Raw genomic sequence first — 144,179 nt, forward strand, 5'->3', positions numbered from 1 at the left:
CAGGTCCGATTCAGAACCACTTTCTATTTTCTAATAGCAAGTGGTAAGAAAATGTAAAAGAAGAAAGGGGTGTGGGTAACAAAACAAGAGAGCATAAATAAAAGGAAAAGCTCGTCTTATAGAATATAGACACGTCACCTAGCGACCTAGTACCTACAGAGGAGCAGCATGTCGATGATATGCATCTTTTTCTGTACTGGGTCCCACCAGTTATCCTTTTCAAAGGGGTACGTGGGCTCCTTTTGCAAGGGTATATTAGTTAGTTTATAAAGGGGCAGGGGTATTTTTCTAATAAAAAACTTTTGTTAGTGCGTGGTGGAACAGCGGGTGCAAGTGCAAGTGTGCAACGTGTCCTCTCTACCTGAGAGGAAAACGACAAAATGGACGACTTCGATTGACTTGGAAAGGAATAAGAACATGAGTAGTCGGAAAAGATTGTTAGTCGGTGGATTATTTAAAAACCTTCAAATCTAAAACGAAAATTCCCTTTTAAGTAGGCTTTTAACTATTAAATACCTAAAGAATGAAATTTAGTAATGACACCCAAACACTATAGTATTATGGCTCCCTCCTCTCTTTCTATATTGATAATGACACCCACTACGACTACTCTACGGAGGTTGACAAGGTAATCTGTGGTTTTATTACTAAATTATGGTTACTCTTTTCTTCTTTTTTTCCACTTGCAATCGAATAATGGAAAAGTAAGAAATTGAGAAAAAGATTTTCTTTTCCAAACTTTTTTAGAGAATTCCTACAATCCAAACATGGCCTTAGTGTAATGGTATTCAATGAGTCTTTCTCACCATTCATTTTGAATCCGACTGTCTATTAAAGTATCCTCGGTCCTACTTACGTCTTACGTTGTACACAGTTAAAGTTTGGGTTAGGGGGAAGGAGAGAGGAAAGAAACTCGAGAGACACAGAGGAGAATCATTGTTGCAAAGGAGAGTGAGAAAATGAAAGGTTGGTCGTGGTTTTGAGTAGGTTTTTTTAATATTACAAAACACCCCTCGTGAATGTATATAAATGAACAAAAAAATGAAGGGTATTTTGGTACACTGACACCTTCCATTATGATGTAGGATGATCCATCGGATTTTGTGCCTACATCTTCCTGGTGACACGAATTAGTTTCGGACATGGGGATACATGAGATTTTATATGTTCGAAGCCCTTATAGTCCCTTATTTTTCAAAAAAGTAATGTACCGTCAACATCATAGGATGATCCAAACCGTCCATAAGATGGCACACAACATAAATAGGCTTTTCCCAAGAATCATTTCTATAGGATAATCCTAGCCCTCCGATCTGTAGAGGTTTCCATAATATGCAGTTCCTCTATAGATCGGAGGGTTGCGATCATCCTGTGGTAATGATTTTTGGGGAACAACCTATTTAGGTTGTGTTCCATCTTATGGACGGTTTGGATCACCCTATGATGTGGTCCGTACAGTACTTTAAAAAAAAAAAGGGACTATAAGGGCTTACGCCATATAAAAACTCGGGATGTAGATATCTAGTGGACACTGTCAAATTCAATCGTAGTGCCCAAATCGTAGGTCCTTTGGATCCACGATTTTGCTCAAGAGGGGGCAGGGTCTCACTTCATAGGATGATCCAAACCGTTCATTTGTTGGGCCACAATGCAACTAGGTTGCACCTAGTAATTCATCTCCATAGAATGAGCCTAGCCCTCCTATTTATAGTTTCTATTATGGGCAATCCCATTGTAGATTGGAGGGTTAAGATCATCATACGGAGACGACTTTCGGGGTACAACCTATTTATGTTTTGGCCCAACAAACGAACAATTTGGATGATCCTATGAAATGGGCCCACAGTACTTTTAGAAAAAAATATTGGACTTTAGGTATACACAACAAATATAATCTCTACACAGCTAAGGGGGCAATCCCTTCTAGTCTCTTGTCCAGATTTCTTTTGTCGGTGCCGTTCAACTAATTATCAATGAGAGAGAATCTGAATAGGTAAGAGAGAAGGTATTAATTTAAAAAAACGATATGGAAAGAAAAAATTCCTAATTTTATGGGGCAATTCCCTACGAAAAATGCTAACTAAAACTACTTTAAGAAAGGAAAAAAATCCCGAATTTTAGGGTGAGTTTAAGAAAAAATGCTAAGTTTAAAGGAAAAAATACCGAATATTAAGGGGGCAACTTTACTTAAAAATTTCACTAAGATATGGTAAAACGGAAAAAAATCTGAATTTTAGGGGGGCAACTGCCCCCACTTGCCCCCCTCTGGCTCCGTCCTTGAATTGGATCCATCAGACTGCCCTTAATTATATGTGCCCCCGGGGCATACGACATAGATGCAATCCTTGATATTTGATTGAACAACAGCCTCTTAAAGTAAATTGCCGTTGGATCATATATCAGCGATGGCGCCCTGATTATGAGCAGCAAACATTTTAAGCGACTAATAATCCAATGCCACGTTTTAATAACAGGGCCAATTCATCTCTTCTTTTATTATTTAGCTGGCAAAGATTATCTATTTATCTTAATACTCAAAAAAGGGCGATGATATTTTCACCCCATCTGCAGTACGCATTCGCCCCATTGTAACGTGATTTGACGTCAAAAAGAGTTAAAGTTGGCAACTGTTCACTTTATAAGGGGGCGAATGCGTACTGCAAAGGGGTGAAAATATCATCTCCCTCAAAAAAAGGCGTAGAGGAACTTTCTCGGTGGGTCTTTCTTACGTCGTTATTCTCCGACTCTGTTTTCCATGGATTTCTCTTTAGTCAAGTCTTGCAGAGACTAAAACTTAGAACGCCAGTGGTCTCCCAGTGAGATTGTTGCGTACAAATCCTCTCTCTCTCTCTCTCTCTCTCTCTAAGTTAATCTTCTCTATTTCAAATCTCTTTCTAGACCGAAGATTGAGTTCCGTATACTGTTTTCATTCCATGCTATTCTGATTTAATGCTCTTCATTTTCCTCTTTAACTCTCTCCCTCTCCCTCTCACTGATATGATCTTCGTAATTATAATTTTCTTTCACATTTTGCAGAAATCTGTCTGAGAAAAGAACCGGAGCAATCTGCCTTGTTTTAGGTCAGCATTCTTTCCAGAATTTATCCATCCACCTTTATATCTCTGCTTTTAATAGTTTTTGGATCTCACTGTGGAGATTTGTAAAAGAAAAACCTAAATTAGCATGTTATGGAGTTTTTTTTTTACTCAAATGTCTTTGATGATGTTTTGAATCTATTACTTCCATTATCTGTACTGATTGTTTTTCTCAACTATCTGTAATTTTCAATGACTATAACCGATCCTTTTCTTATGATGTTTCTATTATAGATCGAATTATTTCATAGTGTCGATCTGTAGATAAATCAACCAGGAGCTTTTACAGTTGGTGAAAAACATCAATTGAACATAGTAGGTCTCGAATTTTCGACAATCACGATTTTAGGTCTTAATTTTTGCATAATAGTGATCTTTCTGTTACTCCTCTCCGTCTTTGATATTTCTACCTTTGATTATATGAATGCGATGAATGAACTCTTAGAATTCTAATCAAAAAAATGAATGAACTCTTAGAACTGATTTTGTTTGTAATAGTTTTGGAACTTCTGCATAGACTGAAGGACTGTCTTACTCATTCAATAAAAGCTAGGGTTTTGCTTGGGGTTGAGTTTGTGTTGTTTTGGCCAAAGATTATTTTACTCTTTCCACTTTGATTTGAAAGTGATGTTTTGCCATATACCTTGTGCAGTTAAATTTACTTGGAGAATATGGGAAGCAGGACAATTCAGTTGTCTGGTTTCCCCCGTGTTAATGCAACTAATGAAAGGATTAAGGCTTTTCTGGAAGCAGAAACAGGAGAGGGAACTGTTTCTGCAATTAATGTCAAGCTGCCCAATAGGCGAAGAGCAAGAGCATTTGCAGTTGTTCAATTTACGACGAGTGAGATTGCTGAAAATATTGCCCTTAAGGCTCAGAGTCGGAGGCTATGGTATGGTACTTCTTATCTAACAGCTCGAAGAATGGAGCATGATATTCTACCAGGTCCAATGACCTCGATGTTTACTATGGTACATGCAATTCTGCATTTTGGGTGTCAGGTTTTGGAGGACAAGTTCTCTGTTCTCTGGAGTGCCCCTGATGTTAAATTTGATTTTGGATTTGATCTGAGAAAATTATACTTCTTTTTGTCCTATCGCGGTTTTTGCTATAAGCTTGAACTTTTCTATGAGAGCATTTGGCAAATCCAGCTACGTTGCCCGAATGGACTCAACAAAAAGTTTCTTATGATACAGGTTTGGTCCTCTATGCTAGTTTTATAACAGCATTTTGTTCTTATTTATTTTCGTTTCTTTTTTCTAGATTGAGAGAGCAAATAGTTTTATTTTGTGAATAATTATATCTTGTAGTATAATACTGAATAAGTCAGTACTCTTGATGAGATGATCATCTCGGTTTTGTTTTCCAGATGAAATTGCCTTTTGATTTTGTACTAGGCATGAAAGCTTGGTTTCACATTCGAATATTACTAAAAAATTTTGTATGAAGTAGGGTCCATTTGGCTTTGCAACCCAATTGCATTTCAGGTAAAATCGGGGCTGCACACGACAAATGGGCCCGTAGATGCTTGGAATGTTTGGCTATTAATCCTCGTCAGATTGTGTGCGTTATTAAAAATATCAAACATCACCTCATCTAGCACTGTCAGTTTACTTTTTCTTTATTTTTCGGCTGGAAGCTGCTGGTCTCATACAAATTACATAATGCTCTCAATCTAGTATTGATATGGTTGTAGTCTTGTGCTTGCTTGGATTATATCTATTGGGAGGCATGGGGTTTTTTACACCATATTACCAATGTTAATGCTTATGTCGCCATTGAGAAAGGCATTTTTAACCTTCAGTTGCCACAATGACCAATGAAGATCAGTTGCAATGGAGATAATTACCTGGACATAGTTAAAATCAGCAACAAGAGCAAAGATTTTAGAGCATTCAATACCAAATGTCTAGGTATATCATTTCGCAACCAACCATACCTTCAAGCGTCCAAAGGTACCATCAGCCATCAGGTAAATATTTCACCATATAAGCCTTCCTACATCTAACCACACATTTATGTGCATCTAATTCAGCTGGTTCCCAGGTTTTTTATGGATTCAGACACTCATCTCATCACCCATTTCCTTTTGCCATCCATCATGACATTGCCTCATCACAAGTACGAGGTATGGTTATCGAAGGTAGGGAGGAAACTAAGGTCATGTAGGTAGGAGACAAAGAAGCAAAGGAGACAAAGTTGGTAACTGGATGTTAAATGCAAGACCGTGTGCATTTTCAAGTGGCTGCAGGACCCTGTACCTTCTTCAGTAGCAATAAGAAGATCAATGGAAAGCGGAGCAATCATGAGATTACAGAGACTGAAGTAGATTGAGTAAAAAGTTGAGCCAGGGACTTTGCTCTTCAGTGTGTATATACTTATACTGACTTCCGAGGAATGATACTAAGGTCTAAGACTCTAAGGATTGCTCATGAATAGTAGGGGTATCAAACAGAGGAACAACCATAAGCAATGATAGATTGAACGAAGGAGAAGCTGTACCTTTTTGAGTAGCAATAGGAAGATCAATGGAAACTGAAGCAACAACGAGATCTGCAGACACTGAAGAAGCTTGAGTAATAGGTTGAATCAGTGTCTTTGCTTTTAGGGATGTATATACATTTCCCGACTTCCAAGGAACAATACTAAGGTGTAAGGATTGTTCATGAGTAGTAGGTGTATTAGACAGTCGAACAACCGTTGGCAATGATGGATTGAACAAAGGAGAAGCTGAATCTGAAATAGAAGATGCCAAAGAAGCAAGGAAGGGAGTATATCCTCAAAAAGTTACATAATCATAGACACCTTTTTCTCGCACCAGGTTGTAGCAATGATATGATTTCTAAGTACGAGAACAACCCAGGAAAATGCTTTTAATAGATGACGATCAAGTTTATCCAATCTTGGAGTTAAAGTATGGATGAAGCACAGAAACCAAACACTTTAGGAGAGTTATAGAATGTGGTGATTTCTTTCCCAAGATGGAAGAAGGCATCATTTTTATTGAATAGTAGATAGTAAGCATCACATCTCTCCAATATTGTTTCAGAACAAATATATTTTAGACTGAGCTGAGCAACTTCAAGGAGATGGCAGTGTCTACATTCTGCAACTCCATTTTGTTGTAGAGTATGGGAAGAATATACGTGGTGGAGGATGTCAAATTGTTCAAGGTATTTTTGAAAGTCGGGGGGAAATATTCTTTGGTATTATCCGACATTACGATGCCCACATTTTTACCAAATTGATTTTGGATTTCCTTGTGAAGGGTTTGAAAGATAATCTGGATTTCCTTTTGAAGGGTTTGAAACATAATCAATATTTCAGAACAGTCTTTCATCAAATACAAAATATTTTACGCAAGTAGTCATCCACACAAATAACACAATATTTATTTCTAGATAAAGTTAGAACATGAGATGATCCCCAAAGATTAGAATGAAAAACAAAAAATGGAACAAATGTCCTGGGTCTTGTATGGACGAAAACCAATTATGATGGTTCTTTCTTACTAAATGGACACTTTTTACCACTCAAAAGGCAGGATTGGGAGTAATTGGCATTGTGGCTCAGGATTTCAGTCACCATTCTTCCTGAGTTTTTTGTTTTCATTATCCATACAGAAAAAAATGTAAAAGCGCCTTAGAGAATGTTTGTCGAATACCTTTCGGTTATTTTTTTTCCAACCGAGTTTAGAAATAGGTGGGGATTGCATGTCATAGTCTTTGTCCAAGATTAGAAGTAGAGACCGCATGCCATCTTCTGTGGCTAAGATTAAAAGCATGCCTCTCTCTCTCTCTCTCTCTCTCTCTCTCTCTCTCTCTTAATGGTGACTGCATGTGCACTTGCTGTTACAATATATGAATGTGCAGATAAATATTAACACCGCTGCATACTTTCTCACTTTTTCTCTACTTTCTTTGGGGAACGAATGCCGATATGTGCATTCATCGACGAGGGAGATTGATGAAGTATGGTATTGCAGAGGACTTGATGGCCAAATGTGATGGGCAAGTAAGAGGGACAACTAACAGATCAAAGTGCAGGAATAGGAATTACTGGGAACTATCTGTTGGCTTCATTATTTCTCCTTGAAAATATTTTTTTTGAATGTTTTCTTCTTGAAAAGAAATCCTTGAAAAGATTTCTCGTTGAAAAGATATACTGACTTCCTTCAAATCCAAGGGATTGATCCTTCAAAGTTAGAGCAATTTACTAGGGATAGTTTCCCCATAATTTGATTGTGAAACCAAAATAAGGTGATAGCTCTTAACGAGTAAATGCAAGGACCGGCTTCAAAGAAGACCGGTAAACATGATTCTCAAGTGATTAATTTCCATGGCCGTCTTCATGCCACATAGGGGATTCCATCTTTTGATGTTTATGGTTTTCCTTATGTATCGACCTCCCTGGTCGTGCTTTCCCCCCCTTTTTTCAATAAAGTTTTTCTTATCATTCGGAAAAAAAAAAATCATCTTCAGGTTCACATGAAACTCTCGGTTGAGAGTTTATTATACACTAAACTCAGCTGATTTAAGTCTTCGTGACGGGCTAGTTATACTTGTTACATATCTCTTGAAGCATTTTGTCAAACATGGAACGTGCAAACCCAACTTAATTAGTAATATGAACCAAGCACACATGAAGAAAAGATTATGAAACAGCGTTTCAATACTAACCAAGAAGTGTAAATGAGCTGCAGCGTTTTCTTTGTATAGCCTAGCTTGCTTTGATCCATAAAATATGGAATAAATCTGGACAAATTTCCTCTAGAGCTTCAAATTCTATTCAGAGAAAAGCCTCATGGGAAAATGCTAGCCAGATCTTCAGTGAAGTTAAAAGCTTCTTGCAGTTCTTATATGTTGTGTAAGTTTACCAAAAGAAGCCATTCCTCTTCATAGGGAACAACTTCTTAATATTGACATTGTTGATGCTTGGAAAACACTTGTAGAAACTGTCATTTAAGAGGATTTTAACAGCGAGGGAGGAACTCACAGAGAGCAGGAACGCAAGTGAATCTCGTTTGAAAGGTTGACTGAACTCACCCTTCAGAGAGTTTTGAGAAGAGAAAAACACTCACTGTTGATGCTCTTCTCTTCATCTGGACATTGCTCTTTGAATTGATTGACCTTCAGCACCCCCACTCGATCTAACTACAAAATGGAATTTCAAATTTCATTCAAAAGTTCATTCAAAAGTCAAAATTACAAGCTCTCTAATGTGAAAGATGAGAGGGAAAAGGCTTTAAATAGCCATCCTTTATTTGTTTCATAGTCTACTTGTAGGATAGATTGGTCATTTTGGTAGTTTTTTAATGTCTTTTTATATCTTTGCAGCAAGTAGGGGCATTTTGGTTATTTTGCTAGAGCTTATGGCATTTTAGGCATTTTGCATAAGTGAAGGAGTAGACTAATGAAACAAAATGACCACTCTAGTGGAGCCCTATCGGAGTTTGATGGGTCGAGGGATGCTCGTGCATTGGAGATGACGATTAGGAGGACAACGACGAGGACTTAAGTTTTTTATAATTGATATTCATAATTTGCTGTTTGAGACTTTAAGAATTGATATGAACTTATGTTTTTTTAAAGATCATTATCTAATATGCTTGTGTTTGGATGAGAAACGGATGATTATCATGTGATAAGTTAGTTAGCAAATAATCATTATATTGAATAACTAATCATGGTAGTTTCTATTTAAATTATTAGATTTGGATCTCATTTAAAAAAAGTCATTTTATTAGCCTCTTATTTGTTTATATTTGTTACATTACAATTTTCGATAAGATTTTTGATCTTATATGATTTGACCCGTGATGGTTGATATGATTCCTTAATTTCCAGGTGCAAGCTGCTCCTCGGATTTATAAGAAGCCTCAACACAACAGTTTGGAACAAGAGTTTGAAGAACTCGATTTGAACTACTTTATGGACCCTTCAGATGATCAGTGGGTCAGAGCAACAGATTTCACTCCATTTTGTTCTATTGGACAATCTGCTGCATTGTGTTTGGAGCTTCCAAATGTATGCAGCCTTGCAGACATCCATGAAAACTTTTTTTATTATAAAGAAAAAAAGGGTCAGTTCTTCTTGGAGTTTGTTGATTCTTTTTCTCGCAGTTTGGATCTAGTCCCCATTGTTGAACCTCGGCAGAAAATTCAATTGCCATATACAATTCTGTTTAAGATAAACAGTTTGGTTCAGAATGGAATCCTTATGGGCCCAACGCTTGATGATGATTTTTTTAGTTTGGTTGATCCACATTCAATACCTATTCCTTTTATAGAACATGCCTTGGAGAGTCTTTACAATTTAAAGTCTTCCTGCTTTGAACCTGCAAAATGGCTTCGCGAGAAGTACAAAAGCTACCAAACAACAAAACACCCCCCTAAATCCAGTACCGTTTCATTGGAAGGTGGCTTGGTTTATATTCACAGGGTTCAAGTGACCCCTTCTAAAGTATACTTCTGCGGGCCAGAGGTTAATGTTTCCAATCGTGTGTTACGCAACTATCCTGAAGACATTGATAATTTTCTCCGTATTTCTTTTGTTGATGAGGAGTGGGATAAAATGCGATCAATGGATTTACTACAACGTACTGTTTCAGAAGATGATGAAAAGCATACTGATATTTACAAGAGAATACTTTCTACTCTGCGAAATGGCATTGTTATTGGTGATAAGAAATTTGATTTTCTTGCCTTTTCTTCAAGTCAATTACGGGAAAATTCTGCATGGATGTTTGCTTCAAGGACTGGACTTAATGCTGCTGATATCAGAAAGTGGATGGGTGATTTCAATGAGATAAGAAATGTGGCGAAATATGCAGCCAGACTGGGTCAATCATTTGGCTCATCCAAAGAAACTTGGAATGTTCGTAGGCATGAAATTGAAATTATCCCTGATGTAGAGATTAATGTGAATGGGACAAACTATGTTTTCTCAGATGGAATTGGAAAAATTTCTGCCGACCTTGCAAAAAGAATAGCAAAAAAGTGTGACATTAAAGGTTCAACACCATCTGCTTTCCAAATTAGGTATGGTGGCTACAAAGGTGTTGTGGCTGTGGATCCACGGTCGAAATTTAAATTATCCTTGAGAAAAAGCATGTGTAAGTATAAATCAGAGAACACAAAACTGGATGTTTTGTCATGGAGCAAATATCAGCCCTGTTTCCTTAATCGTCAGTTCATTACTCTTTTGTCTACGCTTGGAATCGAAGATCATATCTTTGAGATGAAGCAAAAAGAAGTCGTAGACCAACTGGACCTGGTTTTAACAGATCCAGTAAAGGCACAAGAGGCACTCGAGATAATTTTTGCCGGAGAACACACCAGAATTCTTAAAGAGATGCTAATGTGTGGTTATAAGCCTGATGCCGAACCGTTCTTTTCAATGATGCTTCAAACATTTCGGGCAGCGAAGCTTTTAGAATTGAGGACTAAATCAAGGATATTTGTTCCACGTGGAAGATCAATGATGGGATGCTTGGATGAAACTAGAAGTCTGGAATACGGGCAGGTATTTGTGAAAGTTTCTAGTGTTGGACACAAAAGGAGTCATCATAGTGGCCTCTTTATGTTTGATGGAAATGTAACAGGCCGGCGCTCTGTTGTGCTAGAGGGCGAAGTAGTTGTTGCTAAAAACCCCTGTCTCCACCCTGGTGATGTTAGGGTCTTGATGGCTGTAAATGTTCCTGCTTTGCACCATATGGTTGATTGTGTTGTCTTTCCACAGAAAGGAGAAAGGTCAGACATATTCATCGTTTGTATTCATAGTTTAATCTTTGAAACTTCAAATAACACTTTCATTTTGAGTTGACATTTCTTGTCTGTACATCCTTCAGTCTGTTATCATGCTTTTGTCAAACTATACCAGCGTATCACATGTTAATGCGGAATCTTGTTCGTATGTGAGATGGGGAAGTATTGTACATTATATAAATTTTATAAGAAGAATCATTCAAAAAAAAAAAAATCATATAAATTTTATAAGAAGGGTTTTGGGGAGAGAAGCCATCTGTTTGCATGAGTAGGAAGTTGCTTCTAACGTGATCAGTGACTTACAAGAGTCAATGTGAAGAGGAAAACAAAAGGAAGGTTGTGCCTATTCTACCATATAATGTAATTAAAAGAACACTCGCTACTTTTCTTTTTGGTTAGCTAAGCCCACACACTACAATAACTAGGTATCTGAACAATTATATTACGTTTACATGGACTGGCAGGCACAAAACCAAACAACATCATAAGATATATATGCATTAAGTATCTTGAACAAAACAGAGACTTTTTTAGATGTGGATTTAAAAGTTTTGGCATTTTATTACCATCAATAATGATTCCAAAGTGGCTATAATTTTTGGAGATAAATATCCAGGAATGAGAATCTTTCTTTTGTTCTTTTTGTTTTTTAAGCTGTTATCAAGCTCACCAATCTGTTTCTTTTTCGTTCTCCTGATTCTGCATGCTCCACTCAGTGGTATTTAGTGTTACAAGACTTGCATGCTATCTCAGGAAAACTGCGAAGGAATACTCATGCCCTATTTATGTGCATAACATCACAAAAGAAATAATATTTAAGTACAATAGGCTTGGATTATGTAAAATGTAGAGTTTAAGGTGCTTTTAATTGATTTCTTAGGGAAGTTTCGTTGCTATGCGGTTGTAGTGTTAATTTTTTTGAAAGTCTATTCACCATGTATTTCTTTAAATTTATATTGTTTGCTTCTCCTTTTGTCACGGCCATACACAAACACATTCTCTTCAACTTTTCTTCATTTCAAATGTTTGATTGTTCACTGAACTGTGATTCCAGACCTCATCCAAATGAGTGCTCAGGAAGTGACTTGGATGGAGATATATACTTTGTGAGCTGGGACCCTGAACTTATTCCACGCTGTCAAATCCCACCCATGGACTACACTGCTGCCCCGACTGAGATATTAGATCATGATGTTTCAATCGAGGTATTATTCTTATGTCGTGACCTTTCCCGACAAATTAGCATTTGGTTTAATCCCCTAATTATTCGAGGAATTTCCCCAAATTTTCGTGGAAAATCCAAGTGATTAAAGTTTTTTTCTTTGATATTTTCTTGTTCCTCCTCTCAATTTTCATGTACTTCTTGGTGCCATATCAAACATTCGTGCTTATGTTCACTTCATACTTTTCTTGTTACGCTGATGTATGATAATGAATAGAGTCCAGCAAGGTAGAATCCCTAAATAACTCTCTATAGGGCATCCACTCATCATTGATCGGGAGAGAAGAGAGGCAGTTGTGACTCAAGGAAGATGAATACAAGGGAAAAGAGAAGGGAAAACAGAAGAGAAGAATAATAAAAGACAGGGAGGGGAAAGCGTTGATGAGAACAGAATCATTACACCCCTCTCTCTCTCTCTCTCTCTCTCTCTCTCTCTCTCTCTCTCTCTCTCTCTCTCGACAAGTAATACCCAAAGGCTATTCACTTAGCTAAACATTGTAGACTTTATATACCTGTGCGTTAGGTCTCTAATAAAGTTTGTCCTTTCACTTCTGGCGTATTTGTATCACAGGGCTCCTTTTACTGCTTTTTTATGCCGTTTTGTGGTTTTTGCATGAAGGGACGGGCCAAATGAACTGCATAGTGTTAGTATAGTGGAAGATAGGCACATGAAGGGACGGGCCAAATAAACTGCATAGTGTTAGTATAGTGGAAGATAGGCACTCAATACACTCAAGAACCTCTTACAACTTCTAAGATTTTCAGTTGCCCTATGTTTCTTATTGCTTTATGCATGTGTAAATAACTAAATATAGATTGGTTATTTTTTCATGTCACATTAGATGGGAAGATTAAGAGCATCATGTGCTATGAAATAGTGGCATGGCGACTATCTTAAGATTGCCACCTACCCTCCGAATCGAGGCTTCTCAAGTCTACTTACTATAGAAGCTACTAGACTACATCTCAATGCTTACATCGACCTGTGTAGCTTTTTAGACTGCAGATTTATTAGGATGATGATGATCTTTGTAATCAGGAGGCTATTCCTTGTACACCATTTCTATTAGCTTTCTACAAAGAGAAGCATTTTTGGTATCCATCTACCTGGCTAACCATCCGTTATACTAATTAGTGAAAGAGCTACTTTAACAATAGCCATTTTGAAAACCAAACTGAATGGGCCATAAATACCATATTCTCAGTGAAGGTATTCCTAATTATATATCTCTACAAACAATATTTTGTTTTGTAGCTCTCAGAATTACCCCTAACTTTATGATAGTCCATTTACAACCAAGCATAGTCTTCCCTCGATATCTCTGAATGAATTTCCTAGTGTCATTGTTGTCCAAACTTTCATTTCTTTATCCGTATTTCTAACCATTTCTGATTATCTTTGACCTTTTAATGGAACTTCGGCTTTGGCTACTTTCTTGATAGGAAAAAATTGAAGAGCTATAAGTTCTTCTATGAGACATATCTTTCAATGGGTATAAAATGATGAAGTGCATGAGATGCATCTCAAGCACTTGGTGAAGGGTGGTGGCATTGGATTTCTTCTCATGCCTAGAATCTACTTCTATTAGTGCTCTTGGGGAATAGACTATGTCAACTTCACTCGACTCTTCACTATTTGGAGTAGTCTTAGAATTTTGCTCTTCTTAGATTCACCCTTGTATTGTAATGTTAAACTGATTCAATATAGAACCGATTTTAATTAGGAGTTCAATTTGGGTGGGGTTGGTTTGAGATTTTGCTAAAAAATGAAATGGAATCACCTGAACCCGACCTGATTTTATGGCAAAAGATCAACTCGAATTCCCATCAATCGACCCAATTTGCACCCCTAATATTTAATATAGAAGCGCTGATACCAAAATAATGCAAATCTTAATCTGTTTTGGACCAGAGTTCTGGAACAGGGAAAAACAGACTGGAACAACTGGAATTTCGGATGAAACGGAATAATATGGTGTTTTGTTCCGTTTTTCGGACTGGAATGAAATGTTCCATCCATTCTGGCCGAAACTAAACACAGACAACTAGAGTGGTATACTATATATATATATATATTTGTGTTTCATAATTATATTTATATGAATTGCATATGAAATGTGGTTTGTGTATTATGTATAAATATTTATATGAATTACAAGTAATATCCAGTGTGTACCGAATTATTAGATATGTGAGGTAGCACATGCCACGCTTGTCGGTCGATGTTTTTAAACTATTCTGGGTGTGCTTAGGCCTATGTGATTGCATCTTCTCTCCCATGAAATTGTTTTGAAAGGCTTGAGGTTTTCATGACTTTGCACCTGCATATGAACTGTTTCCTATGCATTATTAAAACCCAACAATTGGTTAATCTTTTGTATGGGTAGCTTAGATTTTCTTTGGTAGTGTTTCCATAGCCATCATGTTCTTCTCGTGATGCAGGAAGTGCAGGAGTACTTTGCAAACTATATGGTAAACGACAGTTTAGGAATCATTGCAAATGCCCACACTGTCTTCGCTGACCAGGATCCACTCAAGGCAGAGTGTGGCGCCTGTGTTCAACTTGCAAAGTTATTCTCTATTGCTGTTGACTTCCCCAAGACTGGCGTTCCAGCCGAAATTCCTCGTCATCTGCTTGCCAAGGAATGCCCGGACTTCATGGAAAACTCCAACAAACCAACCTACAAATCGAACCGAGTAATTGGAAAGCTCTTCAGAGCGATCAAAGATATTGCACCCAATACCAGCCATATAAAGTCATTCACTTGGGAGGTTGCAGTGCAATCATATGACAGTGACATGGAAGTTGAAGGTTTTGAGAACTATCTTGGTGACGCTTATTATTACAAAGAGCAGTACGATTTCAAGTTGCGTAATCTGATGAAGCATTACAGGATAAAAACTGAGGCAGAGATCTTCAGCGGAAGTATTACGAAAGCATCAAAGTTGTTTTCTAAATATAAAGATGCGGAGGCGATTAGATTGGCAGTGAAATCTTTAAAGAAGAAAGTCAGAGCATGGTTTGATGAGAAGTGCAGTGAGTCCGACCCGTATGTAGATGATGATGTATATGCAAAGGCATCGGCATGGTATCATGTAACATATCATCCCGACTACTGGGGGTCCTACAATGAGGGTGTGAAGAGGACCCACTTTATTAGTTTTCCGTGGTGCATATACGACAAGCTTATTCGCACCAAGAAGAATAAGTGCAATTTTATCAATGAAAAAAAGAAGGGCATTCGGAAAAAGAAGGGCAAGTGAGAGAGAGGCGGGTGCAGAGTCAGATTTGGAACGCAATTTCAGTCAATATGTGAGATTGAGTTGAGGAAACGTTTTTCTTCTACAGTCCCTGAATATAGACACTATTTTATATGTTTATGTGTTCAATGGAAAAGTACATTTGCTTATATGCTCGGTTTACTTTTTTACTGCTTTAGATAAACTGTAACATTCTTTTGGTAACTGATGCACACTGTTTGTGAGTTGATGAGAGTTAAAATCTTGTCTGTATATGTATTTACTTTCTTCTTCGGAATGGCAAGAGGGTGTCCTAAACCTGCAATTTTGTATCTTCTCATGTTTGATGACACAATTTTCATTTGGATCTTTCTAGAGTAGAGGTGAATTGAGATTCAGCTTTTCATGCGTATTTTAACTCAAAGTTTTCGGATAATTATCAAAAGGGGAGTGATAAATGGACTCCCCTTTATCTTAAATCGACCCCCCCATGTGTCTATCTCTCTCCTCTTTTTCTCTCTCTAACCCAGAGGAGAGAGAAAGACACATACGTAGTTTAAAATTTCATTTATCCTGGAATTTCGTCCTAAATTTAAGGGATTTCACCTAAAAATCTTGATTTTTTTATAATTATTTAATATTATCCTGAAATTAGGCCAAAATTTTGGAAATTTCAGTCGAAATTATTTACGTGAAAAAATAGTGGTTAATGTGATTTCGTCAGCCGAAATTTCGGTTTCCGGCTGTTTCGGTGAGGACCGAAACGCATTCCAAAACCCAAATTTGAAACCATGATTACAACCTGCTTGATTTGGTTCCTGATTTTTTTACCTATTTCTCAAAAATGGCAAGACTACCCTTTCCTTTGCCACGTGTCATGTAGGGGTTGTTCGATTCTCCTCTAGGCAGCAAGTCTCCGTAGCAGCACTCTTTGTATAATATACTGAAAATACTCCTCATAATTCGTTGATAGTTATAGAATATTCTGAATACACTCACTGTTATTTATAAAATAGCCATAATACCCATTTTTCATATATAAATAGGGAAATGATATCAGCACAACCATGTTTTGTTATATGCAAGGGTTTTCCTTTTTAATTGGCCTGTGAGAGCTTTATGAGAACTGTAATAATAACCTTTTGACTAAAAGACAAGATGCGTTAGTGCATATAACAAAACATGGTTGTTGTGATATCATTTCCCTATAAATGACGAGGATATTTTCCTATTTTACCACTAACTAATCGGACTTGGAAAGTTGCGGACCCACAACTTGCTCCTATGTCCCATCTGACTAGATTTCGGTTCTGTCAATGTCTCGTGCCCAATGTTAAAAATTTCGGTTTTGGTACCGGTTTTGGACCCTGAAATTTCGAAATCGAAATATGGTACAAAACCCGAAACTAACATTTTATTCAATATTAAATTTCGGTCGAAATTTCGGTGAAATATTAAATTAATATAAAAAAAAGAACAGATTTTTTGGGTCAAATTTTGAAAAAACCAAAATTTCGGCCGAAATAAAATATTGTTTCGGTTTTTATCGATTTTGGTCGGTCTCCACCGAAATTTCGGATTTCGGTCGAAATTTAAAACATGCTCACACCATGGTTTTAATTTTCAACCAAAATTGGAAATTTCGGATTTCAGTGGAGACCCAAAGCGAAATCCCTAATACCCGAAACGTTATTATTTGGACCAAAATTTCAGTCCGGAATTTAAGGGATATCACCAAAAAATCTGGATTTTATTCATTATTTAATATTTTCCCAAAATTCAGCCAAAGCCGAAATTTTGCTTGAGATAAAATATTACTTTATTTGATTCCGTTGGATTTCGTCCTATTTTTGAAATTTTGGTTTCGGTGAGGACCGAAACCGAAATTTGAAACCATGCCTGAGACACTAAATGGACCCACAACTTGTGTCAATTTCTCACCCATTTAGATTTGGATCCATCTGATGGTTCAGATCTCTCAAAAGCTTATATAAATCCATTTTACTAGAATGATAATTCCAATAGAAAAAAAAAATCTCGTTTTCTAGGAAGGCCCCAAAAGAGGGTTAGAAAACCACCCTCAGTTTATGAAAAAGGAGGGCCCAATCATTTGAAAAGCATTCTTCTTAATGGGCTCCACCTTAGACAAACAGCCCAGATTATACAGATGCATCTTGGTCCATCGAGCTTAACGTTCTTCTCAAGGCAAATGATGTCCTCACCCCCTCTCTTTGATAATGACACTCATTTTATTAGGGAAATGTTATATATTTTGATTTTTGCAGAAACCTAGCTGCCTTTTCTTCTTTCAACGGCTCCTGAGAGCTTTTTGGTAAATGCAATAGCTTTTTGACAGCTCTTTAAATACTAAAAGACAAGATGGTTTGTGAAAATATCAAAATATGGTTGTGCTGATATCATTTCCCTTTCATTAATAACCACTTTCCTTGTTAGCTTCTGAGATCAAATGCCAACTGTAATAACCTCTAAAATTACTCAATACCCACCCTACGATATCTTCTCTCGATTTCAACGTCTCAAACGCCTTGGCTCAATCGACCCACGTCTAAATCATCTTCCCAATTCCTATAGAAAAAGAAAAGAAAAAACAACCACCCTTATTCTTCACCTCCTCAGCCATGGATCCTCAACAAGTAAACACATGGAAACACACTCTTCTGCTAAGTTTTCAGAGCATAGGTGTAGTTTATGGTCCCTTGAGTATTGCTCCACTCTATGTTTTTGAGACCATAGACAATGTTTCTGATTTCAAATCCGATGAAACTTTATATGGACTTCTCTCTTTCATGTTTTGGACTCTCACCTTCATTCCTCTCCTCAAATATGTCTTCATTGTACTAAGAGCTGATGATAATGGAGAAGGTAACATCTATTTCATATACATACATAGTGCCATGATTACAAAGTTCGGATTTGATAATAATTTGGCAAGGCAAATGTTCCAAAAATTTTGGACATGTTTTGGAAGAGCTCGGGGAAATTCTCAAAAAATTGCGTGTTTTTCTATTTACAACACATCTATTTCATAGAACTTGCTAGGAAATTTCACAGAAAGCCATTTGGCCGCTCCCTTTTTCAGGAGGGAACAACCACCTCGTAGCTGATTTTGTCTTATTCATTTAATTCATCTGAGGTGGCTGTTCTCTCCTGAAAAAGTGAGCTGCAAAATGTCTTATTCATTTAATTCATCTCAATAAGATGTATCAAAAAGCATGAAAGGATGGTTAAGTGCATGTTTTTGGTTTTGGCCAAGGAAGCAGGATTCTTCCTCGGAGACTTCGATTCCCGCTCTCGCAACCTTGAGCAGGATTCTTCCCTGGGAGCCTTTGATTCCCGCTCTGGCAACCTTGGTTTTGGCTACAATGACGTCTTTTTCAATAATTTTGAATTTCACATGAGATTTAAAAATATTCATCAAATTCACGTTTAACACATAAAATTCACATTTAATTAAAAAATGCGTGAATTTTGAACTATGTGGGGATTTCTTGAAGTTTAAAATGGGATATCTGAAATTTGGATTTTTATTTCAAGATTTTCTCAATTATTAAGGATTTCTTAAAGTTTAAAATGGACATAAAAAGTTTGGGATTTATTCATGAACCTTCAAACTATTCAGTATTTCTTTAAATTTAAAACTGGGCATTAAAAAATAGAGATGTTTTCAATAATTTTTAATTATTCAGAGAATTTTGCAACTATGTTAAGTACCACACTTTCTTTCCATTCTAAATACTACACATTCTTTCTTTTCCAACTTTTTATGATTTGAAATTCATTGCCTACTGAATTAATGAGAGCATATCAATGGATGCAGGTGGAACTTTTGCTTTGTACTCCTTACTTTGCAGGCATGCCAAAGTGGGCCTGCTTCCAAATCACGACGCTTCTGATGAAAATTTTGATGAATCTCAACTTCCCACTTATGAGATGGAATGTTTCTCTAATACAAATGTGGAATCAAGGGCCAAAAGGGCAATTGAGAAGCACAAGAGTATTCACTATTTGATGCTGGTCTTGGCTTTGTTTGGTGCTTGTATGGTCATTGCTGATGGGGTTCTAACCCCATCTCTTTCTGGTCTGAAAATCCTCATCATACCCATCTTTTGTTCATATATTTAGTTATTTGATGCCTGATTAACTAATTCTACTTGAAAGGATCTGAGTTTTTTTTTAATTACCAGTATTCTCTGCTTCATCGGGTCTAGAACGATCACTGTCTGATCTTGCTGATCAAAGTGAGTATTTGAATCAAAACCCAGTAATGTTTAGCTAAGAAGAATCATTTTCTTTTGTTTCTTTAACATTTCCATCAGAACCCAGTAATGTTTATTGTTTTGTTTCCTTAACATTTTGTTGTATTTACGTGTAAATCCACTGAATGATTCTTTTCCAGTGAGCTCACCGAAAAGAAAGGACTGGCTCAAAAGACACTTAAAGAGATGTAAGAGTTCTGACTGGCTAATATGCTGGTAGCGACATTTTAATTACTGGATGCCTTTTTATATTGAATTTATAAGCCTATTCTTGATTTACCTACTTTGCTGATATTTTACTATATTGGATTGGTTAAGGAAATATACTATTCAAGAAATATACTACAAAGGATAACCAAAGATGGATCAGAAGTGAGCAAAGATCCAAAGGGGGATAATATTTTTTCATTTTTTTTCTCACCCAGAACATGCATTAGGTATCCTTGTTGAGAATTTCAACTTTCAATACAATATCTGAATATCCCACTGTTATATAATGGGGTTCCTTATCCTCAAGTATTAACAATATCAGCTTGTTACAATTTGATCTGAATAAATTTCTTTATTTATTTCTATCAGACAGGGTTTTATCTGAATAAATCCTCTGTGTTCTTTTACTCCTCTCTAGCTCATCTTTTTTGTCACAATTTGATCCCTTCCTGTGTCTCTCATATCAAATCTTTAAACCTCACCTCTCCCAGCTCCTTTTTTTTTTGTAGGTAAGCTGGGGTTTGGCAGAGACCCCTACAGGTTTATTAGATAAAGAGAGATGTTACATTCATGGGCACAAGACACCTTTCCTAACTAGGAACACATCAGAGAGGGAGGTCCAAAAGCTCGAGATAGACAAAAAACAACAACTGAATCTAAGAGTTCCAACTGCTCAATACTCTTGAGTTACATAATTAGCTAGCTTGATGGGAGCATGTTGGGATCTTTGGGAGCGCCTTAGTTTCCTCTTGGTTTCCTCTTCAAGACCTGCTTAGGAGGGATCATTATGATCCCTCATCGCACATGTATCTTTTTCTGCTTCGACCTCATCGGAAGAGCCTTAAGTATTGCCACTTTCCTCAGGGGTAGTCTCCCTTTTCCCTGGGAACTTGAATCGTCCGAGTAATTTCCATGGCTGAATTGACTCTCATTGTTAATGCCTTCTTCATTTTCTTGACTGTCCAGGATTGAAAACCTGTATGCTGTGTTGGTGGGGTGTTGTGTCTTGGCTTCATTTTCTCTTCCAGCTTGTTTTTCCCCTATATCCTCAGGCGGAAGGGGTCCTTCATCCCTATGGGTCACTGGTCTCCATTCATGCTTGAGCCTTTTCTCATTACCCTTTGATGTGCTAGGATTGGGCATGTCTCCTATGTGTGGTTGAAATCCTTGCAGTGGGGACAGGGATTTGGCTTCCAATCATACTCAATTTTTTGCCTGATCTCTCCCAGCTCCTCTTTGGAACTATTAATGTATTGCAATGATATAATGACATTCAAAGAATCTTTTCTGCTTCCATCATTTAATATTTTTTTCAATACTTCATTCATAAACCATCATCATCTTATTTCCTTCCATGGTAGATTGGCTACTAATGTAAAATTGAAAAAAAAAAAAATCATCGAAAATTATTCAGTGACCAATCCAAATTTCCTCGAAGATTGGGTTCACTTTTGCAATGTCAGAAACGACTCGTTCTAGATGATCCCTTTAGAAGAGAGGGATGATAACAAACCCTTCTAGTTACTACGTTATCTATTTCTAATTTCGAGAATGCTAAGAAAAATAATGTTCTTCCACAGAGATAAAACAATATCCTTTTTGTTTGAATGATAGCTAAAACAATATCCTTGGCTGTCCAAAAGCTAAAGTCATCATTTAGTAGATATTTGACTTCAATATCCTCCTTAAAAATTGTTAAGATCCAGTTACAATTAGAAATAAACTTCTATATCTTCATCCTTCAATCCTTTACTCATACTCATTCAACTAGAATGGTTGATTAAACTCTAGAAAAAAAAAGGTAAAAGAAAAGAGCTTTGTAATTCCATAATCCAATTTTGTTATACACATTCTAATTTCTCCACATACAAATGGTGAGAATGTTTATTCTTCCTCAAACGGAATTGAGAGTTAATGGATAAATCATTTTAAGATAGATTTTAATAGGAGCATGAATTCTTTATCTAGTTCAGTTGTTAATAGAAAGCTCAAAAAGAAAGGTTATTTTCCAAATGACTGAAGTTTTAAATGGTTAGAAAAGTTATTTTGATGTTTCTCTTATCTTTTTCTATTAACATGATAGCTTTTTTTTTAAATGTAGATCCTTTTGTTGTATTTATGGTACATACCGTTTAATCACATGCCTTTTTTTGTTCTTTTTGTACTGATTCCCTCTGCATGGTATTTGTTTCAGATGTTCCAATTCCCACTGCATGTGCTATATTGATAGGGCTCTTCGCATTACAGCGCTATGGGACACATAAAATTGGTTTTATGTTTGCACCAATCGTGATCGTGTGGCTCTTGTTTATTTCTGGGGTCGGTCTGTATAACATCATTCACTGGAACCCCCATGTCATTACTGCTCTTTCCCCAGAGTACACATACAAATTTATGAAAAACGTCAACTTTCAAAGTTGGAAATCATTAGGCGGTGTCCTTCTTTGTATAGCAGGTTGGTATGCAAAAGTTAGTAATCATGTTAGAGCCAGTGTTTAAAAACTCATACTCGGACAAGAACTAGGCAAAAGATAAAACCAAATCCATTCAGACAAGAGGTCAAGTTTTCATTAACTTGGACTTGTCAACAGAATTTTTGATAGACTAAAAATTGGAGTCAGATGATAATTTGGCTATGGAAAAACCAAATCGACTTGAACAATTGATGATTGACTTGGGAGTTTTTAAACACTGGTTACAGTTGCGTAATGAGTTAGATGTTAGACCTGACCAATGTATTTGCAGGGTCGGAGGCAATGTTTGCAGATCTAGGTCATTTCTCGAAGAAATCGATCAAGGTATAGGATCGAAACAAAATGCACTCAGTTGTATATTTTCAACAGATATGGTAAATATTTATTGTAGTGTCAATATAATTTATTTAAAGTTAGATACTAATAATGTTTGTACTTGAACATGACTGTTGCAGATTGCTTTCAGCTTTCTTGTTTATCCTGCACTTATCATAAGTTACATGGGTCAAACTGCATTTATCTCAAAGAACCACTCTGTATGCGAACAAGGCATGACTTATCTCAGTGCATCCATGCCGAAAAGTGAGTCATCCTATTTGCTGTTTGGAATTTGAAATGCATCTTTGGTTGCGTTCTTTGTGAATTAATTTATTGTTATACAAAATGCAGGATACATACGCCATGTATTCACAGTGTTATCTCTACTTGCTTCAGCCGTAGGTAGCCAAGCAACCATTACTGGTTCTTTTTCAATCATAAAACAGTGCCTGGCTCTTGGTTGTTTTCCCAGGGTGAAAGTAGTCCACACTTCAGATAAGATACATGGGCAGGTTTATATACCGGATGTCAACTGGTTATTGATGCTCTTCTGCCTAACTATCACAATTGGTTTTGGAGATGTTGGACGCATTGGAAAAACAACCGGTATAAATGTCTTATGTTTGCTAATTTTCTTCTTGGTATGCTTCCTGAATCATAGTTGTCAAACTCTTATGAGTCGTATGAGTCAGCTCCCGAGTAGAGTCGAGTCGCTGGGCTTTCGAGGTGAGTCCCATTGGTGACTCGGAGATTGTCAAGCTCTTACGAGTCAACTCCCGAGTCGAGTCGAGTCGCATGGCTTCCGAGGCGAGTCGAATGGGTGAGTCGCCTTTGTTAAAAACTCGCCTGAGTTGTCTGGTGACTCGAACGAGTCGCTGGAAGTCGACTAAAAAAAATCACAGTTACGAGTCGAGGCGCTGGCCTTTGGCTTCCTTGTTTTCATGGTTGAAAACTTGGAAGTTGGAACTTAGAACTTTATTATTTTTGTGCACGCAAGTTACAAGCATATAGTTATTTATATTTTTGGCTTAGTGCTTTATCTATGTGCTATTGGGTTATATTTTTTACATGCTTCATCCTGTGATATGTAATTTTTTTTCAACTAAATTTCTGCTCTTGTCAAAAATTCTTACGAGTCGCAAGTCGAGTCGAGTCGAGTCACAAGTCATAGAATTAAGAAATCTAGTCAAGAGTTGAGTCATGGGTTGACAACTATGTCCTGAATTATTGAAACAATATTGATTCTTTCAATCGGACAACTACTTATGATTGATTTTCTCTGCAGGTCTTGCTATAATCATCAGTATGCTGATAACAACTTGTCTGATGACATTGATTATAGCTCTATATTGGGAGAAGAATTTTCTGATATCAGTCTGCTTTTTTATTTTCTTTGGATCCATTGAACTGATGTATCTTTCAGCTTCTGTGTTAAATGTCCATAGGGCAGCATGGTACCCTATCGTCCTAGTAGCAGTTCTCATGATAATTATGATCTCATGGCACTATGGCACCATGAAAATATATGAGTATGATTTGCAGAACAGAGTTTCCATGGAATGGCTCACTAATCTAGACCGAAGCCTCGGAGTTACCCGAGTTCCTGGAATTGGGTTTATCTATACTAATATAATGAGAGGGATACCAGCATTTTTCTCTCATTTTGTGACAAATCTTTCAGCATTTCACAAAGTGCTTATTTTTGTGTCCTTCAAGTCAGTGCCAGTTCCATATGTTGTACCCAGCAGGCAGTTTCTTATTGGCAGGTTTGGACCAAAGGAATACAGGGTTTATAGATGCATCTTAAGATATGGATATTGTGATAGTATTCAAGACACAGACAACTTTGAGGATAAGCTTATACGCAGAATTGGGGAATTTGTTTCTGTGGAAGAAAATAATTCCCACGCCTTGATATCACCAGATGGAAGAATGATTGTTGTTGGGAATATGGAGCAAGGGCGAAATGCTATGATTTCACAGACTGATTCTGATTCAAATATGGGACTTAGTGGCGAATTGCCGAATGGTCACGGTTCATTAAAGAAGAAGAAAGTCAGATTTTTACTGCCTACAAAGAGTCCGCAGATGAGCCCATCTGTGAGGGAGGAGTTGCAAGATCTAGTGGATGGTAGGGAGAATGGAACTGCATATTTTTTAGGCCAGTCACATTTGTCAGTACGTAAGAGGTCTGATTTTTTGAAAAGAATGATGATCACGACATACATTTTCCTCAATAAAAATTGCAGAGAGCCTTCAGTGGCACTAAACATCCCACATGCTGCTCTTGTTGAGGTTGGTATGGTCTATTCTATATAAAGAATCAAAATGAAGTTTGTTCATTGGCTGTTATCTGAAATTCCTTCTCCATGTAAAAGCCATGAGGTGTTGGGTTCTTTTTCTTTTCCCTTATGCCTCTTCTTAGATGCTGATGTTCTATTTAATATTCTACTGTTATATATCTGATGCAAAAGATGTTAATGAATACTAACCACAGTAAGTGTGGCTTTTTTTTGTCCTTTTATGATCCTTACATACCTTTTTATTTTAAACTTCTCAATAGATTATTGCTAGCTTGCTGGGAATTGAAACAACAAATAAGAGGGGTGCAAATATCAAAACAACGGTCTAAATTCCGAATTCATTAGACACTGTTCAAAACATCTTCCGATGTTGGACTGTTTAAGGCCTGAACATTCTAGTTTTATGTTTTTTGCTGGGTAAGTCTATGGAGGGATATGATATTTCCATCTCCTTTCTCATTGTCTTTTCCGGAAAATTACCTTATTTTAAAGAAAAAGCAACAAAGCTGAGGTGAAATTAGTCATCTTTAGGAAAAGACATACACAAAAGGGGGGTGAAAATCAGTTATCATAAAATACTCTAGTGATAGGTTAATGTATAAGCTTTTTTATTTGATAAAGCCCTATTTGTTTTGGATTTTGAGGCATAAACTGATTCTTGGCAAAATGAGGCGTTAGGTTTCGTGTAGAATTGATTTTGTACTCTAATTGATTCTACATCCCAGCAATCTATGTATTTTTGCTGGGATCTAGAATCGGTTTTGAGTCCAAAATCAATTCTGCAACCGCAAACCAAATGCCCAAGTTTGCAAAGAATCAGTTTCGGACTCAAAATCCATTCTCAAAAGCTTAAGCTCCAGTCACTAGCCTGTGCCCAGGGCTATCCTGTGGGCCCTTAATTCTCAGTAATCAGTTTGGGACTCAAAATCAATTTTAAAAATTAAAACGATTGCTTTAACCCATAAATAACTTTCTTGAGTCTGCAATGAGTCTACACAGAGAAATACAATTTTACCGTCTTATTGATGAAGATGGAGTTCTCGTTGGCAGCCGGCAACCAAACAGAGCAGAATTACATGGGTGAAATAATATTTTGTAACTGGTGAAAGTTCTACAGATAATCATTTTTGTCAAGAGCTAGAATTTTTCTCCACTCAGCATGAGAAAGAGCTTTTGATATGCATTTGAGATATGCTACAGAAGAAATATCACAACCCATTGACTCTATAGTAACAAGTTTCTAGTAGACAAAAAAGTAATTAATATGATAGTGACAAAGTCATGGTAAACTCCCATCATTCCCAATGTACAAATGGAGAATGCGGGACCATCAGGAAAGTACAAGTTTCCCTCATGCTTGGCTAAGCGGAAATATTTACTTTTTCCCAGTAAAAGGAAATGGGTAAGTTTTAAAACCTACCTAAGAAAGCTTTTACCTGAAAAGGGGCTACAAAACCTATGAAAATTTGATTTTGACTGAACAAAGTTTTTCAAGAGAAGATATTCAGTATAGCCAGACGTGCCCTGAAACTTCTTTTTCTGGCTTTCTTCTATTCTGCACAGCAAATGGGACCATCTGTCTTTGCTATATTTCCTTTTGGGGCAATTTAATTTCTAGGAGGATGTGACTGAACATGACAAATTGGGTAAGACATACTCGAAGTGAGACTGAAATGATGTTTGAATACAAGTTGTAGAGGAAAAAATGGAATGGATGGGGCCCATCATTCCACCACCTTCATCCATATCCCTCGTTGATTCTTCCTTCTAGCCCCTTCCCATCATGGGCAACAAGACAAACCCACCATCTTAGACAGAATACCCCCCAAGTGGGCGGCACGTTTCAATTCAATACACCATCATATGCTTCTATCCAAAGCCTTTTAATTAAACAAACAGCATCTCTGTTTCCAGATTTTCTTTTCTCCTCTATATTCTTCCACAGTGAAAAGGAATAATGACTTAACTTGAGAGATGCCTAAGGAATAGTGGTGGCAAACAAAGAATCTATCCCCCTACTCACCATCTTCAACCAGTGATTTTTGTGGGACCTTCTAGAAGATGTTTCAGCTAATTACCCAAAAACTTAAACTCCACTGCTTGAAAGGGAAAAGTGGAAAAACCAAATTGAGGATCTCGCAGGCCGCGCATCACAACAGAGAACGCGAACTGAGTGCATTCTTAGCTGGAATGTACATCCTTGGATCTTGGAATAAGACATCGACAACTTGACCGACAATTGGAATGTGCAAGGCCTTGTCAACTAGCAGGAGAGCTAAAAGAAGAAACATCACTACCATAATCTGAACCATCAAGCTCACTGAATGATTCGAGAGAGCATAATTTATCATGAAAACAAAATACAAATTTAGATCTATGTTGAAAGAGATTGAAGAAAACTCGAGACTCCGAATGAATGAACATAGACCAGCAAAAAGAGATGCAATCCAATACGTTAGGATATAGGTTTCTTTGCTACAAGTCAGGAAAGAATTGAATGGTTATCGGGTTAGGCCTTAAACATCGGCCCAAAAACTCCATGTTACCATGTGAGATAATATGCAAATAAATGCCAAGTGAATCAGCTCTAAACAAATCAAATCCATAACTACAAACAAAACTACCAACCTATACATAGCAGATAAAGGTAATCCATATTAGAAGATAACAAATATAGGATGCTTTAAATCCTCTGGTACACTTCCAACGCAACATATAATGTAATAAAGAATGAAATTTAAATGTCAAAACTACTCACACCATAGATACTGAAACAAGAATTTTTATTTTTTATTTTTAAAGATAGGAAACAAGAACATGTGAATCAATAACTAAATGTACCGGAGCAATTTTCCTGCTTCCAAGCCTCTCTATTATATTTGTTACCTGGCTTACGTGTGAAAGTAAACACTTTTTAGGTTATGTCAAGCCAGGGCATAAGCAACAGAAATTGCTGGACGGCTGAAGCCATATGAATTTTGCAGTCGGCAGTCATTGGGCTTGTACTATCCAAGTGATCTTAAGAAGTAACCTTCCAAATTATCTCTAACATAAGAATGACTGAAACAACACCGGCACATGATACACAGAAATAATAAACAGGTCACAAGTATAGAGATGATAAGTATTTAAGAATCTCAACATAAAATATTGGCAACTGTATTGGTTGTAGCGACACAACCTTCATACATACTGCAATGCATCATACCATGAATGCAATGGTTTTTCTTTTGTTCATGGACTTAAAATTAAGTTTCATAACAGGATCAAAGGATAAAGAAGTCGCGGCCAAGACAAATTACTTCAGGATTCCAGCTTCTGTAATCAAACCAGTAAAATATCACAAGATGACAATTTTAGGGTAAGAAGCCAAAATGCACATCATCTGTAATCAAATCAGTAAACTATCACAACAAGATGACAAATTTTGAATAAGAAGCCAAATTTATGTCAACTGTAATCAAATAAAAATATTATCACAAGAGGGTGACAGAAATATAAAGTTATAAACCATCTGTAATCAAATCAGAAAATATCACAAGTGGGTAATATTCAATGGATAAGAAGCTGAACTCATCCGAATGGCTCCATACGGAAAACTAAGTCCATAAATTTAAGTGGGTGTCCACCAGATATGAACCCAATCTTCATTGCAAGCAACAAATGTTGTTCAGTAAGCCAAAGCAATTGGAAGCATATAAGACAAGAATCATGTATGTTCTGTTAACTTCCAACTAAAAGTAATGTAAAGGTTGTGCTGTAACCAAAAGCACCTGAGATAATCCGATGCTGAGATAATTGTAGGACACTTCCATCTAATAACGTGTTATAGATTTAAACCATCATAATCAAATTAAAGGAGCGCTCCATTGCTTCTGAGCATTTTCTTTTCTGGCCACAAGTGTACTATCAGCTCTATCTAACAATGTGTTCCATACTTAAAATACCATAATGAACCTAAAGGAATGCTCCATTGCTTCTGAGGATTATCTATTCGAGCCTCAAGGATACTATCACCTATGATGCTGGTGAGAAGAAAAACTTCATGATTTATGGTGTAAACATCTATTTACAGGTGTATAGAAAACAAACATGAGAAAAGGATCTGATTGAAACCTCATACAACACTACATTAATGTACATCATGCTAAAAATAAAACAAAAACCAAGCACCTCAGGCTACAAGATTACACAAACTCACAAAGAGCAGATCAAACCAAAGCGTGAACCTCACACCCACATTGTGTCAACTGCTAGTTTACGAGACATGGTGTGAATTCCCAAGGGATTGCTCCGAAACAGAAGCCAGGCCCTGCATCAATCTAACTATCTCCATAGTATCATCCAAATAATACTTGGCCTTACTGGGCTTGCGACAAACTGTACAAGCAAAAACTTCTGCCTTGGTTGAGAGAGAAGGACCAGACACAGCACTTGTTATCACCTCGAACATATCTTCATCGGACCTGTCATCCCCAATACATAGTACAAAGTCTGGTAACATGTTCCTCTCCTGCATAGTTGTGAGTAGGCGTTCAGCCACAAGTCCCTTGCTCACACCCTGCATATATCATCAGAAACAATCAGTATAAATGGGTGGATTCAGAAAGGTGGTAAAAGATGTGAATAAAATATAAGTATGATTCCAAACCTGAGGAGTAACCTCCACGATGTTCTGACCACTCTTGACGGAAACTGGTTCATTGGCAAGAACACTCTCAAGGTGATCAAGAAGCTCTTTTGCTTGGCAAGATCCAAAATCCGGATCAGCATCCTCATAACACCAGACCAATGAAGTTTCCTTGTCTTCAATTGTAGAACCATCAGTTGTTTCGGTGTACAATTTCATTACGGGCTCTGCAATCTGTTTCCAGCTACAATCTGCCACGGGCACACATGTTTCCCATTCTGCATCTCGCTTCAGCCTAGAAGCACGAATAAAATGTTGAGTAAATAAAAAAATTGATTCCCATTTCAAATAAATTAATAGAATCAAGAAAAATATATACCTAAGAAAATAGCCATGCTCAGAGGCGATTCCCAGCTTTTCGCACGGAGAAAACCACTCACTAAGAGTCTTTCGACTTCTAGCACTGACAAGAAAGACCACATTGTTTCTATCTCTGCATAAGTTGTTTAAGATTTCAAGTGTTTTAGAGCTTGGACTCTTATCAAGCGATGCCTGTGGCATCAAAGTACCATCATAATCGAGAAGGATGGCTCTGATTTTAGTCCTCCTGTATGCTGAAACAATGTGTTCCATCGAAAGCTTTCTGAAATTAAGATCAAGTGCAACAACCCTGAACCCCAAACCAAATCCAATACCCCAGCACCTTCGCCTCACATGATCCCTGCAAGTTCTTTCTAAATCTTGGAGAAAACTATGTGCCCAATAACCAACATCATGGGTACTGACATACCTATAATGCTTCTCGTGTCGCAACTGTTTCTCAGGTTCAGCCATTTCAAGAGCATAGTCCATGGCATCTGCCACTGCATCAATGTTCCATGGATTCACTCGAATAGCTCCACTTAGAGATGGAGAGCAACCGATGAACTCCGAGACCACTAACATGCTCTTTTTAGGGGTCGATGGACTCAAGCCCAAAGCCTTGTCCAATCTTTCATTCCCTTGCCGGGAAATAATGTATTCATACGGAATGAGATTCATTCCGTCCCTAACTGCTGTAACTAAACAACACTCAGCAACAACATAATAAGCAATTCTCTCATAAAATTGAAGTGGCTGATCAATTAAGACAACTGGTTCATACCCGGCTCGGCCAAAGGTCTCATTAATCCGTTTCACTGTAGCATAAGTCTCCTCCTGAACTTCCTTCACATCTTTCCCTCGACCCCTAGCTGGATTTGCAATCTGCACCAAAACCACCTTTCCCCGCCACTCCGAATGCTGCACAAGCAACTGCTCCATTGCCAAAAGCTTCAAGGTAATTCCCTTGAATATATCCATGTCATCAACACCAAGCAACATTATCCGATCCTTATCACTGAATTCCTTAATGAGCTCTGTGACCTTTGCTTCAGTCTCCGGAAGGTTCAAAACAGACTGAAGCTGACCCATGTGGATACCGACAGGAAGAATTTTAATACTAACTGTCCGGCCATAGTACTCAAGACTGATGTACCCTCGCTTTGATTCATAGGTAAGCCCAAGCATACGACTACAGCAAGAAAGAAAATGCCGGGCATAATCAAACGTGTGGAAACCAATAAGATCAGAATTCAGAAGCGCTCGTAAGAGCTCTTCCCTGACGGGCAATGTTCTATAGATTTCCGACGATGGGAAAGGGCTATGGAGAAAATATCCAAGCTTCACCCGATTAAACCTCTTGCGCAAAAAGGTCGGCAACACCATCAAATGATAGTCGTGAACCCATACAAAATCATCTTCTGGATTGATCACTTCCAAGATCTTATCTGCAAAGATCTTGTTAACAGACACATAGGCCTGCCACAGCGACCTATCGAACCGCCCACCAAGGTCAGGTGAAAGGGGCAACATGTAATGAAACAACGGCCACAATTGTTGCTTGCAAAACCCGTGATAGAATCGACTAAAAAGGTCAGGTGGGAGGAACGTGGGAACGCATTTGAAGGTCTCTAAGAGGATTTGGGAAACTTCATCCTGTTCGTTGGGATGAATTTCTTCTCTAAGGCAACCTACATACAGGACCTCAACTTCATCATCCCCTAAGCCATCTTTCAGCTGAAGGAGAAGGGAATCTTCATCCCAGCTGAAAAACCAGCCCTTATTATCGGCATTCCGATGGGCTCGAATCGGGAGCTGGTTTGCAACGATGATCATTCGATCTTTTGGGACGGATGAAGGGTCAGAGTCAACACTGCCACAGGCATCATCATCCACGTCAGAGATTATGCCTGCGGCAGTCATCACACGGGGAATTCGTCGGCCCATTCGACCGAACGACGGAATCTCGCCTGAGGCAAGCTCCAATAGGTTTGAATAAGATCTCGACACCATGTTCTAGGTTTGTTGAGAAAAAAAAATCTATCAAAGAGGGGAAATTCTCTATTTATCTTTAGAGAAGCAGCGATAATCCCATTAAATTCATCAAAGAGAGGTCTCTCACAAATCAAATTCTGATTTATGAAACCTCAAACAAGATTAGAAAACCAAACCAAAAACCCTAAATTTCAGCTCAGTAAAACGGAATCAATCAAAGAGCGAAACCTAGCGAAAATACGATTTTTTTGGGAAATTTTTCCCCACCGCCTTTAACATTAATATCAGAAAAAGATCTCAATGTTCTGCTCTTCCAAGCATCTGATTACCGAATCAAAAACCCTTACGAAATCCAAAAGCTTAAAAAACCCAAAAAAAAATAAAATCGAAGCTGAAAATCGAATTGTTAGAAGAAAATAACAGATAGAAATTAAAGAATAACTGCAAAAGATCGGGAGAGGAATTACCAGAGTCGATAAATCCAATACCCTAGAGAAGATTTAAGAGAGGAAAATGGGAAATCTATGAAACCCTAATTTCTGGCAGCTATTGAGAGCTTCGAGCACTTATATATACTGACAACTGGAAAAGGCCTAAAAATAATAAAAAAAGTATAAAAAACATTAAAGAAGAGAAAAATAAAAAGTAAATATAGAAAATACCAGTATTATCCATCCCCCCTCGACATATTCGCCAGAAAGACAAAAACCCATTTGCGAAGGGATGGGGCCCACAAGTCCTGCCCCGTCTTAGCTGTAATCCTCGTGCTATCTTAGACGTGGAGGCACCACAGTCACTCTTCTAGAGGCAGGAGTCTTTAAGTACTACGTGGCAGTCATAGAGAGTGCCAGGCAAGCTAAAGAGGTCTAGTTGCGTGCTTGTACACTTGGTGTCGTGTCCTCGCTTTTTGTAACGGTCAGTACTCAGTACTTACCCGACTCCGAAAAGTTGAAAACACATCTCGGATATGATACTTACGTGCCGTATCGGTTAGCTGCCGAGCGAGTAAAAATACAGCGAATGAAACTGGGGGAGTGTCGTTATCAAAATAAGGAGTATAGATTCACTATCATTAAATACTCTTTTCTGATAAGTGCTCAATACTCTCCAAAACTATTAGGGAGATGATAAATTCACACCCATTGTAGGATGAGTCGCTCCCTTGTTAAGTGAATTGACATAAAAAAGTAGCACACTTCCGTGCGTGTTTGGCGTACCGTTTAAAACACCATTTTAGGCCAAACGGTCGTTTGGGAGTGTTTGGGTGCGCAGCCACGGTTTGAAACGCCGTTTGAAACACCATTTTGAACTCTCAAAACATCGTTTTGTAAATGGAGGGGGAGGTCCGTTTGCAAAATGCCGTTTTGAACAGAGTTTTTGGGTTGTGGGTTTTTACGTGTTTGTCCTCATCAAAATCCATTCTTACACCCTTTTTTTTTCCCTAACCCCCCCTCTCACTGTGCAACTTCCCTAAAATAATGTTTTTTTTGGTCATTTTACCACTAGAACTCTGTTTTGGAGCATTTGCAACCAAACACACAATACCTCCGTTAGTCCGTTTGCCATTTAAAGTGTCGTTTTGATCTGGCCAACCAAACATGAAAACGCAGTTTTGAACCAAAATGGCGTTTCAAACACTATTTCAAACGGTACGTCAAACACAACGCTTTTTTGAGTCGAATAACGTTAAATGGATGTGAATCATCCTAAAATGGGTGCGAATTTATCATAAATGGGTGTGAATCATCTTAAAATGGGTGCGAATTTATCATAACCATTCTTAAAAGTAAAATAATGTTTGTCACGCCTCCATAAATATCGGTCAACTGCTATACTGCAAAGACTGCAGTAGTACTAACAGCCGATAGAACGGAACGGAAGGGAACGAGGAAGTGAGCGAGGCGTGTGGCCCTCACGGCTGTTAAGAACAAAACGACAAACACAAGCATTGCGAGGTTGCCACGTCATCAAAAGAGTTTTGTTTTATCTTAATTCATAGAGCAAGAAAACGAGATCATCAGCCAAAGCCCAAATGATTAAGACGGATGGGCCCAGGATAATGTATAGCCCAAGACTAGACGGCATGATGCTAAGTAAGCTCGATAGCCGCCCGACACGTGTCTTTTCTTAATTTTAATAATAAAAGGGACAGAACCAATTTGGATAATTTTAGGTGCATGGGAAACGCCCTTAGAACTCCACGCAGCCGTTTTAGCTGGCCAAAACAAAATAGTAAGACACTTCCAAAACGATATTTCGTTTGGATAATAAAGACTAAAGTCAAATTGACGAGAGGTTTGGTATCAGAGCCATTGTCTCAGAGTGTCCTCGACCCCACACAACTCCTTGATCTTAAAAAGTCCACGTGTACTTTAAACCCAAAAGAGAGGCTGACCCTGATTAAATAACACAAACTCTAGTAGTGTAGCTTTTGGAGTAATTGGCTGTTTTCAAACTCACGAGGCCATTTTTGTGTCTTACCATAATTAATTGATGATCCAAATATTTTGTTGCCAACTAGATTTAATCAAGGTTTTAAATTTCGGTTTCAGAATGCGTTTCGGTTTGAAATTTTGAAATTTCTTTCGAAATCCATGGAAATAGAAAAAGTAATATTTTATCCCGTACAAAATTTCGGCTATTAAAATAACGAATAAAATTTAGATTTTTTACAGATATTTCTTAAATTTCGGGGATAAAGAAATTTCGATCGAAATTATGTAATGTTTCGACTTGACACAATTTCGGTTTCGGTCTCGACCGAAACCCGAAATTTCGGATTTCGTTGGATATAATTTGAGGGGCTCTTGCAGCGTACAGTAAGTCCCTGTTCGTTTAAGATTATGAAACCTAATTTTGACTCCAATAATAGGTTTGGCACTCACAGTCAAAATCTTAAACAAACAGGGCCTAAATTAGTCATGGATAAGGCAAAAAGATCTTTGCTAATGGGAAAAAGGATGTGAGAGGGACGAAGGAGAAAGAGATTGCAATCACATTTATTCAGATTGTCGGCAGTCATGGACAAGGCGGAAAAGATCTTTGCTAACGGGGAAAAGGATGTGAGAAGGACGAAGGAGAGGAAGAGATTGCAATCACATTTATTCAGATTGTCGGCATCTTCTCCTATATTTCTTATTTGTACGGTGTGTTGCACACTCACTTGAGCAACTCCAACTCCTGTATATAGGGAGTGAATTGCATAAAGATTGTACAACTCCAACTCATACGAGTCCCATAAGGAGTACCATACATGAGACCCACATGTCGTCCTAATTCCAATGCATGTGGACTTGTTTTTAGAAGAGATTCATGGTATATAAAAAGACAAATGGATCCTACTTGGAAGCCTCAAGTTCTTTTGTATGTTTTTCCTGTGGACCCATGAAGAAAACCTGAAATGCTGAAGCCGAGCAGCATCAAATGCCAAGAAGAAAGATGATAACAAGGGAGTAAATGAAAACTATAGATTCCTTATTATCCTCATTTTAATAATAACAACCTCTCTGCACATATTCATTTTTAACTAATTCGGATAACTAAGGCGAATCTCTCGCCACGTCACGTGCGATTTTATCTCTACACCCCGAAAAGATGCTTACAATGTAGTCAAAGCATAATAAACAGCATATCCCATGCCACGCTGTCTCTCTTTGTACACGTGGCACATTTACATTGTGAAATGCTGGCCCACCATGCCGATGTGCCATCGATTTTGGTTACTATAGTTTTCGCTTGATCAAAGCATATACCCTCACCCATTTTTGTAAAAACAAAGGGCTAAAAAGACAGTGCTGTGTATATTGCACAATCATGTTTTGATTACGGCACCAACTCACCTTGTCTTTTCCTTTCTAATGGGATGCTGAGAATTTTGGGAACTGTAATAGCTTTTCACAGATGGTGAACTACTAGGGATTTGCTTAGGGTCCATCACAAAAGGCATTTCGCAGCTGCTCTGTCGCATGTCAGATCAGCCACCTCGTGAATGAAGACTACAGCTTTTGTCTCCATTCACGATCTGGCTGGTCTCAAATGAGACAGACCAGCCTCGAAATGCCTTATGCGATGGATGCTAGCAATTCCCGAAGTTCTAATATAGGACAATGTGAGTTTGTGTCATCAAAACATGATAGAGCAAATATCAGGAGCCAAAGACAGCTGGCGAGCACAAGTCTGACTCATTCCCGAATCCCGTCTATTCATCAAGCCATATTTTAGGGTTCACCGAAGAAGAGCTAAGCCGTTGATTTTTGTAGTGTAAAACAGAGTAGAGCCATTATAAAAATACAGTGTTGTGAATATCAGTCCCCATTATTAAACTATTCAAATAGAATATTAATTGGGTAGTCATGTTGTAGTATGCATTGAGCATCTTTAATGAAAAATATGTTAAAAAACTGGTGACCGTTTGGCTCTTTCCTAACTGATACTTCTGGGCGCAACATGTTCTATGTGGATTCGATCTGATCCGTTGATTCAACTAGTGATGACATGTCCTGCCACTTTCCATTGATGCCATCTTTATCGGATAATCCTAGTCTAACCGATGGTGAGCCCCGAACTGATTATTGGACTCAAAATTAAATGTAATTTTGAGTCCAATAATCAGTGAGTCCATTGATCAGTTCGGGGCTCACCATCGGTTGCCATAATCTCAACCATTGATGCCATCTTTTTGAGTCCAATAATCAGTTTGGGGCTCACCATCGGTTGTCATAATCTCAAACGAACTGGGCCTAAATGTGCAAGCACGTGGAAGAAGCTTAGGTGGATCGAGTTGATATTTTCAACAGAGTTCATGCCTTATCATTTTACTCTAGTGTTTTTTTACTGCGATTGATATCCAGACTATTATGCTTTGATCATTCACTTTCTTTTACACCTTTTTTTTATCGGTTGTTGATGCGGCTTACGTATTAACAGCTGTGAAATGCTAATTAAAAAGTGTAAAACAAAAGTGAATAGTGCCATAATCAAAATAGGGTAGTACGAAATAAAAATGGAAAGGGAAATGATAACCACCCCCTGGCCTTTTGGTTTGTCTTTTCCTATACTTAAACCTAATTTAAGTACTAATAGAATATGTTGGAAAAGTTGTAGAGGGTACTGTTGATGATAGAAAACAGAAACTTGTTGCTTCAAGGCGTGATATCACTTTCCTTAAGACAAGATTCGCCCCCACTAGTAGTGTGCAAAGGGGATCCGCGAATTGCCTCCAAGATACAATGAAGCCTAGTAGGGAAGCCCTACTAATGTTTGATGACGCGTAGCACTAGCGGAATCAAACCCGAAATGCCCTTCCGAAATTTCAAGCCTTAGAGAAATCTCTAGATTCTGTTTCTGCAGAAAAACAGTATCTAGAACAGTAAACAAAAGAAAAAACAGTATGTAGAAATACTTGGGGATTTTTGTAGGAGTGTAGAAGAGAGTGTAAAGTTAGTCAGAATTGCCAATTCGATTTCTATTTGAAATAAGAAGTTTGCACATTTTTTATAGACCATCTGGTGTCTTTTCAGTGTGAAAAACACCTCTACAGGGCACCTTTCCAGAATGTTTGAAATCTGACCGTTAGATCGCACCCATTGATATTGAATGGTCCTGATCGATTCTAGAGGTGACTGTTGGTTTGAGTAAATCCTCTCTCCAACCCAGTCATCGTTAGATCAACCATCTATGGTGTGGATCGCACCCCCTTGGCATATGACCGTTGGGGAAAGGGACACAACCCAATTGATCACACCCTTTGACCGTTGGAGTCATGGGCCCGTTGGGCCCGAACCGAAGCCCAACCCAACTGAACCATTCGACTTGATGGGCCTGCGAACCATTTGACCGGTCCACCTTCATCTTGATCCAACAGTGCAGATCAAATCTGGAAAAATTAAAGGCTCCAATCGCTCCTCGCGACGTTGCGTACGTGCGAAGTGCAAAGTGCGCCTAAAAAAGCGCCAATAAAGCGCCCTATAGCCCATTGCCCACGCCGCGCGCGCGCGTGTGCGAACGGTGCGTTACACCGTCCCGCGGGTCCAACCATGGGTTCAACCCAATGTGCAATCAACAAGAGTTAGAAAAGGTAGTGCTTTATAAGCCCTTCTCTTTCTTTTCTCTCATCCGATGTGGAACTATCTTTTCAACTACACTTCTACATCCTTTTGTAAAAGCAAATATTTCCAAGAAAACATTTTCTTTTTCCCAAACGCTTTTGATAAAACATTTTCCAAAACACTAAAACATGTAATATACATGATTTTGAAAATGCAAAATCACTAACAATCCCCCACCATTTTCAAAATCAAAGAAAATTTTCTCATCAGGCTTGGAAATCTTATGCATAGATGAAGGTATCTCTCGATTTGAACCTTCACTTAGTGAGGACATATCAAAGTTAATCAGAATTGCATAGTAGACGTATCTTTGAACTAGCTATTCTATTTGGTTAACCGGATACGTCTCACACACAAGATTTCACCTCTTTGGGCAATTTCTAAAACCGACACATGTACTGGCCTTGTGTCTATATCTTGGTTTCGTGAGCGCTCTAGAGACTAGCCAGGTCTCATAGGAAGCGGCACCACTTCCACACTCACATAGGTAGGCTTATCAAGAGTGCCCCTGTAACTAAAACACTCCAACACTATGTTATAAGCCTATTAAGAGTTTAAATACTCAGCCTTCTCCTTTTAAACATTACAGGTACCAAGCACTTTACCTTGGGATGGCAAATAATACAGATTATAGTGCTTGCAATCACTCCATATGATGTACTTGGACTCATTGAACTCAAGACTTGATGTTTATTCAAGTGTTGAGTTGATGTTCCATCATTGGTGACTATTGGTTAATGGCTTTAACCCCATCCCTAATGATGTTTTACACACCAGATCTCTTGCAAGAGCTTTAGTGAATGGATCGGCCAAGTTTTGGCTCGATCTCACAAAATCAATAGTTACTACTCCATTAGTAAGTAACTCTCTTATAGCACTATGTCTAAGTCCTATATGTCTGGACTTACCATTATAAACATGATTATATGCCCTTGATAGTGTGGCCTGACTATCACAATGGACATAAATCGATGGCATTGGTTTAGACCATAACGGAATTTCCAATAACAAATTCCGAAGCCATTCCGCCTCTTTACAGCATGCTGCCAGAGCTATAAACTCTGCTTCCATAGTTGAAGTTGTTATGCATGTCTGTTTCTTAGAGGCCCAGGAGACTGCTCCCCCACCAAGGGTGAAAATCCACCAACTGGTTGATAAATGGTCTATACGCTCAGTTATCCAACTAGCATCAGAGTATCTTTCTATTACAGTTGGATACCCACTATAACATAAACCATAGTCTATAGTTTTCTTTAAATATTTTAAAACTCTATAGACTGCATTCCAATGAGAAAAACTAGGATTACTGGTAAACCTACTAAGTTTACCTACAGCATATGCTATGTCTGGCCTAGTACAAGTCATAGCATACATAAGACTACCAATTACACTAGCATACCCTAGTTGAGAGATAGTCCTGCCAGTATTAAGATACAACTTTATATTTGGGTCAAAAGGTGTTGAAATGGGTGAACATTCAAAATGGTTAAACTTTTTGAGAACTTTCTCAATATAATGTGATTGTGTTAGAATAAGACCATTATTCTGTCTTATGATTCTAATACCCAAAATCACATCAGCTTCACCCATATCTTTCATATCAAAGTTTTGAGAAAGATATGATTTAGTACTTTGAATGCTTTCAATATCGGTACTAAAAATTAACATGTCATCAACATATAAACAAATAACAACACCTTTGCCACCCTTAAATTTACTGTATATACATTTATCTGACTCATGTATCTTATAACCATTTGACACTAAGACTTTATCAAATCTTTCATGCCATTGTTTAGGGGCTTGCTTAAGCCCATACAAAGATTTGATAAGCTTACATACTTTATGCTCTTGGCCTGGCAGAATAAATCCCTCAGGTTGTTCCATATACACTTCTTCATCAAGTTCACCATTTAAGAATGCGGTTTTAACATCCATCTGGTGAATGTGAAGTTTGTATATGGAAGCAAGGGCAATCAACACTCTAATGGTAGAAATCCTAGCAACAGGTGCATATGTGTCAAAGAAATCAATACCGGGTTTTTGAGTAAACCCTTTGGCAACTAACCTTGCCTTAAACTTTTCTATGGTCCCATCTACTTTGATCTTCTTCTTGAAGATCCATTTACATCCTATAGGTTTAGACCCAGGTGGTAGATCAACCAAAATCCAAGTTTTATTACCCATGATAGAATCCATTTCGTCATTAATTGCTTCTTTCCAAAAAGCAGCATCTTGTGACTTTATGGCTTCTCCATAGGTTTGAGGGTCACTTTCTATGCTAAAGTTTAACAAGACAGAACCTTGGAGTTTTTCCCTTGTCCCTTCTACCAGGTAAGTTACAAAGTCAGGGCCAAAACTCCTATCCCTTCTATCTCTTGAACTTCTTCTTATTTTACTAGGTTGTACACTAGGTTCACCAACTTCTGTTTGTGATTCTAAAGGATGATCTACAGAAGTTGTAGGTTCAATTTCTTTAGGAATTGCAGTGAACCTATTTTCATAGAAAAAGGCATCTCTAGATTCAATTATGGTATTGACATCTATAACTAAGAACCTATAGGCCTTACTGTGACTAGCATATCCCAAAAAGATACACTCAATACCCTTTTCACCTAATTTCCTTAACTTAGGTTTAGGGACTTTAACTATAGATCTACAACCCCAAACTTTAAGGTAACTTAAGTTTGGTTTCATTTTCTTCCACAATTCATAAGGGGTTATATTAGATTTCTTACTTGGTACCCTATTCAAAATGTGACAAGCTGTAAGTAAGGCTTCACCCCAAAAACTTTTATTTAAACCAGAACTAACAAGCATAGCATTAATCATTTCAGTAAGTGTCCTATTCTTCCTTTCTGCTACACCATTTTGTTGTGGTGTATAAGGGGCAGAAGTTTCATGGACTATGCCTACTGATTCACAGAAATGAGGAAAGTGATATTCACCACCTCTATCTGATCTGAGACATTTAATGCTTGTTATACATTGGTTTTCTACTTCAATTTTATAAATCTTAAATTTTTCTAAAACCTCATCTTTATGACTAAGTAGATAAACATAACAGTACTTAGAATAATCATCAATAAATGTAACAAAGTACTTTTTACCTCCCTTTGTGGGAACACTATGTATGTCACATACGTCACTATGAATTAAATCTAACAAGTTAGAAGTTCTATCTACTTTAGGAAATGACTTAGTGATTATCTTGGTTTGCATGCATGTTTTACATCTATCTACTAAGTCATTTTCATATTTAGGAATTAAGGTTAACTTAACCATATCATTCATTTTCCTAGTATTTACATGTCCTAAACGATTATGCCATAAAGATAAAGAAGAATCCAAAACATAAGCAAAGACATTCACTTTATTGATATTAAGTTTGAACATCCCTTCATACATATATCCCTTCCCAACAAAAGTACCCCCTTAGAAAGAATGAACTTGTCAGATTCAAATACAAGTTTGAAGCCATTCTTGTTGAGAATGCTTCCAGACACTAAGTTCTTTCTAACTTCTGGTACATGGTAGACACCGGTTAGAGTGAGTCGCTTGCCGGATGTGAACTCAAGTTCCACCTTGCCCTTCCCTTTGACTTCTGCTGTCGACGAATTTCCCATGTATAACACGCTTCCATCTTCAACTGTTTCATAAGTTGAAAACAGGTTCCTGTCTTTACAGACATGCATCGTCGCACCAGAGTCAATCCACCAATCATTGCCATCTTCAAGCATATTTGCCTCTGAAATCATGGCGACAAACTTTTCTTTGTCTGTTGGTGCACCCGACTTCTTATCCTTAAGAAGTCGGCACTCACTCTTGTAATGGCCTGGTTTGCCACAGTTGAAACAAGCACCCTTTCTTTTCTTATTCTTATTAGTATTCTTTTCAGGGTGTTTGTTTCTCTTCCAATTGCCTTTTCTTTGTTGGTTCGAATTCTTGACATTTTCCACCAAATGGATCTTAGAGGATACAGTTTCATTTTCTTTCTTGTCTCTGATTCTTGACTCTTCCTCAATCCTGAGGCATTGAGCCAAGTCTTCAATAGACATTTCCTCTTTCTTGTGTTTTAGAGTTTTTCTAAAGTCTTTCCAATTTGGTGGAAGTTTGTCAATAATTGACGGGACAATGAAGGAATCATCAAGAAGGATGCCTTGCAAATGAATTTGATTAATTACATGTTGTATTTCATGTAATTGATCAATAACAGACTTATCATCTACCATTTTAAAATTTTAAAATTGACTCACAGTGAATTTCTTGCTACTGGCATCTTCCGCCAAGTATTTGGCTTCAAGTGCATTCCAGATTTCACTTGCTGATCCCATGCCTTGATATATGTCAAATAGTGTATCTGACATAGCATTTAGGATGTGCCCTTTGCAAATGTAGTCATCATGTTCCCACTTCATCCTTGCACGAGCCTCCGCCAAAGTTTCATTTTCATTTGCTGACGGCTTTAGAGTAGTGAGAACATGGACCACTTTGAGTGATGTCAAAATGAAGTGCAACTTCTTCTGCCAGCGCTTGAAATTTCCTTTGTCGAAACGTTCGAGTTTGACAAAGTCTTGGGTCATTTGACGAACTGAATAAAGTGCCATTGAAACAACAGTAGTAATATCTTGTCTTAAGATTGTTGGAAAAGTTGTAGAGGGTACTGTTGATGATAGAAAACAGAAACTTGTTGCTTCAAGGCGTGATATCACTTTCCTTAAGACAAGATTCGCCCCCACTAGTAGTGTGCAAAGGGGATCCGCGAATTGCCTCCAAGATACAATGAAGCCTAGTAGGGAAGCCCTACTAATGTTTGATGACGCGTAGCACTAGCGGAATCAAACCCGAAATGCCCTTCCGAAATTTCAAGCCTTAGAGAAATCTCTAGATTCTGTTTCTGCAGAAAAACAGTATCTAGAACAGTAAACAAAAGAAAAAACAGTATGTAGAAATACTTGGGGATTTTTGTAGGAGTGTAGAAGAGAGTGTAAAGTTAGTCAGAATTGCCAATTCGATTTCTATTTGAAATAAGAAGTTTGCACATTTTTTATAGACCATCTGGTGTCTTTTCAGTGTGAAAAACACCTCTACAGGGCACCTTTCCAGAATGTTTGAAATCTGACCGTTAGATCGCACCCATTGATATTGAATGGTCCTGATCGATTCTAGAGGTGACTGTTGGTTTGAGTAAATCCTCTCTCCAACCCAGTCATCGTTAGATCAACCATCTATGGTGTGGATCGCACCCCCTTGGCACATGACCGTTGGGGAAAAGCCCAACCCAACTGAACCATTCGGCTTGATGGGCCTGCGAACCATTTGACCGGTCCACCTTCATCCAACGGTGCAGATCAAATCTGGAAAAATTAAAGGCTCCAATCGCTCCTCGCGACGTTGCGCACACCTCTACAGGGCACCTTTCCAGAATGTTTGAAATCTGACCGTTAGATCGCACCCATTGATATTGAATGGTCCTGATCGATTCTAGAGGTGACTGTTGGTTTGAGTAAATCCTCTCTCCAACCCAGTCATCGTTAGATCAACCATCTATGGTGTGGATCGCACCCCCTTGGCACATGACCGTTGGGGAAAAGCCCAACCCAACTGAACCATTCGGCTTGATGGGCATGCGAACCATTTGACCGGTCCACCTTCATCCAACGGTGCAGATCAAATCTGGAAAAATTAAAGGCTCCAATCGCTCCTCGCGCCAATAAAGCGCCCTATAGCCCATTGCCCACGCCGCGCACGCGCGTGTGCGAACGGTGCGTTGCACCATCCCGCGGGTCCAACCATGGGTTCAACCCAATGTGCAATCAACAAGAGTTAGAAAAGGTAGTGCTTTATAAGCCCTTCTCTTTCTTTTCTCTCATCCGATGTGGAACTATCTTTTCAACTACACTTCTACATCCTTTTGTAAAAGCAAATATTTCCAAGAAAACATTTTCTTTTTCCCAAACGCTTTTGATAAAACATTTTCCAAAACACTAAAACATGTAATATAAAAATGCAAAATCACTAACAGAATATTCAACTCATATGGTTTATAATCTCTAACAAAAGTACTGAAGGAGAAGAGTTAAATATCTTAAAAATTTGCCAATGTTTGTGGAAAGAAAAGGTGTCAAGTAGAAAAATGAGGAAGACAAGAACAGTATTTTTTAAAGGAAACCCACTACTTAAACACTAGAATAAAAAGTAAGCATTTGAGTTGAAACACTTTTATACAAAGTCTTTTCTTCTTATCAACCCTTTAAAAATTCTATTAGACGTGAGGTTGTTATTTAAATGCTTGGATTGAAGGGATGGATAGATTACACCAAACTTAAGTGTCTATAAACCATCCTCTGATTCTGACTTATGGCATTTTTGTGGGTCGCCCTATTGGATAACTCTGTCTTACACTCTTACTACCTCTCCAAACGTATCTAATTTTTGTGATTTTTGCGTTGGCGGTCTCGTAATCATACATTCCACATTGATGGACGTGCACTTATTGAAAGGTGGAGAGGGTTTATACATTGAACTTCCTATCTAGCCTACATGCAAAATCTCTCTTATGTGCATATCTAATCCTATAAAATGATGATGGCACTCCTTCCTTGATTAAACATGTTTTGGTTGGATGTTGATGGGATTCTGGACATTATTGGACATTATACAGAGAAGATAGAGCAGCGCCTAAAACAAGGGAATTTAGCTATCGTTTCCTTTAAAATAATTATTTTAATATACTTTCGCACATTATCTTGTCTTATTAATCAAAAAATTTATACCCATCCAAAAAAAATTAATTAATCAAATAATTTACGATAGGAATTCCATTGAGTTTGAGATAGCATTCTCAATTTAGAAAGAAAGAAATCATAGGCAAAAACAAAAAAAACTTCATATCTACTTAGGAGGGGGCCACACCCCCAACCACCAATGGCTAAATGCCACATGTCCATTCTGATTTCCGCCAGATGGATCGTCATCCATACGTGATCGCTGACGTGTCTTCGAACCGCGGCGTGCCGAAAGTGAGGGAGGTGAATCGACCCCATGGCCATTTGTGCTGTTAACTCATGATGCACTTGCTCCCACTTGTGTTGATGAGTGGAATCCCACTCTTAATTTGAATATTGTCCGACAATGGTTGAATGATTTGACAGTAAAATGTGTTTAGGCCATGAATTTATGATCTTTTCCTTGTTGATTATACAGTTGCTCTAAACTTTTTGGCTTCGGAGGTTGCACTATAATCAGCCGTTCATTTTTTAAGAGCGGCTAAAATTAATAATAAAAATTTAGATGAATGATGTCAGCCTCCAAAAAGTTAATTAACTTTTCTCGCAAATGAGGCTGTATCATCTTATAAATTAATAAAAGGGATCGGGTTGAGACACCAAAACGTCTTTTAATTAAATGGATGGATAAGATGGCGTGACTTTTGCACTTTGATCATCAATTGTGGGTCCCATCGAGCGCGTGTCTGCGGCAACGGGTGGGTGATTATTCTGTAAGATCTTGTGAGGGTAATAATGGGTCTAAGATCTACAATCTAGATTGATGAATGAGATAAAGTATGAAAATAGCGGCATTACCCATTGACCAAAGTTATCGATAAGGATAATTAGTACATCTCATATTTATTGAGAAATGGATGATTAGTGCAACCCTAGATTCAACCGCATCATGATAAGTAGCAGGTTGAGTTCTATTGTGGATGGAACTCTAGGAGGTCTGTTTCTATAAATAAGAGAGTTGGTTTAACCACTCATCCAAACAACCGATTGAGTTACTTTAACCACAAGCCTCATGATTAAGGCTACCCATTTCTCGTAGGGTGAAATGGCTATAGCCCAAAAGAATCTCAGATTGGATGAAGATACTGTAAAGAAAAAGGGATTCTCCAGAGTCAATTGGGTAAAAGTTCCCCCAATTGGACGGTTAAGATCGTTCAACTATACTGTTTTTAGAGTAATGAAAAAATCCACACTCGAGTGCATCTCATGCTTTATGAAAATGGTCACACTATAGGGATATTTCTTTTGGGTCTGATAACACATGCTGTATTAGAATATCCATATATCCTTCATAGATGCCCAAATCTTAAAGCACAAGTGGATGCGACCTACCGTAATTGATTCCAATGTCATTGTACAGAAAGTGAGATTTACCCTATTCCAATTTCACGTCATGTCTATTACAGCATTGTGGGTCCCAGTTTTGATTGATCTGAACCGTGTATTTCATGGGCTTTGCTTTGGATGTTATGTAAACCAAAAACCACTCCGATCCTCGGATCTTTAAATCCGATGAAAATGGACGGTCACAAACTATATATGGGCAACGGTTCACAATCAACAACAAAAAATACACATTTTTCAACTATTAAGATTGAATGACTGGTGTGATTTCTGGGCTATAAGAGATCCAAGCAAGGCCTATCAAATGGACGGTTCCGATCAATCAAAGGTGGGAACACTGTCAAATTGGGAGTGCCTCATCGTACTACGAGGTTGCCCCCAACTCGAGCATTCCCGTTCATCAACTTTTAGTGCAAAATTGATCACATTTTACACACAAGGGCATTTGAAGTTTTTCTGCCACGTAATTTGCTTTTTTCTCTTGACTGTCAAGACTAGGAAATTCCAGAAGTTTCAAAGTAAATCAAGGTTTTGAAGGAGAAGTGTTAAACATAGTCTTAAATAAAACTGCTTACAAAGAATTTGTATAACAGCTTACAAAGACACACATTTATTTGAGGGGACTTACTAGGGACCATCGCAGAAGGCATTTCGCGGATGGTCTGTTGCATCAGAGAGCAGCCACATCATGAATAAAGACAAAATCTGTTGCAATCCAACTCTCTCTCTCTCCACACACACACACGAACCCTTGGCGGGGCCCAAAAATTGAATGGTTTAGTTCTTTTGTGCGAGGTTAGACAGGCCTCACTGTAGTATTTTGAGAAAATACCTACACCTACGTGCAGACACCATATAAAGTGTATTTTTTTAGGCTTGCTAGCAAAACGGGAATCCCCTTCGGAATAAAAAAGAGAGCCACTCTCGTGACAAGTGCACAAGAAAACAAAGAAGGGGCACAAATCCCCGCAAAAGCCAAAAATCAATTTCAAATGGACCAAATCATCAGTCAATTTCACCATTTTTATAAACAGACAAGAGGGCTAATATTGCCTAATACAAGAGATTTTTGGTCTATGAATGGGTAGCACACATGAACAGATTCCATCAATAAATTTCCAATAATTCAAGCATTATGGATTGCAGGGCCCAGGGACTTCACCCAATCTACACACGATCGAGAGATCTCGTAAACATTCATCAAGTACATGGTTTTTTAGATTGGGAGAACCAAACTAAAAACATTCACCCATAGAAATGAAAATTCACCAATAGAACTCTCAGTAATCAGTATCAAACCCCCAAGATTTACCTCATTTTGTTTTGGAAGTAACTCATAAACATGGACATCTACATTTACCTGCAAGTAACTCTAAAACTGTAAATCTTTTATGAGCTCCCAATAAAATCATCTCCCCATGAATTTTCAAATGATCCCCCCTAAAATGAGGAAATTGCCCAAGGGTGGTCAGTAGATTCCATTTCAAGAATTACAAGGCCGTTTTACATTTGAGGCTATTTGATCAACAAATTTCCATTTTTCAGATATCAAGATGTTAAGATCCAGTAAATTTACCTGAAAATGGTTTTCAATCTTGCTTAAGGGCCTTCATGAAGAATGCTCTACTGACTATTGTTGCAAGGTAAGCTGCAAGAGTGACAACAAATCCAGCCAGAAGTACAAAATGGTCATAAGTAGAGCTCTGCACTGTGTAAACACGTAGTCCGATGGTGCCCCAGAAGCTTTCTGTCCATACAGGGTCAACCACACCCATTGCATCAGAGGTATTGGGAGGCAAAACATTCCAAAACCCATCTTCAAACTTCAACCGAGTTGAATATGCTGGAACATATCTGAAAGGATTAAATCGGGATGGTCAGTAGTATAAATGGTGCAATAGACTGGTGGGAGCACAAAAAATACAGCAAACAAGCCAAATGAAAAACAGAAAGAATAGAAATTTAATAAAACAATTTAGAACTGAAAATTAAATAAAATTCATTCCTATATAAATGGATTGACTTAGGCGAGGCAAAGATGGAATTCAAGAATAATTTGGCGAGGCAAATGTTAGAAAATTTTGGAATATGCATGGGAAGAGTTCAGGGGAAATTCAGAAAAGCATATTTGTTTTTCTATTTATTTGTAAAGTTTTCTATTTAAGTCAATTTAAATTTCTCTCCAGGTTTACAAATAATATTTGAGAAAGTGACATTACATTCCAAAGTTCGTGCTTGATTCAAAAAATGGAAGAACTTTTGAATTATTTGGAAAATTTTAAAGTAAAACATGAAACAGAAAATTGGGATTTTTTCAAGAATTTTTCAATTATTCGAGAACTTTGTAACTGTGAGTAGCAATAATCCCTGGCCCAAGTTTTAACAAAACCAACAAGGGATACTGAGCCTCCAAACCATTACGGGTTGGATTATAACTGAGAACACAGCCGTAAATTCCAACTTGGATTGCCAGGCATTCCATGATAACAAAACAAGCTCAGAAAAAATTGAATATTGGAAACAGGGTCATATTGAATTGGTCAAGGGATAGGTAACAAACAACAGAAGACACCCAAATACAGCTATATCTACAGTATAGCACAAAAGACTGATAGCAGGACCAACCACAATGAAAATCAAAAGAAACAAAATACCTAGTTGTAGAGATCGCACAGACACCCTTGCCATCGGTTTCTGCCCCAATGCACACTTCATTTGTAACACTGCAATCTTGTGAGCAAGAACTCTTATTGCCGTTAGGGATAGAGGTTCTATCAGCCAGAAAATTCCAAACAAACCGAGATGTATCGTCTACATAATCCGGATATGGTGTGCCCAAAGGAGAACCAAGAAAAACACCAACATAGTGGTTTGGGCAAATATTAGCTGGCCTTATGAAATCCTTCACCAGCTGACAGGACAGCCCCGGTTCACAAGTCAATAGGCAGGCCATCAGTTCCTCAACCAAAGAGGAATTAACCTTGATAGAGTTTAGAACTGGAATACTTGGTTCCAAGCCATCATTGGCAAGAATATAAACGGTACGGGCAACCAGAGAAGCAGCCGCTATGATTGATGAAGAGTTGATATTTGCTGCATGAAAAATATATATATATATAACATAAATAGATAGAAGGGAGGGAGTAAAGAGTAATTGATGTTCAAGATGACTCACATTGATCATCCAGGTGGCTGTGATAGAACTTGTTGGTGAAAGCAGTGTCGAATTCTTCCAAAACAACCCCAGAAGTTGAAGAATTCTATCGAAAGAGACAAATAGTAATATTAGAATGGCTAGCTAATGTCAACAATACTAGGTCGCACATAGCATGACTGGAAGAAATAAATTGATTTGTGCCCTTAATTTTGATGGGGAAAATCATTACTGCCAAGTAAATAGATTAAGACCAACCAAAGTGGCATAAACAAAGACGAATAATTTCGAACTTTTACAAGTAGAAAGAGCAGTGACCTCATGAATTGGATGCACAGACTATGCAAGAGTGAAGGAAATGGAAGTTGCATGTACATTTTTTTTTATGGCATAGGGTATCCCCACCCCATTTTAGGGCGGGACTAATCGTTATGGATGCACGCAATTACCAGTAAACCACGTGCATCGGGTAACTCTGACGAACTCGCGTTTATGGGGAGCAAACCCACGATGCTAGCCGACGTGCCAACCCCGTTCGGGACTAATCCCTATGGAAGTTGCAGGTACATGAATGTACATATGCTGGCAGACATGTATAGATGCACACACCTGATAGAGAAGGCTCAAGTCAAACATCAAAATAGGAAAGTCAACTTAAACACTTCCTGTGATAGGTAACATAGACCAAACCAAGAAAAATCGCATTGCTTCTTTCAATTTGATGAGTGATTTTTCATTTTTGAAATCGAAATAAATATTAATGTCTGAAAGTGGTAATTAATGTCATCCAGCAAAAGTCAGTTTAGTCTAGTGATTTAGAGTGTAGAAGCAAATTTAACCATTCAACATTCTTACAAGCATTTTGTTTTTTCCCAAAAAGTCAAGTTGAGGACTTTAATTTTCTTATCATGAAAAATGTTGGTTTAGTAAGAAGGGTTAGGAGGGAGAATTGAAGAGAAGGAGAAAGAGATGAAGTTGGACGAATAGTTTACTTTCCAGTACGAAAATATCCATTAACAACAGTAGAATTAGGACAAGACGCATCAAGGGTAGTAAATAGAACCGGCGTACAATTCATATGCCCAGAAACTCCTGAGCCGACAACCTAAGGAAAGGACTGCTGAGAAACAGAACTCACAGTAGCACAGAAGTGAGCCAATGTAGCACTATGTGTGGTCCAGCCGGTAGACGCATGCTGAAATCATTGCAACAAGGAGTTTTTTTTTTTTTTTTTTAAATGGCATTGCAATAAGGAGTTAAATACCTCAAAGGATACTACTCAAAAGGTAGCTGAATGTGTATTAGGGACCTCTCTCACGTACTATACTAATAAGGGCTAATAGGGCATGCCTTACTAATTCGGAGGCTCACTTACTAATAGGGCATTTAACGTCTCTCATTGGCCCTATTAGTAAGTGATGCTCACTGGTTTTGCCAACACAATATTAGGACCATCCCCTTCATTCGATGCTGATCCCACCCGGACTGGCTTTTTGGGAAGCCCGTTCACACCGCGCTCACGACCCAACTGGCGTGCCAGCAGTAGTGGTTGGAAGTCATACGTTGTGGATGTCCGGTTTCATCACTAGCATAGACAACATGATTGGCACAAGTTAGTTTCCTATACTTATCCAAGCATTTTTAAACTGAATGGTTGGTTCGGCCACAATGTGCACAGTTTCGGTCTTCACCAGAATCACGGTTCTCGCCACAGCTATGGCCCTCTAACTCAATTACTTCTGGTGCCTCTACCACCTCTACCACTAGAGGAACCTTCACGACCTCTATCCCAGTCCCTTCTCCCAGCACTAGACACTAAAGCAGAGCTCTACTGAACTGTAGATGTGAAGGATGTTGATGATGCAAAATTAGCTCTCAACACTAGTGAATAAAAATATTGATGGGAGAAGCAAGATGGATTTGGTTAGAAGCTAACACGGAATGGGCTGAAAGCTAGGATCCAATCTCGAGAGAAACTTCGCAGCCTGCAAACCATCTCGTTGATTTTTTGTATCTCAGTGTCATTAGTGAAAGTTTGATAAAAATTGAGCTCTTTCCAGATTCCTTTAAGAGTATTGTAGCACTCACTAGCACTTTTATCTTCTTGTTGACAAAGAAACATATTTCCATAAAACTGATATATCTGAGATATATTTTGATCCATAGAAAACATCTCAAGTATAATCACCCAAACTTGTTTAGCTGTATCCACAACCATTACACTATTACAAATAGTTAATTCCAACCTATTCAACAACCATGTCATGACCAGATAATTCCCTTGAATCCATTCCTCATACATGTTCTTATCGTCTTTTTAAGGAAGATTCTCAATCAAAATTTTCAGTTTGCCTCCAGCACCCAGAAATAGTTATATAAATTGACCCCATAATAAATAATTTGTACCAATTAGTTTCACAAATGTAATTTGAAGAGGAAAGGTGTCAGATGGGCTGAGTGTTGAAAACATAGATTCATTACTTTAGGCCACTAGTCCCACAAATAGAAATCAGAATCTTAGATGGCTGACATATCTTACCAAAAAAAGACACAAATTTGGAATAGTCCTTCACAAACTTGCCCCAGATCTTCCAAACACCTTCAGAGCAAGCACGTAGTCACATAGATCTGCAATCCGCTTGCACACAACAACACTACACTTCCATGTACCACTAGTACGAGATCATACACAACACATACACATTACACGCACTGTTACAGACAAGGTTTTATGTTTTGGTTTCAGTCATCAGCAAAACAGAGACATTTTGGCTTCGGTACGAAATCACGACCAAAATACATTTAAGATTCTTCACCACTGGTTGTTCTTATTTATTTTTCCCATTTTTTAGAAATATCTTAAAAAGGAATCTTGTTGCTCTCATTTCTGTGAGTGGAGTTGATTTTTGGCAGGGTTTCTGTCGAAATGTCGACATTTCGATAGAAATTTTGCCTTTTTAGATGAAAAGTTGCATGTTTCGCATATTTCAACCAAAACATTAATGAAATACCGAAATTTTAGGCGAAATCTAGTATTTTCCAAATCCAAGTGAATTTCATTCCGGTAGCAGCCAAAATCGAAATGTTTCTGCCAAAATTTAAAACCATGGTTACAGATCTGCATTGCACTTCTATGTTGCACCAACATGCACATTCACATCTCTCATACACAGAGGCTCACTAGGAAACATGGATTAGTCGGATAGGATTTGATTCTCCAAAGAAAAGAAAAGAAAATATATGAAGATGAAGAGGGGAAGAGGATAAATACAAAAAAGAGCACTAAACAATGGAGACGATGCTCCGATACCATGTTAGCTTAATAAGAAGGGTTCAGAGGGAGAATAGAAGAGAGAATAGAGAAGGGAGGAATGTAGATATTTAAAAAACAAAGTCGAGCTCCCTCTCTGGTGCTTTTATATTGAGTCAATAAATTATAATGCCCAAAATATCCTTACTGTGTTGTAAACATACCTGCCGCACTTGTAATAAAAAAGAACAAACGGATCGACATGGGTAAGTGTATAGATAACACTGAATCTTGAGCATGCCAATAAGTTAAAATGAGAATGAACGAACATTGATAAACCTAGTATTTATTGCCCCAACCTTGTTTAGAAATGCCATCAACGACGATGGTGGTATGCCAGGATTTGAAGTGTTTGCCATTTTGATCTTAATGCTCGTTGGTCCAAGAGAATCACCAGCACGTTGGAAGGCACTCACCATTTCTTCTGTACCGGATGAGTCCTACAACAAAAAGGAACTGAAATATCAAGTAAAATTAATATACTCACTATCAATGGTCATACTTCTTTGAAAGAGGGTAATAAATTCCTAGTCTCTTCTTATATTTGAATTGCTAAATAAATTAGAATTAAATACTCATGCATCCAAACAATGAAATCCCAAAAGCATGGCATATTACTAAGTAACTCAATACATTATGTTAACTTACCAACTTCTCCAAAAGCTTAAGCTGCTGGAGAAAGGGGTTATTTATCTTTTATACTTTAACACTCCCCGCACATGTGGCCTACTTGGCAAACACGTGGCACATGTGGTCCCACTTTGGGCCAACCCTCGCATGTAGATTTTTTGCCATCCGGGAGGTTTGAACTGGAGGCCTTTGGCTCTGATACCATGTTAACTTACCAACTTCTCCAAAAGTTTAAGATGTTGGAGAGAGGCGTTATTTATCTTTTAAACTTTAACACATTCAAATAAGATTAGCTAATAGCTATCAAACATGAGCAAAGAAAAGTACAAACTAAAGTAAAAAAGAAAAAGAAACAACCTCGACCTCTACAAATAAACATGAATGATCCACTTTGTATTACTGGTTAACATTGAGCAATGGCTCACAATTCATTATGTTAGCTTTATCAATATTTTTTTATGTGAGATGGGGACCATTGGAATTAATACACAGCTCTAACTAGTATTATTTTAATGCATACTAGAAAAAAAGGCACATGTGATGTACATGACAAGGGGAGGAAGTTTTAAATAGGCCCCACGCATGTAATAAGAAAATTTTAAGGGGAGAGTCTTTAAGTCATTAGAGGTTATTTTAGTCAAAGTGTTGAAGTTTTTTTTAGGGTTTTAGAAATTTTAAGTGGAGTCATTAGAGGTTATTTTAGTCTAAAAGTGTTAAGTTTTGTTTAGGGTTTTAGAACTTTCTAGCTCTCTTTCTTTTCTTATATATGTAGTCTCAAACATGGTTTTAAATTTCGGTTTCGGTACCGGTTTCGGTACCGGTTTCGGACCCCACCGAAATCGAAATTTCGCTTGAAATCCGACGGACTCATAAAAAGAATATTTTATTCGTTATCGAAATCCTTGAAATTTTCAGTAATTTCTATCGAAATTTCGGGACAATTATAAAATAATTAAAAAATCGAAAAAAGGTCGAAATCAATAAAATTTCGCACATAACGAAATTTCGACCGAAATTTCAGATTTCGGTCGAAATTTAAAACCATGGTCTCAAGGCACTTTTCTTTGATGCCACGGAATGTGGAAAGAATAAATATTTGAGCTTCGTATCAGGTTAGTTTCTGCCCCTAAAGTCTAATCTTTCTTTTACCTTCTCCTCCTCTCCTCTCCCCCTAATCCCCTCTCAATTGATATTATAAGCCAACACCCCCTTATCCTTCTCACTTCTTATATCCTTTTCTCTATCCTCCATCTTTCTTATCATAAGATATAAAGAGAAGTGGAAGAACTTCCATATCTAAAGTTAGTACCCTTCTTATTTTAGAAACCTTCTTCTATCTATGTTTTATTTTTGTTGTTTCCTTTTCACTTTTCAGAAGAAAGATGTGCATGAAAAGGAAAGCGGTTGAAGAGATGTGACTTTGTGCGCGGGTGAGCAGGCGGGCGGGCGTGTGGACTTACAAGCTTAAATTTGACAGATTGGCACTTGTATACCAATTTTATAGCTTCTGATGTTTACCGATCGCATTTCTGTTGGAGGAGAGTTGCGTATTTATAATGGTATAGGATTGTATTTAACATTTTCAAAAAAAAAAGAAAAGAATTGAACTTAATATTTTGAATTTCAATGTGGATTGGTCGGTCGACCCAAAATTAAAGCCCCATGCAAAGGCTAATTGAGTGAACCTGCTCAAAAAAGTGGGAGCAGTTCTCTTTTAATACAGACGTGACCAAAGAATTTAGTTGCAAGTTTATCTACTTTAAGAAACATAAATTTGGGCTTTAGCTGTTTTGTATCTACTGGAATCGTGCACCGAACTGGTATTGCCAACTACTTTAGCAGTTTCATAGACTACAGCCAAGTTAATCGCTAGCCAATACCTTACTTCATATGATAGAAAAAAGGTTATCTGTAATTTACATTTCCCAACTATGCAGTTCATACAACTCAGTAGAACTAATGCCGTTGTGTCATGCAACTTAAAATCCTGGCAAAGCACACAGAAAGCTTGAGTTAAGTACTCAATGTGACCTTTTCACCAGGCTAATTTCCATTTCCAGAATCCTATCTCTTGAAGGGAAAAATAGAATTACAGTCAACATTAATGCACAAGTTTACAGTGATATATCAGGTGAGGTCTAACAAGAATAGTCTAGATGCAATTTATTGATGGAGAAGTTGTGTAAAAAACAATGTTTACTAATTGCAGTCTCTCACCCCTTCATGAATGAAAAATTCTCCTGAGCTTTTTCCCACGGACCCAATCTCCAAAACCTAAGCAAGAATATAGAGCAACAGTATAGTTAAATTTCACATGTTCATAGACAATTATGAGCAAGATTCGGACGAACACACCCAACAGTTAATGTGATAGAAAATGGATAATGAAGGGACTGGTGCATCACTACCCAGAAAAACTGTCATCCTGAGAGAGATCCAGGTATGCCCCTGCTATTCCTTAAAAAAAAAAGGAGCATATGGCTCCACAACAATGATATTAGAGCAGATGATATAGTTCCTCTTTAATACTCATTTTGAGGAATCTCCTATTTAACCAGGGACCTATTAGTAATTCACTCACCATTTTGTTCAATAAGATACCAAATAGAAGAATCGACTCATACCATAGAAGAAATAATCTCAGGAACTATGTGAAATCCATCCAATGTTTTTTTTTTTTTGATGACATAGGGTATCCCCACCCTAATTTTTAGGGTGGGACTATTCCGTGAAATCCATCCAATGTTCAGGTCAGGTTCCTACTATGCGAAATCTATCCAATGTTCAAGGTTCCTACTTTACTTTCATTGTAAAAAACACAAACCAAAACACAGTTCTTTCTTTCTTTTCTTTTTTCAATAAAAACGATTTATTAAAGACAGAAAGAGGGCCAGGGTACAAAAGACACTATGACCGGATACAACATACACTAAATAACATCAATACTACATAAGCTAAGATTATTACAGTAAAAAAATGTTCACCTGTCATTCCTCTCACCAATCTGTATGCTACATCATTCGCACTTCTGGGAATGCATCTCAAAGAATGTTTAGTTCTCTACAAATGTCTCCAATCTGTGTTACAATTTTTTTTATTTGAATGGCTCTATAGTTCCCTAACCTATGCGACATCAAGGTTTGATAATGGCTCCAATTTGTGTTACAATATTGATGCAAATCATGATGGCAGTTTTTTTCTGAATGGCATCATGACCGAAGTAATTAGTTTCATGATTTGCAGCATATCACACTAACCAAGGACTTTGGCCTTTTATATAGGCTGTTTGAAAAAATAGTACATAGCTTAAAAGAAAAATTGGTTGCCCAAAGGACCGGATTTATGCAGTAGCAATTTTCTAATTCCGTGCTATTATTACCACCTCTTACATTGCATAAAAGAATGTATGCACCAGATGACTGGTTTACAATTAAGGCAACCATGGAATACATGGATGTGACATGATGAAGTAACAATAAATCCATTCCAAATTGATTATCATCTCCAAGGGTGTGGAGCCCTGAAAAGAAAAATACCTTTTCAATTAGTGAATTGTTAAGGCCATTAACAGCCTCTGTAGCCATATCTAGTTCAAGCAGAAACCTCCGGCTCCCGAGGTATCCCCATGCTTCTCCAGTGAAAACTAGAAAAACAAGCTGCGTAAAAGTGAACACTGGAAACATTAGAAAAACATCAAATATATGGGGAAGATGAACAAATTACGAAAAATCAAGCCAATACCACGTTCTTGAATTTGAACTTTGACAGTTGTTCAGGAGGAAATCCAGGGCCAGACAGAGAAGGGATGAATAAAAGAGAGCACATGTATGCAAGTCTAAACTGTTTTTCCTTTAAACATCATATGACTTAATGCATTCCTCAATGGTCATCCAACAAAACATATCTATCCTTGTAGGGACTGAAGCATCCCTAACAATAGAGGATTTGGACCCCGAATCAAGCTCGTCAATAAGGATGGAAGAAAAATATCTTGAATTTGAACTTTGATAGTTGTTAACAAGGAAATCCAGGGCCAGCCAGAGAAGGGGTGGTAAGTGATGGCCGAGGAGAGATGGCTTTGTCATTCTTGGGTTCTACTGGTACTGAGGAGTCCAATGAAACTATTGTGTATTTATGTAGCAAGTTTGGGAAAGGATTATGGTTGAGGATGCTTCGATGGATTCAATTAAGTGGGTATTGTGCAAGACAAATGGTCCTTCGCATCCTGACTGTATTTTTAAAAAAAAAATTAGTGAATCCCAAAATCAAACTTTCCTATCACTTTCAAATGAAGAAATGTGTACGAACTCTGATTCAAGAAGCAAAGACTTAACACAATCATCCTCACCTCCTCCGAAAAACGATGTTTACCATTATGAAGAACAAGCCAAAATAGGCTCTGAAACCACGGAACATGTAACATTACCTAACCAAATGTTGTCCAAAAACCTAATAACCACCCACCTTATAGCCTGAATGCATAACCCTTATTAAAATTTTCCAAGGATCAGATCGCAGACCACCCAGTTTCTTAACCTTATGTTGTCAATTCAACAACCGCAGTTCTTCCTAGACTTTGAAAGCTCTTTCCAATCTATGAGGTGCTTGATTATTGTCCCACTCTCCCTTCCCTCCCAAAGGAAATTATCTTGAGATTTCCAATGAAGGTCCACTCAGACAAATCAAAACCCAGCCTGATTATCCCTTAGTCTGGTTTGAAACATTGCCAAATTCTGCTTCTGTAAAACAATGTTCATGGATTGCTCAAATGGTTACATGCATTAGCATCTGGTGAGCAAAAGTTAATACCTATTCCTCTAATCTTACATCGAAACATACATACATACATACATATGTAGTAAGCAATAGTATGTAATCATAACCTATGTAGTAAGCAGCTGCGCCATGCGAACCTCGATGACTGATGTGTGGCATAACATGAGAACAACACCAGAGTTCTAATTAAACAGCTTAAAAACTATGCATCGTTGCTTCTCAGATAACTTCTAAGCCTTTCTAGTTCAACCCATTTATCCCACATTAGCATCTTACAAGATGGCATGCACAACACAATTTCCCTACTTCGGACCGGGAGAATATTTGAGCAGATGCTGGGCATAGAGTTCCCCAAAAAGCTTTACTGTTTTTTATTTTATTTTTTTGAAGGGTAAAAAAGAAGGCTTTAGCCGACCCCAACCAGTTTGGGACAAAGGCTTAGTTGAGTTGATTTGAGTTGAGTAAAAAAGAACGCTTTACTGTTAATAAACCCAAAACAATGAAACATTTGGTAGTGGCATTTGACACTGAGGGTCTTCTCCATTTCCATACAGCATAATCTCAAATTCTCAATATAAGAAACTAAGACAGTAATAAAGCTGCATTAGCAGAATTACGTCTTCAAGATACAAAGTAAGTTAGCTGTCTAAAGAAAATAGGGGCCCTTTAAGAGAAGACAGAACCAACAAAATTCAAAAACTATAACTGTGCAAGAACTAATGAATATATACCTGTTTTTTAAGCTCATCTACACCATCAATACGTGAAAGAGCATCTACTGCTGCCAGCAATGAAATCATTCCCTGAATATTATTCAAATATTAATCCTGATTCTTTTTCTTAACAACATCCAAGGCTAAAAAACATTAGCAAAATGCACTTTTGTCACTAGAAGTTAATGCACATTTGCTGACTTGAACTTACAGATAAAGGAGAATCTGCACCAAGACTCTTGTCACGAAAAAATGACGCTGAATCCTGAGATGCCACTGTTAGTAAGATCGGTTTGGGCGGTTTCACGGATGAAACATTAATCGGTGGTAGCGAAGACCAGACACTGCCCTTCAGATATGCCACAACAATGTAATTGAAGGTTAAAGTAAAGAAACCTTCTATATCAGCTTGATAGATTTGCATGAAAGTAGTTTATCTATCACATGACTAACATATGAAAAATGACTTTCATCTCCCAGAAAATAAGAAAAACTTGCCACATCAAATCCGTGCGGAGAAAAAACTGTGTACAATACCTTTATTTCTTTCACATGCAACTTGCCACAATATTTCTCCTCTCATATGTTTAGAAATATATGTATGTAGAAATATAAAGTTTACCACACACACACACACACACACACACACATATATATATATATATATATATATATATATATATATTGTACAAAACATTGGCTTGTATTCACAGTCTTAAATTTCCACCAAAACTGACACATAACGACCAAAATGATTATGTTTCCATTCCCACTGAAATAGATGCCGAAACCGAAACGCGTTGTGAAACAAAACTATAACTGTATTAGTGGTAAACTAATACACTTGAAGAAATATAAGTGTACACAAATACACTTATAGTTTTGGAGAGTTAGTTTCTAGTACCCTGCCCTTCAAAGGGAAGGATTCTATGGAGAGTGGTGATGCTAGCCACCATTTGAATCCTTTGGAAGGGGAAGAATGCAAGACTGTTCAAATATTTATCAAAAGGGCCATTATTCACTTTGTCAAAGATTATCTCCATCAGTATTTCTTGGGTGAGGATCCTCCCCCACTTGCAAATTCTATTCTACCTTCAATCGCAACAGACGCTGGAAGGATATTTACTTTGTAGCAGACAGGGAAGAGCTTGTTTCTCCTAGACGGATTCCGCCAAATCCTAGATGGCTAAAATTAAATTTTGATGGCTCAAGTAATGGAAACCCACGGCCGGGAGTGGGAGGCTTGCTTAGAGCTGAGGAAGGAGCAACTAGATGGGCTTTCTCGGGTCCATTGGAGTCAAAGACTAATGAGGCAGAGGTAAGAGCGGTTTGTCGGGAAATCAGGATTATTGATAATAGTCTCTTGGATAGGCTAATTGTGGAGGGAGATTCCTTAAACACCGTTAGCGGATCCTTTTTTTTTTTTAATTACCATTAGCGGATCTTCAAACAATCTATTGCTTTCTTTCTTATCTTTTCTTCTTTTTTGAAGAAGACAAAGAAAATGATTAGTTAAAGAACAATAACAAGAAATATAAATTCACATCAAAGGCAGAGATTGCCCATTATATGAGAAATCCCTACAAAACCTGGTTTTAGCCACCTTATCGCTAAATCATCATCAGTCCTCGGAACAAATCTCATCAATGCTGTTCCCATCCTCCACAGACCCACACATTTTCTACCAGCCTATGCTATGACATCCGTGGAGTCACCTTCCAATATCATCCACAACCCTCAGGAAGATACATAAATCCATAAGCAAAAGTAAGAGCCTCAGTCTAATTGAAAACAATGAAGATCTAGGACAAGAAAGGAAAATACTTCTGAATGAATGAACAAGAACATAGAGAATATGAAGAAGAGATAACCCCCTCTTTTATTTGCATAGGACAGATGGTGTCACTTTGTTCAACCCTAGCATTGATAACATGAAAAAATAAGAAAAGGAGGAACAAGAACGGATATTTGAGAAGCACGAGGGAAAAGAAATGATACCATTTTTGCATTAATAATGAATCAAATTAGCAGAAACCTCTTTAAATCATTTACAAGTATCACAATGTTAAATGAGAAAACTCCCTTGTGTACACAAAAATACAAAAAATGATAGCCTATCCTTTTACAGTTGTCCCAGACTTGAAAAGGTCAACACTGTGTTCTCCTATTGTCCGTACTGCGCGCTGAATGCTAAGAAATATTTATCAAAAAATACTTCAGACAACTGCAAATACTTTAACATCCCTCCAAAGCACGTTGTACATCCAGTTTGAATCCCAAGCAAAATGAAAAAAAGAAAGGAAAAGAAAATGAAATCCAGCAGAATAGTTACATCGCTCATAACTATTCCAGTTAAGAAAGAAGATAATTTATAGATATTTATTTCTATAGGTTTTTTAAAAAAAGGATGTGAAACAACCAGTTACTCCAAAAGCTTAAGCTATTGGAGATGGTGTCATTTAATCTTTTATACTTTAACATTTCCCCTCACATGTGGCCCCTCTTTTGGGTTTGGCCATTATCCAGGAGGTTTGAACTCAGGACCTTTGGCTTTGAAACCATGTGAAACAACCAGTTACTCCAAAAGCTTAAGCTGTTGGAGACGGCGTCATTTAAAGTTTTATACTTTAACAAAGGACATGGTCTCAGCAACTATATCATTAAATGCAACAAAAATAGCACCTTTGCTAGGGAATTAAAATTGACAAACTAGGTTAGAAAGGCATTTCCAGAGAGGTGCTTGCTGTTGGGAAAGCTCTGTAATTGTTTTCTTTTTAATAGATTTTTCGTAAACATTCAACATGAATAAATATTGAGCATTTCAACCTCCAAAAGGAGTTAAAATGTGTTTGAATATCAAATACATTGGCAATAACCGGTAGTCTCAACACTAAACAAAAGGCAGCAGTTTGGGGTGCCCTCTTCTGACTATTCTCTAATGTCATCACCACAAAAGGTGGCTAGTCAAATTTTCATCATAAATAGTAGATAATAAGCTAGACCCATGCAACTGCCTGGGCAAAAGCTAAATACCACATATTAGTACACACTTTCTTGAAGAGAAAAATGGTACTCTATGTCAAAAATATCTCCAAGATTTTGAAATATAGCAATTTTATCATGACAATTTGATAAAAAAACAAAAATCCTGAAATAATCAAGAGAAATTAAAAATATAGCGATATTTTCATTTCCCGTGATAATATCATGATAATTTTTTATTTATTTTTGAATGGCGACAATATCATGATAATATCATGATGTTTTTCCTATATTTTTATATTTTATAATTTTTTCTTAATTTATATACTTTTATATATTTTTAATCATTATATTCTTATCATTTTCCCGATATAAAATCCCGAAAAAATAAAATTAAAATTAATATATCCCGAAATTAACTCCGCATGTGTTTGTCACAGCCTGTCCCAAGCCAGGATAAAGGAGGAGGGTACGCGTCAGGTTGGCAGCTGGCCGTAAACTTTGCCATTTTTCTATGAAATTTGAGTATATCCCGAGATTTTCCCTTGCCGAGAAATTCCTAATAACGATATTTGTGACTTAATGGCACTGACCATCCAGCATACTATCAATGCATATCAATAAGATTTCACATACAAAATGCCTGTCTATTATGGTAAATAAAACAACATAATGCAAAAGATCAAACACCTTTCCTCACCTGTATCCACCTAAGGGCAGACAAGACTGCTGTTTAAGACAGGACTCTGAATCACGAGTTCCACTTTTTGTTGTCTAAAATCAAGGTCAGCTATATTAGAAACCATTGTCGATTCGCAAAACATAAACCCTAACATTACTGTGACACCACAATGAAAGATATTTAGGAAGCAACTCAGCACAGAATCTCATACCTGCATGACAAGATCAAACTCTGCAACATCTACAGTATGGGCATTATTTCTCTTCTCATTCTTGCTGGCAATCTGCATGTACAACAACGAGTCCCAGTTCCAATGGAATGGCAATCCAAATTCCAATGGAATTTCAACACAATCATACACAATGAATCATTCCTAGCATCTGGAAAAATCTACAACTCAATGCCTCAATGAACATGAACACAATTGCCATCCAATGCGAAAGGATAACAATGCCTTAACTACCAAGGAATAGTCATTAAGCAAAAAAGTTTTGTCAGTTATGGTATTATATGAAAAATAGCACATAATCATTTTAAAAGCAGGTGAGATATTAGTAAGTATATCCAAATACACCGCAAGCTCGGGTAAAGTGAAAACTATTTAAGAAACATTGAATTATTACCTCTTGCAAGATTGGAGTACTATTTGGAGAGAGCAAAAATACAGGAAAATCATAGTGGTTCCGCATAATATCAGATCCCTGCAAATATTTACAAGCATTGATGATTTTGCTTCCTTTGCTAAATTCATAAATGACAATTCACCAATTGGTAATCTTATTTAGAAACAAACTAGCACCAATTAGTAACTTACAGCAGGGTTCCATTCATAACTGGATTTCTTGTATGGTGCAAATTCAGCTTGTGGAAATCTTTCAGCTGGTGAGAATCCTACAAATCAGAAGAGCTTTTTCACTTCTATAAACTTCAATGTTAATCCTAGTCTCAAAATTGAATAATAATCGATTAGAAAAAAAACTAGTTAACTGACCTGATATTTTGTTCGTTGACTCAACCAAAACACCAGCTACATTTTGTGCAAAATTCGGATCATTTGACACCCTGAAAAAAAATTAAAAAACAAGAGCACCACTTTTACATCAATGACATAGTAAACATTTGGCAAATATTATTTCAGATCTAAGGATCAAAATACATCCGCAAGCATCATTGATTATAATATAAATATGCATGCGAGCATGAGCTGCATATCTGACTAAATTCCCTTTAAAAAACATGAATTTTAGTTTAGTACCTACCATTTACACAATGTCTACCAGAAATAACTCATGAATTTTACATTGCGATCCAAGAGTATCGTCTAAGGAAGTCCACCAAGACGCACTACCTCCCTAAAAAGGACCTTGGCTATGTGAACTGCATCTGACATTTAGTTGTGCGGTAAGTGAGCCAGCTTGAAAAATCTATCGACCACCAATATAAATTGAATTATGTCCTCGCATAGTCTTCTGTAAAACTAAAATAAGATCCATCTCAAGTCATTCCATGGTTCATGGGGTATTGGCAAAGGAGTGTATAACCATGTGTTTTCTTCCCTTCGCTAACTGACATGTTCTGTACGGTTAAATTGTTTTCGCAATATCCCTGTCAAGTGACGACCAATAAAAACAGTCATCAGCAATAGCAATGGTTTTATCTCAACAAAAATGTCATGTCTTCGAGATGCTCTGATGTGCAATTCCCAAATAACTTTTTCTCACAGCTAAATGTTGGGCAAGCACCACAAGTTAGTGCTCAAGTGAGTGCCCTAGAATAGGTACCCACGATTTATAGAAAATGTAGAACACTCATATAGTAGTCCTGTTGTTAAACCTGCAAAGATGGTTCAAAGTCATGAATACCTTCACAATCTTAGCTTTAACTACTCGAACCCAATGACTTCAACTGACAAGGAATGAAGAAGATAAAGCTTTCAGCTTAATGCGTGAGTTGAATTGTTTTCCACACCACCCATGTGTTCGAGGCCGAAAGTGCACTCCTATAAGAATGCATTCCGCTTAGCATACTTGGGATTCAACTTCTTTGTGACTGTAGATACTTAAACGCTTGATTGTCTAACTATATTGGAGCCTCTGGCATTCGCTTCTTTGCCCCTCATAAGCTTTTGTTTCTACTTTTGTCTACACAAATTCACCCTCCTATGCAATGCATCGACAACTCTGTATCATTAAAAAATAAAAATGCATCCGCAACTCAGTTGGCAGCACCCAACTTATGAAGTCGAACTCTTTTAGGTAATCACTCCACTTGTAATATTGTGGACTTCTTCAGAGAGTTAAGATAATGCAAGGGCTTGTGATGAATACACTACAAGTCACAGTGGATCAAATAGTGTCTCAAATATCGCAGTGCGCACCCCAAGGCATGGAACTCCAAATTGTATGTGGTACAACGTAGTTTAGAGTCAGATAGCTTCTCACTAAAGAATGCTGTGGGTCTGTCCTGTTGGCTCAAAACAACACCAATCCCCACATGGGATGCACCACACCCCACCACAAACACCTTCTCAAAATTTGGTAGCACAAATAGGGGCACCTCGGTCATCAATTGCTTGATTTAGTCAAATGCATGGCATGCTGCCGTAGACCATGTAAAAGTAGTACCCTTAAGGAACTTTGTAATGGGACTTATCATGGTGCTAAGGTTGCGAATAGAACTCAGATAAAATGTAGCAACAAGCAAGCTCACAGAAGCTACGAACATCACCGATAGATTGTTAGATCAGCCGCCCAATGATGGCTTTCACATTTTCAAGATCATCCTTTAGTCCTTCAATTGAACCAATATAACCGAGAAAGACCACATTGTCGCACAAGATGACAAGAGCAAGCACTTCGTTAAGTTAATGTAGAGCCTCTGTTTGAGGAGAACCTCCATGACATGTCAGAAATGGGCTAAGTCTCATTCTTACAATGACTATAGACCAAGATGTCATCAAAATAAACAACAAATGAGGTAATGAAAGGGTGTAATACCTCTATCATCATGCACGTGAAAGTGTTGGGAACATTAGATAACACAAACAATATCACAGGCCACTCATATAGTCCATCCGATGTATTGAAGGTTGTCTTCCATTCATCCCTAGGGCATATACAAATCAATGGAAGTTGGTAAGCACTCATCGAATCGATCTTCAAGAACACCACATAGCCTGCAAGCATGTCTAACATACTCTCTAATCGTGGAATGAGAAATCTATATATAACTGTAATCTTATTTATGGCATGATTGTCCACACACATCCTCCATGACCCATCCTTCATGAATTTGAGTAAAGCTGGTACAACACATGGACTTTTACTCTCCTGCATCAATAACCTGTGCAATAGATCCTCCACCTGCCTCCTCATCTCCAACCAAAGCATGGGAGGCATAAGACAGACTGTTGATTTAGTAATGCAGCTCCAAGCACCAGATCAATAGCATGCTGAATGGATCTCATAGGAGGTAACCCATTGGATTTTACCAATGTGGTTGTTCCTTGTTGTTTTCTTCACCACCACTACTAGGTCTACTAACTTTTTTATTCGAAAGGATTAAGCAAAAGCAAGGTATTTTAGAATACCTCATTCACTTTTTTTCCCTATGGATCACTTAACCTCACCCACTCCCTACCCAAGATATTATGTTTCAGTAGGTCAACTAACTAGCACATAGATAACAACTATCTCCTTACCCTCGACAAAAAATTAATGTGTAGAAAGTAAGTGGGCTTACTATTGCAGCCTTTAGAGTTACCACTCATCTCTTCCTTCATGGGATGCAAATTCAACTTACTTCCCTTCTACCAAAAAGTATAAGTATTAGGTGTAGTATAATGCGTCATATCATGATTGAACAACCATGGTCTACCAAATAAGATATGGCAAGCATCGATGGGTGCTACGTCCACTAAACTTAATCTGCATACTCTTTCCCCTAAAAAATTTAACTAAACACCTATAAGTGATAGGAACTCCGTTAGCTTTTCGAAACAATGTGACCTTATAGGGTGTAGATGCTTTTTTTGCAAGCAGTTATAGCTTCTCTATCATATCCTTCGACACTATCTCCTTGTTGCTCCCTCCATCTAGAATGACATTGCAAGTCGTTCCACCACACAACACCCTTGTGTGGAATATATTCCATCTCCGCCGATATTCTTCTTCAAGATTTGTGGTTGTCATCATACTTCACACCACAAAACATTGTCATTGAACGGGCAGCAAGTTGATCTCTTCTTCCTCATCAACATATCGGTCATGTGACAGAACTCTTCCTCCTCCCTTTCACCCACAACCAAGTTGAGACAATGGTGAGGACAAGCATATGAAAAAATGTCCCTGCTCTGAAAACTACACAAAGTGGACTTTTTATCCCCTTAATTTGTGCTACTACCTACATGACCAGCAAGGGTATTATGCGTCCAGTCCTTCTCTTTATCAGCTCTTTAGCTGCTTCCAACGGGATCTAGGGGCTAGCCGGTTCATTGTACATCTTTTTTGCTCAGTCCTAGATGTTCTTTGGTGATTCAAACATCCCAAACAGCACCAAAACTATGTAAATTTTCTGCTATTCTTGCACGGCTTGTTGGAATCTTCTTGTTCAAAAAGTGTGTTGCATGTTCCTCAAACCAAAGTGCATACTGGTAAACCATCTTCAAGGTTAGAAACACTAATAATGCCCATTTCAGATCTATTCGCCATCTTCAGACATGAAATATAGCGTGCAGTCAATTGTTCATCCATATTATTCAACCCCACACTAATTTACATGAAATATAGCGTGCAGTCAATTGTTCATCCATATTATTCAACCCCAAGCTAATTTACATGAAATATAGCGTGCAGTCAATTGTTCATCCATAACAAACCCCTCTCTCATCCATAACAACTGTTTATCGTTAATTTTCAAAAAAAAATAAAAAAATTGTTCATCCATAACAAACCCCTCTCTCAAATGAATAACAAAAATACTAATTTAAATGATAGTCCCCACCACTAATTATTAAAACTAACTTTAGTTATTGAGTAATAGCTGAAGTGGCCGGTCCCCACGATCATAGGTCAGTAAAACTAAAGAAAAACCAAGAAAACCCAACAAACATAAAAAGAAACCTAAAACCCCCATGAAAATATAAGAACACCCCTTATTAGAAAGAAAAGAAGGAAAAGTAGCGCTTCTTCTTCGCGGGTGCAATAGCAGCTCCTGCATCGATGGCGCATGCACTGCAAAATTTAAAAAATTAAAAAAAGCCACACTTCCATTCGCATGGGGCCAATTTGCATACCAAGAGGCAAAATTCAAGACTAATAAGCTTGTTGCTGGTGTGGATTATAATTCATTAAAGACTAAACACTATATGCCACTAACATATTGCCCAGTTGTGAGGCCTTTGGCTTTGGTGATTTGAAAACTCTTAATTTGATTAGCGTATCCTCATTCCCATACCATAGTTTCCTGACTTCGCAATGTGTCCTCATATCCATACCCCCCAAAAAAAATGACCTCATATATGTATAAATAGCCGAGAGCATGTCATTCTATGAGATGCATACTGATGTAGGACATTAGTACTAGATTAGTAACTTTCTATGATTAGTATATTTGTTTATTTCTTTCTTTAGGTATAGGGTTTTTAATTAATAGGATTACATGTCTAATTATAGTTGCTTTCTTATTGTAATAGGATTCTAGATCTTTCTTTTACTTATTTAGGGATAGATTTTCTTTAATAAAAGAGGTTGTAATGTGTAAGTTACAATTAATCATGGAATAATATTACAGACTTTTGTCTCTCTATGTCTCTCTTCTCCCCTTTTCTAGTGGATTCTAGGGTTCTTCTTCTTCCTAGTGGATTCTAGGCCAATCTTCGGATCGTACGCTTCGGATGCGATTCCACGTTTGATCCACTGCGTTACATACCCATACATGGATGGGATTCAAATTTCAGATAGGAAAACATAAATGCAGATCAAGAAATTTTGAAGACCATATTGGAAATGGAACTAGCAAGTTGTAATAACCCGAGCCTCTTTTTCTGAGTGGTAAAAACAGGTGAAAAAACAAACTTGGTGCTCACGATATGTGTTTGAGGCATTTTTTATCAGTATCAAGTACTTACTGGACCCAATATATGTTGTATTTATAAAAAAAATCTATTAAACAAGAAATACGTCATACAAAAATTTGTGGTTTTTATTGGTGAATTTAGATCTGCACATGAAGTAGCTTAAATTATACAATACATAAAGTATAAATTATGGCGTGGGAGTGTATTTATGAAAATGAGGAAGCAGTTGTGCAGGTGCAACCACAAATTTCTGCAGTACAATCTCCGCTAATTTATATGTACATTAACATTCAAGGTTACTTCACTGCATGTGTACCCTTCTCAACACTCCATGCCCGTACAGATCAAGATAGATTAAAAATGTCCAAGGAATGCATACTACAATGAAGAGGGAAAAAAGAATAATGTCCAAGGAATGCATACTACAATGAAGAGGGAAAAAAGAATTAAGTACAGATCCAAGAGAATACTCATGCCTAATAAAGAAATTCTCCATTTCATCCAACGACACCAAAACTGCAGATGAATGAGGCAACTTTTTGTCAGCATTTTGGAAGCTCACAATGGGAGCAACAACCTTTCCACGGTCAGGATCTGACAACATTAATCATTAGAAGATCAGTAGAGGAGAAAAAATTGTCTGATAAATACTTTTGAGCTACGAATGAACAGATGAATTGTATCCTTTGCATGTGATGATGCACTCGAATAAAGTTCCATGCAAGCTAAGAAAAGGCAACTTGGCTAATGATAACCCAATCAATAAGCATGAAAATTGATATAAAAAAAACCAATTGAAAAGAAAGATGTTAGTGTGCAGATTGGAGACTTACTAGCGCAACCAATTTCACCAGAAAGATTCAGTAGCCTTACACAAGGATAACCTTCAACGGTCAAGTACATTGCCTTGTCAAGATCAGGAACTGACTCCAGAGAGTCGCCATTTACTAATGGTGTACATAAAACATCAGTTTGGCATTAAAATATGAAGAACATAAGTTCAATACAAACTGCCAAAAAACACCCTTTTGGTAAAAACGCAGATTACCATAACTTCTAGTAAAAAGCATGCAAGCAACTAAATGAAAAAAGGGAAATGAAAGTCACTCTCCTTACTGTAAAATTTCTCATACGTTTTGATAGAATTTGTTACTTGTGCCGCATCTCGGTGCTAGTGATTATGCAATAATTTTGAAAGATGTTGCAATAATATTACGTTTGGACGCCCATAGTATTGCAAATACCATTTTCATAACATTACAAACATAATGAAACAATGCTGAGATAATATCCCAAGATGGAAATAGTATCGCATTATTGGGGGCCATACTATGGCAATGTTGTTGCAATCATGGTTTAAAATTTTGGTTTCGGTAACCGTTTCGGACCCCACAGAAAACCGAAATTTCGGCGAAATCCGATGGTATTAAGCGTCGAAATTTGGGTTTGAAATTTCGAAATTTCGGCAGAAATTTTGTAGCAATTTTTTTTAATTAAAAAAATGGCAGTAAAACGAAATTTCGGACCAAAATTTCCGAAAATTGGCGGTTTCGGTCCCCACCGAAATCCGAATTTCGGTCGAAATTTAAAACCATTTGCAATATCACCCAAAAATCATGTTCAAGCTAAACATTTTGCAATCAAATTGAGACATTTGTGAACGAAATTTGAGAACGCGAGTAGGAACGATAAGTCATGCACCAGCAGAACTGAAACTTATTAAATCAAAACAACAGATTAACAATAACTGATGAGCAACCTATGGTGAATTAAGAACTTTGGTGCTCCCAATTTTATTTTGTTCGCTGAAAATTGCAAACCCTAGATTACGGTGTAGAAGTAACAGTTCTTGCAGTTTAAAAAGGTAAGACGTGCAGAGAAAGTTTCAGAATTCGAGTAAACTCACCGGCAAGGGAGAGAAGAAGTTGAATGATGAGGGAAAAAACGAGGAAAAGAAGCTTTGTGGCCATCGGAGTTGTAGAGACGATAGAGAGCTGAAAACCCTAGGCCATGATCATAACTCTCTGAAAACCCTAGGCCATCATCATAACTCTCTCTCTCCGTTTTAACGCTCCCGATTGGCAAAGGAAGCGAATGGGCTGTAAAGCTCAGGTCGTGTTGGTAAAGTCCTCTGGTAATTTCGCTCCTCCCTACTGTTTGGATTACAAGACAAACATTTTCTGAGGAAAATTTTTTATTTCCCCAATTGAGCTTGGAGAGAGTAGAATAAAAAAACTACACGGCAATTCAATTTCGGGTCGGGTTGGGTTGGGAAAAGCCAACCTGATTTAATTTCGGGTTGGGTTAGGGTTGAGGCCTTGGCAACCCAACCCAGCCCGACCTCCGTCCTCTAATTTTATCATGATTTTCTTAGGATTATGTTTTTTTTTTCTTGTACTTTTTTGTTTGGCCCTATATGAACCCCAATCCAACCCGACTCAACCCAACCCGATTTGGAGGTGGGTTGGGTTAGGGTTGACCATCCTCAACCCGACGCTCGGGTTGGGTCGGGTTAGGGTTGAGGGGATGCTATCCCGGGTTGGGTTAGGGTTGGCCTTAACCCAACCCGACCCGAGTTGCACCCCTAAATGAAATGACCCACATTACTTTCATTTCCTCATAAACGGACATCTTATGCTTAGGATAAAAGATTACTATAATCAACTGTTACGTTTTTTTTTTCATAGAACCCTAAACGAGCCTTGATGGATCAAGGCCTAGAATCATTCAATCAAGCTTTTTTTTAAAAGCATTTGGCCGGACTTTTGGTTTTCGTTCAGATCAACGGATCTGATTATGTATACAAAGGAGAACGGGCCTAATAAATGTCTTTAACCATTTTTCCTAGACATTCATTCCCAGGCCGGTCAAAGGCCCCTTTTTTGGATTGCAGGAATTTTCTTAAGAAGTTTGGAACAGAAAAGCTTTTCCAAAATGTCCTGCTTTTCCAATGTTTGATTTTACACACGGAAAAAGTAACGTGCAGTCGTGCACCATTGCAACTCGAAGTTTTATTTACAGGGACTTCAATCTATAATGATATCCTTCTAAACAAGCCATATTCTTATAATTCTTCTCTAAATCGTGGAAACAAAAATATTGCTTGGGAATTTCTTTTCACAAGAAAAGGTTTTTCCTGCATTCCAAACAGGACATATAAGAAAGATAATGTGCGTGCCTCATTGAAAAAAAGGAAACTGTTTTTTTTTTTTTTAATGTCACCTCCAAACTCAAGGTTTCTACAGAAATCAGCTTATCTTCTTTCCATGCTTTTGTAAGCTCACATTAAGAAACTCAGTGGCTAAATATTCATCAGTTAAAATCTCTGACCATTGATAACTGTACAAGATTTTGTGATAAGAATTTACAGACTAAATGGGACTTCATCCTCTCAATGCCGATGAACCAACTAGTTTCTGAGGAAGGGGCAGGGCCAGCACTGTCATGCAAACATGTTTATCTTTCCAAGCTTTGAAAGAGGCGCCATTGATAAATGAGTCGTATCTGAAACATGGAAAATTGCACTAATCCAAGGAAAATGCTCCATTGCAGTACCTGCATTCATAGTTCCAAGCACAAAAATAACATCATTCTCCAGAGAAAAACATTAAAAAAAAACCGCCGTTCTGGAAACAGAAAAATGCAAGGTCTCAATGAGACACTTTCTTTGGCTGTTACACCTCCATAAAAAGGTTATGATGGATGGCAAGGTGTGCATTTGATTACTAGGTACCAACCATTTCTTTACAGAACTTTCCAACAAGTAACAGAATTCTCTGAATGATTGAAAAAAGTCTTGAAAACTTTAATAATTTGAATAGTTCAAGTTTTCCTCGTAGTGTTTTTGAATTAAATGAGAACTTTCCAAATTAAACCCGATTTTTTCAAATTAAATGCAAATTTGCAAATAATTCCTCAATTTCAGATATGTTATTTGTAAATCTAGTGAGGGATTTAAAATTAATGGAAAAGATATTACAGTGAAAACTGAGCTCACATGCTAATCTAGCAAACACATATACTTAACCATCTTCCCATGCTTTTTGTCGTGCCTTATTTAGAAAAAAAGAGTATGTAAATATGTGCCTTTGTAAATAGAATAACATGTGTTCTTTCCAAAAATTTCCATTTCAGAATTTTTCCACTATATGGCTCGCCGAATAGTTCCAAATCTGGATACTGTAGCTATGCGTACAAAGCTGAATTAAGGAAAACATCCATTTTATGGACATAGATGGATTTTAGAAACTAATTAAATCCTATTAAATTTTGTTCCTAAATGACGCATGAAAGTAATGTTTCCTGTTTCTGTATCAGCCATTTAATAGACTCACTGATCATTATGGGTTCTGATATCATGGATTTTGTCCTTGAGAATATAGACATTGATGAATGCCAATAATGGTTAAGCTCTACTTGGGGTTGGGAGTTGGTTTGTGCAATGCAGAAAACAAACAACAAAGCATAAGAGCACACCAAAAAAAAAAAAAAAAAAAACATAAGAGCACATCAGAAACATGCATACCTGTCACTGAACTTCTCAAGAGCATCTGATGCGTAGAGAAGTGTGTCGTTGGCTTTTTCTAGAACCATGTAAAGTTCTTTCCCTCTTGTAACCCGAGCAATAATCCAGGAATTGTTTTTTGCTCTAATGCACACTTCCAAATCTTTTTCATGATCAGGGTCGTCTCTCTTTGATCTACCCTTCTCTAAATCAACTTCTTCTCTGAGCTTACTAAGGGCAAGTAGTGAGTCCTGTGACATGATGGTAACAAGAAACCCATTAGGGCTCCATATGAACAAGGTTGGATTGATCAATACAGGATAAGCAAGAATTTATCAAGATTATAAGCCACAATGCAAGATAAACAGACTAAAGGCAGTTGTATCTTAAATTCCAGTCAATGCAACTCACATTCCAAGTGAATAGTCTTCAAATTAAAAAAAAAAGACATTATTAGAGGGGAAATGCCAAAAAGACAATGGCTGGTGTGTCATGGGTGTGATCAGATCTGTTGATCCAACCGGGACCATAAGTCCAGCCCATTGCTGTTGATCCTAGTGGCTTGATCCGTTATGCCTCATTTCAGGGCTTTCCCAAGAAAATCTAAACTGTTGATTTTTGTAGTTATTTATCTTATGGGATGTCCGTTTGGCATGGGACGAGGTCCATGTGGGTCGTCACATGATGTTCAACAAATTGTCCTAATTATATATATACATATTGCGGGGCCCAGAAAAAGGTTGTTAGGATCGATCCTGGCTGACTGTCTGCATAGTGGGACTCTATTAGCAGAAATTTATAGAAAGGTACCGACCTTTGTTAGAGTTGTAACTTTTCCTGGCGGGGAAGCCATTGATATATTTCGGTCCCTGTCGAACAATAAAAAGCGATACCCACTGACATGATAAGCATTTTCACCACCCCATCCTCTTGATAGTTTCTCCTCGATTTTCAAGATCTTCATTGATGCCTGGTAGATCAGTAAGTATAAAATGAATTTCAACCGTGCAGCAAAGAGATGGCAGAAATCACTTCCGATACTGTGCTATGCAAAACAAATGAAAGTACGAGATGGGGAGGGAGGGACGGAGCATATGAAAGGGAAGAAACTGCCATAAAAAGAATATCAATATGAACTTCCAAAGCATACACCATCCAGTGAAAACTAAAATTAAAATTAAAAATTAATTACTGAGTTATTAAATGAGTATCACCTCAGCAGAAAAGAATGTGCTTTTTAAGGAATAGCGGTAGTGTTACTACTGACAGCAGATAAACCTTTTGACATTTGGATTATATTCCCAGAAAAAGTTAATGAGGAACCAAAAGGATTTTATGTACAAAGTGACATGAATAGTCTGTAGATACATAACAAATCACTCAAGAAGCTATAAAGCAAGGGCCAGACAATTCCTAAGTCAGGTACTACCCTACTAGTCAGCCTGTTGACCAAACTTAAAAGTCACACTCATCGGCGGTACAGTTGCTAAAGATCCAATTGGCTTCAAGATAAAACCATCTATATTTCCAGCTTAACAATCCCAACTTGAAAATCATAAGCTATAGATTGCTGTCTTACGAGTTCTACGAGAGTTCAGAAAAAAAGAAAAGCATTCTATAATTTCCAGATTCACAGAAGAACCTTAATTTTTGAAAATTATTTCTCATCAAATGAGATCAACATTTTATTAATATGGTGAAAGATCATAGGAAATAAATAAACACAAGAATTCATCTTGCAGGAACTTTATACTCTCATCCTTGAGTTGAAGCTGAAGATGTCTCATCAATTTAGAGAGGCCAATCAAGTTGCCGACCTTTTGGCCCACTATGGCTGTGATATGAGATCTAATAATGCATTTAGGCACTGTAGGGATCTTCCTACTAAAGCTACGGGTGCTTTGAGATGTGATGTCTTGGGTCTTCCAAGTATTCTATGTAAGTAATTCAAATTTACTTTTGGGTGTTGAGGTCGTCCCCCTCTTGTATGTTTTTACCTTCTCAACAAAAGTTAAGGTGCTTGCCCGGGTCCTTCGATAAATTTCCGGCTAAAAAAATAAAAATAAATAAACACAAGGAAATAAAAGTTTTATAGCAGCAACCACCAATATGAGAAGTACCACTCGGAGATTAGGATACTAACATTTTCAAGAAACTGCTGCTTCACCAAAGATATCCCCTGCTCCCCATTAATCAATGAGCCAATGGGGATGAGGATGATGAGGGTCAGATTCTTGTGCTGATAAACACAAAGATACATTTGCTCCTCTGTATGTTGGCGCCACACTGTAGGAGTTGTAGACATCAAACTACCAACTTCTGAACCCCAAATGTCAGTCACAAGAAAACCATCCTTTCCTTTAGACCATCTATCTCGTTGTAATGGCCTTGGAACGTGATATCCCTGCCCTTGTCTGCCAGGGGATGTATCATGTGCCGTGTACTGAAATTCTTCTGAAGCAAATCCAGTGTTTACTAGCGTAGAGCCTTTGTGAACATGGGAGGCAGTAGTTCCCTTTCTCAAGTAGGACCAAGAATTTGCACAGGAAGATAAAGCATGTGGAGTCAACCTCAGAACAGCATATGTGAATAGTTTTGCAGTGTCATCCTGCCATGCAGATCAGAAGCTATGTCACTCACAAATATCTCTGATATTTTCAAAATATTACGTTTTTATAGCGACATTTTGATAAAACGACAAAATCCTGAAATAATCCCGATATTTTAAAAAATATAGCGGCATTTTCATTTTATCATAAAATATCGTGATAATATCACGATATTATCCCGATATTTTTACGATATTTTTATTTATATTTTTTCTTAAATGTTATATTTTTAAATAATTTTATTTTTATCGTTTTTTTCTGATATAAACCCGAAAAAATAAAAAATAAAATATATCCTAAGATTTCCCTTGCCAAGAAATTCCCGAGAAAGATATTTGTGACGATCACAAGAGTGTTATGTTTCCTAAGAAAGTGGAAGCAAGCAATTAATATTTGGCAGACAACACAACACAAAGATTGTTTATTTCTCACGCTTAAACATTGCCACTTGTATGGATATCTGACATACAAAATCGAGCAGTAATAGAGGCATTGAAGATACAAACATACAGGAGAAAGTGTTGTGGACACCAGCAGGTCCTGGAATAAGACTAGTGAATTGCATCCAGTGTTTCGAGCACATGAAGATTCAATAATTCTGACAAGTGACTGCCATAAAAGTAAATAATTTGTTAATGTATCAAACAAATGAATATCATTACTGCATCTTAAGAGGAAAAGGATATGAGTATTTCACAAGTTTTTGACAGACAGAATTCTAAAACAAATAACATAAAGTTTAAACCTGTCCGCTGGCACATCTCAATAGGAATGTAAGAAGGTTGACTCCATGACACAGACTAATAGAATTCAAGAAGTTCAATTCAATTCATTCCAATCCTTTGGTGATAAAGCATATACATCCAAAGTTCACGAAAATACAATTATAGTTATCATACAAAGGCATAAATGCATGAGGATCTTATAATGCCTAATTTGTCTTTCAACTTAATATGCATCCCATAGGCCTGTTCATAGAATGCCCAGTAGTTTGGTCACAGATCCAAATGTGCATCTGTTTGGTTGGGAAATCAACTGTGTTTCCCTTGGACAATGGCAGCCAAATTTGTTGTGCCTTGGCATTTTCAAATAGACAAGATGGGTGAAAATGAGTATGAAATTTTGAAAATTACAAAGAGTAATCAAGGTCACTCAATATTTCTATCTGAAGTCCAAACCATTTAATTTATAGTAGCTGTAATAGCCCTTGTAACCTGAATGAAATGGTGGTGGTCCCTTTCAGAAACTCAATAATGCAGATATGAACTCATGACCCATTCAATAGTATTTGAATAACTTTTTATTATGTTGGGCAATACTCACCAACAGTTTTAGTTGAAGACTTCAGATATTCGTCTTGAATTGACAGTGAATCGAATAGTTTAAATAGTAACCTCATTTTTATCAGAAAGAGTGTATGACTAAATTGTACAAAAACAAGCATCAATAAATGCAAGCAACAAAATGTAGTGTAAGTTTCCTACAAAGTAGGGCACACAACGGATGCCTAAAACGGAATGAGGAAGCCATAAACATTATGGAAAAGAAGTGCATAGTTATCAATGTCAAACTACCAGTTACTCCAAAAGCTTAAGCTGTTGGAGATGGCATTATTTAATCTTTTATACTTTAACACTCCCCCTCACGTGTGGCTCCTATTTTTTAGGGTTGGCCTACACGTGGCACATGTGGTCCCTCTTTTGGGTTTGGCCATTTCATGTGGATTTTTACTATCGAGGAGGTTTGAACTCAGGACCTTTGGCTCTGATACCATGTCAAACTACCAGTTACTCCAAAAGCTTAAGCTGTTGGAGATGGCATTGTTTAATCTTTTATACTTTAACAATCAATGAACAAACCCATGTGATGGAACCCCATTATCCAATAGCCTATGCACAACTAATCAGTGCTCATGATTAATAATGGAAGTGCATTGGTCTGCAATATAGAATATATCAAGGTATTACACCAAAGAAACAAGGGAAATTATAATAATGGAAGTGCATTGGTCTGCAACATAGAATATATCAAGGTATTACACCAAAGAAACAAGGGAAATTCTGTTATAATTTGTCTCACATAAACTGTAAGATGCAGCAAGTACATTCAAACATATAGAAGCCCCTATAATTTGGCTTCCCTCTAATGAAATTCTAGTCTGTAAGAAGTATTAAGCATAATTTTAAATTCCCACTGAAACTGGCACGAAATGACCGAAATGTTTTCGTTTCCATCCCCACCAAAACATATACTGAAAGTTTGAAACCAAAACGCATAGCAAAACCAAAACCGTTAGTGTATTAGTGGTGTACTATACTAGTATGTGTTACATAGTTATATTTATATGAATTGCATGTAAAGTGTCATATATGCATTGTGTATAAATATCTAAATGAATTACATGTGAAATGTTGTCTGCATTGAATTATCATACATGCTTGACATCACCACGTTTTTTTTTTTTTTTGAAAGGTGACTTAATTTTATTAAAACCCAACATCGATATATAAAAAGAGGGATAAGGCATCCCACAAGGTCTAAACAACTAAAAAAAAGCTAAAACCCTGCTCATCTCAGCTATCCCGAGTTGATCAGCTAATGAAGTGAGCCGATCACCTCCCCTTTGTCATTATCTGCTTGTTCATTAGATGATCTTCTCATATGGTTAAACACAAGCTTAATCTGCAAGCAAAGGTACCTTAATCTATGATATAACATCCGTCAACTTCCACAGCCAGGGGCGCAATTTCTTGCCCACACCAATGGATTAGAGAAGTCTCCTTCAATGATTATGCACCCAACGTTTGAATCGGCATACATCCTCAACCCCCGAAAGAGGGCTTTTTCTTTTGCCTCATTGGCATCTCACACCCCAGCCAGCCCAGAATATGAGAGTGATGTACACCCACTACAATCCCAGAATAGGCCTCCAATACTAGCAGGACCTGGATTGCCTTTGAAACTTCCGTCAAAATTTAGCTTGATATGCCGTTTGGCGAGGCAGGATAAGTATAGTAGAGGTTAGTACCTTATGTTATGGTTTGACACCTATGGAAAGAGAGGAATAACCGCATATTCAAGGCAAAAAAAGAAGGATTGAGAGGATGGTGACGGAGATCAAAATTGACCTCATTTTATGAGGTAGGAGTGGAAGCAACGTCTCCTCCTCCAGTATGAGCGATATGTTAAGAAATTGGAGGGCCATTATCCATGAAAAAGGTTTAAAGAGTACCATTCTTACCATATCACTAGGTTTTTTATGTTTATAAACCATTACGAGTGGTGTTTTTACTTATGTGACAATATTTTAATATGTATTTGTGCTTATTCTAGCACTAGTTGAAGTTTCATCTTAAATGTTCATCATTTGCATAAGTTTCTGTAATTTTACAAGATTTTCATCGAAATATCTAACCGAAACCAAAACATTTCTGTTTCCATACCGACTGAAGCTGAAATTTAAGGAAATGTGATATAAATATTTTAGATATTCTAAATATGGACTAGGCAATCATATAAATAAATTGAGGAGAGTATCAGTCTCAAGATCCAGCCCAAAGAACCTACGAGGAGTGAAAGCCACAAAAGGTAATTAACCAAGAAAACTATTCAACTTTCATGCCTAAATAGAATTTTCTGGACATAACATAAGATGTTTCACTATTCACCAATAGCTAAATGTTCTTCAACTACACCTGAACTTCAATTGCTGCTTCTCGCCCTACAGTCAGCATCTGAACAGTTCCACGCTCCCTTAAACAGTCCCGGAAGGATGGCAACTGGAATTTTTTCCCAACTAGAAAGTCTGCTTCAAAGTATAAAATTAGATTTACAATAAATCTAGATTCTAGAATTGACTGCCCCAGTCGCACAACCCAACAGAGGTAGAATTTCAACATTGCCAACAGAGAAATGGCCGTATTGTGAACTCAGATACTAAATTCCGAAAATAGATGATAGAAAGATAATTTACTTGCAATTCAAGTCAACCCATATCAGACAAAGTCCTACCTGTTAAGTAATCCATGACAAAGGAATGTAAATGACTACGAGCAAGCCCACCATCCAGTTGTTTCTCAAGTAAAACTCGCACGGATCCATGAAACATCACGAAAAGAGAATGTATTTCCTTTAAAACTCCCTGCAATGCAGCACTTCGCCCAACAACTTCTGACTCTTTATTCTTCTCCACTACCTGCAACAACAATAAAGTATCTTATTATAAGTGACACATTCACTAATCTACAGTTGAAAATGACAAAATATTTGTACTTCACAAACCAAGACAGTCAAAGATTGACCAGCATATAACTTAAATTTTTACGCCATTCTTATCCAACATATATTTGCAATGGTAAAACAGTGAAATAAAGGATGAAGAAAGCACCACGCCACCCTCTGCCAATTAAGATTTACAAGTGACACATTCTCTAATCTACAATTACGCCATTCTTATCCAACATATATTTGCAATGGTAAAACAGTGAAATAAAGGATGAAGAAAGCACCATGCCACCCTCTGCCAATTAAGAATGTCTAACTTGATTTTAAATTGAGTGAGTCAGTCTAATGTGGCAAATCAAATGTGAAATCATGTGTGTAGGTATCTACCATCCACATAGAAGAGTACATGTGCAGGCACCTTCTCATTCTGGCTATGTTTTTTTAGCATTCAAGGTCAGCCTATCTCTTGTTGTTTGGTGAGTTGTCCGTGAAGAGCATAACTTAATGCCGACACAATCACTGTCATCAATCCCTGATCATCACTTCTCAGCCCATCACTTGTTTTCTTCATCCTTTACAGGAATACATGCTGGTGAATTGGTCATCAGCTGAATATAGAGACAGGTTCCAATCAAGTGTACTGTGAATTGAAGTTAAGAACACCAAGGGAAGATTTATACGCCCAGCTTAAAAACGGGGGACCTATCCCGTGCTTTGAAATCCAGAGTGGAAAATTTTCTGGCCGATGAAAGGGAATGCAGAGTATATACAAGAAAAATGAAGTTGTTGTTGTGGAGAATAGAGTAGAGAAGGAAAAGAGGAATTTGATAAATCGTGCATGATTGGGAAGATAAGGGGGGCCCGTATATCAATTCAAGATTAGGATTTCTGAGAGACAGTGGTCAAACGACCAAGTAATTTCCAAAACTTCTGAGTTCCAGTGAGGTCCTATTTCTACTCAAGTTGGAGAAGGCGAAGAGAACATTGAGAAGAGGGGGAGAGGCTTCCAGAACACAGCCCACAGTCACAGGTTAGATTTGGCTGGGGTGAAGATCCTAACAAGGAAGTGGGACGTGCTTCAATCCTAGGTTAAGGTGCTCATGGAAGTGTTGTGTTGCATGAATTATTTGCCCCCCAATGCCGAATCCGTGTCGACACACCTCCACACGCAAATCAGACTTGGATTCGCGTGGGACACACCCGGATTCTTGGCGTAGCCGTGTCATGCACGAATGTTGTTTTTCCCGGCGAATCTAAATCGTTGTCTCTTTTAAAATGCGAATCCAATATATTTCCCTTTAAACATGTATTACCTTTTTTATATGGAAGCACAACTCGAACTCTTTCAATTAAAACCCTAGCACCTCGACCCAAGAACATTGACCCCCCTTCTTCCTTCGACTCTCTTAATAAAAAATGCCTCGACCCTCCACCCTCAAAATTTTCATAACTATATATATATATATATATATATATATATATATATATATATATATATATATATATATATATATATAGAGAGAGAGAGAGAGAGAGAGAGAGGAAAGTGAAGCTACACTGCCGGTGTAGCTAACTTAGCTACACCGCCGGCTTAAAATACAGTGGGCCCACATTGTTTTGGTGATCCAAAGGATTCATTTGATTGGCCCTTACATAGATAGGGTGTCCACCAAAAATCAGCTCCATAGGATCATCCCAACCCTTCCAACTGTGGAGGCAAAAATGGACAAATTTGTGAAGGTTTTTACACGTTCATTTTTGCCTCCACAAATCGTAGGGTTGGGATGATCCTATGGAGCTGATTTTTGGTCGACACCCTATCTATGTGAGGGCCAATCAAATGAATTCTTTGGATCACCAAAAAAATGTAGGCCCATTGTATTTTAAGCCGGCGGTGTAGCTAAGTTAGCTACACCGGTGGTGTAGCTTCACTTTCCTCATATATATATATATATATATATATATATATATATATATATATATATATATAGAGAGAGAGAGAGAGAGAGAGGAAAGTGTTGGTGAGCTTAAGCGCCCCAATCACATGGGTCCCACATTTTTTGTGGTGATTTGCAAGGCCCTATCATAGATAGGGTGTGTACCAAAAATCAGCTCCATATGATCATCCTAACCCCACCATTTGTGGAGGACAAAAATGGGCAGATTTGTGGACAAATAATGTCTATCCATTTTGACCTCCACAAATGGATGGGTTAGGATGATCCTATGGAGCTGATTTTTGGTACACACCCCATCTATGTAAGGGCCTTTCAAATGAATCCTTTGGATCATCCTAACAAAGTAGGCCCCAATGTGATTGGGCGCTTAAGCTCACCATAAGTTTGATGAGCTTAAGCTCACCAACACTTTCTTCATATATATATATATATATATATATATATATATAGTTTTTTTTTTTAATTTCTTATTTTAATTTTTAAAATTTTGTATTTAAAAATTACCGAATCCACGAATCCTACTTTTGGGAATCCAACACTTCGAATCCGTGTTAGATCCCGACACTCGAATCCGAATGCATGCAACACAGATGGTATGGAATAGGTGTGTAAAATAAAGGGAAGAAAATCAAGGACAAGAAGAAAGTAACATTGAATCTGGCTTGGGAGGATGTATTTCAACAGAGGGTTTGCAAACAAAAAGAAATAGATACAAGGCATTTCCAAATTCCATGAGAGAAAAATTGAAATATCTGAGTTGTCATAGGGGACATTGGAATATCTACGAGGAAAAAAGTGGTGTGCGGGAAAATGTTCTCCTTGTTTTCCTATTAAAGTTTTGCCAGTTATCGCTAAAAAAACAACCTTATGTATGGCATCTGAAGAAAGCTATCGAGGAGGAAACAACCTCTCAAACTGAACAAGAAGCTAGAGGCTGAAAACATCTCATTATTCGGCATACCGTTTGTTAGGTGGCTTACTAGTTCTAGTTGGTTGTATTCACAAAGCATCACATTAGATTTCAAGATCTAGAAATCGAAGTCTCTCCTAGCTGAGCATTTCAAAAAAAAAACCTCTCCTAGCTGAGTTGATATGATCAAAAAAGCTTCTAGGGGCTTCTTTTTTTTTTTGAATAGCAAATAGATTCATTAAAGACAGAGACCAAGAAGGTCCCTGGAGAGATGTACAATCGAAATAACGATAAAAAATAAAAAAAAGAAATAAGGGGGAAGAAAATCAAACAACTCGAGGCTTTCTTTGTGTACCCGGCTCTCGCTAGACTATCTCGCTAGACTATCTGCTTAACCATGGGCAGATCGCCTAACATGCTTAAATGTAATTGATGCCATTGCAATTTTATCAGAATTTCATCAAAGTAGGACCAAAATCTCCAAGGAACCTTAGTACCTCGAAGCCCTGATAATGTTAAGAGAATCCCCTTCCACCACAACCTTATTCGTGTCCACATTATGGAGCAACGTGATACCGTGATGGATTGCGAGAACTTCAGCCTCATTTGCATCTGCGACTCCAATGCCGGATGGCCCAGGATTTCCCATGGATATGTGGAAGGAAAGCTTCTACTTCTGGTATCGAACGAGATACCAGAGAAGATGAAAATACCAGTCTTTATTGAGGAAGACGTACAATGGGTAGCGGTCTCTAGAATCTCGAAAAAGGGTGGTGTGCCAGATCTCTCAGAGGTTGGTAGTCTCCAATCTAGTATTCATTCAGCAAATGGTCTCCAGCATGAAATCGAAGGAGTGTGGAAGGTGATGGTGCCAGCTAGCAATTCGATGCACGATAGCACGGTTGTTATGGCTCACGTTAGAGTCGAGACGCATAGCGAATTTGAAACTCAAGTGGAAGACAGCTACACATCGGGTGTAGAGTAAAACAGAGGAGAACAACACGTGGCATCACGGGGGGGGGGGGGGGGGGGGGGGGGGGGGGCGAGTCCTTATCGATTCCAGCTTGGGCGGGAAACTTTGATCACCAGGATTCACTGGTGGACCAGGTCTTAAATATAACTGATTCGGTAATGGGCCCAATGCAAAACTGGATAGAGCAACTTTTAATTGGCATGGCCCCCAAATAGAGGCCCAAGCCCATTTCATTGGTGGAGGCCCTCGATTGAGTCTTGGATACTACGGCTCATCACGGGAGCCCAATTGAAGAGTTGTATACAAGAAAGGAAGATTGATAGAGCTAGTGCTATCTCGCCTCTCATCTCGTTCTCTCTTACACCGTTGGAGTCGTCCATCTCTCCTCCTCTGGATATTGTTTTGACGGAATCAAGTAGAGAGCCTCGATCTCGTAGGGAATCTATAAGTCAGATTGCTATGAGGTTAAATATCAAGGTTCTAGGGTGTTCTCAAATTACTAGAGTTTCAACTTATTTGTGAAGGAATACAGAATGGGCTGTATCTTGTGTAGAGATTCTCCATGGCAGCACGGTGGTAACTACAGAAGAAACTTAATGCATAAGATCATTAACCCCTCACAAACTATAACAAAAGTTAATATCTAAGACCTCAGCCAGGTATAAAATCTAACCCATAATGAAAGAAAGTCTTCAAGAATTATGTTACATGTTGGTTGAAGCTTTGGAAGAACATTACAAAAAACTTACCAAGACGGTCCAATTTTATGATGCATTATTATATCATCTGAATCTGAATGCCTCCACACCCACTTCATGAAAAATGATGCATTCTGCCCATGGGTAAACCTATCATAATTTCGCGGAGAAGTGAAACATGGCATATTATTAGATAATATCAATCTGCGACTTTCAGAAGAGAAACTCGTTGTGAACTTCTTAATCATGGACCATACAGGACCAGAGAGAGCTACATGTGCGGGCAATATTTCAAGCATTGAACCTGAAAATCTCCACATCAATAGAGAAAGAATGTGAAAGGAATATAAGTTTCAAAACTAAGAATTTACATGTGAGATGTGACTACTTTACATGATTTTTTTCTTTTTGGAAATATGACAAGGAATCAAAAGTTTATTAACGGAGAAAAGTTTATTACAAAAGAAACACCTCAGCTGAGATGGTCAAGGAACACCCTAAAAAAACAGCAAAAACATACTATAATACTTAAGGAGAAAGATGATCAAACACTGCCATATCAAGCCATCCAACCCAGCTGTACAAACAACCCATGTCTAAATTAAAAGAAAAGACTAACTTCTGTAACATTAGTTATTGTTATCCGACTGCATACGGCTTGCACCAGCATACTTGCTTGATGAGCTATATAGTTTATCATTTAATAGGTAATCATTCAGTAACATTCGTAGAACAAATTGTAAAGGAACAGAGGCGCTCACCATCACCATCCATATATCCAGCTCTGCCTGATAAAACACATGAGAGTGTCTTTCAGCTTCAATGACCTCACAGGCAGCGTCCGGAGAGAAAATTCTGCATAAAACTGATATCAAGGCTCTAAAATAATTTGTAAAGAACAGAAATATGATAAATTCAGGGTGCAACATGTCCTTCAGAACCATGCCCATAAAATGACTACGCCACTCAATGTTAACTTGCCATATCTGCTAGTTACGTCAGTCTCAGAAATTCAAGATGTGATTTACAATTTTTTTTTGCCATCAAACCATACATGGAAAAAAAACCTTCCTAGTAAAACACAAAAATAATGAGCAAAGATTCATTCGACAATAAAGACATAAATGACAGAGACGGGGATGACTTGAAGGGACGTGGGAATATTCACAAAATGATTGCATTGATCCCTTGACAAATAACCAAGCTGTATTAAAAAGAAAGCACATATAAATTTGCAATATTCAAAGCTCCTACCCTGACAAAATTCCAATGCACAATATGGGAAAAGAAGTCTAGTGACGCTCGAGTTGCTTCCTCGTATTTCATTAATAATGGGACAAAAATTATTTTCACAAACTAGGAACATTTTTTTTTCTGTAGAATCTATCTGATGATTGCCAAGAACCAAACCATTGCTATTCACCTTGTAAATGTAATAATTCCTGCACTGAGTCCTATTACAGAAAGTTGCATTGAAAATGGGCACTCAGAAGGAAAGAAAAATAATATCTTATCAAGTTCTTGCCCTTCATGCTGTCCCCTTCTCAAGTCAAAAATACAAAACTGAATCCCTTCACTCCTGGTGGCAGTGGATGACAAGCCCATCATCCAATCTTTAGCTGCCTGCATTTGAACAGGGAGAAATTAAAGGAAATGCAAAACATATAAGCAAAATAGTGGCAAAATGGCAGATAGCTGTATGTTATTTATAAGTGAGAGAACTTAAAAAAATAAAGTATAAAATAAGTATGAGCATTTTCATTTAAGTAGAACCATATGCAGTTCTAACTCATAGAGAAACATGTTTTGTCTATCAAGATTCCATGCATAAGCTACCCAGCCACTTTAGAATTGCATTCAGTATAACATGGGCCATCTCTCCACCAAATGACTACAGAACTCCATTTCACTTTTATCATCTCCTGGGCATAAAATGAACTTTACCAACTGCCATCAGGTTAGCCTTTAAACAATGAGAAATCCCAATACTCCTGTTTTCAATAGTCGGAATTGACAGGGAAATTGAGGGAGTCTCAAAACAACCGAAAGGGAATATTGGGATTTCTCATTGTCAAACATAAACTTGTCGAACCCTAAACACACTTGCATTTCTAAGTTCTTGTTTTAGTAGTTGAGCTTTTTCCATAGCTTATTGAGTGAATGTAATATGATTCCAAGGGTTTCTTCGAGGGAAACCAGCACCTTAAGCCAAAGCTTGAAGAAAATCTGTCATGTTATGTTCAACCAACTTGTCTCTCCTAAATAGAGAGAATTACAAAAAGGAAGCAATCTCTACTAAATAGAGAGAGATACAAAAAAAGAAGCAACTAATATAGAAGTCCCAAAAGCAATAAATGCAAAAAAGGAAACCAACAACAGTGAGGAACTACACATGGCATGAAATAAAAGAAACAAGAAAGGGGCATATTAAGAAGATCTTCCAGATCTTCTAACCGGTCCAGCAGGTCCACGGTTGCTATCAGAATGTGACGATTTTCCTACTTATTTTGAGACATAAAATAAATATAGGATGACTGGAGAACATATTACGAGTTGCAACTTCCTGATTTCTTTCCACCTTCACAAATTGGAGTCCCAAGTATTGCAATTTCCTAATTTTACGCCACCTTCACAAACATGAGTCCCAAAATACAATTTTTACTTTCAAATTGTGCAACCTACCTTGACAAATTGGAATCTCAAGTGTTGCAATTTCCTAATTTCTTGCTACCTTCACAAACTTGAGTCCCCAAAAACAATTTCTGCTTGCAAATTGTGCAACCTGCAGTTATGAAAACAATCAAGGCCGACGTACACAGAAGGTGACGATTTGGACAGGAAGCAACTCCTTGAACACGATTTGGCAATGGTTAAAACTTAAATGGATTCCCCTAAAAGATTCTAAGCAATGCATCAAATGCTTTCCTAGATCCTAGAAGGATGTTCAACTCATATACATCACAAAGCTTATATGATTTCTTGTAAGCTGTTACATACATGGCATGAGTCCTATACATATATGAGTCCTTCAAATAAAGAGTTTGAATAACTCTTAGTGGGTTGTTTTGATTCGGATAACTCTTAACTTTGTTTTGATTGAGTAGTTTAGATTATGATCAGTTGGTAGGAGGTTGCTAGAAGCTACTTCTTAGGAAGCATAAATAATGCAAAACGATGAGGGAAGAGCAAGAGAGATATTATCAATTTCATTTCTCAAGAGGGTTATCCCATGTTCATAACATAAGCTACTAAATTTTAGAGTCAAATTCAATACTCTAACAACTTACTACATTCATTCTCCGCATTTTCTCGCATGTAATTTTCTCTGTATTTAATAACACTAGTCACCAAAAAAAAAAAAAAAAAAGAATCACAACAAAGTTTCCCATTGCTGTAGTTTATCAAACGTTCAGCGTCACACATGAATGGATTTCTACACAACAAGCAAATAACATCAAATTCAAACCTCAATTCGCAATGCATGTGCTCAGCTGATCCGCTTCGTCTACAGTAAATCTGAAATCCATAATCGAAAGTTCAAGATGAATTTGAAGGGAAATAAAATTAGAAACAAAATGCATTGCAAAAGGCCAAAAACCCTAATTTAGAGAAGGGAAATCAAAGATGTAAAAAAAAAAAAAAAAACCAGGGCAAGTAACAGAATATGAGAATGAAAAGGTGGCAGAAAAATGGAAGGATCGCAAAATTGAATTTGGGGACTTACTTGGATTGGATCTCATGTTTCAGATACCACATGCAAAAGCAATTCGAGGTGATTTTGCTTAGTAAGAGCTTACGAATGTCCAAGATTTGAGACAGAGTTTAAAAAAACAGCCACGCTCTCAAGTTTTCCTAATTTTTAGGGTTTTCAGAAAGCAACCGTTCGTCGTATCTCTGAAACTAAGGCATGTTCGTTTTGGATTTTGAGTCCAATGATCAGCTTCGGACTCAAATCGATTCTCAAATCCAAAATGAACAGAAACCTTTAATCATTAATCACGGCCTTGAACAAACGCTATTACGCGAGAAAGTTATTATTAACTAGGGGCCATCCAGTGGGACCCACCGTGTATGGACCACATTTTGTGAATATCACGATGATGGAAGGATCCTAAAATCCTAATACTGCATGTGAGAGTAGCCACCTCATGAATTCTGATAGGCAAGGAAATGAGTACTGCAGATTGTAATTCCTCCATGCTTTGTAAGTCTGTTTTTTGGATTTTCTGTTGTTGGGAGCTTGTTCCCTTTTGGTTGGCGTTTCAGCCCTCTTAGCTGTAACTTTTTCTCTTTCTTATGGCTGGTTGGGGTCCTGCCTAACCCCTGCTTACTCATCAAAAAAAAAAAAGTAGCCACCTCATGAATAAAGACAAAATGGGTTAAAAATTGAGCCTGTGCGGCTGTTCTCACATGCAAAAGTCTATCCAGCCTATCTGTGAAATGCCTTCGACGATGGACGCTAGCAAATCCCATTTTCAAAATAATAAACAAATATATCGGTGTCCAATGCAAACAAGAGTCCTCTCTAGTAATACAGCGTCCAATTGAAGGAGAGTTCATCCGGCGAATGGTGGTTCATAAGCTGTGGAAAACTAATCCAAAATCTAGTAATAGTGGTTGTATCAGGTCTCCCGTGGCGGCTTTGGAAAAACTAGAAGAAGAGGAAAAAAAACCAATTTGAGGCAGCGACTTTTGAATTGTGTGTCTTCTTCATCTCTTGTTCCCTTGATTCTCAAGGAAAAAGATAAACTTATGATGGATGGAAGAGATTTCATACCTTGTGTTTTCTAATCTCGTCACAAGCTCGTACTCTGCGCCTAAAGTTGGACCCCTAGACAAACATGAGCTGAGCTATTTATATTCGAATTATCCAACTTAGTCGTGCATCTGTGAAAGTATAAATTGGTTGATTCCTCACACCTTGCTTTAACTTTTTTCCCTGGACTTGCTAGGCAAAATCATTAGCTGATTTTGTCTTATTCATTTAATTCTTATGAGGTGGATGTTCTCACTTGACAAAGTGAGCCACGAAATGTCTTTCTACGAAATTGCCTGGCAAATCCCCTATAGATGTCAAGTAGAACTTAATAAAAAACAAATGATCCATGCCATGCCTGGTCAGAGTAACATATGAATGCATGGATCCTCAACTAGTAATGCAACTATGCGCAGGGGCGGAGGCACATATTGCACGAGGGGGGGCCATTCCCCCCCCCACCCCCCCTCAACACCAAAATGACCAATTTCAGGCAACCGTAAATTAGTCCGGCCCGCCCAAGTGTAAATTCCTGGCTCCGCCACGTGTTTGGAATAGCTAGCATTTGACTTAATTAGAAAGCTCTATCAAAGAGGGCCATGTTGGCAAATAATCTTACTCAATTTACAGGAAATGCAACCAGTGTGAAATTAACAAAGTTCACACAAGTTTATAACTAATCATAATAATAATATCATGATTTAGCCCACTTATTAAGGAAATAAGCAGAACTGAAAGCTAGTAAACTAACGAACAAAAAGAACACCCTCTCACTCTCTGTCCGCCCCAACCATTAGGATGCATTAGATGTGCCCAAATGGAAATTTAGGTGTACATCCAAACACAAGCCTTTAAGTATCAAGAACATTTGTTTGTCTTGAACATGGACTTGCACCGGCAAAAATCCGTCGATCAAGCACTACGGATGTGCTGAACTTGCCGGAAATGTTTTTGCGCTGCAACATTTTCTTCAGCTCCCTTATCTCTTTCATCTTCTTTCGACATATCTCCGGCACTTGCTTTCTGGTTTGGAGAACACAAATTCGAAAGAAAATCTGAAAAGCACCTTAATAAGGGACTATCACTACATACGGCATCAATCCTTCCCAACTCCATAGATTGGCCTGATTTTGTCGACATGACTCTTCTTAACAAGCTTTGAATTATACTATATGGCTTATAATCTAAAGCTCTATGTTTGAGTCTCTTAAATTTTCATGAAGACTAGGAGGAATTATATAGGGAAGATATGCCTTGTAGCTCAAGAAAGTATAATTCGTAGTACACCTACTCCCATTGACCTCCACAAAGAAAGTTGTGCGTGTTTTTCTTCTTTTTCTTCGCCTTTAATTTGGCCATTCACCCCACCTTGATCGGCTTCTTAGAAATTCATACATGGTGAAAAGTCTCCATGCACAACAAAATGTCACAATCGCGAATTTTTTAGTGTCTATGATCAGGACCAATGAGCCATAGTGAACGCAGATCCCATCGGTAAGATTAAATTAAGGCCTACAAACATCATCAACAGTAGCCATTCCCAAAAATAAAAAACAAAATCAACGATTTAGCTTTTCTTGGTGGGACCCATCAAGGATTAGCCAGAGGACAAGCATTACACTAATCAGATGATCCTTACCCTCAAACATTTAGCCTCAAAACCTTATGAATTTAATTTGTTTCATAACTGTTAAATACCTTATAAATGTAAATTCATTAGGAAGTAGCCCCTTTGACTTGGGACAGACCCCTCTAGTGTATTTATGACTAATTTTTTACACTAGAGGGGACTGTCCCAAGTAAAAAAATGGGTGTAGATGTTAAATATCTTTTACGTATAAATTGATCTGTAGCTACCTTATATATGTTAATTTCTTTGTAGCAATCAAAATAGCTTACATTTTAAGTTGCCGCTCTCTTCTTACAACATAAAAATGTTGTAAAAAAAGCACTTTTTTTTTTTTGGCAGTTTTCTTGTACATGTAACTCAAGGGATTGTCTAGGCCATCTCTCAAAAGCAATTTTGCAGCTCCTCTTTTTCAGGAGAGAAGTGCCACCTCATAAGAATTAATTGAATAAGAGAAGTTCAGTTATGAGGAACTTCTTCTCTCCTGGAAAAGAGGGCCTCCAAATAGCATCCTGCCAAATTGCCTTGAGGCCAGTATCTAGCAGTGGCAGTATACATTTAATCCATATAATTTTTCCAAGAGGCACAGATATAGAATGATCCAACAGTGACTTGTAAATGAATTTTAAAAGTACAAAATAATTCCTGTGATGAAGTTCCAATCTTTAATTAAGTGACATATGAGTTTTTATATGGTGTCCGAGCGTTAAGTACAGTCAAAACGGTACCACTCTTATTTTATTTTATTTTATTTTTTGTTTTGTTTTTTATGACGTAGGATGTCCCCACCTCCTTCGGGAGTAGGACTAGTCCCTACGGATACACGCAACGACCCACTCACCCCGTGGATCAGGTAAGTCAGAGGCGGGAGTCGAACACTCATCAACGGCAACGCCTCGGTGGGTACCACTCTTGATATTTGATCCAAGAGCAGCGCACTTTTTAAGATGCTGCTGTTGGATTAAATATCAAGGGTGGTACGTTTGACGTTCCACCTTGACGGGACTTCACGGTCGGCCACTATATAATTTCTCCGTGCACTTTTTAAGATGCTGCTGTTGGATTAAATACCAAGGGTGGTACGTTTGACGTGCCACCTTGACGGGACTTCACGGTCGGCCACTATATAATTTCTCAGTGACATATACTTAAGGCCTCTTTGGATGCCACCAAAATTATTCCTCACTAAATTATTCCTTTGATGAAGTGCCAATCTTTAGTGAAGTGACATATTTTGATGCCACCAAAATTATTCCTCACTAAATTATTCCCTTGATGAAATGCCAATCTTTAGTTAAGTGAAATATCTTTAAGGCCTCTTTGGGAAGCCACCAAAATTATTCCTTACTACCAAATAAGATAATTAGTATTATAGATAATTTTTAAAACTGCTATAACCATTCTTTGCAAATTATCATATTTAACCTCAAAACCATTTGCATATGGGGAATGATATTTCCACCCTTTGCTCAGCCATTACACCAAAATCGACTTCAATTTTGAAGAAAAAGACAAACAAAATGGTATGTTGAATGACACTAATTATAAGAGAAATTGACCTTAGCCATTACAAATTTCTGCCATTAGCTAGGCTCTGAGTAAGAGGATTTGGAATCGGATGTCATTGTCCTGCCGTTGAAGAAGAAGAAGAAGAAGAGGAAGAAGAAGACTAAAAGGGTGAGAGTAGTAGTAGGAGGAGAAAGGGATGATGGAAAACGCAGGTAACCCAGTAGATATTTATGAAGCATGTGTTACTTCCATGAAACACAAGCTTGGAGCCACTAGTAGCGTGAGCAAAGCAGCATCTACAGAGTCCCCAAGCACATCTACGAGACTGATGAGAAGGCCTATGAACCCAAAATAATCTCCATTGGCCCTTATCACCATGGAAAACAGTGCTTACAAGACATGGAAGATCACAAATGGTGCTATCTAAATGCAATTCTCTCTCGAAACTTGGATCTCAGCTTAGAGAATTATTTAGTAGAGATCAAGAAAATGGAGATGCGAGCACGAAGCTGCTACTCTGAAAGCACCAACCACCTTGAATTCGTTCAAATGATGGCGGTCGGTGGCTGTTTCATTGTCGAGCTTTTCCTCAAGCAGGAGGAGGCAGTGAAGTCTAAGGAGAAAGGAGGGTACAAAGAAGATCCTTTATATGGCACAAATTGGATGATTCCTCTTGTAGTCCATGACATGCTTCTCCTAGAAAACCAACTCCCTTTCTTTGTCTTACAGTTTTTGTTTAATTCGTCCACAAATCGAACATCCCTTCGTCTCTCTTGCAGCTCACCTTTGATTTCTTCGATCATCTCTTGCCAAGAAACGGTGGAATTCATCCTCCAAGCAACCAAGTTCTTCATCTCCTACACTTGTTTTACTGGCGTCTTTCACCATCTGTGGATATTGATTTAGACTACTGTGAAATCCAATGCTTCACCTACAATCCCACTCTTGCTTTGGACAGCGGGTCCTCAGCATCAGGTAACAAATGACCACGTGAACCACGCAAGTCAATCCCCTCAGTGACGGAGCTCATAGAGGCTGGAGTGAAGTTCAAGCAGGAGAACATGGGTAGCTTCTTGGATGTAAATTTCAGTAAAGGGGTGATGGAATCCCACATATCTCTATCTATCATTCTACCAATTCTCTCTTTCGAAACTTTACTGCCTTCGAGCAGTACTTTCCTACCTCAAGAGCTCACTTCGACTACACAATCTTGATGGACTGTCTCATCAATACACGGGAAGATGTCACCATACTCGGGCAAAATAAGATCATCCATCATATGTTGGGTAGCGATGAAGAGGTGGCGCTTCTTTTCAATCGGTTGGGGAAGGGGCTCGCGTCAATTACGAAGATAGGTACCTGTCCAAAATGTTCAAGGATGTGAACAAATATTGTGAGACTAATTGGCATGTCTGGAGGGCAAACTTGGTGCATAGTTATTTCAGCAATCCATCGACCATGATGTCTTTGGTGGCAACCATTGTTATTCTCACTCTCACATTCACACAGACTTTCTTCTCCGTTTTGTCGTATGCCCGCCCTCCTTAGGTCTAATTTCATTTGAAACTCTTTAGCTAAGAACAATTCTGATGCAATCCAAGAATTAGCAATAAATTTTGAGGATGGCTATTTTAGGAAGATTCATAAGTGGAAGTTTCACAAGTGGAAAATACGGAAAGTTTTCGTGAATAAGGTGTTTTGACCGAATGGAAACTTGCTAAGCTTACATGATTTTGAGATATGGGAAACTAAGCTTACATGATTTTGAGATATGGGAAACTTACATTCTTGGAAAGCTTGCAAGATTATAAGCTTTGAGATTTAGCAAGTTTCAAGATTTGAAAAATATGATTTCCTATTCCGTTGAGTATTTTGTTTCCTAAAAGTTATCATTTTCTAATTTAGCTATTTACTAGATTTGATAGGTTCTAGTTGCTTTTCTTATTTGTAGCTAGTTTTTAGCTAAGGAAACTTTAATATTTTAGATAGATATGCCAATATCCTTTTTAGCTACTTTTAAGATTTTGGAAATCTTTTGAAAATCTTTAGAGATGTAATAAAAGAGATGAAAGAATGAAGTTGGGGAATAAAAAAATTTATCTTCACGGCATACGTGAGATTTCATATGAGTTCTTCTTGTTACTTGTTCTTTCTTGGTTTTGTTTGATCTTGGTATTTGGGCTGCGCCAGATTGGTATCAAAGCTAATTCGCTCCTACGGTTGGCGGCGGATTGATCATGCCACCGAAAAGAAGAGGCGCTCATACCGTTCCGATGGCGGAGATTGAGACACGAGACGAACTAGCCATGCTTCGAAGACAAGTCGAAGACTTGACGTCCCGGATTCTTCACTTGGAAACTTATGGCCAAGATGGAGAAACCGAAGAGGAAGATGAAAACCCGCCTGAACCATTTCCATGACAAGGTGCAAATGGAGGCTCCAGTGAACCCGCGTAAAAGAGACAACTGCAGTTGGGAATCCGGACTGAAAATAGAGATGCCCGAGTTCCATGGTGGATTGTCCACGGAAGAGTTCTTGGATTGGTTACGCACGGTGGAAAGAATATTTGAGTTCAAAGGGGTTCCAAACCACAAGAAAGTCCAAATTGTGGCTTTGAAGCTGAGGGGACGAACCTCGGCATGGTGGACACAATTGGAAGTAACACGATCCCGTCGTGAAAAATCCAAAATCAATACTTGGGAAAAGAAGAAGAAGAAAATGAAGGAAGCCTTCCTCCCTTTTAGATGTCTTCAGTTTCATTATCGAACTCTATAGAATCGAGAAGGCAAGCAGTTGCTTATTGATATAGACTTGGAAGGTCAAGATGAACCCGTCTATGATGAGTATGGGGATGAAGATGATATAGTGGAACTACAACCCATTTATGATGAGTACGAAGATGAGGATGAAATATTAGAACTACATGGCGACGTTGGGGAAGCCCTGGTCATTCGAAAGGCAATGGTTTCACATCAAGACAATTCATATGGTTGGCTCAAAAATAATATTTTTCATACTACATGTACAGTGGCTGAAAATGTTTACTCATTGGTAATCAAAACCAGTTGTAAGAACATCCATCCAGAGTCTACCGTGACCAAGTTACAAATTAACTTCATAGATCATCCAAATTCCTACAAGCTTGTACGGTCGAAACCAGGAAGCAAGGGTGATTCGTCGAAAGACGGTGTATCGAATTCGATGGCGAATTCTTCTCAACAAGGGATGACTGATGCAATCCAAGAATTAGCAATAAATTTTGAGGATGGCTATTTTAGGAAGATTCCAAGTGGAAGTTTCACAAGTAGAAAATACATAAAGTTTTCGTGAATAAGGAGGTGTTTTGGTGAATGGAAACTTGCTTAGCTTACATGATTTTGAGATATGGAAAACTTACATTCTTGGAAAGCTTGCAAGATTATAAACTTTGAGATTTAGCAAGTTTCAAGATTTGAAAGATATGATTTCCTATTCCGTTGAGTATTTTGTTTCCTAAAAAGTTATCATTTTCTAATTTAGCTATTTACTAGATTTGATAGGTTATAGTTGTTTTTCTTATTTGTAACTAGTTTTTAGCTAGGGAAACTTTAATATTTTAGATAGATATGCCAATATCATTTTTAGCTACTTTTTAGATTTTGGAATTTTTTTGGAAATCTTTTAAAGATATAATAAAAGAGATGGAAGCTTGGAGTTGGGGGAGCTTTTGAGATTGAATAAATTTTTTATCTTCACGGCATATGTGAGATTTCGTATGAGTTCTTCTTGTTACTTGTTCTTTCTTAGTTTTGTTTGATCTTGGTATTTGGGCTGCGCCAAATTCTCATGCGATTGCTATCATGTTGGAAGAAATGAATTTAGTAGAAAATCGTTTGGCAATCTAGAATTTGTAATTCATGAAACCAAGTTCATGTCAAAATTATTGTGGATTGAACTATGACATGGGTTGCAAGGCATTGGGAAAGTTGCCCAAGTTGTCCGTCTCCTTTGGGAAACCTTCAAATTAAATAATTGGAAAAGACACATCTATGTTTGGGTAGTTGATTTAGAAACTTAGGAGGATTTTTAGCAAAGCAAACCTAAAGAGAAAAGAAAGTTTCACGTTCTTATTTTAAACATTAATTCCGAATGGGTAAGTCGTATAAATAATAGCTATTAGTTATATTATTAGTAATTGTAGTTAGTTTAAATCAATGGTCTAGATTGAGTCCTAGTTAGGGTTGAAGTTAGTATTTTTCTATAAACTGCCTACGTGCGAAGGTTGTTGCTTGGTTCATCTTTTATGAAATATAAAATTTTCTTCTTTCTTAGAGAAAGTGGGTTATTCTTGTTCTTCGTGGATTCGTCGAACATCCCTTCATGGATTTGAAGGTTTATTCAGATCGGTGTTGATATTAATCAACCTCGACTCATTCTTCGCGCTTCCGGCTACGTCAGGTGGTTTCAGAGCCTTGCTACTTTCCATTGCTTCCCACGGAGAATGAGAAAATCAATCGACCGTAACGGTAGAGATGTTCAACTCTCTACAAGCTACCGTTAATCAAATAGCGGAGCAATTGGCACGGTTGAATCCTATTGAGCGCGAGCAACCCCAAATCGACGACGGTGATTGGCAACAGGATGCTCAAGCTCTAAATCGAGTTCAACATCCCAGCTTTCCTGACGATGATTACTCTAGCGAGGAAGAATTCGAAGAAATAATCCATCCGAGGTATGCTGGTGATCGTGTTCCGCAAACCATGGCTCGTGATTGCGAATATCATATTAAGGTAGATTTACCCGAGTTTAATGGCCAACTCCACATCAAAGATTTTCTTGATTGGCTTGCGGCAGTGAGAGACTTTTCGACTATATGGAGGTCCCGAGGAGAAGAAGGTAAAACTCGTGGCCATCAATATTAAGGAAGGTGCTTCGGCATGGTGGGAACAACTTCAACTATCACGTACAAGGATGGGGAAGCGACCAATCCGGAAGTGGCGCGGATGCGTCAAATCCTTCGCGAGAGATTTTTCCCCATTGATTATGATCAGGTACTCTTTCAACAATACCAAAATTGTCGCCAAGGTAGTATATTGGTGCAAGATTGTACAGAAGAGTTCTACAGGCTATTTTCAGAAATGATATTTTGGAGACCGAGGCACAACAAGTGGCACGCTGCAAAGGAGGTCTTCATCAAGTAATCTATGATCAAATCGCTCTCCACCCGACTTGGACACTATCTGAGGCAGTAAAAATGGCGGAACAGGTCGGCCCAAAGGGATTTTCATGTGAGTCAAACCGTGGTAGAGACATCACAAATGATGATTCCGACAGTGAAAGAGAAGGCGGATTTGGATTTTCCTGTTGGGGTAAGTAAATTTGCCCAAGCGTTCCCGACATGAGGAAGAGGACGTGGAGAAGTTTCTACTACTTAGACAACGTCCCAAATTCCACGACGGGATCCGTATGAGTCGCAGTTCGAGCAACAGATCATATGCTACAAGTGCAACCAAGTGGGTCACAAATCCAATCAATATCCCCAAGGTGGCCAGCGTATGACAAATCTAGTCGTTGGTGACGAACATGAAGATGAAGAAGAGAGCGAAGAGGAACCAAATACAGAAGATCTCATTCCTACTACTTGTGCTCGAGGACGATCTCTTGTGATACGTCGTGTTATGTGTACATCAAAAGTAGAGGAGTCCACGCAACGCAACAATATCTTCAAGTGTAAGTGCATTGTCAAAGAAAGAGTTTACAAAGCCATCATCGATGGAGGTAGCATGGAAACCTACATGTCGAAGGAAAGAGATTCCTTTACTGTAGGTGATCGCCAAATAAGGGCCCGTCAGGTGATCGCCAAATAAATTAAAAGGATAATTTCTCTATAAATAGTTTCTAAAAATTGAAACAAATTCAACCATAATTTGTTGGTAATTAAAGGTTAAAAACCCTTACTCTGAGGGTAAAATCAGTAATTTACAAACCTTTAAGTATCCCTTACTCTGAGGGTATAATCACCTACAATGGGCGAGCTATGCTTTTATTAGTCATATATATATGATGGCCCATTGCATGATGTATTCGACCAATTAGGGATGGGGCAACAATTGCATGCACTCCAATTTAGCATGATAGAATAAACTTTGATAGTGTGATTGATCAAAATGAGAATAATTTGTCTTTGTTGTTCATTCATGCCATTAGAGCCAAAATAGAGTTGAGTAGATATAAAAATACCATTAAAACTTCCCATTTTCTACCTCAAGGAGGAGAAACTCCAATTGATTTTCTCTTCTCAGATTTTGTAAGTGTAAGAGGAAGAGGTATCATCTTCAATGTCTTAAAAAGTAAATTATCATTTAATGAGCAATTTTTTCTAGTATTGCTTTCTAATATTCTATTTTACTTCTTTTGAAAGGAATATTACAGGCTAAGAGTTACTTTAAGACTTTAGATATTGGAGGAAACTAAAAAAATCCAAGGACCTAGACTTGCATCGGCATCTGTAAGTATATAGGAATTATGATTTTATTTGCTACAATACAATTTAATATTCTCATATATGTTTATAATAATTTACTTCATTATTTGGCATGCCATTCGTTGTAAATAAATGGCAAAAGAAAATTCAAAAAATATAGAAAAGAGAAAATACATGAAGAAAATAGTTACCATTCAAAAAAAGGAAGAAAATAGTAAATAAAAACATTTTTTTGATTTAAGTATGAACTCAGAGATTTTTGTGCAGTAAAGATCTTTTATATTAGACTAATTGTTGAGTTTTTATAATTAATTTTGTAGAAAATAATATGTTTACACGAGTATATGCCATATGTAACTCATTATTATACATATGGGGCCATTCATCATGGATTGGTGAATGGATCCAAAGGAGATGAATTCTTTCTAAGAAAAAACTTTCTATTTTAGCTTTTTGTACCAAACGATGAAAAGGATTTCCCTGCAAAGGAAAGGACAAGAAAAGGCTTTCCCCGAAAAGCAATTGGAAAGACCTTTCCTACAAACCAAAAGGGCCCTCAGTTTTTTCTGTACATGAGAAAAGAACCATATGAGATGGACAGTTCAAATAACTCTGATCTTCAGTTCTAATTTCTATAAATTCTAAAATACGGAAATCTTTGCCCTTTTAAATTCGCATCATCATGCTTATTACAAATTCCTGCTTTGGGGACTAAAATGCTCTCTATAATTCTAAGTCGGGCAAGAGTAATCATCTCTAAAATCAGAAAATGGTTTGTTTGTTTTTCTATCCTTTTCTATTTTCAATTTTGTTTTCAGATATGAAATCATTTCTCGGCATTTCATTTTTGATTTATTTTGAATTTGTTCTTACTTTTGAATGAATTAATCGATTCTTGGATTGTGGTGTTTTTTGGTAGGCAATTTGTGGTATTCTATTTTTTATGTTCGTAATTTGTTGTATTCTTGTGTAACATGATTTGAAATTCTTATGGAATCAATTATTGAAAAAATTTAAAAAGAAATTTGAAGATCTGATTCGAATAAAATTTCAAAACATGTTATCCAAGAATACCACAAATTCTTGGATAACATGCCATGCGTTATCCGACTACGCATGGATCCTCAACGAGGAATGCAGCTATGTGTGCTATAGATAGCATTTTACTTAACAAGAGCCCTCTAGTAATGAGGGCCATGTTAGACAGTAATCATACTCAATATCAAACTCTTAACATTGAATTTTAGCTTAGAATTTTAGAAATCATCTCTGTACAAATAGGACAACATTATAAAATCAAAACATTTTCAGCTGACCAATTTATAGGAAGTGCAACCCATGTGAAATCAACAAAGTTCACACAAGTTTATAACTAATCATATTAAGAGTGTTGTAATTTAGCCAACTTATTAAGGAGAGATAGAACTGAAAAAACGAGGAAAATTAGGAATAACCAAAAAACAAACACCCTCTCACTCTTCTTCCACCCCCCACCATCAGGGCGCGTTTAGATGTGCCCAAATGGAAATTTGGGTGTACATCCAATTGCACCCATTAGGTCTCAAGAACAAGTGTTTGTCTTGAACATGGTCTTGCACCGGCATAAATCTGTGGATCAAGCACTACGGATGTGCTGAACTTGCCGGAAATGTTTTTGCGCCGCGATAATTCCTTCAGCTGCCTTATCTCTTCCATCTTCCTTCGACCCATCGCCGGCACTTGCTTTCTGGTTTGGAGAACAGAAAATCGAAAGAAAATCCAAAAAACACCTTGTTAAGGGACTATCGCTACCTAAGGAACCAGTCCTACTCAACTTCATAGATTGGCCTGATTTCGTCGACATGACTCTTCTCAACAAGCTTTGAATTATACTATGGCTCACAATCTCAAGCTATGTTTGAGTCTCCTAAAATTTCTTGATTATATATATGGAAGATGTGCCTTGTAGCTCAAGAGACTGATTCGTGGTAAACAAGCAACACCTGCTCACATTGACATCCACTAAGAAAGTTCTGAGTGTTTTCCTTGTTATTCTTCGCCTTTTGGCCATTCACCCCACCTTGATCGGCATCTTAGAAACTCATACTAGGTAACGAAATACAAAATAGGGCCCACCAGAGTACCATCATCATTGACGAGTACACGGGAGATGTACCCAATTTCCACCCTTCTTCATCTGCTAGGTCCATGTGGCAACGAAATTACAAGGATGATTCCTGTATAAATATTTGTTAATAATTGTCACAAGGGATTTGCTAGGGATCATCGCAGAAGGCATCACGTGGGCGGACTGTTGCATGAGAGAGCAGCCACACAGGCTTGAATTTTGTCTTATTCATTTAATTCATCCGCTCTCTCATGAAACAGGCCGTCCGCAGTCTGTGAAGTGCCTTCTGCGATGATAATTTAGTGGTAATTATAGGCTAAAAACCCTTACTCTTGAGTATAAAATTAGTAATTTATAAACCACCAAGTTTATTCTGTCCAAATAAGAAAAATGTCATGAAGAAATACTAGCAAAGAAAAAAATAACAGAAAGAACAGTTCTGTGGACAACCTCACATCATATCTAGAACATTACACGTGGCAATGATACAAAAAATCAACCCGTCTCTACAAAATAGACTTCACATCTTAACCAACTAAACTAACAGTCTTTCCCCAGCCCAAGAAAACCATACAGCAAAAATAGGATGAATTTTAACAGAACTTCAAACCTCAACAGCTAAATGATGCCAAGCTTACCATCATCCCCAGAATCAATAGGAACTACAGGAGGCTCCCCAGCCATCATCTGAGACTCATCATCAAGATGAATCTGCGCAAAATTATTGACAATCTCCTTCCTCTCCCTATAAATGGTTTCCTTCTTCTCCTCCTCGGCCTTATCCACCTTCTCTTTGGTCATCAAACTGACATCCTCGGCCGCCTTGGCCACCATATTCAGAGCGCTCGAAACCCATGATGCCCCCGTTGAGATATATCGGTTGTTCATGATGGCCGAGCCAGCACTGCTTGCTTTCTGCTCTGCAACAGCAATGGCTGACCTTGTGTTCTTGGAAACCTGGAACAGCTCGTCCACCTCCCTCACCTTCTCATTGACCACGGCCGTCCCCAAGCTGAGCTTCTCACTTAGGCCCATCTTCCGGTCAAGGGAGACTACCGTGGCAGAGGCATTTGATGTTAAGTGGTGTCGCTCGTCAAATGTCTTTGCCTTGTGGAGTGCGTCTTTCCCCAGGACGTAGCCCTTGGCAAGCATGCTGCTCACCACATCCTCAGCCTTTTTAACTGCAGAATCAGCACCAGATAACTTCCTCTCCTTCAAAGGGGAAGAAGACCAGAAAAGAAGTGAAATATCAGTTCTGCATACATTTACACAGCTCACAACTGTGCAAACATGCACCATGCATAGATTTGACAATGGGTAAAGGTCTCAAGTTTAACCTGTCATTAGTCAAAGAATCCTAGTGTGTTTGAGTGATGACATAATAATGAAATTCTAAGAAAAAAATGTCACTCACAAACCTTTACTATTAGTATTATCATCAAAGAAATGGATTTTCTAGAAAATGAAAAACATGATATAGATAAAAAGAAAAATCGTATAATTCAACCCTTTTGAAGTAATTTATGTTGTTTTATCAAGATGAATTAGAGGCTACTAGGCTAGACATCTCTAGGAATCAAAAGTAGGTATTTTATTTGGAAGTGATATGAATAGTGTCAAAACAGGGAAGGAACACAAGATGCTCAAAAAGAAAGAGTTGATGGGATCAATCTATTATGAATCAAATAACAAGGAATGTTCCTGCACATTTAGAATTTGACCAGCAGTTAAATACTTAAATGTCCACCTGATGGAATTATGACCAAAATAAAAATTCCGAAAATGGACCAAATGGATGAAACAAGCTTAAGTAGAAACTGTATGCATCAACAGATGGCACCATTGACAAAAGATAGAATCATTTTAAGATTGTTCTTGGAAGCATATTGGTTATTTTTTCAAGTGCAAGGGGACTGATCATTTCATAAAAGATGAGGCTGCTATCAGAAGTCAATATATCTAATGATATTATGGAAGCATCATGGTTAAAACTTTTGGATATAAAAAGTAACAGTTTCGTTCATAGAATGAAAAGAGATAGTAGTAAGGAGTCCACAGTAATCCTCTATATACACTTTCCTATTTCTGTATGAAATTTATCGGTACTGTTTTATCTTATTTTTTCTTTTGCAATTCTTATTGCCACCACTCTCAACTGGTGTGGGGAGGAAATGTGGGGCTGGAAATATAGGCATGAGGAATGATATTTGCAGTCATTGAACACCCATCCTTGGATGCATGCAACACTAGAAACTGCCACCTGACAGGGTACAAACAAGGAGCCTATCTTTCAATGAAACGGTCATTTCTAGCACTAAATAAGCCTGTGAATAGGGTGTTCAGTGCTTACGAATATCATTCCTTTACATAAATGGAAAGAACTAATATACTCTAGTTTTTAAGGATAATGACAGGCTGCAAATCACATTGTGCAACTGTAACTTATGGACAAAGATTGGGGTATTCATGTCATTTAACACCCATGATCTACACCAGTGATATCCTCCAGGTGTTGACACAAAATTATAGGAAGATAATTCAGAGCAGTTGAAAGTTGAATGACTTTATTAATCATGACTTATGACCATACACAATTATTGCCCTCAAAATTATTGAAAACCTGAGGACAACAGCAGCCTTTTTTCCTTCTTTTTCTTCACCAGCGATGAGTATGGTACACATGCATCTTTATTAAGACAGAGACTATACAAGTATGGTAGGCCTTTCACATGCAATTATGATTTTTTCTTGTTAACTAAAAATCACAACATTACTGAGTCAGTGATTACCTCAACTTATATAAGTAAAGCATGCATTGTGCAAAACAAAGTCTCAGAATTTACCAAAGGTGGTGGAAATGCTGAAGGAGGCAGCTGATAATTTTCGACTGGAGTTATGGTGACAGAAAGATCAACTATAGTAGCTCCCTACATCAATAACATAAATGGGATCAACCACCAGTCAAATGCCGGATGGAGAAACAGGTCATACATGCATGGATCCAAAAAGCCTTCATGTAAGAAAAATCCATCCAAAAGCTTTAGGCATAAAACCAAATTACAAATACAAATTATGGAGCATTAACACACCGACAAAAGCATTGCTGTGTCTGCTCCCTGTGACTCCTTGAAGGTAACATATGCAACCTGAGACTTCTCAGATTCACTGCAATGAGAGAATGGCCAAATTATTCAGGATAACTTTTATAAGAAAAACAGATGAACAGAACAAATGATTGAAGACTGACCTTAGAACTTCAATATATTGGATATCACCAGAGAAGGAAAAAAATTCTTTGATGTCATGCTCAGATGCAGCTAGAGAAATATTGCTAACTTTCAGTGTTTTTATCTGTAGCAAGAAACAATAGATGGGTGCATGAACATTGTAACTCTTTGCCAACAGACTTTAATAGAAAAATCCAACAAACTCAAGTCTTTTAGGTAAGTGCCGTCTATAATTAAATTGGAGGAAGATCTCAGTCAAAGATTCAAAGCAATAAGAGGTGAAAGTATTCACGCCAACATCCAAAGGCAATATCAAATCCAAGTCTGGGTATCTAATACACTGTATGAGGGTTCATAAGAAGCAAGGAATAGTTTCAAGGAAAAATTAATTTAAACCTTAGCAACTTGAAAGGACAAATCGGCAAATAGAGTGAGACGTTGGACATAAATTCCAGTAATTCAATCAGTGGTTTCATTTTCTACAGCCTCCCGTTTGGTTCATTATGAACACAGTAAGAACAGAAGGAATACAAAGGCATCCATCCACATCATTTAAGGGTAAGAAAAAATACAGCAGATGCACATTATGCTGCCTTCGTTGGGGAACTCCAGCTAGACTATAGTGACTTATAATTTTCACCAATTAATATAGTTCCAAATAATTTAACTCTCACTTCTGAAACATCAATTGTCCAATTCGGTGTAATGGCCAACTGGGGATCCATTCCCATCCTCGGATCACAGTGGTTCATTGGGACCTGCACATCACATGCTCAATTAGGAGTCTCTCACAAAATAAAAACCAAAAATTATTAGGATAGATGGGCAACAAAGATAAATGGAACCGGACAGAGTGTTTCAAAAAGATATAATACAAAGCAGGTCTACTGTTGTACATCCAACCAACTAAAGTTGGTGAAAACAAAAGACAGATAAAGGTTAATGAGCAATAATAGAATCCATGGAAGCGTGTATTCATTAGTCATCATCAAAGGTTCGGGATAGAATCAGGTAGTGACCTAAATGTCTATGTCAATGCTACAATATCTTACGATAGTGCCTTAATAACTTGAACAAAATTCTTGTGAAATCATGATATAATTGAAATCTGCCTCGGCTACCATAACAACTGCCTTCAGCTAGACCACCATTATCCATATATTGGAGCAAAACTATCCTCTTGCATGGTACCTCAGCCAGACCACCATTATCCATAGCAGCATGTGAAGATGTGAACTACATGTTCCCAAAAAGATAAAATCACACGAACTCTCCAGTACCACTTTAATGACATAGTCTGATGCTGAAACATTCACTTCCTAGCCAATAGGCAGGAGGGTCAATCTATTTGAAATGATATTCATTTTGCACATTTCCTGTTTCCGGCTGTTGTTTATATTCTAATCAGTTTCTCCCAGGTTTCCTTAAAATTTCCGTTGGTTGGTCACATCTGTTACGACCAGGAAACAGTTGCTTATGCCATAAAATTAAAGTTTTATGCGACTTAACAGCATTTTCTGGAAGGAAGATGAGGGATACTTGGAGAGCTTATAAGACGAGATTCGGTATCTATGAGAAGCTTTCAAATACCTACAGCCTGTTTGGGCGATGATTACACGAGTTGATGTCTGATCGGTCAGTGCGAGTGTGTGATTTGTTTTGAATGCCTGGCCATGCCAATTTGTGAAATAAAGAGTCCAAAATTCAATTCTATGAGCAGTCAACTTCCTTGGAATTTAGGTGATTGAGAAGAACAGGGGAATGTCACTTCTTCCTCGGTCCCTAATGCCTTTTTAGATAAAAGGACTTTTAAACGACACGGGGCAAGTGATTGATTTTAACGTCAATACATGCAAAATGTAAACAACTCGATTAAATATCAATGCCGTAGAATGCAAACGACCAAAATGTTGTAGTTTCACTCCAAGAATTGAAGATCCGACGAAATTGATTCAACGTCTCCAGTGAACATTTCTCTTTGATTCTTTATCCATAGCACCTACATTTGTGTGTTGTTTTATTAAGAAGTTAATCTGATTCTTGTCAACCTTTGGTCATTGGTCATTTGCATTCTGTGCAACAACATTTAATCGAGTCGTTTACATTTGTATCGACATTAAAAGCCATCACTTTGGCCCGGTGTCATTTGAAAGTCCTTTCGTCTAAAAATACATTAGAGCCCAAAAAAGAAGTGATGCTCTCCTCCTCTTCTCAATCGTCTGAAATCCAATCCCAGGGGACAGAAATTGATTACCCCTAGAATTGAATTTTCAACTCCTTATTTCACAAACTGGCTTACTGGTACTACAAATCACACACTCGCACTGACCGACCGGTCATTAACTCGGGCAATCATCGCCCAAACAATTTTTGGCACACCCGGTGGGACCCTAGTGTGACGCATCGTCAAATGGCTCCTACTACCAAAAATAGAAATACAAATGACGGTGTTGCAGGAAATCCTAGTGATTCTAATGTTCTTGAAAATACGGAGAATAAAGATCAAAGGGTTTTTAAAAGGGAAAATCCACTAGGAGAGAATCCTAACCCAGTTTCCTCAAGTAGAGACTTCTCTAAGGGAATGAAATACTGATATGCCTGTCTCACTTCAAGACATGGCCATCTCGATTAGACAACACATAGTTGAAAATTCTCACGAGTTATCCCAAATTGTAGCTTGTCAAATTTCTAAAGTGAATAGACCCTTCTAATCCTCTAGAGAATTTTTTTCCTGACAAGTCGACAGACTGTTCGATCTGCTTTCTGATAGAATCACACCAACATCATTGTTCAACTACCCATTTGGCAGGGCAATAGACCGATTCAATGAATACCAAAGGAATCAACCCTCAAATTTACAAAGGTTTGGAAGTTCAAACTTTTTCAAAGTAAAAAATCAGATACCCGAGCCAGATTCCTTCCAAAGGAAAGGAAAAGAAATTAAGACCAAAAAGTTTGAAGAATGAGCCCCATTTTAATATAATCGGTCAGGCAGGTATAACCATTCACCTTTTACTCGAGGTTGTATTCCGAGGGAAACAAACAAAAAACCTCATATGATGAAGCCGCCAATAACTCCAGTTGGTGTATGGCACAGGTTAAGATACCGGCCTTTTCAAGTTCCACATTAATCTCATCAAATAACCAAAACTCAGAAAAGGTGGCAATGACAACAGGCACTTTCTAGGAGAATTCAAATTGAGCTTGGTTAAAACCAAACGTTGAAGGTTCAACCGAATCAGTGAATCAGGCCAAGCGAGAAAGGAGAATCCAGTAATTCTGAAGTGGAGGCTTTGAAGGAAGGAACATAAGAGAAAGAATCTTTGGAAAATTCTTCTAATAAAAGAAGTTCGACCGATTGGGTCGATGGTGAAAACGATCATGAGGACAATTTCGAGAAACAGATACAAGCCATCTGATCTTTACCAAGGTAGAAATCAACATGGTGTTCGTCGTGCCCAGATCATACCAGACCCATCCTGAACAACCTTCATATCTATAAGATAATGTAGGAGAGGAATTCTTTCAAATTCTAGACATTGGTATTGACCAGGATGGGCTGATGGAACAAGTTCGAAGACTAAGAACCGATGGAGTGAAGATGACACGCAAAAGTTTGCATTATCCAGTCCCGTCCAAGTAACAAATTGTAGTTCGACAAACACTCCATGATAAAAAATGCCGTCAAGACAGTCTTACTCCTGACAATTAATTCGACGGGAAGAATAATTCCTTTTGGCTTCTAAGCACCTCCCATAAAATTAACATCTGTTACTTCGACTAGGATGAGGTCAGTCTCATCTTTTCCTAATTTTCTCATCATTGTTACGGGTATATTGTTGGCCGCTGCCCCGTTCTCAATACCACTAGCATGTTGACCTCATCATTTAAGTGGTTAGTCAACTCCTTGGTTGGTCATTCAAAAAAAGTTTTTGCGGCTTCATATTCCTCCATCAAAAGGTCAGCAGTTCTCCATCAAAAGCTATCAGACTGTTACTATGTGCAACCCAAGATGAATTGACACTCTAAAGAACCATTCGTGAACCCTAATTTTGTCAGGTCACCTAGTAACATTTGTAGAAACTCATAAGTAGTTACCCTCAACCATAACAAATCAGTGTAGGAGACCTCCATCTTGCCTAGATGAGCACATACTTCCTGAACATGGTTGATTAACATTTGAAACTTTTCAGTATACTAAATGAGGAATATATGCAGATACTAGTGTGGACTCAATCAATAAAAGGCATACACAAAGTCCTCCATTAAGAATTCCCATATCTTTTAAGAAAGTGCCTAGTGCTGACTCAAGCAACCCTCAGAAGGTATTAAGTATTAATTCCTAAATGAGCAAATAAAATAGGTATTGAAGCAATCTAACTCGCATGATAGACCACGAATTAACACCAACATACAAGAAAACCCCCCATGTAAAAATGAATTATGCATCAGGAACTCAAGAAACCTTGGTCACCATGCATTATTCACAATAATCCCTTCTCTCCACATGCTTCAGTAATATCAGACCCTGAAGTGTCAACTCAGAAAACAAAAGCCTTTCTTTTGTCTCTTTAGTCAAGTGCAAAAGCTTTTATTAAAAAGCAAAATACTATTACATAATGTCCATCTAAAGGAAAGATTATCACAAGTTATGCATAGGACAACACATGTCCGCATCATCAATGAAAATAAGTCAGCAGTTCTGATTTTTTAACGGACAATGCATTTGCTTCGTATGGATGTGGGAGATTCTTCTTAAAAATTTGAGGAAAGAAGGCAATGAACCAATGTTGTGGAAGGAGATAGCCCCTATGCCATCTAATCGCCCAAATCTAACATGATTTGCATACTCGATCAAGTACCCGAAAAAATCAACAAATCAATTCAGCTATCAACATTAGGGGATAGCTACCACAGTGCAAGATAAAAATCCTGTCCAGCTCCAACGGAAGAACCATAAGCTCCTCTATGATTCAACGATATGGCTGCATGAGTCTTCTACTTAGGATGTCACTCACTCTTTCAAAATGTTACGATTCCCTAACTATTCGGAACCTTCACGCAGTAACAGATTCCTACAATCTTTATGCAATAAAATAGTTATTTACTGTCGGTGTTTGTTACTACTACCGCATTTCTTCCACAGATCCTGTTAGCCAAAGTTGTCAAAGCACTCACACAACAGCAAATAAGGTTTGAGCACCCTGTTCAAACAGGGCAAAAACCGAAAGCAATGGGGCAGAGGAGTAATAGAACTATCCAGCTATTACCAACTTAAAACCTTAAGCAGCAAATAAAAGTCGTATGTTTGAAAATTCCACTTTACTAACCTTACCACTTCCATATGCCTGAAGCACAAAAAGTAAATGCCCTCTTATATTTTACCTGGAGAATCATCTACCACAATTTCTATATGGCATTGAAAATCTCTGCCGTGTTAAAACACAACATAGCTTTAACTCCATAACTCCCTAGACATTTGGGGGCATTTCTCTTTCCAATCAACTAGATGTACCCTCCTATCTAGACCCTTTTCAATTCAAAGCAAATGCTGCTGAATCTTTATAGCTTCCATTGCAATCGTCGACACCGTATAATAAATGGGTGTGTACTAGCCAATCAGGTTGGACCTTAGTGAGCATTCACGTAAAGGAGAAAAAGTAATGATGCCAACAAAGTGGGAGAAGTTTGTGTATGTCATAAGTCACGGGTTTGCTCCCCGGAGACTTGTGATCGAATCCCACCCGGGATTACCTCATGCGCATGGTTTATGGGCGATTGCGCGCATCCGTAGGGAATAGTCCTACTTCCAAAGGGGTGGGGACACCCTATGTTACCAAAAAAAAAAAAAAAAAAAAAAAAAGAAGAAGTTTGTGTATGTATCCTATGAGAGTTTATAGGGTGCCCGATCGGGCACGTATACTAGAGGGGCATCCACCCTTGATATTTGATCCAACAGCAGCCCACTTTTTCAACTTTTTAAGAGGCTGCTGTTGGATCAAATATCAAGGGCAGATGCCCCACCAGTGTTGGTGCCTGATTTCTCGTATCCTATAACTAGAAGCTAGAAACAACAAGAGAATAGTAGTAACTAGAACGAATGATCATCTTTTTCCTTGGCAGCTCAAATATGATTTCTGTTGGGAAAGTAGCCTTATTTCCCAGCCGCTTTCGTTGTGGTGGGAAGGTAGGAACCAAAATAGAAATATTCTCTAGGTTTTTTGGAAACTTAGGTATATTAAACCCCCATGCATACAGCTATTTTGTGGGAGGCAAGAGAGAGGTATTTCTCTCTTGGGTTGCGGCAAGAGTAGAGATAGATGTGTTGGCTGCCTCTTGTGAGAGAGAGAAAGAGAGGAGGGAAAGAGGGAGAGAGAAAGAGAAAAGGAGAAAAGGGTTTTTTCTTTGGGTTTTTCTCAGGTTCTCTTGGGGTTTTTTCTTGGGGTTTTTTTCTTGGGTGTTCTCTTGTGGGTCTCTCTTGGGTTACTATTGGTTTGAGAGAAGTAAGGAAAGGGTTGCGGGTTTTGAGTTTAATCCATTGTAATCCTTGTATATTGTTTTCTCATCGTGTTTCTTGCCTGTGGACGTAGGCTTGGCCAAACCACGTAAAATCTTGGTGTTCATCTTGTGGCTTGTTTTGTTACTTTAATTTTCCGTTAATTTGTGCACGATCGGAATGGATTTGCCCAGCGGATTTTCTCTAACAGTTTCCATACATACAAACATTGGTTACAGCCTCACAAGATGAATCCCGTAAAAGCAAATAAAATAGGGTATAAACAAGGCTTATGAATCATTCTTGGCAAAAGGTATAATATATCCAATCTAATCCAATAAACCCTTAGACGCACCCTTGCTATTCACTCACTCAATTAATGAAACTCGGATGAAAATAATGAACCCAGTAATGCAACCCAATTCAAACCTTAGACATAATTTCTCAAGGGTTTGATTTTACAGACTCTGTCCTTAAAATTTGCTTACGAATCCAACAGAGAATAAAAAGAAAAACCTAGCAGGTCTCCAATGCGATTCAGACTCCATAAACAAACTACCCGATTTCGCAACTCGAATGAACATCAATCAACAAAAATGCATATTAACAACCAATTATGATTCTCAACAACACATCAAATAAGAGTCAAATAAACGCATTTTTTAGAACAAGTAAAGCAGATTAAAGGAGATGAATATTGACTCACCGACATTTGAAGGTCGTTGATGGAATTCGTAAAACCAATTGGGTCTTGGAAGAAATCGAAATCCAATTCAAGAAACTACAAAGGGTGGTAGAACTTGAGCAATACCTCTCTCTCTCTCTCTCTCTCTCTCTCTCTCTCTCTCTCTCTCTTTCTCTCTCTCTCTCTCTCTCTCTCTCTCTCTCTCTCTCTCTCTCTCTTTCTCTCTCAGAAAATTTCACATGCAGAGAAAAGAGCAGGAAAATCGAGAAAGTGATGGGTAGAATAGGTTGCATGTTCTCAGGGGTTTTAGTTTTGTAACTACCACCACGTCGGCAGCACTCCCCGCGGGAATTTCGCTCTTCCGCCCTTTTTTTAATTTTTTTGTAAACAAAGAAATATACAGGATAAAAAAATGCCCTGTTCGGATTGATGGAAAGTTATTTCTGATGGAAAATTATATCTTCTTACAATCTAGAGGGAAATGATTTGATGAGAAATTATATAGTGGGCAACCGTGAAGTCCCATGAAAGTGGTACGTAAAACTTACCACCACCCTCTTAAAAAGTGCACTGCTGGTGGATCAAATATCATGGGTGGTACGCTTTTCACGGTACTTGACCCTCGGGCACCATATAAAAACTCTGATATGATAATGGTTAATTTAGAGGGATATTATCATAAATTGAGGGCCCCCACCCCCTAAATGGGCACCACCCTTTAACAGATGAGAGTGGTTCACTACTTGAGGATAAATTCACCCCCTTCAACATTTTTCTTTGCCTTTAAAATCTAACGAATAACATTGAGAGAAAAGTTTGGGTGGGGTGGGGGGTGGGGGGGCTATATTTTTTTTAGTTCAAGTGATTCTTTTATGCGTAAAATAAGTAAGAACTTTTAGAAATATTTTTTCCTTTCCAAACTTTTCAATAAAATTACCTACAATCCAAACAGTTGTAAAACTTTTTTTACATGGTAATTTTTTTAGAAGGTAATTTTTCAAGGAAAATTACAAAACTTTTTCTTGGTTGATAAGCTGGGACTGAACATGGGACCTCCGCCTTAATAACAAAGCCTTGACAATTGGGCTAGAGGCTAAACCGAAGTTACAGACCTACTAGACACGAGTTTTTATTTTTGCACGGAAACATAATTTTTTTCCATAGATCCAAACACTAAATAGAATATATGTTATGATGATTCCTAATCGGGACATGATAATGACTTCTAGTGGGTATCTCATTGTCCAATCCATTTTCACTAGCCGTACCATGATCACATAGATCTTAGCCTAGTTCTGCCCTCTTCCTTACACATTGCTCTATTCGGCAGTGGTCTTGTTCCTGATATTGTATCATATTTCTCTATTTAATATTCTTAGGGGCCTGTCTAACCTCATTTTACCCATAAAAAAAGATGATCTTAGCCCTAGGTCAAGCCTTGATTAGAAAAGGTCAGATTTGATTGTCTCTAAACATTTTCTTCTAATGATTTCTTTGCTATTCTCACTAGCCCCAACATGATCAGAGGATCTTACCTCTTTCTGCCTATTTAAGGCCTAATGGCGAGGGTGCAAAGACACAAAAACTCATTTGAGATCACTAGTTATAATAACCTTAAAAAAGTTTTACAAGAGAAGCATAAGAGAAGTGGTTAACTAGGTAAGGTTTAACAGGAAAGGCCAAGGCTTGTGTTTATAATTAAACACCTCTTATTTGGTTTAGCATACTTCCCTGCCTACAATGTCGATGCTAACCAATTGAGTAGAAAAAAAAATCTTAATGTTTACGGTGTTGATCCCCCAAAGGAGTTCGGGTTGTGAGACACATTCAAATTCAATATGAATCGAGTCCAGAAAAGAAAAATAAAGAAAAAAATGGGAGGGAGGGGTCAAAAGTCACTTATTGAGTGAAATGAATAATGGGAGGGAGGGGTCAAGTGCATCATAGGAACTACAAAAGTAGGGTTCTTTTTCTTTCGTATACTTATAGTTATTATTATACTCGTAAACTGTTTCATGTTGATAGTTTCTGTGATTCCATGGTTTATACCTATTTGCACAAATACCTCGATGATTTCCGATGGTTAATACATAGAGTCCAATAAGCATATCTTGGGTTGGTATGGAAATGGGATCCCCAATCGGTGGAGACAAGAGATAGTAAATATTTGTTCTTCCACCGTGAGAGGGGCTGATTGAGATTGTTTGAGCAACTCGCATAATCGTTGACCTCTTGCCAACTGATTATGAGTGGCTTTATCGAGATTAGAAGCGAATTGTGCGCTCACTCACAATCTACGGATAAAAAATAGCTTACTTACGAAGGGAACGAGTGGAGTATACGAAACGAGGGGCTAAGGGCTTAACAGCGCCTCACAGAGCAAGCTCTATTTATGGGTTTGATCAGTGTGATATAGATTTATCCTAATAAATATCTATTGACAATCTTAGCTTCTAATTGAATTGATACGTGTTAACGACGCGTGGAGATTCACGGGTACGTCTCTTCCCTCCAACAATATCCCCGTGAATCTCCACACATCTTTAACAAAAAAAAAAATAATAATTTAAATTTTCAGCTGGTTTTTCCCAATCAATTGCTGATTATTCACTTTTTACTTTGAAGAATGGGACCAAATTTACTGCCGTTTTAGTTTATGTGGATGATGTGATCATCACTGGCAACGATGATGCGGCTATTGTGCATTTGAAGAAGTTTCTACACGACAAGTTTCACATCATAGATCTCGGTCCATTGAAATTCTTCCTAGGGATCGAAGTTGCACGCTCTAGTAAAGGAATATTCCTCAGTCAAAGAAAATATATTCTAGATATCCTAAGTGAGACTGATTTTCTTGGATGTCGACCTGTTAAGTTTCCAATGGAACAACACACTCGCCTACGAGATGATGAAGGTGAGCTTTTAAGTGATCCGGGCTCATATAGGAGGTTGGTGGGACGTCTTATTTATCTTACCGTTACACGCCCTGATATCACTTTTTCAGTTCACCAATCGAGTCAGTTTATGCAAACTCCTCGTAAATCTCATCTTGAGGTACCTTTCAGGATTCTACTGTATCTCAAATGAACACCGGGTCATGGGATCTTGCCTCCTTCTATAAACAATCTTCAACTTTATGCTTATTCCGACTCAGACTATGCTAGTTGTCCTTGACAAGAAAGTCTACCACTGGTTACATTACTTTTCTTGGATCAACCCCCATATCTTGGAGAGCTAAAAAGCAATCAGTTGTTGCGAGGTCATCTGTTGAAGCAGAATATCGTTCAATGGCTACTACTACTTGTGAACTAACTTGGCTTATGTATCTTCTCAATGACCTTGGAATTTCTCATTCCCAGCCAATGCATGCAACTATATTGTGATAGTCAAGCTGCCTTATTTGATGCCAGTGGCCCCATGTATACCCATCTCGTTTGAAGCTGATATCGAAACTACCATATTTTGATAATGGCACTACTCACTTAGTTTTACACTGATTGGATGTTGATAGAATAAGTGTAAAAGAAAGTGACTTGACATTATCAAAATATTGCCGTTGTTTTTGCTTCCTCTTCAAATTCTGTGCTATTTTTTTATTTTTTTTTTGGGGTGATTCCTGTGTAAGCAAAGCCACCACTATGGGCAGTACATTCATTTTGTAAATTGCTAGTTGGCCATTTTTGCAAGTGCAAAAAATTAGAGTGACTAATAGGAATAAATTATGTCAACAGGGGCGAACTGCAATCAAACGAACATTAGTTCTATTGCCTTGTGAACGAGAACTTTAACAATTTATTTAGTGTAAAGAAAAAGAAATTCACCAAAGAATAGGACCAGAGATTTAACTTCATCGAGGCAATGTCGTCCGTTGATGTCTTCAACGTAAAAAGTCGAATAATAGAAAGAAAGGATAGAGGAAAGGAGGAGATCTAATTCACAAACTACTCCTAGGTAAAAGAAAACGATACAAGTTGTATGTTGATGTCCAAAGTGACCTTTGAAATTATTCTCATCCTTAATTTATTTATACACTTTGGCCCTAGTAGTTGTTGATTAATCGTTGTGTAACCTCTCCTCCTTCTGCATTCATCAGGTGACATTTCTTTCAAATTTTGAATTCGAGGTTTCTGCAATTAATTAACATGTGATCTTCCTCTTAAATTTGAATTTGAGCCCTTATAGTGTGAAGGGGTAGTCATAAACACACTAGAGGGGCTCGCCCAGGGAAGAAAAGGGGGCGAATATATCACTTCCCTTCCTAAAATATGAAAAATGCTAAAAAAAACTACCAGATTTCTTTCCCATCTCCCTGCGAGCCCATATGTGCTGCGTGATTGTTTTCACATATCCGGCAAGCAAACACAAGTCCAGCCCCACTTCAATTGACCAGCCCCACCGTGATCTCATGATCATAGCTCTTTCATCACCAAAAGAAGATAAAATATTTGTGTTGCATGCCTTAATCTAAAGATTAAGCTGGACATGTTATTCTAAAACATTACTTTATGACCCCTTTGGATCTTTGGCGATGAAAAACAAAGAAAAATTTGAATTTAAACGAGATGAGTTAGATGTACCTTTCACCATGCTTGTGCTTGAACGTGTGTAATCCGACGATCCTTTTAGCTTTTCCAAGCACGACGAAGGCCCTAAAACAACCATTTGTTCTTCTCTTTCTTTGCACGCCACTCGGTCTATGGAAACCTTTCTTTCAGCAAACTCTAAACTCATGTAGTGTGTAGAAAGAGGGACCAAGTGTCTCTTTTATAGGCAAAAAGCTCCCATAGAACTTATATTTACAGCCAAATTCGTTTGATAACTACACTCAAATTAGAAAGTGATATTTGAGTCATATTTCTCTTCCCAAACATTTCAAAAGTTAGGTGATTACACTATTGATATGAAAGGTTGTTTAATATGCAAGGCCAGACATTTTAGTAACTCTAAAATATGGAAATACATGATTTAGAAGATCCAAATCATGGAAACAACTAAGTTTAGATACTTTGAACTTATAAAACTTCTAAGAGGACACCTTCTGGCTTCTTGAAGAAGGGGATGGCACCTCTACTTCAAAGGGTTGGGTCCAAATTGGGTCGGGTCAGGTTGACATTTTGCTAAAAAATGAGTTGAAATTAACCTGATCCTGGCCCAATTTTACCCGACTTCCAAAAAAACGACCTGAGTTGCGTCCCTAGTCCAAGTAAGAACGGTAACACGAACACGTGGGCCCCATGTGGTGGATCAACCAGATCGATGTTAAGACTACAAGCATGTTCCTTGTGGGACCCAATCTTCCATAGCAAAAGAAGGGAAAAAAAATCTCCGTGATCAGAACAATCTGATCAGTCCAACTTCTGCTTATGCAATGGTCGGTATTTAGATTGTCTGTTTGCATGCCACAGAGTAGCTAAAACCAGTCGTGATAAATGGGCTATGGTCCAAAGCCGTAGTGGCTTATCTGGTAGGTGGTTCTGCTCACCAAACAAGTGCGCTATCAGGGATATATCAATCAGGGAGGGACCAATTGGAAGAAAGGAAAGTACTATATGAACTATCAATTCAGGTAGGTTGTCCTGTTCAGCTGATTCTATTTAAACATGTACCTTATCTATAAGATGTGGTCTTGAGTTTAGGAATAACTACCAAGTTCCTTTGGCTGTCTTCTTTAACGTTTCTCTTGGCCACTTCTGTGCCTTTTTCCATTGGGATAAAGAAAAAAAAAATAGAATTAGTGCATATTTGGCAACCATGAAAATAAATTACTTTGGATATTTGCTTATCGAGTGAGAGGGGGATGTAGAGGGCTGGTGAGAGAGAGATTTGAGGAGGAGATGAGTTAGGATATCATGATATAAGGCTTGAAATTAGAGCCTTGTTTAGAGTAGTGTCTTATTTTTCCTTTTTTCAGCTCCACACGCACTCCTCAACCACCACTCACACACACTCTCTCTCTCTAGGAAAATCAAGATTCCATGAGTTTTTTTCCATTGTTGCCAAATATGACCTAACATGTTCTTAGGTCATATTTGGCAACCATATATGAATGTTTTTTTAATGAAAAAATAGTATTTCAAAGGTATTGAGAGAGGGCTAGGGACACTTTCTAGTCTCTCCAAACCCAACACTTTCTAGCCTCTCACACCACTCATAGCCTTATAATAGCTTTTAAAAGATTACATAGTACAATTGATGGAATAATTGGGCCCACTTGCCTACCCTCAGAATGTTTTGTAGTATCCATTTGTGCCCCAATAATGGGCACGACCCCATAATGCTAAGTGAAGGTTGCCCTTGCAAATGCCGGACCACAAGGGCGCCCGATTGGATCCATCTCATCCAACTAAAACATAACTCGATTGAAAAATACAAAATTAAAAGAATGATCAGTACAGTTTGGTAATATGAATCCAATGGGATGCACTTGCCGCAAGGATCTTGAAACCACGCCCTTAACTTCAGCATTCTTCTTTTAACAAATAATTTATATGTTTTCTAAAGTCATAAGCCATGTAGGGCTGCAAATGAACCGACCCCGCTTATTCCGGAAACTTTTTGCTCAGTACAATCTCTTGGGCACGAGTTAGCTCGGAACGATTCGAGAGACTTGTGATAGCAGTTTGTCTCCGCGCCAACTCAATTCCTTTCGACCGATAAAGTTCTTGCTTTCTAAAAAAAGGAAAATGTAGAGACACTGGCGATACGACTATACAATCTCTTTCCATCTATGTAATGTGAGATTACTAAGAATACCTTGATTTTCTCCGCAAAATACTCAATAAATCTTATCAAAATCTCAATAAAATGTAAATGGAAAAATACTTATGGAGCCTTCACTAAGGAACAGTGGACCACACCCACAATTGATCTGAACCGTCTACTTATGGCCTGTAATCCAAAGATAATCTCAATCGTTCAATCCCAACACTCAGGATTGTCTATAGTAAAAAATAGCATATACAAGGTTGTCTTGTATCTTCTTGTATGGCTCTTTTCTTATATATATGATTTCCAGATCATTGAAAAGTACATACTAGTAGGGCCCCACCCTTAGCCCAAAAATTGCAATGATCAAACATGTCTAACCCATCCGGTCAGTGTTGATGGCCCACTATATGGATGGTCAAGATCCTCTTAATTTGATCATCTTAAAGTTGAAGCGAATAAAGAAAGAAAATCAAATTCTAAGCTATTTTTGGTCAATATAATCAAATGTGGTATCTTTTAGATTTCACTGCAACGAGCCAGCAGTAATACGAACACACGTGTATTAGGGTTTCCGACGTCGAAAATGTAAGAGGCATGAGTGTTAGATGGACGGTCCAGATGACTCTGTTCTTCCCGCTCCTATTTCCATACATATCAAAATACATAAATGCGGCAATCTTTTTGGTGGTTGCCCTTTTAAATTCCTCCCCATTTCTGTTTAGGGTTAAAATTGCTCTCTGTTTACTCAGGACTGGAGTAATCTCTAAACTCAGAAATGGTTGGTTTTTCTTCAATCTCTTCTTGTTTTGTTATTCCTTTTAAATAAACGCCTCTTTTCTTGGATTTGTGGTGTTTTATGTATGCAAATTTTTATCCATTTTGCTCTCTGATCTTTCAATTTGTTCTTATTTTCTAACAAAGTAGTCTATCCTTGGATTTGTGATGTTATTGTCTAAAAAATTCTATTCTTGGCATTGATTCTTCTATAGGTTGAATACTCCTTGAAGAAACAGAAACATCCAAAATGGCTAGAGAATGTTTTGGAAAGCAGTTTGGAAAACAGATTCTTCAGTGCATGTACTGATCATGGAGAGATTCGGAAGAACGAAATGAATGTTTTTTGTGTTGACTGTAATAGCTGCATCTGCCAGCACTGTCTTTCATCTTCTCATCTCCATCACAACACACTGCAAATTAGAAAATATGTCTACCATGATGTGATCAACCTCAATGATCTTCAAAAGCTTCTAGACTGTTCTAAAGTCCAGGTTCATCTCCCTTTATCTGTAATCCTCTGTCATTTTAAAGCTATTAATTATGCTTTTCTTTTAATAGACTAATATGTAACTAGTCTTTTTTTTGTTTTATTAGACGTATACGATCAACCGCGCAAAGGTGGTGTGTCTGAATCCCCGCCCTCAATCAAAGCCCCAATCAAAATCCAACGGTGGACCTTTGTGCGTTTGCGAGAGGAACTTAACAGAGCCTCATCGCTATTGCTCCATTGCCTGCAAAGTAAGTAATTACCATCATCACACGATAATTAGAGTTTTCTGTCTCTAACCAAGCAGCCCAAAATGCGATTTTTAGGTTTCGGGTGTAGATTCAAAGGCGATAGACGAACGTCGTCTGTTTAATCTCTGTCATGAATCAATCCATACTCCTTTTGCCTACAAAGAACATCAAAATTCCGATCCACAAGTCGAAGAATCCGTCGTTTCTTCAGTGGAATCGCCCCTTTCGACAGTAGAAAACCATCTATGGCTGGATTCTGCCTTGAACCTGAAAAAGCGATTGTGTAAAAGGAAAGGCATTCCTCGCAGAGCTCCCTTCTTCTGAAAAAAAGAAAACAATACAAATTATTTTATTTAGCCTTTCCAGAATGTAATTATGAAATATATTATTACCATCTTGCTCTTTAAGAGAAAGAAATCAACCTCTGCAATCTGCTTTCTTATTTTTACTCCACAAAGTGGAGTCTGTTTTTCATGATGAATATTCATATTAAAATTATCTGCTGGAAATTGTTTCTCTTTTATGAATCAATAGTGATTAATACAATATAGTATTATGATGTTGGTTGGAAAGGTTCCGAATTGCTTGTCTTTTTTTTTTTTTTGGGGGTAAGCTGGGGTTTAGCGGGACCCCTACTGATTTATTAGGGACCCCTACTGATTTATTAGATAAAGAGAAAGATGATACAATAAAAGCACAAAACCAACCCTAACTTAGAACATGCAAGAGAGGGAGAACCAAGGCTCGGCAAATATGACCGACAAACACTAAGCCTAAGAGCTCAAGATGCTCAATACTTGTGAATTGCTCGTCTTGTTTTTGTTTTTTAAGCGTAAAAACAATAATAATAAATCCGCTAGGCAGACAAAGGCGTACGTCAACAAGGCGGCTAGAAATTGTTGATGGGGTCGAATGCCCAAGGCTTTTTTTCCCCATTCTCTTGAATCCCTTTGTGGGACTGTTTCTTAGTTTAACTAATTCTAATCGAGTCCCTAATTTCTTTCTTTCTTGCTTTGATTTATTAGTTTAATTCTTAGTTTAACTAATTCTGAACGAGTCCCTAATTTCTTTCTTGCTTTGATTTCTCATTATTGGAATTCTCGATCTCATAGCATGTATCTTCTCTAGATATTAGAGAAGATTGCTCGTCTAGGGTGCGTTTTGAACTGTCCCATCGTGTGCATGTTAACATCAATGATAATAAACAACTTCTAACACATTATTGAGAGTTAACAAGAGTGGATTTGATTTTGGTTCATAGGGGATTAAAATCAAGGCCTATTCTGATGAATCTAAGGTATGTGATCGCAACCTTCTGAATATAGCCTACTTTAGCTCCCAAAATGTGCATGTTAAGCAGTGCTAATGCTTTTCAAGATGACTGTAGAACCCCCAAAGATGGATGAAGAAAACTGCAGGCATCATAAGAGGATGGATGACAATGACACATTAATGTCTTATGAAAAAAATGACACATAATAGCATGTGCCAACATGAAGAAAAACACTTCGCAAGATAAGAAAACACCTCTACAAGTTTTTGGTCTGAGTTTATACTGGGACTACTTGACTTCCAATATCTCGTTCTAAACAAAAATTAACAAAGTGTTGTGCAACGTCCAGACAGTTTAAACTAATCTCTGTATGTTGCAATTAAAGTAATCTCTATCAACCTTTTCTCTTTACAGTCAAAATTATCTGTTTAAACTTGAAAGCACATCATTGCGATAAATTCCTTTTTTTCTACTTATTGAATTCTTACAGTTTAAGCTTGCATATAAAGATGCCTCAAAATCTAACATCAGGTAACATAAATAATTACAGCCACGCATGCAAGTAACATCAAAATAAACATATGGCATAAAATTCTTAAAACTAAAATAATGTTGAGGCAAATTCGGCTATACACATAGTAAACACTGATTTGATATACCCTGCTCAATCGGGGTTTATACCATAATACCAACACTACTAACAGAGCTCAAATAACAGAGCTCAAGCAACTGTCTGATGTTTGTTTCACCTACGATTCTGAATTTTCATGTATGTGATAATCTCCTTTAGGCTGCCTTGTTCGTTGAAACTAATTGTAGTGTGATTTGAATAGAAGAATATAATACCAGCATGTGCAAGTAATGAACATGATTTCAAGCTTCCTTGTTTATTGGCCTCTTTGTGACACATACCAATGATTTGGAGCTTCTGTTTGTTTTCATCCATTTGGAAATTTCCACAGTACCTAACAGGATACACATTTAACATTTTGTAGGTTTGCCACGCTTGCTTAACCGGTGGGCACATCGACTGTTGTTATATAGTTTTTTTTATTGTCCTTGAAAAAAATATTACATTCTATATGGATCCAGCCCAGGTTTCTCATGTAGTAACAGAATATACCCAAGCTTCGCCCAATTTTAAATCAGGTTCGATAGATGTAGACCCAAGCACAACCTAAGTAAGCTTAACGTTCTCCCAAACACCAGTTGAATGTGGGCAATTGCAATTGATCCTGCAAGATGAAACTACCACACAAGTAGGGAGGTCCAACAAAACATGATTCCAGTGATATGTAATCCAAACTCATGTGAACTTCGACAGAACTCATGTAAATACAAATATTACAAACTCACAACTTCTACTGTGAATTGTCAGCATAATGTTTTGATAATGATAAAAGAAGGTACCACCCAGAGCACAAAAATGAAGAGCCAACAAAATTCCACCAATCACCATTCGCTATTGTACAAGTGCTCACCCAACAGCCATTTGCTTCCAATAGCAAGCATGTATTTATGTTCCAAGAGAAAGACTTCCTCTTTGAAGAATAAAGTAAATTAAAAAGGAAAGAACTAAAAAGAAATTAAGATGCAGAAATAATAGAAAGGAAATGTGCGAGTAAGAATTAGGAAGAGAGAATGAGACAAAAGTAGCATACAACATAAAACGTATTTTGGGTCCATTTTTTAGGTAAAGAAAGGTTATTTTTTCTACTTGTTGCATTAAGCTGAGTTAATTTTAAGAATGCAACTATTAGTCATGGATGATCTTCACAAACCAAATGGGTTGTCTCAGAAAACTTAGTAGACAAAGCAAGGTGGATTTTATGCTTCATTAGACGAAGAAAGATCCTGTACATATCTTGTAGAAAAACGACTTAACAATAAAAGCATATTGGAAACTCTTTTCGTGACTGTTTGCTTCTTGTACCTATGTTTGCTTCTTGTACCTATCTTCACTTACCAATTTTTTTACCGTGTTGATTTAAGTCTGTTTTTGTATTAAGAGGAATGATAGATGCAAGGGCCCTCTTTGCAAGGGCTGAAGAAGGGCCCTTGAATAGATTCACATCATTAAGTGCAACCGAATTCAGTTTCTCAACCGACTTTTAAAATGACGTGGATCTATTCGAGGGCCCTTCTTTAGCCCTTGCAGAAAGAGGGCCCTTGTATTAAATATGAATTATTGTGTATTTCTTCACAAATTTTTTTATTGACATCTTGTAAAGTCCAACTGAAATCAAAGTATATATGTCTTTTTCTTTTTGTTTTTTACAATCTCATGTAATCTTTGAAATTAACTAAAACTTTACAACAATCCTTCGGAATTTCCAAATCCAGGATCTGAAATTCAAAACCCCAAAACCACTTTCAACTTTCTTCATTTCAATAGCTACCTGAATCAGTGCCAGAAGTGGAGAAATGATCACGAAATAATCCTCAAACTAAAAAGAAGGAAACTCTTGTGAAACTCTCTATCCAACTGAGGCACGTTGCTCTTTTTTTAAAACTCAAAACTTTGATTTCTTTTGTTTAAGTCAAATCTTTGATTGTTTTGTTTTAAATCTGTGTCATTGTGTATTAATTCACATCTGTTTTTTTAATTTCATCTAAAGTCCAACTCAAATCAAAGGCATGCGCCTCTGTTTTTTTAATGTAACCAGTTCAAAGTTCAAACTGTTGGAGCCTATCTTTCAATTTTCCTTGCTTGTTTCTTTGATTGTGGTCAGAGTCACCTATCAATGGAATTGCAAGAAAAGATGATCAAATGTATTTCCATGTAGCATAAAAATACTTATGACAAAGAGAAGAACCCCAAATAAAAAGATATATGGGTATTTTTCCCATCACGCAACAAAAAAAAAAATCTAGCAAAGCCAACTTCATCTCTTTCCATCCCCATCTTTTTCTCACAATTGAAACAGAGCCTAAAATCATATATATTTATTTGAGGAAACCTACATAGGAAACTTAGAGCAAAGAATAATAGAAATCACTCTCACTAATAGCCATTTTGATTTCTTTTCCTCCTTTACTCGGAGAAGGAAAATCTTTCGAAAATATTTGTAGAGACAGTTGGAACAATAGATGCAGAAGAGAAGAAAAATTGTTAAAGTATAAAAGAATAAAAAGGCCTTTCTCCAACAGCTTAAGCTTTTGGAGTAACTCGTTGTTTCACATGGTATCAAAGCAAATGCCCGGGTTCAATCCTCCTTGATAGCAAACTCCATATGTAATGGTGAAACCCAAAAGTGAGGCCACATGTGCCACATGTAGGCCAACCCAAAGCCTCCTTCATAGCAAAATCCACATGCAATGGAGGTGCCACACGTGAGGGGGAGTGTTAAAGTATAAAAGAATAAAAAATGCCTTTCTCCGACAGCTTAAGCTTTTGGAGTAGCTGGTTGTTTCACAAAAATTACCACTAAACCATTGAAACGGCAGATGCAGAAGAGGAAAAATCAGCACTTTTAGCAGTGTTCTTCTCTATCTCTGGTATGGAAAGCCAAGTTTAGCAGTGTTCTCTATCTTTTAATAAGGATTAGTAACCAAGGTTTTAAATTTCAATATCGGAATAAAATTGAAATTTCAAAATTTCAGGTGAAATCCCTCACAACATTAAAAATCAATAGATTATTTATTACGAGAAAAGAAGAGGAGGAACGCACTAATAGCATTATGAAAAAGGCAAGTGATAAATTCGCTCCTTTTTTTACTTGGGACAGCCCCCTCTAGTGTATTTATGACCAAGGTTTTAAATTTCTGTTTCCGAGGTAATTTCGGTCCTATCCAACTGAAATTTTAGCCGAAATTCAGAAATTTTCGGTGAAATTTGGTAACGGGTGGTGGAAATGTCATTTTATGCTCGAAATTTTGGTAATTTCGGCTGAAATTCAAATTCTGTAAAGGAATAAAAAAATTATGATTTTATCTTAAATTTTGCCGAAATTTCTGAAATTAATTTCCGAAATTTCGACCAAAATTTGGTACGTTTCTGGAATTTCGGTTTCGTAACGTTTCGGTTTCAGTGTTGGCCGAAATTTCAGATTTCGGTCGAAATTTAAAACCTTATCTACTATTCTTTTAGACTAGAGGGGGCAGCCCCAAGTCAAAAGAAGGACAAATATATTATTTCCTTAAAATTGAGGAGGTTGTGTGATATTGTAATCGCCCGTGCGATTAGTTTGGTCGCACGTTACTCACATGATGCGATTAGGTTTAATCACTGCCAGTTAGGCTGTTCCTCTTTCGATTAGTGTAATCGCACCCTCTTAATGGCAGGTGCCATCACCGCCTCCCCCTTCTCCATTCCTTTTACGAGATTATATTATTAAAAAAAATCAGACTTTTGGATTAAAAAATTTCGGATTTCACCCATTTCCGCCAAAATTTCGGGCGAATTTACTGAAATTTCAGCGAAATCCTGTACCGTTTTGGGTGTTGTGGATTTCGGTTTCTATGTGAATTTTGGATTTCGGTCGAAATTTAAAACCTTGAATATAATAGTAACCAAGTGGGGAAGGGAAAAGGGCTGTGAAAGGTTTTATCATCAAACAAAAGAAAGAGGGCGCTAACACAAGAAAGAGGGTGATTTTTATAATTTCCTTTTCCTTCTCTCTCTTTTTTTGCAGCGAAGGTTAAGATACTACGGTTGATTGCAAAGTTTTCCATTTTTGGCAAGGTTTCTACTCGGCGTGCTCGAATGGCATTTTTTATTTGATGTTTTCTTTCCCTTCTCGAAATTATTTTTGGGCGATGATAAATTAGCACCCCCTCTAGGATAATTCACACCCCTCTAACATGAATTATGTGGCAGATTTTAATGCTTTTTCACTTTAGAGTGGTGTGAATTATCCTACAGGGAGTGCGAATTTATCATTACCCTTATTTTTTACATTTTCAAAAGATTCAAGCAGGGACGGGTATATTTGGCCGGGCGGGCTTCTTCTTTAATTGAATTCTCAACATCAAAAATTCAAAATTAGCATTTAGATGCTCCTTACTAACTCGAATCTGATCGACACGTGGCATAAAGAGTCTTGCCTTTGACTCCTTGCGTCACCAGCTCTATCCATGAAGAGATGGAAAGGAAACCCTTTTTCACGTTTCCACCTCTTTCCATTGTTTGTTTATAGAAGGAAAGCAAATCCATCGTGGATTGGGTTTTTTTAATATACTCAACATAAATCTCGAATATCTTTCACTTTTAGAACGTGGATGGAGCTTGTGAGAGGAAAGAAGTATCGAGGGCAACTCAAACTCACGCACAGCTTCTTCCCAAATATAAACTTAGCATATTAACATGGTCAACAACACTCACTCTCTCTCTCTCTCTCTCTCTCTCTCTCTCTCTCTCTCTCTTGTTGAGCAATAAAACGGAAGCTTCTTTTTCTGTAAGTTGCTTTTTCTTCCTATAATTTCGAACACCGAGAATCTTCAAGATCACTTGAATCTTACCGGAGCCTCCATTTTCGAACTCTGGTCGAAGGATATTTCGATTTCTCAAACTTATACCCTAAATCTTACGTGGAATCTATTGTAGTAGCTTGATAAAGTAAGACCTCTTAGAAAACTTATACCCTACTAGAATGCCACGTGTAGATCACCGTATGCCCAGCCGTATCCAGAAGTTAAGTAGACGGTCGAGATTAACCTCAGTCGATTCATCTCACATGCACGGCGAGATCTTATCGAAGCACATGGACATGCAAATACCTAAACTCACTCGGAAATTACCAAGATCTCCTCAGCTTCGCCCTCAAAAAATTAAAAAATGGTCCCAATTATGTCTGCCAATCTCCATATCGTAATTGAGTCGAATAGGAGTAAATCAGGTGCAATTCAATCATTCTTCCTGGCTATGATTCCCAAAGAAGCAAAACCTCACTAGATGGGATTGCACTATACCTTAGATTGAAATACAAATAGGCATTGTAGATACGATTCTTCTTGCTTGGAATTATTGCCAACTCACGATGCATTGAGAAGGCCTTACTTGACCGAATTGCCAAAAAATCAGTTATTTTAACTACATTGAGGGGCCGTTTGGATATGAGGATTTTAGAATCCAGGTTTCTAGTTAGAAAGCAGTGTAAAAGAGGGTTCATGAATCATGATCAAGCTGTTGTATAATGTCCTAACAATGTTTCTTGGATTTTAAGTGAGAAATTTAGGTTTTAAAAATCTCTCCTGCATCCTGAGATTTCTAAAACCTGAAAATATGGGAGAATTTGCTACTCTCTTGCTGTCGAAAAGAAGGGCAAGAAGTAAAAAACAACGGCTGGTCAGCTTCTTCTCTTGTCTCTTAGCTACAATTTTGAAGAAATCCCGCTCCGAATAGGAACTTTTCATTTGATTGATGTCGTGAGGGTGATGCTTCACCAACTCCAACTCAATTGCGCCTCCTCCTCCCGACTCCTTTACAGTATAGTCGTACGTCTTTCAAAATTCACAGTATCCGTTTTAGGGCTACATAATTTGGATGTTGTGGGGGGGCATTGACAATGGTTTTGAATTCTTTGTTTCGGATCCGGCTCAATAGCTCATCAGCAAAAGAAAGAGAAGAATGCGGTGGAAAGAGATTGCGATTATGGCGCTAGCGTCAAACATTCTTTTGAAGCTCCTTCCTCGCTCGCTTCGCTTCTGGTGACTAGCTTCTACCGTCAATCAATGGAAAGCTAAAGGCTTCGAAGCTATTGCACTGATAGTTTTGTTTTAAGAACACTTTACCTTACCCTTCTATTGAGCCATGTCTAGTTGGAATCGGCAAGATTGAACCAGGGCCCGCTCAGCCACCGCCGGGAGGTAATAAGTGGGTTTGTTTCCTTTTCTTCATTTCAGACCATTTTCTGCAATGGAATTATATCTTAATTTGTTTCCACTCCTTTGATTGGTTGAACTTAGACAGAGGCATTCAATGATGGAATTATGTCTTCTTTTAATAACAGGGCGAGGATGGGGCGAAGAATTATTACTACAGTGTGCGGGGTGGAGATGGGGATTAGATTTTTAAGGGAAAATTACCAATGGGGGACAAACATTAGGCAGAATTATCAACTGGACCCAGGCTTTTTAGAAATTACCAATGGGGGACAAAATCTGTCTTTTCAGTAAAAGCTGGACGAAAATACCCTTTGGCATATAAAACACGTTTTGACTTTGGAAGGGGGTTTTCAAGTCTCTACGATTGGGGCTATTAGGTATCAAAATGGGGTTACCAAATTTCAGAACGGGGTTTTCAAGTCTTTAGGAATGGGGTTATCTAGTATAAAAAATGGAGTTACCAATTTCTGAATGGGCTTATCAAGTCCTTGAAAATTGGCCGAGGGTATTGGAGTTTTGGAATGTGGTTTTCAAATCTCTAGGATTGGGGTTATCAAGTATCAAAATGGGGTTACCAATAACCCCAATCGTAGAGACTTGAAAACCCCATTCTGAAATTGGTAACCCCATTTTGATACCTAATAACCCCAATCATAGAGACTTGAAAACCCCCTTCCAAAGTCAAAACGTGTTTTATATGCCAAAGGGTATTTTCGTCCAGCTTTTACTGAAAAGACAGATTTTGTCCCCCATTGGTAATTTCTGAAAAGCCTGGGTCTAGTTGATAATTCTGCCTAATGTTTGTCCCCCATTGGTAATTGGTCCTTAGATTTTTACTAGGGGCGGAAGCCGGAACGCCCTGCCCAGCTACCAATCCTAGAGACATGCCGTTTGACTAAATTGAGAAAGAAATTAAAGTGAGAGAAGGTCAGTAAGGACACGTCAGAGATTATTCATTTTCTATATATTACTGAACATCCGTTGCTATCTCTTTCCATCTATGTAATGTGAGATTACTAAGAATACCTTGATTTTTCTCCACAAAATATTGAATAAATCTCATCCCTATCCTATAAGGAACTAGGGGTGGACATGGTTCCGGTTCGAACCGAGGAACCGAACCGAACTGGCACATATGGTTCGGTTCGGTTCGGTTTCATATTTATATGGTTCGGTTCCGGTTCTGATATCCTGGAATCGATGGAAATTCGGTTCGGTTCTGGGTTTGGGATCCCGGAACCGAAAACCGAACCAAGAACCAACCCTCACCTTAAAACCCAATGCCTCATCGCTTGATAAAATCACCCCACCCCCTTTTAATTCACCCATCTTTAACGTGTTGCTTTGCCTTTAAAATTTTAATTCACCCCTCAAATTTGTGCTTGATTATTCCAATTTGTGCATGTTTGTAGGTCATATATAATTTTTGCATTGCCCAAATTTGTGCAAATTTGTGCCTGATTATTCCAAATTCGTGCATGTTAGCCTTTGTAGTTCATATATAAACAGGACCGAACCGATTATAAATACGATTAGGCAAAATATCTACATTTAGTGAAGGTTGGGTAAACCCAGAACCGAACCGAACCGATTATATATGGTTATGGTTTTGTTCGGTTCCAAACATATATGGTTCGGTTCTGATTCCAATTTCAGGGAACCGATTATATATGGTTCGGTTCTGGGTATACCCCAAAACCGAACCAAACCGAACCATGTCCACCCCTATAAGGAACAGTGGGCTAAACCCACAATTGATCTGAATCGTCCACTTAAGGTCCTAATATCCAGTAACCAACAAATCATCTCCATCGTTCAATCCTAACGTTTAGTATGGTCCATGGAAACAATCAGAGGTGGGTCCTACTATCCAATTATAAGTTGCAATTTATTGAAAATGCTTGCAAGAAAATAAATTATAATTTCTAATAAATCCTATTTCACTAGAAATGGCACTACTTTTTCTCACTATCCAATTACAAAAAAAACTACATAAGAAAGTACTGAATTTTCATGCTGGCAAGTAAAAAAGGTCAGAGTTGTAGATGCTATTAGGGCCCCACCCATAGCCCCAAAATTGCATTGTTCAAGGATGTCTAACCATGCTATTAGGGCCCCACCCATAGCCCCAAAATTGCATTGTTCAAGGATGTCTAACCATCCGGTCGGTGTTGATGGCCCACTATATGGATGGCCATGATACTTTTAATGTAACTATTTTTCTGATCATTTTTGTATTTTAGTAAAATAAACTGTTTTTGGTCATTTTAAAGGTGAAGCCAACACATAAAGAAAATTTAATCCTAATTAGCAGCCAATAATCTAAGCTATTTCTGGTGAATAGATTGTTCTCAGTATGTATATCTACGTGTGTACCGTATCTCTTAGATTTCACGCCATAAGAAAAGAGAAGAAATATGGACTGGAAAATCCCATGTGATATTAGGGTTTCAAAAGTCCAAAACTAACAATGAGAGATGGACGGAGCAGATGACTCTGGCCTTCCCGCTCCAATTTCTATAAATATCGAAATAGGGTTGCCTTTTGAAATTTGAATGAGTTTTTTACATTTATTTTTGATCGATTTTGATTTTGGATCATTCAATTTGTTATTTTTATCTAACAAAGCAGTTTATCCTTTGATTTGTTATGTTCTTATTTTTTAAATTCGTTTATTTTTGTGCACACTCTCCATCAGAAAAAACATCAACGGGGAGAATGGCTAGATGAGCTTTTGGAAAAGAGATTCTTCGGCCACTGTTTCGAACATCAAGAGCTTCGCAAGAACATTTTCTGTGTTGACTGTAATTGTTGCATCTGTCAGCACTGTCTTTCATCTTCTCAAACCCTTTTTTTGCCCATATGAATGAATCTATAACTGCGTGGAATCTCCATAGCCCATTTTTCATTTTGGATTCTGAAATCAGACTTCCATAATGTTGGCGTGATTCAGTTTGAGCAACAGATACTGACGTGATACATCCTCGTAATGAAAATCAAGTGGAAACATGATTTGGCTCTTCCGGTTCCATCCCTATGCTGGCGCAAAAAAAATTTACTCTCATTTTTAAGCGGTAAAAATGGGTATAAAATTTGTTCCTCGTCCCCATTTTACATCAAAAGATACAGAGCCTCGAGAACGGTTTACTGTGTTATGGGTTCATGATTTGCCTAATTTTTGGGTCATAGGAGATATAAAATGTGCTGTCAAATAGATGGTTCCGATTGTTAAAAGCTGAGACCCACTATGCTGTAGCCCGCCTCATTGTAGCATAATCCGTGAAGCATTCCTCCCCAACTTGTAAGAACAATTTGTTCCATATCATGGGAGCGATTCTAATAATTAATGCGCTAAAATTTTTAATATATATTTACATGTTATTACTTATATCACCTCCTCTGACCAGTGATACAAAGAAACTGCATTCTTAGGAAACATTTTTCAAATTGCATACGGGTGAACATTAATGTTGTTCACAATATTAGTAGGGATTTGCTAGGGACTATCAGGCATTTCGTGGATGAGCTGTTGCATATGAGAGGAGCCACATGGGCTCAGATTTTGTCTTCTGTTTGTCTGAGTTTCATTTTTCATTTGCAGGTTGGAGTCATCATTTCATGTCTAAACGACGATATCATATGATTATTCCAGTGGACACTGAGTGGGATAAGCCTCTTGGGGAGAAATTTTTCAATCTCCAAAATCATCTGTTGCATGGATTGATTCACTGTAATGGCTTCGGGCATCTCTTGTGCATCAACGGCTTTGAAGGCGGATCAAAATACATCCACGGAACAGAGATAATGGATCTGTGGGATCGGATCTGCACCATGCTACGAACCTGGTAACAGACTTATTACCACTTATGTCAAATAGTATTGCCTTCACACAATTGGGATAACTAATCCAAATTTTGGGGTCTTTTGCAGGGAAGTGACAGTAGTAGATGTATCAAGGAAGAGATCGATGCAGCTACGGCTGCTTTATGGTGTTGCATGTGGGCAATCATGGTTTGGAAGGTGGGGTTACAAATTCTGCCATGGCAGCTATGGGGTGACCGAGCAGAAGTACATCAAGGCGATCCATATCCTTAGCTCGTTTGATCTAGACAGTGTCATCGAAGACTTCAGTAGGATCAATCGAGAGAAAGAACTGATGAGAATTGTTTGTGGCTATAGAAATATTAGTAAAACCAAAATCGAAACAGTTAGAGACCTTCTCCGATTTATGCTTGAACTCCGAATGCGTCTCCCATTTCAGCAGTACGCCTCAGTTCCCACTGCACCTCCTTTGAAATCCTTGTCAGGTCCAGCGACAAAAACAATACAGCATAAGTCTAAGGCACAGGATAAAATGAAGAAGTACAAGGATTTTGCATCACTAACCGCAGACATGTCGAGCCGCTGGTCATCCCGGCGTTTAGAACTCGCGGCGCAGGTCATTGTAGACGCGCTGAAAGAGAAGAAGGCCGACGGTGGTGGTGGGATGTCACGACAGGACGTCCGAGATGAGGCAAGGCTCCACATTGGAGACACTGGACTGCTGGATTTCGTGCTTAAGTCGATCGGCAATTGCATTGTCAGAAATCACGTTATTCTTCGTGCTGTTAATCCTTTGACCAGGATACTAGAGTTCACGATCGAAGAAGTCAGTAATGGAACCAACAGTGAGCAATTACAAAAGCCAGAACCAATGGCAGTGGTTCCAGTGGTTCCAACTGAGAGGGCTGATGTATACAGAGACATGATGTATGTGTACAAGAATGTGTTGGAGGATTACCCAGAGACATGATGTATGTGTACAAGAATGTGTTGGAGGATTACCCTGTTGATTGACGTCACAGAAAATGAATGAAATATTCCTTTGTAGAACTGAGTGCAAAGCACCAAAATTCTGTTCATGATTGTGAACACCTTCCAGGAGACTGCAGTGTTCTTTTGAATAGCATTAACTTCCAAAGAGGAGTCAGATTTTTTTAATTTGCTTAAATGGAACTCATTCCTCTGCCGTGATATTCCCCGACGATATTTGCTTCAAGTTTGACAATGGAGTTTGAGATACATCCTAGCACTTTACTCTAGCGGAGTAATTTCTAAAGACCCCACCTGCATTTGATTTTGGCAAACCGACGATGGTAGGAGACCAAATAAATTCTTTGAGGGATCTTCTTTACTGATTTGGAGATTTGCTCTCAATTGAGATAAAAGGTAAAACTTTTGGTCTTTGGCCCAGATTTTCTTGTTGAAGTGAAGCCGTTCCATTTACTTAACGGCAAACCTCAATTGAAACTGTAACAACCACAATAAATAATGGAGAAAATGAAAGGACTAGCCTTCTTCCATCGACATCAAGAGGACCCACCGTAATGTACTTTTCTTATACAAAGTCTAATAATAACACCCAAAACCCCAACCCTATAGGAACATCTATTGATTGAGTGAAGGAGTTGCACTAAAGTATTATGAAGATAAATTATAAAACAATCTACAATATTTCACAGTGTTTTGGATGAGCACATCCTTGAGCTCATGCAAAAAGTTTCAGTTTTGCTGTCTTTTTAACTGAATCTAGTCATATATAGAATCATCTGTTCCAAAATTCCCTCACATTGAAAACAGTTTTTAACTTGTGTGGGCTATATTCAGTTGTGAAATCTGCATTGTCAACTTAGTTTGCAAGAACATGATAAGAGATTCTATTATGAATCTAAAGTGATCAGAATTTTCTGTCCCTCAAAAATCTTCTTTCAAAAACAAAAACAAAAACAAAATAACCTCTCAGAAAAAGAATATCCAAACAAAATCAAAGTCGGTTAAACTCGAGTACAAAACACCTCACTCAGCACACACACCCCATCTTCTAGCAGCCTTAAGCACACTCCTCTGCAAACGCCTGCAGCCACAACATACCAGCCTGCAAAAAGGACTCCCACCTAAAAGAAAGGCGCTCTACGAGGCTGCCCTTTCCTTCTACGTCGTGGCTGTTGGGCAACCTGCAATAGCTCAGGCTCAAGAACCTGGTTCAGCTGGGGCTCGGGCTCGGGCTCGGGCTCAGGCTCGGGCTCGGGCTCGGGCTCAGGCTCGGGCTCGGGCTCGGGCTCGGGCTCAGGAACCTTGTTCAGTAATTGTTGCTGCGTCGCTCTTCGTGGAGGCCCTCTCCTCTGTCTTGGGTGCTCCGCGATTTGCACCGTTCCAGGAGCCACGGCCCCTGTGTCAGATTTAAACTGATGGCATAGAAAAATATTAATATCTTAATGGCATAGAAAAATGATAATATCACCTAAAACTTAGGCTCAAATCATGTCCCTATACTATTTTAATATCTTAATGCTAAATTCCTTACGTAATCAATTAACTGCCATCAAGTATAAGAAACATAGCTACCCCTCCACTGACCAGGTTGATACAGTTATAGTATACTCTATTCTTAGTGAAGGCCCTGAACCATTTAACTCCATTCAGCTGACACAGGGGATTGGATCTATCAGAAGTAATAAACAATGATTATGCTGATTTCCATAACCTGATAACACTATATCTCATATATCAATGCAATTACATAGGTAATCCCCAAGGCCCAAGCAATATTTAAGGTTTTATCTACTAACCGTTAACATGCAATTAACTGAAGTTTTAAGAAATCAAAAGCATACATAGATGCTATCAGCTAAAATCTAAAAAAAATCAACAGGTTCAATTAGCTCAAACCCCCTTTTAAAAAAATTAACAGATTACATGCATGTGACTGACAAAAGCTCTAAAATATACATTATGCATTAATTCTAGAATTAACCAAGTTTAAGGCATACAATTGGCAAAGGTTCCAAGGATTGAAAGATTGCACATACCATTTGAATATCGAGTACAATTAGCCTACCTTATGAAAGAAAAAGAAACTTTCAAGCAATTTAAACAATAGAACCTGAACCCAAAGATATGTAGCTTGTAAACACATCAAAATGAGTTGAGAAATGTTATTAAAAAAACGACCAATACTCATAATGATATGAAACAGCACATGTGAAGGCAACCAGGTACATCAGACAAAAGAAACCAGATTTAACTATGTGTTCATTCAGACATGATTAATTTGACATCATTTCATATGTACCGCATCAGAAGAGAAATCAGGCAAGCTATATCTCAATTAAAAGATACACCAGCTAAATTGCATATACATCAAAACATGATCCCATTGGCGAGCTAAAGTTGAAATGAACCAGTTAAGGCATCCTAGACATTTAAAGCATTATGATATATATTAAAGAGTCATACCACACACCGGATAGAGCTCAAAGTAAACTGATCTGTCACACATGAAGCATTACAATCCAATATGTCTTACCTTTTAGCATTATAACAGCAACCGATCTTATCATGCAATATGAACATGGCTTTGAGAATATATATAATGACTCACAAAAGAAAAGCAACTTTAAAGAGCTCATTAATAAACTGGTTGTTTCACAAGAATAGAAAATGTTAGAGTAAGCAAAGTCCCAAGTTCCTGACCTTGCAGTAAATTGAGCAGAACGAAGGAAGCCCCGTCATATTTCTGCCGCAAGATAAGCAGACGCAGCCGTTGCTGGAGTTGGCCTTCCGGGACGATTTTGGGCGGCGGTAGGGATTGATGAGGACGATGTTGTCACCGTGGTCTTTTCTAATCTGTGAAAAGTAAGAACACAGCCAAGTTTTATAAAATCTGTGATAAAGAAACAGGCGGACAAAGGCTTAGATGAGTTGAGTTGTATAATATAAAGAGACAAACCTTAATGCCGTCAAGGTTTATGTACTGCTGAATTTGATCCATAGTAACGGCGTACTCTTTGTATGACGTCCGGACTTTCAAAGTTTGATGTCCTTCATGATTATTGCAGTTAGCACAAATCCTTAGACTGCAATTAGTGCAGAAAGAATTTGCTCCAATACGATGTTGTCCGCATCTATTTGGATAATTAGTTTTCAATAAGTTCTCCAGCCAATGTGGCTCCTCCTGGAAAATGGAACTCAGACAAACAGAAGATTACTAATTAATCTCAAAGAAAATGCTATTGAGAGAAGAAAAAGGGAATGGTCTGTCCCTGTTTCTCATTTTAAATGAAAGTGCTTCAAACAGAAGATTACTAATTTTTCATACCATTTCGATATGAGTGATACACCACCTCTTGCACGCTTAAATTGAGAAGTTAAGTTGACAGAAAAGGGTTGAGGTAGCGTTGGTTTGTAAGGCTCTGAAGCTTTCTTTGTTTTGTGAATTTTCTTATACAGAGATATTGAGAGAGGAAGAGCATAAAAGGACTTGAAGATTACTGGTTTCTTTGTCATGAAGCTTTTTTATACTGGTCTAAAATCCGAATTCATTAGACGCTGTTCTATTGTTTCTTCTCTTTGCCGCCCTTTATTAACAGAGAATGTTCTATGTTTTCTAAAGTGGGTCCCAGTTTAGAAAACATTTCACAATTAGAAAGGGACCGTAATCATCCCGATTTGAAAAGGACATATCTCCTCAGGGGGACTCTTTCAAGTTTCAACATTTCCGGTTTATCTAGTATAAAGACTTAGGTTATATGTGTCTGGCCAATTCGCAAGCTGGCTACTGTACATTATTTCTCTGTCGCACGATATCCGCTCTCTCTTAAAAAACCGTGGGCCCCACCATGTGCTCTCGTGTACTCTCTCTCCCTAAACTCTCTTTTTATCCTTGGCCTTTCTCAATCTACCAATCTTTCACTCTGTGTATCACCGTGCTTAGGGGTGGCAACGGGGCGGGGCCGGATGTTGGGGTCCCCTTCCCCTTCCCCTCTGCGGGGATGGTGGGGAATCCCCCTCCCCTCCCCGCGGGGAATATCTAATCCCCTTCCCCTTCCCCTTCCCCTTCCCCTCCCCGCATCCTTCGGGGGACAAAATCCCCGCCCCGCCCCCTCTTTGGAACCCAACCAAACCAGCAAACAGAGCTTCTTTCTTCTACGTCCATTACAGACAATATTGTGATCAACAAACAGATAGACAAAATAAGAAATGCATGGATGAGACAACAAACATAAATAACAACAGGACCTCATCTTTCAGCAATTTTCTGCATAAATTATGGAATGATAAATAGGAAATGAGCACCAGGATTACCTTCATTAACAGGCAGCCAATGTGCAAAAAGTAACTATTTCAGTAGTCACAATGAACTTTAAAAGTCCATAAGTGGGCGCTCACACACGCAAAATAATGTTCATTAGTTCATTCTGTATAGCATGTTAACCCCCAGATGAGCATGAGAAATGAGAATGGAGAAGAGAACAAAATCAACAAATGACTTATTTCTTTAACTGCAATTCAGTCTAGTGCTGACATGAAACAAATTTCTAGTAGCTAAATTTTTCTTGTTGAAAATTAAAACCTGCAATCCAACCCTAAAATTCTATTGGCACTACGATTTTTTGATAATTGCATACACTCAGCGTCTCAGGCTCTCAGCTTGTCTTTATTATTTCAACATCTGTGAAAAGGTTATTATAGTTCCCAAAATGCTCTCAGAAGCTAATTAAAAGGAAAAGACAAGCTAAGTTTATGTTTGGGGGAATCTTGTAGCCGATCCACAGAGCTTCTAGTAGTTTTCCTTAAAAAAAACGCTTAAAAATTTACAAAAAATGGCATTGATTAGCGGGGCGTAGCGGGGCAGGGCGGGGCGGGTCGGGGACAACTCCATCCCCTTCCCCTTCCCCTCCCCGCACCTTCCCCTTCCCCTTTCAAATCGGGGAATCCCCTCCCCAAACGGGGCGGGGCGGATCCCCGCTTTTTCGGGTGAAATTGCCAGCCCTACCGTGTTGCCTTTTTTCAAGCCACGTGATTTTACAGAATTGCCCGAAACGGTTGGGCTTTTGCTACTTTTTCAAGGGGCGAAACTGAGGAGATAATGGTAATTTCGAACGAGTTCGAGAGAGCCACATTCTTCCATGATATTATCAATGGGTCCGGTTATGTCCCGCGATTGTCGTTCACCACTTAATAATCTGACGTGGCAGTTTCGAATGACTTGCGGAAGAATGTCGCTTGGATTGAACATGGGACCTCCGCGTTAATAACAAAGCCTTGACAATTAATAGTTAACTAATCCCGAAGTTACAAACCTACTAGACACGAGATTTTATTTTATTTTTTGCACGGAAACATAATTTTTTTTCCATAGATCCAAACACTTAATAGTTAATAGAATATATGTTATGATGATTCCTAATCGTGACATGATCATGACTTCTAGACTTCTAGTGGGTATCTGATTGTCCAATCCATTTTCACTAGCCGTACCATGATCACATAGATCTTACCCTAGTTCTACTCTCTAAACATTTTCTTCTAATGATTTCTTTGCTATTCTCACCTGCCCCAACATGATCAGAGGATCTTACCTCTTTCTGCCTATTTAAGGCCTGATGGGGAGGGTGCAAAGACACAAAAACTCATTTGAGATCAAGTAGTTATAATAACCTTAAAAAAGTTTTACAAGAGAAGCATAAGACAAGTTGTTAAGTAGGTGAGGTTTAACAGGAAAGGCCAAGGCTTGTGTTTTTAATTAAACACCTCTTATTTGGTTTAGCCTACTTCCCTGCCTACAATGTCGATGCTAACCAATTGAGTAGAAAAAAAAAATCTTAATGTTTACAGTGCTGATTCACTATTTATGGGTTTGATCAGTGTGATATAGATTTATACTAATAAATATCTATTGACAATCTTAGCTTCTAATTGAATTGATACGAGTTAAAGACGCGTGGAGATTCATGGGGATATTGTTGGAGGGAAGAGACTTACACATTGATATGTGCACGTCTCTTCCCTCCAACAGTATCCCCGTGAATCTCCACACATCTTTAACAAAAAAAAAATTTTTTTTTTTTTTTCAGCTGGTTATTCCCAATCAATTGCTGATTATTCACTTTTTACTTTGAAGAATGGGGCCAAATTTACTGCCATTTTAGTTTATGTGGATGATGTGATCATCACTGGAAACGATGATGCAGCTATTGTGCATTTGAAGAAGTTTCTACACGACAAGTTTCACATCATAGATCTCGGTCCATTGAAATTCTTCCTAGGGATCGAAGTTGCACGCTCTAGTAAAGGAATATTCCTCAGTCAAAGAAAATATATTCTAGATATCCTAAGTGAGAATGATTTTCTTGGATGTCGACCTGTTAAGTTTCCAATGGAACAACACACTCGCCTACGAGATGATGAAGGTGAGCTTTTAAGTGATCCGGGCTCATATAGGAGGTTGGTGGGACGTCTTATTTATCTTACCGTTACACGTCCTGATATCACTTTTTCAGTTCACCAATCGAGTCAGTTTATGCAAACTCCTCGTAAATCTCATCTTGAGGTGGCTTTCAGGATTCTACTGTACCTCAAATGAACACCGGGTCATGGGATCTTGCTTCCTTCTATAAACAATCTTCAACTTTCTGCTTATTCCGACTCAGACTATGCTAGTTGTCCTTGACAAGAAAGTCTACCACTGGTTACATTACTTTTCTTGGATCAACCCCCATATCTTGGAGAGCTAAAAAGCAATCAGTTGTTGCGAGGTCATCTGTTGAAGCAGAATATCGTTCAATGGCTACTACTACTTGTGAACTAACTTGGCTTAAGTATCTTCTCAATGACCTTGGAATTTCTCATTCCCAGCCAATGCAACTATATTGTGATAGTCAAGCTGCCTTACATATTGCAGCTAATCCTGTATTCCATGAGCGTACAAAACATATCGAGATAGACTGCCATTTCATCAGGGAAAAATTCCAACTGGACAAATAACCACGAAGCATGTTTCCTCGAGATTACAACTTGTAGAATAAAGTAAATTAAAAAGGAAAGAACTAAAAAGAAACTAAGATGCAGAAATAATAGAAAGGAAATGTGCGAGTAAGAATTAGGAACAGAGAATGAGACAAAACTAGCATACAACATAAAACGTATTTTGGGCCCATTTTTTAGGTAAAGAAAGGTTATTTTTTCTACTTGTTGCATTAAGCTGAGTTAATTTTAAGAATACAACTATTACTCTATTAGTCATGGATGATCTTCACAAACCAAATGGGTTGTCTCAGAAAACTTAGTAGACAAAGCAAGGTGGATTTTATGCTTCATTAGACAAAGAAATATCATGTACATATCTTGTAGAAAAACGACTTAACAATAAAAGCATATTGGAAACTCTTTTCGTGACTGTTTGCTTGTACCTATGTTTGCTTCTTGTACCTATCTTCACCTACCATTTCTAGTGACTGCATTAACCAATGACAGTATCCATATCATTTATTAAATGTTGTTTCTGTAAATGCATTTGGTTGTAATACATGTATTCATAAGATTATGAATACAATCATAACCAATTTTTTTACCGTGGTGATTTAAGTCTGTTTTTGTATTAAGATGAATGATAGATGCAAGGGCTGAAGAAGGGCCCTTGAATAGATCCACATCATTAAGTGCAACCGAATTCAGTTTTTCAACCAACTTTTAAAATGACGTGGATCTATTCGAGGGCCCTTCTTTAGCCCTTGCATAAAGAGGGCCCTTGTATTAAATATGAATTATCAAAGTATATATGTCTTTTTCTTTTTGTTTTTTACAATCTCATGTAATCTTTGAAATTAACTAAAACTTTTCAACAATCCTTCGGAATCTCCCTGCGAGCCCATATGTGCTGCGTGATTGTTTTCACATATCCGGCAAGCAAACACAAGTCCAGCCCACTTCAATTGACCAGCCCCACCGTGATCTCATGATCATAGCTCTTTCATCACCAAAAGAAGATAAAATATTTGTGTTGCACGCCTTAATCTAAAGATTAAGCTGGACATGTTATTCTAAAACATTACTTTATGACCCCTTTGGATCTTTGGCAATGAAAAACAAAGAAAAATTCGAATTTAAACGAGATGAGTTAGATGTACCTTTCACCATGCTTGTGCTTGAACGTGTGTAATCCGACGATCCTTGTAGCTTTTCCAAGCACAGCGAAGGTCCTAAAACACCCATTTGTTCTTCTCTTTCTTTGCACGCCACTCAGTCTGTGGAAACCTTTCTTTCAGCAAACTCTAAACTCATGTAGTGTGTAGAAAGAGGGACCAAGTGTCTCTTTTATAGGCAAAAAGCTCCCATAGAACTTATATTTACAGCCAAATTCGTTTGGTAACTACACTCAAATTAGAAAGTGATATTTGAGTCATATTTCTCTTCCCAAACATTTCAGAAGTTAGGTGATTACACTATTGATATGAAAGGTTGCTTAATATGCAAGGCCCGACATTTTAGTAACTCTAAAACATGGAAATACATGATTTAGAAGATCCAAATCATGGAAACAACTAAGTTTAGAAACTTTGAACTTACAAAACTTCTAAGAGGACACCTTCTGGCTTCTTGAAGAAGGGGATGGCACCTCTACTTCAAAGGGTTGGGTCCAAATTGGGTCGGGTCAGGTTGACATTTTGCTAAAAAAATGAGTTGAAATTAACCTGATCCTGGCCCAATTTTACCCGACTTCCAAAAAAACGACACGAGTTGCTTCCCTAGTCCAAGTAAGAAGGGTAACACGACCACGTGGGCCCCATGTTGTGGATCAACCAGATCGATGTTAAGACTACAAGCATGTTCCTTGTGGGACCCAATATTCCATAGCAAAAGAAGGGAAAAAAAATCTCCGTGATCAGAACAATCTGATCAGTCCAACTTCTGCTTATGCAATGGTCGGTATTTAGATTGTCTGTTTGCATGCCACAGAGTAGCTAAAACCAGTCGTGATAAATGGGCTATGGTCCAAAGCCGTAGTACCAAACAAGTGCGCTATCATATTTGGCAACCATATATGAATGTTTTTTAATGAAAAAATAGTATTTCAAAGGTATTGAGAGAGGGCTAGGGACACTTTCTAGTCTCTCCAAACCCAACACTTTCTAGCCTCTCACACCACTCATAGCCTTATAATAGCTTTTAAAAGATTACATAGTACAATTGATCGAATAATTGGGCCCACTTGCTTACCCTCGGAATGTTTTGTAGTATCTTCTTGTATGGCTCTTTTCTTATATATATATATATATATATATATATATATAAAGAGAGAGAGAGAGAAAAGTGTAGCTACACATACGTGTAGCTAACTTAACTACACCGACGGCTTAAAATACAGTGGGCCTCACATTGTTTGGGTGATGCAAACCATTCATTTGATGGGCCCTCACATAGATAGGGTGTGCCCAAAAAATCAGCTCCATAGGATCATCCCAACCCTACGATTTGTGGAGGAAAAAATGGACGTGTAAAAACCTTCACAAATCTGTTCATTTTTGCCTCCACAGTTTGAAGGGTTGAGATCATCCAATGGAGCTGATTTTTTGGGCACACCCTATCAATGTGAGGTCCTATCAAATGAATGGTTTGGATCACCCAAATAATGTGGGCCCATTGTTTTTTAAGCCGTCGGTGTAGCTAAATCCAACGATAGACTACTTTGTTCTAAGGCCTTCTGTGTCAACTATCTCTGATGAATCAAAGGAACTTGTGAGCATGGTTTAAAATTTCGGTTTCGGTAACCGTTTCGGACCCCACCGAAAATCGAAATTTCGGCGAAATCTGAAATTTTGTAATTTGGTTCAAAATTACGGACCGAATTTTCAAAATTTCGGACCGAAATTCCGAAATTGTGTAACACTTTTTTGTTAATAAATAATGGCATTTAATCGAAATTTCGGACCGAAATTACCGAAATTTGGTAAATGGCGAAAAATGGAATTTCGGGAAATTTCGGTTTCGGTCTCCATTTCGGTCGAAATTTAAAACCATGCTTGTGAGTTGTATAATTTGTTGAAGTGGATGTGTGTAGCAGGCCCCATCGTAGGGCTTACACTCCTCTCTTAGATTTATTATGTATTGATGGACCACATCCTTAATTCCTTTTATTGTCACTTATGAGTGGCATGCTTTTAATATTAGAGAATAATGACATAATATAGTTTTTGATTTTTCATTTTGTAGTCTGACATAATATAATCTTTTCCGCTTCTTCGAAATCCTAAAATCCCGACCATCTCTCATGCGCAACTCTTAAATCCTTTTTTCCCTCTACCTGGCATCCCAAAACCCATTTGGAGTCCTCTCTTCATCCGCTTCTCATTTGAATTCTGAAGTGGGGATCATATTTATTGTGTGTTGTATCTGTAGTTACTAGAAACTTACTAGTTAAATGAGAAGCTTGCTTTGGAATCTAAGTTCTTCTCGCTTCCTAATTTATGCGAAGAGTGCTTCCCACACGCTTCCTATTAATTAATATCACGCCCCTGTTTAGGTGGTTATTTTATCATAATTTCTCCTTTTGATAATGTTGAAGGAGATTAATTAAAAACTGGTATGCTCATAACTTAAAAAACTTATCTTAAGCGTCAAATGAAACTTATGCGGATCTTTTTTTCAATAACTTTATAATAAATCTACATGAATAAAACATATAATATTATGCATCTCTCAACTCAACTAAGCCTTTGTCCCAAACTAGTTGGGGTTGGCTAAAACTTGTAAAACTTGTAATTATAATATTATACATCTCTAAAACTTGTAATATATTTTTTAAATGGCAAAGATATATTATAAAATAAGGGGCGGGGGATCGAGATGGACCACACCCAAGTGTACAGGGACGGAAAACGAAAGAAAAATACAATAAAGCAAAAAACATCAAAAACACTTATATGATATTTGAAGTAATTTTATATAGATATGCTCTTTTATATGTAAGGGGCTGTTCAGATTTTTATTTGTTTTTTTTTTTTTGGGGGGGGGTGGTTGTGAATTCTAAATTTTTTTCCAGGGGAATGAATTTTCCAGCATTTCGCAAAGTCATTTTCCCTGGGAACTTATATTTTTACCCTTTTTTTTTTCAAGGAAAACTGCAAATTATAACCTACTAAACCTTGAAATTTTATATTCCATCAAATATTTTTTCAATGAAAAATATTATTTTCCATAATTTTCTTTTCCTTAAATCCAAACCTCCACTAAGTTTCTACCCTAATAAGATCAATATTTGTGAAAGGTTTGTCACATCACAATGCATGGTTTTATGGCAATGTTCTGAGGATCTCAACAACCAGATATGGGCCCGACCAGATGTTGTTGAATGTTACTTTGGTTCTAGAAAGAGACCCAAGTACTAGTTGAATCATGTACACTTTGGAAAATGGAGAAAAAAAAGAGAAAAACATAAGGAAAGGTGTGGGTGGGACATAGGATCTTTTTATTCTTACGTCGTACAAATTTGTTCTTACTAGTTGAGTCATGTTACACTTCCATGAATGTTTTCATATTCCTACCCCTTCTTTTGTTCCAACTTCACATTCAAACTTGTTCTTTACCGCGTTGGGAATTGTAGTCAATGGTAGTGGACTAGTGGGTTTGATTCCCATCTTCATTTATTTTAAAAATAGGAATTGAGCCTCTAGCTCAATGCATGGTCAATGCTTTGTTCTTCGATAAGGAGGTCAGAGGTTCAACCCTAGCTTACCTAACCCCAAAAAGAGACACCAAAACTTGGAATAGAAATATCAACTCTAGAAACCGTTCTCTCTTTATTTATTTTTTTCAAAATAAAGTGGAGTGAGGATACCATATCT

At 37.8% G+C, this 144,179-nt stretch overlaps 7 protein-coding genes and 1 pseudogene across 15 annotated transcripts; 4 read left to right on the top strand and 4 right to left on the bottom strand.

The window, feature by feature from the left end:
• The first annotated feature begins 2,756 nt into the window (after window positions 1-2,756).
• On the top strand, window positions 2,757-15,654 carry LOC143881761 (putative RNA-dependent RNA polymerase 1). Of its 7 annotated transcripts, none has more exons than XM_077385026.1 (6): window positions 2,810-2,910; window positions 3,037-3,080; window positions 3,849-4,291; window positions 8,942-10,845; window positions 11,915-12,065; window positions 14,525-15,654. In XM_077385026.1, the coding sequence occupies exons 3-6, from the start codon at window positions 4,019-4,021 to the stop codon at window positions 15,344-15,346; spliced, it is 3,150 nt and encodes a 1,049-aa protein (XP_077241141.1). In that variant the 5' UTR covers window positions 2,810-2,910; window positions 3,037-3,080; window positions 3,849-4,018; the 3' UTR covers window positions 15,347-15,654. The 7 variants fall into 7 exon arrangements, with proteins under 7 accessions (XP_077241144.1, XP_077241145.1, XP_077241141.1 ...); XM_077385024.1 differs by having other exon boundaries at window positions 2,820-2,910; window positions 3,748-4,291; XM_077385027.1 differs by having other exon boundaries at window positions 2,839-3,080; window positions 3,849-3,987; window positions 4,097-4,291.
• A 2,264-nt stretch (window positions 15,655-17,918) lies between these two features.
• LOC143880927 (potassium transporter 6-like) lies at window positions 17,919-25,086 on the top strand. The gene is made up of 8 exons (XM_077383905.1): window positions 17,919-18,205; window positions 19,161-19,421; window positions 19,528-19,581; window positions 22,004-22,264; window positions 22,555-22,607; window positions 22,739-22,865; window positions 22,953-23,207; window positions 23,887-25,086. Exons 1-8 carry the CDS (start codon window positions 17,962-17,964, stop codon window positions 24,918-24,920), a joined length of 2,289 nt encoding a protein of 762 aa, XP_077240020.1. The 5' UTR covers window positions 17,919-17,961; the 3' UTR covers window positions 24,921-25,086.
• A 3,844-nt stretch (window positions 25,087-28,930) lies between these two features.
• LOC143881762 (alpha,alpha-trehalose-phosphate synthase [UDP-forming] 6-like) lies at window positions 28,931-32,438 on the bottom strand. The gene is made up of 3 exons (XM_077385031.1): window positions 29,914-32,438; window positions 29,556-29,829; window positions 28,931-29,465 (listed from the first exon to the last, which is right to left on the bottom strand). Exons 1-3 carry the CDS (start codon window positions 31,905-31,907, stop codon window positions 29,163-29,165), a joined length of 2,571 nt encoding a protein of 856 aa, XP_077241146.1. The 5' UTR covers window positions 31,908-32,438; the 3' UTR covers window positions 28,931-29,162.
• A 14,773-nt stretch (window positions 32,439-47,211) lies between these two features.
• Window positions 47,212-70,642, bottom strand: LOC143881763 (Zn-dependent exopeptidases superfamily protein). The gene is made up of 16 exons (XM_077385033.1): window positions 70,358-70,642; window positions 69,285-69,398; window positions 68,928-69,045; window positions 63,367-63,437; window positions 63,190-63,266; window positions 62,999-63,076; window positions 62,587-62,658; window positions 62,394-62,467; window positions 58,923-59,055; window positions 58,730-58,801; window positions 56,759-56,878; window positions 55,440-55,496; window positions 52,892-53,032; window positions 49,304-49,388; window positions 48,783-49,221; window positions 47,212-47,982 (listed from the first exon to the last, which is right to left on the bottom strand). Exons 1-16 carry the CDS (start codon window positions 70,419-70,421, stop codon window positions 47,718-47,720), a joined length of 1,980 nt encoding a protein of 659 aa, XP_077241148.1. The 5' UTR covers window positions 70,422-70,642; the 3' UTR covers window positions 47,212-47,717.
• Window positions 70,643-71,633: 991 nt separating this feature from the next.
• LOC143881764 (vacuolar fusion protein CCZ1 homolog B-like) lies at window positions 71,634-88,291 on the bottom strand. Of its 2 annotated transcripts, XM_077385034.1 has the most exons (11): window positions 88,052-88,291; window positions 87,794-87,843; window positions 85,751-85,950; window positions 85,089-85,182; window positions 79,576-79,759; window positions 79,260-79,369; window positions 76,075-76,173; window positions 75,099-75,563; window positions 73,770-73,925; window positions 72,977-73,206; window positions 71,634-72,006 (listed from the first exon to the last, which is right to left on the bottom strand). In XM_077385034.1, exons 3-11 carry the CDS (start codon window positions 85,933-85,935, stop codon window positions 71,976-71,978), a joined length of 1,554 nt encoding a protein of 517 aa, XP_077241149.1. In that variant the 5' UTR covers window positions 85,936-85,950; window positions 87,794-87,843; window positions 88,052-88,291; the 3' UTR covers window positions 71,634-71,975. The 2 variants fall into 2 exon arrangements, with proteins under 2 accessions (XP_077241149.1, XP_077241150.1); XM_077385035.1 differs by lacking the exons at window positions 87,794-87,843; window positions 88,052-88,291 and adding an exon at window positions 87,010-87,027.
• A 12,830-nt stretch (window positions 88,292-101,121) lies between these two features.
• On the bottom strand, window positions 101,122-111,364 carry LOC143880928 (binding partner of ACD11 1-like). The gene is made up of 6 exons (XM_077383906.1): window positions 111,219-111,364; window positions 104,691-104,774; window positions 104,037-104,140; window positions 103,879-103,954; window positions 103,633-103,716; window positions 101,122-102,001 (listed from the first exon to the last, which is right to left on the bottom strand). Exons 1-6 carry the CDS (start codon window positions 111,222-111,224, stop codon window positions 101,408-101,410), a joined length of 948 nt encoding a protein of 315 aa, XP_077240021.1. The 5' UTR covers window positions 111,225-111,364; the 3' UTR covers window positions 101,122-101,407.
• Window positions 111,365-118,599: 7,235 nt separating this feature from the next.
• Window positions 118,600-119,917, top strand: LOC143881765 (protein RGF1 INDUCIBLE TRANSCRIPTION FACTOR 1-like). Its single transcript, XM_077385036.1, has 4 exons — window positions 118,600-118,683; window positions 118,895-119,173; window positions 119,277-119,420; window positions 119,496-119,917. The coding sequence occupies exons 1-4, from the start codon at window positions 118,681-118,683 to the stop codon at window positions 119,742-119,744; spliced, it is 675 nt and encodes a 224-aa protein (XP_077241151.1). The 5' UTR covers window positions 118,600-118,680; the 3' UTR covers window positions 119,745-119,917.
• Window positions 119,918-130,598: 10,681 nt separating this feature from the next.
• Window positions 130,599-132,498, top strand: LOC143880553 (PHD finger protein MALE MEIOCYTE DEATH 1 pseudogene; annotated as a pseudogene). Its single transcript, XR_013251761.1, has 3 exons — window positions 130,599-130,602; window positions 131,120-131,363; window positions 131,449-132,498. The product of XR_013251761.1 is annotated as a PHD finger protein MALE MEIOCYTE DEATH 1 pseudogene (transcript).
• The last annotated feature ends 11,681 nt before the right edge of the window (window positions 132,499-144,179 follow it).

This window comes from Tasmannia lanceolata, unplaced genomic scaffold (assembly GCF_043159265.1).
Source record: "Tasmannia lanceolata isolate RefF3 unplaced genomic scaffold, GAP_Taslan_0.1 ptg000007l, whole genome shotgun sequence".
In the NCBI taxonomy this organism is placed as follows: Eukaryota; Viridiplantae; Streptophyta; class Magnoliopsida; order Canellales; family Winteraceae; genus Tasmannia; species Tasmannia lanceolata.

Excerpts from the sequence above, each read along its gene's own strand:
- LOC143881761 (XM_077385024.1), top strand. The coding sequence starts at position 3,767 with ATGGGAAGCAGGACAATTCAGTTGTCTGGTTTCCCCCGTGTTAATGCA. Across the intron at positions 10,846-11,914 it reads TTTCCACAGAAAGGAGAAAG|ACCTCATCCAAATGAGTGCT; the intron begins GTCAGACATATT and ends CTGTGATTCCAG. Across the intron at positions 12,066-14,524 it reads ATCATGATGTTTCAATCGAG|GAAGTGCAGGAGTACTTTGC; the intron begins GTATTATTCTTA and ends CTCGTGATGCAG.
- LOC143881765 (XM_077385036.1), top strand. Across the intron at positions 119,174-119,276 it reads TAGACTGTTCTAAAGTCCAG|ACGTATACGATCAACCGCGC; the intron begins GTTCATCTCCCT and ends TTGTTTTATTAG. Across the intron at positions 119,421-119,495 it reads ATTGCTCCATTGCCTGCAAA|GTTTCGGGTGTAGATTCAAA; the intron begins GTAAGTAATTAC and ends TGCGATTTTTAG.
- LOC143880928 (XM_077383906.1), bottom strand. Across the intron at positions 103,955-104,036 it reads CAATATATTGAAGTTCTAAG|TGAATCTGAGAAGTCTCAGG; the intron begins GTCAGTCTTCAA and ends CTCTCATTGCAG. Across the intron at positions 103,717-103,878 it reads ACACAGCAATGCTTTTGTCG|GGAGCTACTATAGTTGATCT; the intron begins GTGTGTTAATGC and ends TTATTGATGTAG.
- LOC143881764 (XM_077385034.1), bottom strand. The coding sequence starts at position 85,935 with ATGATGGGCTTGTCATCCACTGCCACCAGGAGTGAAGGGATTCAGTTT. Across the intron at positions 76,174-79,259 it reads AAGCAGCAATTGAAGTTCAG|TCACTTGTCAGAATTATTGA; the intron begins GTGTAGTTGAAG and ends CTTTTATGGCAG. Across the intron at positions 73,926-75,098 it reads AGCAGCAGTTTCTTGAAAAT|GCATCAATGAAGATCTTGAA; the intron begins GTTAGTATCCTA and ends CTGATCTACCAG.
- LOC143880927 (XM_077383905.1), top strand. The coding sequence starts at position 17,962 with ATGGATCCTCAACAAGTAAACACATGGAAACACACTCTTCTGCTAAGT. Across the intron at positions 19,582-22,003 it reads GTCTGATCTTGCTGATCAAA|ATGTTCCAATTCCCACTGCA; the intron begins GTGAGTATTTGA and ends TATTTGTTTCAG. Across the intron at positions 22,265-22,554 it reads TGTCCTTCTTTGTATAGCAG|GGTCGGAGGCAATGTTTGCA; the intron begins GTTGGTATGCAA and ends ATGTATTTGCAG.
- LOC143881763 (XM_077385033.1), bottom strand. The coding sequence starts at position 70,421 with ATGGCCACAAAGCTTCTTTTCCTCGTTTTTTCCCTCATCATTCAACTT. Across the intron at positions 69,046-69,284 it reads TGGTGAAATTGGTTGCGCTA|ATCCTGACCGTGGAAAGGTT; the intron begins GTAAGTCTCCAA and ends TAATGTTGTCAG. Across the intron at positions 49,222-49,303 it reads CAGCCACCTGGATGATCAAT|CAAATATCAACTCTTCATCA; the intron begins GTGAGTCATCTT and ends TTTTTCATGCAG.
- LOC143881762 (XM_077385031.1), bottom strand. The coding sequence starts at position 31,907 with ATGGTGTCGAGATCTTATTCAAACCTATTGGAGCTTGCCTCAGGCGAG. Across the intron at positions 29,830-29,913 it reads GAGCATGGCTATTTTCTTAG|GCTGAAGCGAGATGCAGAAT; the intron begins GTATATATTTTT and ends TCGTGCTTCTAG. Across the intron at positions 29,466-29,555 it reads TCGTGGAGGTTACTCCTCAG|GGTGTGAGCAAGGGACTTGT; the intron begins GTTTGGAATCAT and ends TGATATATGCAG.